The following is a 144179-nucleotide window of genomic DNA, read 5'->3' on the forward strand; positions in this document are numbered from 1 at the left end:
TGAGCCTTCACATATGCTGCTCTTCACCTTTTACATGGCCAACTTCCACCCTTTTTTAATATCAGTGTCTTGCAGAGCCATTTTCTTGATTCCCCATCTCATCTATGTTCTCCTTACAGTTCTCAGAGTTACTAGTTTTTTTTTCCCTCATAGCATTTGCAAAAATTATTTGTAATGATATATTAGTTATTGCTTGCTTTATGTCCATCTTCCCCACTAGATTGTGAGGGCTCTGAAAGTAAGAAACTTGCTGTCTGTGTTTACTATTTTATATCCACTCTGTGGAACAAATTGGCCAGGGATGGCCCTATGAGAAGACTGTAGCCAGTGGACTCCAGGAGTGGGTCACTTGATAGCAAGTGTTGACATTTCCCTATTCTGTGTTACAATCTTTATGAAGATGCAAGGATGAGATCCTAGAGGTAATTATCAGAAAAGGAAGGACAGAGAGAAATGATAGTCATGAGGCCCACATGGAGCCTTTATGCGCTGCCTAGAGATTCACATGTGGAGGGACTGGGATTCCTGAGGTCATACAGCCTGGGCACTTGGACCACAGCATTGGCACAAAGAGGAGTGATGAAAGGAATTGAGAAGGTCTTGATTACATTAATCAAGGAATGAGAGCTTGGAAAAAAATAGTTTTGTTATTTATAAAGACTTTTTCCTTTATAATTTTTTTTCTAAAATAATTTTATTCTTTTCTTGGAATGTGATAATATCTATCACATTTATCCATTAACATCTAGTGTCATATGTTATGCTTTACATAGGTCTAAAAATATACAAAATTTCACTTTTACTTTTTAAGAATTGAATATTTAATATTGGAGTTTTAATATGGCAGAAGGATATTTAATTTTTTTTTTTTTGGTACTGGGGATTGGACCCAAGGGTACCTTACCAGTGAGCTACATCCCTAGTCCTTTTCTATTTTTTGTTTTGAGACAGGGCCTTACTAAATTTCTGAGGGTTTCACTAAGTTGTCCAGACTGGCCTTGAATTTGTGATACTCTGACTCATCCTCTGGAGTTGCTGGGATTATAGGTATGCTCTACTTTGCCTGGACATATGTTCAATTTAATATATTAGACTGTTACAGTTTCAATCTTAAGCATTTCCCAAAAGCCCATGTGTTGAAGGCTTTGTCGTAGCCTGTGGGGTTATTGGGAGGTGGTGGAAACTTTAAAAGGTGGAGCCTATTAAGAGGAAGTTAGTCTGGGGGGGTATCCCCTTGGAGGGAACATTGGGACCCTGGCTTCTTCCTTTTTTTTCCCCTGCCATGAAGTGAACAATTTCCTCTTCCAAATGCTTCCACTATAATGTGTTGCCTTGCCACAGTCCCCAAAACAAAGGAGCCACAAACTGTGCCCTGAAATCTCTGAAACCATGAGCCAAAATAAACTGTTTCTCCTTTTAAGTTGATTGTCTCAGGTATTTTCTCATAGTAACAGAAACCTGACTAACACATGAACATACATTCATATTACAGTGTAACATGCAGCTGATTATAATTAATACTCTACGATGGGCAGAAAAATGAAACATTCTAGATTCTGGTTACACAAACAGTGGTGTCCTGATTTATTGACTTTGAGAGCATTACTTAGGACTAGACAGGCAGAACTAAGAAGATTCAATCAAGAGTGTGGTCTTTGAATGAAAACCACAGTTCTGCCTAGTCCTGATCAATTAGATAGGTAAGATTCTCAACTAAGTAGAACAAATGTTGGCTAAATATCAGTTACATTCACTGAATACCTATCATGAATTAAATATTGGTTTACCATGCTGTGAGGCAGGGATTATAAATAATTTTTAATTTTAAGTCCAATCAAATGGACAGTAGCTCCCTGGGTAGCCAGGTAAAGATTCTGAAGCTGTGTCTAGGCTATGGTGACTGATACCTGCCCTAGATAAAGGACAAACTGTAATATGCATACTGTATATTTGCTTGTGACTAAAAGGCAGAAAACCCTTCATTCAAAATCTCCTTCTAGTATACAGGAACTGCAACTTGGGGCAAGGAGCTTAATCTAGTTAAGCTTATATTTCCTCACTGCAAGATTGAGGTAGTAATATTTACCACATAGGGTTGTTGAGGGAATTAAACAGGATACTATCAGAGGAACAGTGTGGAGAACATTGTGTGAGGATTCCCATTGTATGGAGTGACCATTTCAATGAAAAGATGCTGCCCACTAGGAGAGAGATGAGAGTCCAGCCTTGTGTCAAAGCTAATGGCCACTGGTGATAAGAAAGAAGGGAAGGAGAGAAAGTCTAAGAGCAGAACAGCCTCAGAACCTCCCAGAGGAGGGAAAGATGTAGTGAATACTCTCCCTGATTCCCTAAATCATCGAGGAAACTACCCAAGTGACAATATGCTTGGTCCATTGGACTTCTCTTGGAAGTTTATAAAGGGGCTGAATCCTTGATCAAGAAGAGGTGATAAGGGTTCAAGTGGTAGACGGACACCCGCATTACCACTGAGAGTCCTTCAGTAGGCATGTAAAGCTATGAGGAGGGCTGAGAGGCGGGAGAGCTGCTTTGGCTTGGGTGGATCTGTCCTTAACTATATTGTTGTTCTCGAGTGTACATTCCAGCCAAAGACTTGTTAAGAAGAAGCCTTTGTTTAAATCTCAGGGCCTAGAAAAGATTTTATAGTCTAGATTCTAGAAAGTTCTGTAGGCTGCAAGTCTGTATGAATCTGAGCTGTATTAGCCTTTGTGTTTTATTAAAGGACACTCTGGGAACATAAACCTGTTTGTCTTCATGGCAAGTCATTCTGCTCCTGGTCAGGGTCCAGTTCTCTGTGAGACGTGAATATGCCACTGGCACACGCCCTCTCTGAACTTCCTCATGCAAATCCAAGACTGACTTTACAGGATCCTTGACATTTGCATTTCTCTTTTGCTTTTCTCCACTCCCTAATCTCATTCTTATTTGTCCCAGTATTTTCTTTTTGCTTTTCCAATCTCATACTAGCAGCTGCTTCCTAAGTCTATCTCTCTTATCAGTGTAGCAGAGGCTCATGCTCTGAGCAGGAGACGGGTCCACCAGTGAGTTCAGACATGTTTGTGTTCTGCTCACATATGTAGGCATGACTCCTAGAAATGTATTTATGGAGGAAGCAAGTCTCCTGCTGAGAGAGTTTTACCTTAAACACAATGGCAAGTCCATGAGTCAGGACAAGTATAGCTCAGGAACAAAGCTAGAGGAGAAAGGCAATTCTATATAGAGCTATGCCTGGAACCTCTTCCCCACTACCAAGAGCCCAGGTCTGTATTTTATGAAGATGTAAAGTAATTAGTGTAGCAGAGTCTGGCTAGATTCTCCTCAAACTCATTTCCTTTCCTTCCTGGGCTCACCACCTTCCTGGCACATATATTCTGTGTCTGAGTTCTAGTTAAATAAATGTGGCAGAAGTCCACCTATAACCAGCTCCAGGCCCACTTTAACTGGGATGCAAATGATCCAGTGGAGGTCTCCAAGGCCCTAAGGACAAAGACTGAAAGGGTAAAGTTTCTAAACTGGAAAGCTTGAATTAAAATGTAAAAGACTAGGTATTATTAAGTTCCTCTGTTACACCCAGAACCTGAAATTCCTGAGATAGTTAAAACAACGCCCTACTGGCCATTTAGCCTAGGGCCCTGTGCAGTTTGTCACAGGGCCCGAACCAATCAGTTTGAATGTGTACCTCGCTTAGGAGTGACCAATCACCCCCGCCCGCTCTGTTCCAGCCAATGAATGTGCTAATCACGTCTCAGAGTTGTTGTTCAGTTTTCCCGCGCCTCATGATGATTTGTTCTGATGTATGCAAAACCCCCGCCCTCCCCAAAAAGTGTACTTAAGCTCTGCTTGACCTCTGCTCTGGGCTCTGGGCCACTCTCCCTTCCTGAGTGAGCCTTGAGCCTCAGCGCGCTGAATTAGGATCCTCTTCAATAAACTCCCTCCTGCTCATTGCATGAAGCTGGTCACTTGTGGTCTCTTTCTCCAACGATTCGCTGGACCCTTACAAGACTACTAGACAGAGGAGCCTGGGTCTCTGAATATCTAGGAAAAATAGGGGCCCTGTGTTGCCTTCCCTGTTCTGTACTTTGTAACATAAGCAGAAAATGAACTTGGATTCTCTCAAATTGCTGAAACATTGAGGTTGTTTGTTACAGCAATTACCTTGCCTTAATTGACTCACCAAGTAAAAATGGGAAAGTTCTGTGTAATGAAAACACTGCATTTGATCATGAGGAATAGGCAGCATAGGGTTGATAATTTTTTCTTTTCTTTTTTATAAAAATTGACTTATATCTTTTTAATTTTTTTTTATGTGGTGCTAAGGATGTTATGCTCGAATTCGGGACCCCCAAAAGACCACCAGAGACCAAGATCGATGTAAACAGCAAAGAGGTGTTTATTGCGAGCTAGCTGGGTCCTCCAGGTCCTCCGCGCACACACACAGCAACTGGTGATGCTGAGAGGCCCCGAGCCCAGGGTTTGCAGCAGTGTTATACATTCTTTGGAGAAGGCAGGGACCCCCACATACATCATAGCATCTCTTAGCAAATCATCACACACCATGGGAAAATCAAATAACAACTCTTAAAACATGATTAGCATATTTACTGGCGAGAACAGGTTGGGTAGGGGTGATTGGTTACTACAAGAGGGGGATTCATTTGAACTGATTGGTTTAAGCCAAGAGGGGTGTTTGTGCTGAACTACATGGTTTCCCAACACCATAAACTACTGGTGGGGGGGTCATCTGGCATCCCAGGTATTTCCCTGTCTCATGCTGATTGGTGGCTGCTAGGGGATTGGGTCCCCACCTAGCCTGACTGAGTCAGGGACACCTGGCACAGCAGATCTCTCCTGTTATTTGTAGATAAACCACTTAGCAGGGTGGAAATGTGCCTCTGTGGGTCTTTTCAAGGACAAAGGTCATGTCCCTTCCTTGGACAGGCTTTGCTCTGAGGTAGAGGCTGGTTTTTCAAGGATCGAACCCAAGGCCTCACGTGTGCTAGACGAGCGCTCCACTGCTGAGCCACAACTCCAGCCCCAGGGTTGATAATTTTCTAATAAAACATAACATAAAGAAGAGAGGCAGTCTTCCTTAGTTTGCACTGCACTGCACTGCACACAGCTTTGACATTTTAACCGCTCGAAACCATGACTTGGCATTGACTGGTATGAGCTGCATTAAGAAACTTTTTGAAAGGAGACAGAGATGGCCATGGGCCTGGCAGTCCCACTGGTACCAATGTAACAGCAGTCTACTTTAGCCCTTGCTTCTCTGCCACTGCAACTTATTTTTCAAATGGACATGTTTTTTTCTCTTCCTCTCTCCCTGCTCCTCCCTAATCTCAGGGGAAAAAGGGTTACCTTTCTTCCACTTTTAGGCAGATTTATCTGTCCTTGAACACACCCACCACAGGAACGAAGTAATTTAGACTTCTGGGATAGAACTGAGATCTCCCAAATTAACAAGCGAGTTACAATTGCAAACAGAATGCATGGAATGTAGCCTTTGAGTCACCTCTTTAAAAGCCCTCTTTGTACCTGCTGATGGGCAGAATCGCAGCATTTGGGACAGGACTCCCCTATGTTTCTCCTTTGCTAGCAAAGCAATAAACCTTCATTTTCCTTTTCCTCAAAACTGTGTTCTGGTTATTGGATTGGCATGGGGGACAAGGACTGAGCTTTCAGCAACACCAAGATGGAGGAGTAGTGTTATGCTTGAATTCGGGACCCCCCCAAAACCACCAGAGACTGAGATCGATGTAAGCAGCAAAGAGGTGTTTATTGAGAGCTAGCTGAGTCCTCCTGGTCCTCCGCGCACACAGCAACTGGTGATGCTGAGAGGCCCCAAGCCCAGGGTTTGCAGCAGTTTTATACACTATTTGGGGAAAGCAAGGACTTCACATACATCATGGCGTCTCTTAGCAAATCATCACACACCTCGGGAAAATCAAACAACAACTCTAAAACATGATTAGCACATTCACTATCGGGAACAAGTTGGGTAGGGGTGATTGGTTAGTACAAGAGAGAGATTCCTTTGAATTGATTGGTTTAAGCCATGAGGGGAGTAGTGCTGAACTACATGATTTCCCAACATGTTATCAACCACCATAAACTACTGGGAGGGTCATCTGGCATCCCAGGTATTTTCCTGGTCTCAAGCTGATTGGTGGCTGCTAGGGGGTTACTATGGGTTCCCACCTAGCCTGACAGAGTCAGGGACACCTGGCACAGCAGATATCTCCTGTTATTTGTAAATAAACAACTCAGCAGGGTGGGTATGTGCTTAGGAATGCTCTGTGGGTCTTTCTAAGGACAAGAGTCACGCCCCCTTCTTTGGACAGGCTTTGCTCTGAGGTAGAGGCTGGTTTTTCAGTAGCAGCCTGCTGGTAGATACCTGGCTCCAAGAGAAAGTCATTAAACCTAGCAGGAGGGTCAGAACCAGCAGAAATGGCCATGATGTTCAGGAAATGGCAAGTATTCGATGACCAGATCTGATCATTCTTTGATTAAGTGGAGGACTCCTGGAGATTTTGAGCAATACTTGGCATAAGTCTAGGGAACCTGATAAAGTGGTGGAACATCAATGTAGGATGAAGAGAAAGTGCCTTTTTGTCTTTAGTTGCAATTTGCAGAAAAGCAGCTTCTTATTGTTACTGAAACCTGGGTCCAAAACAACTATCTGGCAGGTTGGGTTTTCTAGGGCCATCCTTCCCCAGACACCTTTGTTTTACCTTTCCTGGAGGCAACCCAAGTTTAGAAGTTAGGGAGCCCCTGGGCATTTGCATTGTCCACAAGGACCTCAGTGGGTGTGTTGGCATCAAAGGTATTCACATTCTACCTGATAACTAGAGAGGAACTCACAGGTATTCTTTATGCAAAAGGCAAGAATCCTGATTCCATTAAAGTTGTTGTTTTTTTTTAAGTTGTAGATGGACACATACTTTATTTTATTTATTTATTTTTATGTGGTTCTGAGGATCGAACCCAGTTCTTCCCATGTGCTAGGCTGGTGCTCTACTACTGAGCCACAACCCCAGCCCAAGAATCCTGAATCTTTTTATGACTGCTTTGAATTTTTTCTTTAGTGAAAGAAAAGGGCATTATATTTGAGAAACACTAGTCTAAGTTGTAGTTCCTATGCTAAAATGGAGGGAAAAATGTGTCAGGGTAGGAGAGATTTCTGGAATGGAGAAGAGAAACAAAATGGAGGTGACCTGAGGGAGCTACGGAAGGAGGGACTCAGCATCTGCCTCCCCCTGAAAATCATTTGGACAAAGTTGAATGATTATGAGGAAAGTGGAAATGCCATAGAAACTAGGATATAAATCTGAGGGGCTTGGAAGTCACACATATGGGATGTATATTCACTGAGAAACACTTTTTATGTGCATACATAATTGTCTGGATACATACCGGTATTTTGGGTAACAACACCCATTTAAAGCAAAGTTTTTTTTTTTTAATATTTATTTTTTAGTTGTAGTTGTCAATACATTTATTTATTTATTTATTTATTTATTTATTTATATGGTGCTAAGGATCGAACCCAGGGCCTCGCACACGTGAGGCGAGCACTCTACAGCTGAGCCCCAACCCTAGCCCTGAAGCAAAGTTTTTAATCAAACTTTATTTTTTCCCCAAATTCTTTTTTATTGGTGCATTATACTTACACATAATGGTGGGATTTGATGTTACATATTCTTACATGCACACAATATAACAATATTATTTGGCCAATATCACTCCTCAGCACTTCCCCATTTCTTCCCTTCCTCTTCATCCCTTTCCTCTACTGATCTCCCTTTGATTCTCAAGAGATCCCCAACCGCTGGGAATGTGGCTCAAGTGGTAGCGCGCTCAGGTTCGATCCTCAGCACCACATACAAACGAGGATGTTGTGTCCGCCGAAAAAAACTAAAAAAAAAAAAAAAAAAAAAAATTAAAAAATTCTCTCTCTCTTTCCCCCTCTCTCACTCTCTCTTTAAAAAAAAAAAAAATAAGAGATCCCCAACCCTCCCCTTTGTTTTCCTTTTTCCTCTCTAGCTTCCACATATTCCAGAAAATATATAACCCTTGACCCTCTGAGTTTGGCTTACTCCACTTAATATAATGTTCTCAAATTCCATCCATTTTTCTGCAAAGAACATCATTTTATTTTTCTACAGTTGAATAAAACTCTTGTGTATATATACCACATTTTCTTTATCCATTCATCCATTGAAACCAGCTAGACTGGTTCCATAGTCTGGCTATAGTGAATTGTGCTGCTATAAACATGGGTATGCATAGATGCCTTTAATTCTTCAGGATATATACTGAGAAATAGTATAGCTGGGTCATATGGTGGTCTTTTGAGGAATCTCCATGTTATTAATCAAACTTTAAACTACAATTTTATTTACTAAGAAGGGACACTCCTGGATTATAAGAAGGGACACTCCTGGATTTTACCTTTCATGAAGAAAACTGGACAGATTCTTTTCTCTTTTTCTCCTATGTAACCTGGCTATTCCATTCCACCTGTACCTTGTTCTAGCAGCTCAAGTTCCTGTATTCTGCAACTAAAACAGACTTTTCCTACCTCCTTCTCAGACTTAAAGTCCATTTTTTCTCTGTTTTCATATCTCTAATTAGCAACTCTGATATTAGACAAGCAACTACTGGCTGATTGTGACTTATAGTTTCTTTTCTTAGATGACCTACTATGGTGCCTTAATTGTACCTCCAGAGAAGTGGCAAACAGTGAAAATTTTGAGTATTGTATAATGCTGAATTAACACATATTATGTGGTGCTGAGGATCTGACTCAGTGCCTCACATGTGCAGGGTGAGAACTCTACCACTGAGCTACAACCCCAGCTCCTATGTTAAAATTTTAATTGTTAAAACATTAATAAATTAACTACCAAAAGAAAGGTTAACTCTAATAAAACAGTAGGTGCCAAGCACTGTTCTAAGTATTTACAGGTATACATTTAATTCTCAGGGCAACTCTGTGAAACAGGAACTCTTTTATCCCCATTTTGCAGATGAGGAAAGTGAAACAGGAAGAGATAAGCAAATAGTGGTAGGTCTAGTGGGTAGGAAATGATGGAGTCGGGTTTTGACCTTAGGAGGCTTGGTTCCAGAGTGGATGTTGTGTCAGAGTCAATGGCTTTTTTTTGTTGTTGTTGTTGTCAAGGACTAGTTTCTAGATTACTAGCTTCTCAGATTACTCTGGCAGGATGGTCCTATCTACAGTTCCTCGTGGGGGTGAGGCAGCCTCTGAAGTGAGGGGTATCTTGGAACTTTTGTTCTGACACTAAGAGGCCACATCATATTTGCAGTTTTTTCCTCCAATAAAACAAGGTGGGGTCCAGGGAGATGACTAGATAGTCTATAAGAGCGTTCTAGTTCCAAGATAATTTAATATATTCAGCATTCCTGCACCAAAGTGCTGATCTTTTGGTGTCTGTGGGGAAAAGAAGCAAGTTTGCGCCTGCATCCTAGATCTTGCAAGGGAGGAGCTGTGGGGTACGGTGCTGAGTAGATACCTGGAAAGAATTGGGAGCAAGAAATGAAGGTTAGAGTTCCAGGAAACTTCAGTTTGTTACCCAAGAAACACAAGAGACACAATTAACTGAGCTGTGTGTTCTAAACAGATGGTTACTTTTATATTTTCACAGCAAGCTTGGGAAGTAGTATTGTCTCCATTTAAAAAAGGAAGCTGAAGCTTCCCAAGGTGGCCCAATTAGCAAGTGAGGCAGGTAGGATTAAAATTCAGTCCGTAGGATTCCAAAGCCCACGCGCATTTCACAACCCGCGCCTCCTTAAGTATCAGCTATTTCATCCCAGTCTGTCCGCAAGCCTATGGGCTAGTTATTACTTCAACGCCATTAGACCGACAAGGCAAGTGAGACTCAAAGTGGGGAAGTGACTTGCACCGCGGCCGTGCCGTGCTCCTGGCTGCGCTCCGCAGCAGGTCCCACCTTCCCAGGTCGCAGCCCACGCGCCGCGCGCTGCGAACTACACTTCCCGGCAGGACGCGGTCGCGCGCACGCGCACCCGGGCCTCCGCCATGGCGACTGTGCTGTCCAGGGCGCTCAAGCTCCCGGGTAAGGAGCCTCAGCCTTGCGACCACCCTTCCGCGCCAGTGCTGGGGAGAGTGAGGCGAGGCTCTGGGGGCGAGGTGGGCCGGGGCTTGGTCTCAACCCGGGCGATGCTGTAGCCGTCCGGAGGCAATTAGGGTGCAGCCCCGCCACCCGGGGTCCCTGCACCACCAGGGGGCGGGAGGGGCGTCTGGAGAGACGGGGGTCGCGGGCGCGGAGCGAGCCTGGGAGACTCGAAGGTAGGGACCGCTGGAGGCGCTCGGGGAAGGTGTCCCGGAGCCGGCGGGAGCTGCTGCGGCAGGGACTGTCACAGCGCATGTCGCCGCGGTCCCCAAGGGAGGGCTGATGAAGGGAGCATCCTTCCCGGAGCGTGGCGAACGAAGTAGCGCGGGGACTCCAGCTCCTGCCTTGAATTAACCTATGTGGATGCAGAGGGCGGCGGGACAGTTAGTGACCCTTAGTGAAACAACCTCTCCACCCCCAAACAGGCTGTGACCCAGCCTGGAGCTAGATGAGACAGGTATTTCCCTTCGTAGTGTATAGAAGAGGAAAATGGCTAATCGAATTGTCTATGGTCGCATAAACAGTATTGGAAGAGCCTGTCCTTGAGTCTGGAGTCCTTTTTTTTTGACAGTAGACCCTGAGCTTTTGACTCTACTTGGCTGTCGAGCTAAGTGAGCTAAGCATGGAAAATGATCAGCACCTGTAAGTTGCCGATAATGTATGGGATATTCTTTAAGGAAGCACTGGTGGAGGGGACAACTTCCAGAGCTGATTCAGGACTTTGGGCAGCATCTTAAGGTTTTGTTTTGTTTATTCATCTCAAACTTCTGGGATGGGACTGTACTCTTATTAGAAATTTGTTCTTTTAGTAAAAGTATATTTATTCTGCCCAGGTAAATTTTAAACATCAAGGCTTTAAAAAATTTATGATTCCCCTCAAATACATTATAAACATTACATTTACTTGCTGATAACATCAAAGAGTAAAGGGAAAAGTAGTGTTTTCACTGGCATCTTGGACAGGTTTACTTGGGTGTCTGTTGTATATCCAGCATTAGGCTATCAGTGATTGCAGGGCCTTGGTTCTACAGCTACAAGAGTTTGCCATTGGTTGCTTTGAAACAAGACTTGTACCTTGGATGAGTGTGGGTTGGATATGAATTTTCATTCCTGTCCCGAGACTTCATGACCTGAGAAAGACTTTTTTCCCTTCCTGGGCTCATTAGCACATTGGAAGGAACATTGATAGTATCTACCTTGAAATGTGTACATAATACTGGAATTAATTAATTAAATTAATTAATTACTTGCAGGATTATTTCACTTTAAAGAGTGTAGCCTTAGTGTAGGACCATATCCTCTCAAAGGGGTAATGAAATGTTATACATATTTAGCTTTCTTTTTCCTTTTAAGAGTTCTTGTTTTTTTTTTTTTCAGTATAGATAATTGTTATTCTAGGAGGATGAGAATGCAAAAAAAAAAATCTTTCTTTCCCTCTCCAGTTTTTTTTTTTTTTTTTTTTTTTTTTGTATTTTATTTAGAGATAGAGTCTCACTGAGTTGCTTAAGGCCTTCCTAAGTTGCTGAGGCTGGCTTTGAACTCGGAATCCTCCTGCTTCAGCCTCCCCAATCACTGGCATATGTCACCATACTGGCAAGAAAATCTTTCTTTAGAAACCCTTGAGCTCTTTCGTGATCTCACATCCTAAAGCTATGGCATTATAATTCCCTAGAGTATTCAGTTGTAGTAACTTGTTCAGCTGACAGTGTAGGTAAAGGATTTCTATCACCCTGTCTTTGGGCCTGAAGTTGGCATACAGCTTAACCCTGATACAGTCTGGATATAGTAGTCATATGCTCTTTTATTTGATATGGATTTTTTTCACTTGCACTTTTCCTGGTCTCCCTCTTGCCCTTTTTCCCCTCCACACAAAATATAGTTTTTGACTATATTAGTTAGATGTTGCTTTTTCATAGCTATTTTTGGGGTTGTGAGGCTGCTGTCCTGTTTGAATTATTGTCTCATGTTAACCTTAGTTAACATCTTTACCATTTTTCTGAGGAAGGCTGAATAGAATATTGGCTAAAAGTAGGAGATGGACTCAGGATCATATCCAGTCTTCACCTGCTTAGTTACTTAATCTCTGAGTTTCCTCATCTGTAATAATAATATTTTTATGGAACATTCACTACATGCCACACAATCCATTGCATATTTACCTCATAGGGTTATTTGGAATAGTTAGAGATGAATGTCTTAGGAGGTGTATTAACTTTCGACACATTAGCTATTGTCATTATCATATAATGTCACTATCCTTTATGAATGTAACACCTGAAGGAAGTCCTGATGCAGAAGTGAGCTAGTGACAGATCTCAACAATACGTTGATGAAAGAGCAGTTGCTCTGAATGTATTTCATCATCTCATACCCTTTCACTAAGCTCAGCATGAAAGATGTTTGGCTCACATGTATAACATGAGGTTAATTAGTAACAGAAGGATGATGTGACATTCATAGGCTCGTGGAACAACTTAAGTATATATTTTTCTAGGCCATTTTAAAGTTTGAAGGTTAAACACTGAAGGGAACATCAGAGCATAATGTTACTTTTATGGTTTGTTTTATTATGTGTGACTTAGAGTGATTATGTGCTCTAGATAAACTAATCCATGTTTTAAAATGTTTACCCTAAGTTGCAGTTATATGTTCCATAGTATGTGTGAAGTATATGGTACACTATAATACAGTATATGTAATGGGATAGTATATGTTTTAGTTTATTTTCCACAAAACATTTGGAAGGGGTATAATTGCATCCTTCCCATTAATGTTTCCTCTGGACCAATTTGGAAATGCTTTGTAGTTGGTATCCTCAATCTCCCTAGGAGGAAAAGTAATAACCTTGGAAAGCTCATTTATATTGGTGTGTTATGAAATCAGTGCCCTCTCCTGTGTTCTTTGCAAATCTTACATTGATTAAAAATCTGGGTGGTGGCTGAAAGCAACAAAGAAGAGAGTAAGTGTTCAGTTCCCTCACCTTTGATTTGAAGCATGGATTTGATGCCAACTCCTCAGCCTGAGTATGACCTAAGGCAATTAGGGGGACTTCTTTATACTTCATTCTCTCTTTTTGTCTTTCTGTGAGTAAACAGAGAAAAAGTTGTTTAGGACTAATCAAACCTTGTGATCTGTAATAATTAAGCCTAGGTTTGTTTTTGCATTGTCTGAAAAAATGTATTAGTATAAAAGTAAATATTGTGGTCCAAAGGTTGGTCAATAACTGGCTGTAGTCTGTGATCTTTTAAAGAAAACACAGGACTAAGTAAGGTAGCTGAGTTCTTGTTGTTGCCTTTATCCTGCAGGGATAACATGGGTCAGAGTTCTTGGACTTCGTAACACGTGTTCTTTCTGTAGGATTTTTTTAAGATACTGCTCTACTCTTTTGTATGTTACTGTGGAGAAGTCAACTTGATTTTTGTTCCTGACATTAGAGACTTTATTGTTCTTCCCCTGGCCTCATAACATTCCTTCTTTGCCCTTGAAATCCAGTGACTTTACAAAGATATGTTTTAGTATTGATGATTCGTATCTGTTTTTTTTGGACCTCTGTGTGCTCTTTATTCTTGAGTTTTAGATCTTGGTTTATTGCAGGAATTTATTTACATCTCCTTTGAATATTGTTTTTGATTCTGTTTTTTTCTTTGGTTATGTCTATGTTACCCTTGTTCTCTATCAGTTTCTTCCTAGTTTTTTAGATGTCTTGATCTTTTCCATGGGAGATATATAGGTAGTCAGTAGAAATTGTGACGATGGTCTGCCGGGTTTGAACTTATTTGCTGTTTAACTATGGACCAGTTGCTTAAACTTCCAAATCTCAATTTCCTTATCTAGAAAATGAAAGATGTTAATGAGTATATCTCAAAGAGTTGTTGTAAAGGTTTACTGAGCTGAGACATTAAAAGGGTTTGTAAGTGCTCAGAACAGCCAGCCTTGTTATTTCCATTTCATTGCTTTATTTTCACTGGTTGTTTTATTCAGCATTTGGCTTCTGTTACCAATAAGCCTGCAAGAAAAATATAGAACAGGAAAAAATTATTTGGGGCTCACAGTTTCAAAAGTCCTAGTCCATAGAAGTCTGACACCATTGCTTTGGACCCCAGAGAGACAGAACATCACGGCAGAAGGGCATGGTGGAGAAAAGTAACCCAGGACATGGTACCAGGAAGCAGAGAGAGCTCTGCTCACCAGGAACAAAGTATGAACCCCAAAGATACACCCCCAGTGACCCACCTCCTCCAGCCACTCCCCACCTGCCTACAGTTACCAACCCACTTAGTCCATGCCAGTGGATTGTTGCACTGATTAGGTTAAAGCTCCTGTAAACCAATCATTTCACCACTAAACTTTCTTGAATTGTCTTGTACATGAGCTTTGGGGGGTACCTTATATCTAAACTCTGGTCAGTCCTTTATGTATGTTTTCAACAATGTTTATTCTTTTTTTTTTTGAGAGAGAGAGAGAGAGAAATTTTTAAAAATATTTATTTATTTATTTTTTTAGTTTTCGGCAGACATAACATCTTTGTTTGTATGTGGTGCTGAGGATCGAAACCGGGCCGCACAAATGCCAGGCGAGCGCGCTACTGCTTAAGCCACATCCCCAGCCCCAACAATGTTTATTCTTTTAAAAAAAATTTTTTTTTTAGTTGTAGATGGACACAATACCTTTATTTATTTATTTATTTATTTGTGTGTGTGTGTGTGTGTGTGTGTGTGGTGCTGGGGTTGAACTCAGTGCCTCATAGGTACTAAGCAAGTGCTCTATCACTGAGCCACAATCCCAGCCCCTTAGCAATGTTTATTCTTTTTTTTTAATAATACTTTTTTTTTCAGTTATGTACAGACTTAATGCTTTTATTTGTTTTTATGCAGTGCTAGGATTAAACCCAGGTCCTCACACTTGCAAGGCAAGTGCTGTATCACTGAGCTGCAACTCCAGCCCAGCAATGTTTATTCTTTTTGCTGATTCCAATAAGAATTTCTTTTCTAAAATTATGATTTTTCTTTCATTATTTTTCTGACAGCTGCTTGTTTACTTTTCTTTTTTATAAATTGTCATTTCTTCCTAGAAATATTAATTTTCTTTTTTTTTTTTTTTGCTGGTACCATGGATTGAACTCAGGGGCACTCAACCACTGAGCCATATCCCCAGCCCTATTTTTGAATTTTATTTGGACATCCCTTTTTGCTGAGGCTGGCTTTGAACTTTCAGTCCTCCTGCCTCAGCCTCCGTAGCTGCTTGGATTACAGGTGTGCACCACTGCCCAGCTGAAATGTTAATTTCCATTTTCTTTTTTAAAAATATTTATTTCTTTTAGTGTACACAATGCCTTTATTTTTAAGTGGTGCTGAGAATCGAACCCAGGGCCTTGCTACTGCTGAGCCACAACCCCAGCCCCTGAAACGTTAATTTTCTATGAGCCCTGTTATGGTTTGGATATCAGGTGTCCCCCACAAGCTCACATGTGAGACAATACAAAAAGTTTAGAGGAGAAATTATTGGACCTTGAGGGTCTTAACTCAATCATCGAATTAATTCCCTGATAGGGATTAACTGAGTGGTAACTGAAGTGGTGGGGTGTGACTGGAGGAGGTGGGAATTGGGGGTGTGGCTTTGGGGTATATATTTGTGTCTGGCAAGTGGAGTCTCTCTGTGCTTCCTAATCACCATGTGAGCTGCTTCCCTCTGCCACACTCTTTCTCCATGGTGCTCTCTGCCTCTCCTGGAGCCCTGAGGAAGGGAGCCGGCTTTCTATGTATAAAGACCTCTGAAACCATGAGCTGTCAAATAAACTTTTCTTCCTCTACGATTATACTGGTCAGATTTTTTAGTCACAGCTGCAAAAAAGCTGACTAAAACAAGCCCTTTTTTTCAGAGAAGACAGTTTTCTTTAATCCCTTGGACTCTGTGGGAGAGCACCTCTTCATTATTTCTTCTACCTTATGGTATAAGTGGGTCAGCATTTGTGGCTTAGCTGATTTTGCTTGTTGGGTTTTGTCTAACCTCTTTAATGAATATCTGTAGAGTGAAGGCTGTGCCAAGCTAATTGCTCTGCTAATTGCTGATATTTAAACAGGGTAGTTGCTTTACATCTAGGCAGGGCCAGGAGAGTGTGCTGGGGCACTTGGAAGCTAGAATTTAATGTTGGCTTGTTAACTAGGCCCCTTTTCACCAGCTCTCTCCCTCTGTGCATGCCTCTATCCTGGCTCACTGGAGAATGCAGGCTTATCACAGGACCTTAGAGAACGCTGATGTAGCATTTGATTCTTTTTGTGGTGCCAGTTTTCAATCTGTTGCCCCTGTCCTTCAAATTCACTTTTGTTGACTGATCTGTGAAAGCAGATCCTGGCTCTTTGAAATACCAAATTTGTCATTTGGTTATTATCCTTCAGTCCTAGGGCACCTTTAAGTTCTCTTTCCATCTTTATATTTACTTTCCTATCATGATTAAATAATTTTTTTATATTGAATTGTTTTCTTTGAAACACTTTCTGGTTTCTGTCTCCTGACTGGGTTCAGTCTGTCAAAAAATCAGCCTTTTCAGAACTGATGATGCTGAGGGTTACTTCTCTAACGTGTATTACTGACAGTTTGCTTTCTGTAAAGATGTGACTTGCATTTTTTCTTATTGTTACACTTCCCCATTGACTAAGTGACATTGAATGGGGCTCATAAGTATTGCAGTGACTTTAGATTTTGTATTTACAAGCAAGAAGTTACAGGTTGGGTGAGATACTTGCGCAGCAAGGGAAGTAGTAGGTTAGAACAAGTGTGCTTAGCAGCCAAGTTGCTGGATTTGAATCCTTGTTTATCTTCTTGTTAATTTTGTAATCTTAGACAATTTACCTCTTTATATTTCAGATTTCTTGATGATAAAATGGGATAATAATACCTACCATATAGGGCTGCTGTGAGGATTAAATGAATTAATACACGTAACTTGCTTGGATCAGGGCTTGGGATGATAGGCACTCATAGTAAATGATTTCCAGTTCTCATCATGATTACCATTATCCTCACTAATTCTGTAAACTGTGCTCCTTGCTGAAGATCTGCAGATGTATGTACTTGATTTTGTTGCACTCCCTTAATTAGATACAAGTTTCATTGCTTTTAACAATAGTTGTTTAAAAATTGTGGTTTGAGAATGTGGGCTGTTTCCTATCTCTTTTTGTTTTTATTTCTATTTTTTTCCCCTGGTTTTAGGGAAAAGAGTATGACAGAAATGCCTTTGTAAGTCATCATTAACTAGAAGCATGTAATCCCAAAAGCACCAATTCAATAGCAGCTTTTTTCCACAGAATGCTTGCAGATTATTTTTTATAGACTTATTAAGAATTTTCTTCATTTCTGTAGCATATGTACTCAAGTCTTGTCCTGACAGCCTGTATAATAGTGTCTGACATAATAAAATGAATTTTCTTTAAACATTTTAAAATTAATACTTGGTGGGGCTGGGGTTGTGGCTCAATGTTTGTGTGCTCGCCTAGTACACATGATGCACTGGGTTCGATCCTCAGCATCACTGGGTTCGATCCTCAGCATCACATAAAAATGAAATAAAGATTGTGTGTCCACCTACAACTAAAAAATAAATATTAAAAAACAGCTAATACTTTATTAATTATTTCACTTTGGCAAAGGTGCTGTTTTGGGCTATATCGCGAGGTGGAAACTGACAAACGATTGAATTAAGTCGACATCAATGCTAAACTTTTCACATGGTGCTAAAATCCTATTATACAATTATAGGATGGCCTCAATGTGTGTTCAAAATGCTTGGGAGTTTCAGTTGTGTGGTGAGATGCCAAGAAAACTACCAAGAATTTAGATGTAGTAATTGAATTATAGTGTATTATTTGGCAGGATCCAGTTCTGTGGTTCTAGGGCTGGACCCTGGGCTGGATCCAGTTCTGGAAACCATATTTTAAAAAGCACTGACATATCACACTGTGTCCAGAGGAGGGTCACCAGGATGGTGAGGACATCTGAAACAATGCTTCTTCAAGAAATGGGTTGAACTGGCCATGATGGTGCATGCCTGTATTCCCAGCTAGCCAGAGGACAACCTTTGCAATTTAGTGGGACCCTGTCTCAGAAGGAAAATATTAAAAGGGCCGGGGGTGTAGCTCAGGGGTTGAGCCCTTGCCTACCATGTCTTAGGTCCTGGGTTCAATTCCCAGTACTGCAAAACAAAAACAAAAACAAAAAATGGGTTGAAAGGGGTGGAGATGTTTAACCTGGAGGTAAAAAGGTCTGGGCAAGGGTAGTTGGGAGACATAATAGCAATAGTAACAAAATGAAAATAAAAGAAGCTAAAATTTATTGAGTATGACTATCGGCCAGATACTAAGACCCATCCAAATATTTATTATCTTATTTAATGTTCATAACAATCAAATGAGGTAGGAATAATAGTTATTCCATTTTATAAATAGGGGAATTGAAGCTCCATAAATTTAATATATTTGAGGTTACTAAATTACTAAGAAATTCATGATTTTTCTTATTATGAAGTCTTGAGTTTTTAGATTCTGAATTATCTGTCTCTTCTGATTGACATCTGCACTTTTTAAATTAATTTCTTACATACATGACAATAGTAGAATGCATTACATTCATAATTATCCATTCACTGCACAATTTTTCGTAAATCTGCATGTTTTTAAAAGGACTTATATGTGGAAATGGGGTCCCAGAAATTAAAACTAGGACAGATAATTGGCAGCTCCTCAGAAATAGAGTCTTAAATCAGTATAAAGAATTGTTTTCTAGATTGGAGGCCAGTGGATTACCCAGTATTGGTTACGTTCAGGCATGTACTGAGTTATTGCTTGGTGGGTGTTTGTGAGGAGTTGTTAAGATTGGAATAGGGTTGGGTGTGGATTATGTAAACTTTAAAATGCCTTTCACTTCTGAGTTTTGGGGATTTTATGTATGTTTTCCTGTCAGGTATACTTTTTTTTTTTTTTTAAATTTTAACTGTGTTAAAAATACAGCTTCTATGAAATGTACCATCTTAATCATTTTTAAGTTCAATATTAAGTATATTTGTATTATTGTGCATCCAATTTTTAGAACTTTTCTGTCTTGCAACACTGAAACTCTTTGTCCACTAAAAAACAACCCCTGGTTTCTTCCAGAAAACCACTATTCTATTTTCTGGAATTTTGACTACTCTAGATACCTCATGTAAGTGGAGTCCCTGCATTTGTTTTCTCATCCTGGCTCTTTTCACTTAGCATAATGTCCTCAAGGTTCACCCATGTTGTTGCAAGTATCAGCATTTTCTTTCCCTTTTAAAGGTTAAATAATAATCCATGGCATGTATGTATGTGTGTACACATAACACCAGATTTCATTTATCATGTCAGGTGTATTTTAGTTAGAAACAAAACAAATGACCACTTTAAAAAGTATTAGAGTCAATATTATTGTAACAACTCATGCCTCTGCAAAATATTATAAATAGAGTTACCTGGGATGGATGAGGAATAGCGTGTACTACTCATTTAAAAAAAATGAGATGCTTCATATAGCGGAAGTAAATATCACAGGAATCTATCCTGAACCTGTGCTGACCCTTTGGCCTGTCCTGGAAGGCCAAATAAGATTTTGAATAAGGTTCCTAATAATTAGTTTATCTTCTTTTAATTGTAAAAATCAAATCGAATCCTTTTTGGATAAAATGAATAGCTTTGAAAATGAAAATAAAAGAGAAATTTCTGGTTATTAGGATGCCATTATATTCAGTATTGTCTTTTTTAAAAAAATAGTTAATGTTATAAAAATACTTTGCAGAGTATTCATTTTCTTAGTCAAACATTTATTGTTTTCTGTATACCAAATACTAAACTTTACACTGAAGGTTTTTCTCTCCACATCTGGTCATAGAGAGAAAGTATTTTATCGCTTCATTTCATGTGTTGAGCAAACTGAAACATAATGTATGAAATGACATCACCAAGACCACAGGGACCCAGAGGCAGAGATTAGCATCAAGGATTCTTTCTCCCTGACATTAGCGGACTTACGTTTTCTCGTTTATATTTCTTCTGAACAAAATATTTCATGGTAGAGTTTACATTACTAACAGCTTTCCAGGTTATTTCCCCCAAAGAAACTTTTTATTGAGTATGGCATGAAATAAAGGTATGAAATCATTCAGTTGTGGGCAATGAGGGCCAGGAGTAGGCTCGGGATATGTGCCAAGTCCTCCTGTAATTTCTGTCTCTCAGCTGCCTCAAGTCAACACAGATTCTAAATAAAAACAGGGAGTTTGCTGTGCAGACCAGCTTGCAGACCAGTCTTCTACTTCCTGCCAGATTGCCACCTCTCCCAGGACACTTCTCAGAATGGCAGTTGTAGAGGTGAACACTGTCAGATCACAGGGCAGTCCTGAGGAGTGAGCTCCAGTAACACATCTCCAGATGACATTTAATGTTCAGTTTTCTGAGTTGTCTCCATAGAGACAATTGGGAAGTCATGAATATTGGGCTGTGAGAAGCGGCATACGGAGAAGAAGCGTTCTGTTCTGTTCTGTTCTATTACCAGGAAAGATGAAGACATCACAGATCTGAGAAAATCTAAGTGAATAATGCATGTTGGGTTTATGGAAAGTGGCTCTACGGGCCATGGTCTGGTCTTTTTTTATTAGCAAGACTCAAACAAATTTAGAAAACTTTTTATTGAACTAAAGGTATTTGAAATTTGTCAATTTTTACAAATTTATTTTCTTTTAAAAATTTAATTTTTAATTGACATGTAGTGATTGTGCATATTAATCGTATATAGCATGAGATTTTACTACTTGCGTACAATGTGTAGTGATCAGATCAGGGTAATTGGCATATCTATCACCTCAAACTTTTATCATTCCTTTGTGTTGGGAGCATTCAAAATCCTCTCTACTTGCTTTTTGAAATGTCCAATTAATTATTGTCAACTACAGCTACCTATTGTGCTATAGAGCATGAGAAGTCATCTCTCCTGTCCAGCTGAACCTCTGTACCCATCAGTCATCCTCTCTCCAGCCCTCCCTTCCCCTCACTCTTCCCAGGCTCAGGTGGCCACTGTTGTATTCCCTACTTTTTTTAGACCAACTTTTTAGTTTCACATGTAAGTGAAAACAAGTAGTATTTGTCATCCTGTGCCTGACTTATTTCACTTAACATCATTTCCTCTAGTTTCATCATGTTACTGAATCCTTTTCCATTTTCTTGACCTGATGAAGGCAATAATTCTAGAGTACTATGCTTTTCTTCCCCCTTTACCTTGCCATCACCCCTTTGCTGGCATCTAATTTTACAGCTCACCACCAGAATCCAAACTTGATGTAAATCTAGACTTGTGTACATGTGTGTGTGTATTTTTTCCCAGGTGTTTACAGGTGTATATATTTGGTGAAGTTTCTCCTTCCTAGTTCTCTTTGACTCGCTGTCCTTCTGTCTTTTCAGGGAAGAAGAGCCCAGACCTAGGGGAATACGATCCCCTTACTCAGGCCGACAGTGATGAGAGCGAAGATGATCTTGTGCTTAACTTGCAGCAGAAGAATGGAGGGGTCAAAAATGGCAAGAGTCCTCTGGGAGAAGCACCAGAGCCTGACTCAGATGCTGAGGTTGCAGGGGCTGCCAAGCCACATCTTTCGGAAGTCACCACGGAGGGGTACCCCTCGGAGCCTCTGGGGGGCCTGGAGCAGAAGGCAACCTCTTCCCTTGTGTCCTACATACGCACATCTGTCTTCCTGCTAACCTTGGTGATCTCAATGATCTTGGTGCTCCTCTGTGCTTTCCTGATCCCCTGTCCCCCCAGAGACCTGCACAGCACTTGGAGCCGCCACTTGGGCTCACAAGCAGGTAAGTTGTGAGGTTTTCAGCTTTAGTTTGTAACATTTCATCATATGTCGGATTACATTGAGTATTTTTCCAAATCTTAAAAACAAAATCTTAAAAAATTTGTGTCATGTAGCATTTTTTTCCCTGTGTGTGGAGATGGTTACAAGGTTAAGATTTGAAATAAACAATAGGTGGATTTCTGCACCTCCAGATAGACACCTTTATTGTATTGGGTATTGGTCATAATTAGACACAGAGAGGACAGGGCATTGGTTTGCTGGACTCCTGCCTTGGAGCCAGGGGGGGTGGGGGTAGGGGTAGGGGGATGCAAAACTGTAGAAAGGGCTGTTTACAGAGAAAAGTAAAGCTCAAGACCTAGCTAGACAAGGCCCCAGTGCTCTTATAGGACCAGGGATTGTATCTCCACTGAGCAGTCTTGTCTCCTGTGAATGGGTGCTGCTGCTCCCAGCCTTCCCGAGTCATTTTGACCTAGAAATGCTTCATCTCTGCCACTTTTCTGATTCCATTTGAATTAGCTCTTGATGGATTCTCTGTTCTCATCTTTTGTTCTCTAAAGGCAAATTTAATTTTCATATGTGGTATTTATACAGTGAAGACTGGTAACGAGTTTTTGGTGTATCCACTGCCCAGCTCCAGAAACAGAATGTTTTTGAGACCTCTGCAGTCTCCCATGTGTTCCTCCTCATCATGTCCCCCTCTGCCCACCACAAGGTTCTGCTCTCCTGAATTTTGGGTTGATTTTTTTTCTTGACCTTTCTTTAAAGTTTTGTCACATGGACATGTACCCCTAAATGATATATTAATTAATTCTGCCTCTTTTTGAATTTTACATAAATGTAATTATGTCATCTTCTGTGATTTGCTTTTTTGTTCAACTTAATTTTATGAAAAAAGATTTTTAGTTAATCCATTATTAATTTATGTGGCTGGAGTTAATTCATTTTTACTACTGTCTGGTTTTCCATGATATGAATATTCCATGATTTTTAAAATCCATTTTCCTGTTGATGAACATTTAAGTGGTATGCAGTCTTTATTTACTTATTTTTTTGAATAAAGAATGCTGCTAAGAACCTTTCTGTACCTGTCTCCTGATGCAATGTATAAGAACTTCTCTAGGCACAAACCTAGGAGTGAAATTGCTGGGTCATAGGGTGTGTGCATGTTTATTCTTGGTGGCTTATGTTAGATTATCTTCCAAAGTGGTTGTATCAATTTAGGCTTCCACTTACAGCATGAGTTCTTTCCAAATTTGGCGGGCCTCCCCTGCCCCCACAGGGGGGGGGCTCCTGTCTTGCAGCTGCAGGGTGGGGATGAAGTATAGGCTCCCCATTGGCCTCTGCTGACACCCTCTGGTGGGGAAGAAGGGGACAGCTGCCTCACTAATGCTGGGTGGGGTAGAACTGTTGGCTTCCCTTGTGTGTGGAGGGCCTTGGTACTGCTAGGTGGGGGTGACAGTGCTGCTCCCACCTGGTCTGTTGTGCTGTGACCCTGGTGGCAGGGGAGGGGTGCTACCCTGGTGTCAGCTGGTGTAGGCTCCCCCCAGTCAGCCTTTGTTGTGTGTGCTGCTTGGTTGGATTAGAGCTTTCCTGCCATGCTATGGGCCTTTGGCCAGAGAAATCAGCTTTTCTTGGGGCTTCTTTGTACTTTGGGCATTTCTGGGTTACTGATGACTTCTGCAGCACCCTGTCTGGTATATATGAGGCCAGGAAAACCCAGAGGACTCATCACGTTTTCACTCTGTGGGTCTCACAGTCTCTAGCCCATCTGCCTAATCTCTCCACCTTTCTGGGTGTTCTTATGTTTGTTTTGTGCATAATGCCCAGGGCTTTGAGATAGACTTTTTGGGGTGGGGCTGGGGAGTAGGAGAGGCATGTCTACACCATCTGGTCTGGGAACTGGAAGTGTGCTTGGTTTCTGTGGATGTGCTGGCAGCAGAGAACTGGTTTGTGGCAACATTCTCAGGACCTCTTTGTTTTTATGTGCACATCAGGTGGGGACCTGTCTCCACTGGAATTGGCTGATGTGAATGGAGATGGCCTGCGGGATGTGCTTCTCTCCTTTGTAACACCAAGGAATGGGAGTGCAGCAGGTAAGAGATGTGGTTTTCCAAGCTGCCTCAGGGTTGCTGTCAGCCATCCAAAAAGCAGCAGCTGTCTCCAAGGGGCACTGCAGAAGGGGGTCTGTAGGGAAGAGAAAGCTACCACGGATCTGCCATACATGATAAGCCGAGTCAGTAGTTCCCCATGTAAATGAAGTTCAGTTCCAGAAATCAGACAGAGTTACAGATGTAAGGAGCTATTCATTGTCATCCAGGTCAGCGAAGAAACTAATGCAGAGAGGAAGTGACTTGTCCAGACACCTGCAGTGACACTGTTAGTACTTAGGTTTCCTCTCAGTTTCCTCCCAGTGAGTTTTCCATTGTCTCTTTTTTTATTGGGAGAGGGGTACCTAGGGGGGACTGAGGCTGAGGCTGACCTTAAACTTGTGATCCTTCTGCCTTGGCCTGCCTCACCCTTTTGTGAATGAGGAAACTAAGATATAGTGAACTTAAGACACTTAGCCAAAGTCAACAGCTGGTAAATGGCAGAGATGGAATTCAGATCCAAGAGCCAAACTCTGGAGTTCATATCCTCAATCCTCACGTCGAGCACTTGTGCCCAACTCTGTGCCACTGACAGGGAGGAATTGAGTTTTTATTTGTTGGTTCACTTGTTTATTCATTCATGCAATGGTATTGGATGCTGACGGTGTGGGGCACATGCTGTGCACCCTCTCCAGAGCTGTGTTGGTTAGAACTGAACAAGAGGAGCCCAGTCTGTGCTTCAGGGAACCATGATTCAATGGGGAACGGGTAACTCATCATCATCCAGAGAAACAAACGAACAAACAAAAAACCAGCCATTGAATGGATATGGAGTCTGTAGGGCCCTTACCTAGGAAGAACAGCACAGGATATTAACCATAGCATCTGAGGATCTCAGAAATCTAGAACTGACACATGTCACCTCTGTTTGTCCTGTGTATCTGTTTCTGACAATGAGATCTGAAACAGCAAACCACAGTTTGTCATTTGTTTTTAGGTCACATGTTTGATTAGTAATACTGAGGAATAGGTAGAATGAAGCTCAAAACTTAGCTTTCTTTATCTTAGTTGTTGCTGTAAGTGGAAAGTGTGTGAGATGAGGCAAGCTGTCCCTGTTCTGAAAGTGAAAGTACAGCTGGCAAGAGGGTCATTATTCTGCTGTTCATTAAGTTACATAATGGCTTATTTACTAGCGAGGGGAGCTGCTCTAGTTCCCTGCCGGCTATCCTAGGACCTAGGTTTTGACTCTTCCCATGTATTATTCTCTCCTGCCCAAGACCAGATCAGCTGCTTCATGGAAACATTTTTTTTCTGCTCTCAGGGAGCATTTGCTACTGAGATTAGGATTCAAGTATTTTTCCTCCTACTTTTCATGTATCCTAGATCAGCCTCACATTTCTGAACATATACCTTCTCTTTTCTTCCTTTTTTTTTTTTTTTTTTGTTCTCAAGAACCATCTTTCCATATTCTGGATTTTGCTCCTGTCTTTTGTTCAGCAAACAATTGGTTGCTATGTGTACCAGACATTTTGCAAGGTGCTGAGGATATATAAACAATCCTTGTCCTTAAGGATGTCACTATTTAGTGGTGGCCAAGGTAGCAGATAGATAAATGGATATGTTGGCAAAGCCAAAAAAGTGGACATGCAGGGAGGCAGCACAGAGGAGGCCAGTGTCTTATGAGCAGAGAGGACAGGTACTCTGAGGGTATTGTGTAGTCAGAAATATGGGAGGGAGCTAAACACACTAGTGTGAGCTTCTGCCTGTGAGCTTCTGCCTTAGCACCCTTCACTTTTGGTGTTCAGGCCTTCTGCTCATCTCTACCTCTTATCTCTCCTGCCTCCTCTCCTTTCTTATCACTCTTGGGTGCTTTTAGGTAGCTCCAGATCAACTGCTAATCTCGTGTGCCTTTCGGGAATGAATGGCAGCACACTGTGGTCCAGTCCCCTCCCAGAAGAGGCCCAAGATATCACATGTTTGGATCTCATGCCAGGAAGTGTGGCTGAAATCATCTGCCTTGTGACAGGGACACGCAAGATGCTCAGTGCATTCAATGCAACATCAGGTAAAGATCGTTTGCCCCCAAAGTCTTTGTTCCAGTGAGCCATGATTTTGTGTTAGAACAATCTGGTAGAGAAGGGACTTTTTTATCCTGACAGAGTGGAAAGTTTGATTTGCTGCTCTGGAAGTGGTTATTAAGGGAATAAGATAAGAAGTCTGGGCAGGTTGAGTAAATAGATCCATGTTTCAACCCGTTTGGGGTAAGATGGGGTAAACCCAGTTACCTAGACAGAAACTGCCCCGAGGCCTCTGGTTTGTAAATAGTCTCCCTGCTCAACAGTTGTCTTTGTAAAAAGACAAATGAGGTGGTCCCTTCCTATTTGATACATATGGGATCCGTGCGTAAACTTAGATGTTAACTACTTAAAAATATTGCAGTGAAGAAATAAAAGCTTATTGAAACACGTTCATTCGATATTTTAGCTTCTTGTTGCTTTTAGACACCCAAGACAAAAGAAAGAAAAAGAGTTAAAATGTAATGAAGGCTCCTTTCAGAGTCATAAGCTACTGCTAGAATGCTTGCTGTCTCTGGGGGTTACACACTCATCCTCCCCAGGTTTAGAGATTGGGGTTTTCTAGAGGGGTGCTTCTGAGTGAAACAATAAACAAACAAAAGAATACAGTTAGCTTTAGAACTGAAGTTCTCTTGACTACCTCCTGCCATATCCCTGGTGCTTACTTATGTGACCCTGTGGGAAAAGGCACCAGAGTGGGTCTTCTGGTTGGTGCCCTTGGCTGGCTTCGGGTGGTATTATAATACCCTCGAACGGTTTCATTCTCCACCCCAGTGGAGCCAGCTCACCCTTTCTGGAGAGACTATAGTACCTCCATTTGATCTCAAAAGTCTTGGTGTGAGGTTGTTAGATGGATGTGGATTTCAGATCACATCTCCTGACCCCTTTGTCCCCAATAAGATAAAAGCAAAAGGGAAAAAGTAAGGTGTTGCTGTCTATTGTTGAGCCCTGGGAGTGTCCCTTTTCTGGCCTGGGAACATGGCATCTGCCTTTTCTAGAGGCAGAGAGTTGTACTAGTGATCAGCCTATTTGTCCTTCCCTAGGAAAAGCCATCTGGACTTTAAACCCAAATTACCTGTCCAACGGTACCTTGGCTGCCCCGGTGGTGTTGCTGCCAGACTTGGATGAGGACCATGTTAGAGATCTAGTGGTTCTGGCCATTGGGGAAACGCAGGTATGTTCTCTATTAATTTTGTTTTTTTTTTTTTACTTCAATTTTAGTTGTCTCAGTTTCTAATGTTGTTATTATAAGTACTGCTTGAAACTTTCTTTTTATAAGGGCTTAGGTTTAAATAAATTCTCTTGGTGAGGTTAAGTGCACAAATGAGCATTATGAACCCATTTTTCCCAGCAGTTTCATTATGATTCCATGGACTGTGGTGTAGTTGAGCTTTGAAGCCAGCAGTCTGTGTGTAAATTCCTCCTCTACCACTCTGTAGTTTTGTGGTCTTGGGCAAGCCAAAGAACCTATCCATGTTCTGGATTCTTCTGTAAAAATGGAGTGCTGTATCTACTCATAAGATTATTACGAAAAATAGAACTAACATATATAAAGTGCCTAGGAGAGTGCTTATTGTTACCATGTAAAGGTATTATTAGTTTTACCATATTTACTATACACATTTTTAAATTTTATTTCAACTACAAAATAGGAGAGACTGATAGAAAATTTATTAAATAGATACATAGAAAAAAAATCTTAAGTCAAATGATAAAATCAGTGATCTAATGAAGAATTATAGCCTTTGCTGTGACAAGATAGTTTAATTCTATAATAGTGACCTCTAAATTATAGATGTATCAATTATGAAGCTAGTTATTCTGTAGACAGATAAAGTAATAGTGTTTTTCCCAAATCACAGAAAAAAACTAAATTACTGAATAAAATCAGCTCAACTTCAAGTTTTATTCCTGAAGCACTTCTTAGAGCTTTTTTTCAGTTTCTCTAACACTTTCTCAGACTTTCTAGTATGAGACTGTCAAGGACATGCTTATGAACAAAAGAACAAATGGCAATGAATATTTGTGAGAAAATGTGGATGCAGACAAGTTTGCCTCATTTGATTGGTTATTTTAATTTTAAACTAAAGGACCTTGTGAGTACTTTCTGTTGGTTTTCTTCAACTGGCAGCTTGGTCTCCAAGTGGACCTGAACCAAGAATTCAGGAATTATTCACATAATCATTATGAATAAAGAAACTGTGGTCTAGGGAAAATTTTAATTATTACCTCTAGCCGGGAGTGATTTTCTAAAGGTCCAAAGGGGGAGAAATCTGGGGAGTTTCATTCTAATGGAATTCAGTGTAGAACAAGGCCCTGAGCATGTTTATAAGCAGAACAAATTCAGAGATCTTGTTCTTAGTACCGCATCTGCCTCTTATAGCCGTGGTGGCCAATTAGGGGACCCTCCATTAGAGGAGTCAGCTTTTCATCTGCTCTTACTTTGCCTTTTTAAAAATTATTACTTTGTCTCTATTTAGTGTATTGCTCAGCTTGCCTCACAAAATTTACTCATTTGTACAATAGTGTACAGATATGGAATATGTTATGCTTGAAAAGTGATAGTTCCAGAAAATTCCTGGAGAAGTGATTGATTTAGAGCAGCAGCTTCATTTTTATTCTAATCTCTTTGCCCTCTTTACCAGCGACAGAGAAAGTGGGAGCCATGTAAACCATAGACATGGAAGGAACTGTTTTCATAAGAATGGAAACATATTAGGTCAGTGCCCTGGTGATTGTATCCTTAGCTCTCAGGCTAGTGTAAACTGAGTTTGGGAGAACTGGACCTGGCTTGGGATTAGGAAATGGATCTAGACTAGAAAGTTAGGAGGAGGGACTTTAGAAGCCAAGCAGTTACTGCTCTCACACCATGCTGTGATATCTGGGTCTGATTCCAGACACACTGGCACCTGTGCTCTTCTTGCACACTCAGGTGATGGGAAGAGCACTCATTTGTGGGTGGTCCATTTCATTGTTAGTTAGCTCTAGAAATTATCTTATTAGTGAGAAATGTGGGGGCTGGGGATGTGGCTCAAGTGGTAGCGCGCTCGCCTGGCATGTGTGTGGCCCGGGTTCGATCCTCAGCACCACATACAAACAAAGATGTTGTGTCCGCTGAAAACTAAAAAATAAATATTAAAATTCTCTCTCTCTCTCTCTTTCTCTCTCTCTCTAAAAAAAAAAAAAAAAAAAAAGAGAAATGTGCTTTCTCATAGCTTCCATTCATTGTTCTAGCTTCAGCTCGGTAGAGCTACTCTGAATGAGTCTAATCCCTGAGTTCAGTTAGCTTGGTCTCTCTAAGCTTGCTGCTCTCAAGGCCAAATATCTTAGGTTTTTTTTTTTTTTTTTTTGGTGGTGCTGGGAATTGAACCCAGGGCCTTGTGCATGTGAGGCAAGCACTCTACTAACTGAGCTATAGCCCCATCCCAAATATCTTAGTTTCTTATATTGTTCCCCCAGTTGCTGGAAGTCCCAGCCTCTCTTTTTCTTGATTTCTTTCCCTTTGCACTTCACAGTTTATCTCTTTTAAATGTGGTACCCATATCTGCAAATGGTATTTTATTCTTAGTTTAATGAATTATACCATCCTGAGGAAACTACTTTTTAAATGAAGACTCTATATCTAGTTTTACAGTCAAAGATTACAATAACCTAAGATTTGCTCTTTGTTTTTATTCCCAGTGAAGCACCCATATCTTTTAAGTAATCATTAGTTAATAGACCAGTATTTTTTCTAACAGATTTTGACTCATCTTCTAGCCTAAGACTTTTTTTTTGGAGTTTGTCATATAGCATATTAGCTATTCCTCTCAGCTTTGTGATAAACTTGAATTCTATTTAAATTTTTGATAAAAAAAGTCTTAAAGGAATGAGGCAGTAGCAGAGTGTTATGACATTCTAAAAACATCCCTCTGGATTAGTACTGACCCCATGAATACCATATTTCTTTATCTTGTCCATAAGAATTCATGATAAAACACTTTATCAAAAGCTTTACTGAAGTTAAGATATTGGCATAGTTTCTGTATTTCCCAACTGGTGACTCCTCAAACAAAGAACAAAGAGATAAGGTTGATAAATTATGCTCTGCAGGCCAAATTTGGCCCTCTGCTTATTTTCATGAATAAAATTTATTGGAACACAGCCACACCCATTTATGTATGTGTTTTCTGTGGTTGTTTTTATGCTAGGTCCAAATAGGAGGGTTGTTGCTATGGAGACCATGTGGTTAGCAAAGCCTAAAATATTTACTACCTGACCTTTCACAGGAAAGGTTTGCCTATCTCTGAGAGTGAAGTTGACAGTGGTCAGACATCTGATGTTGTGATGGAAAAGCTCTGCCTGTAGTGGTTCTAGCTGGGGCTGAATATTACTGAGGGCTTCAGGGTATGGGAGTAAAGACCTGAGGTTAGCCAATCCTGTATTCAACTCTAGGCTAGAATTGTGTGTCTCTGAAGACTGGGAAGTCAGCAACACTTGTGCTTCAGATAAACTGTCTGATGCAAAGGTGCTCTTTGCATGTACTAATCAGGGGATGGGCTGTTCACTCATTTCTTACTTTCAGGGAAATTACCAAAGGAGCCTTGGCCTGTGGTTTCTAGCTTTGGGAATTTTGAGCCCTTGGCTGAACAGGAGGCAATGACTGTCAGGAGAGGCTGTTTGATTAGGAAATGAAGGGCTTCTATTGACTCGACCCCTTCTTTCACTTCTTCAGCCAGATCTATGCTTTCTGCTGGTGTCTGGCCGGACGGGGAGTCCAATAGGCCGACCCGTGAAGTACAACATTGTGGGAGTAGGGAATCTGATTGGTCCTCAGGTTTACATCACTGCAAATGGAGCCATCTACATCCTGTTTGGCTTTGGTAAGGAGCAAGGCTGATTTTCACTACTGTTCCCCTTCAGTATATGTAACCAGGCCTTCCTTGGGAGGTGGTGAAAGCTCAGGGATTGCAGAGCCAGCTCTTTCATTGCCTCCACTGCAGGGCACTCTCCCCTTAATAGATTGTGAGCCCTGCTTTCCCTTGCTGCCTTCTCTAGAGGGAAGATTCTGTCCAGCATTTGCCCAATCACTTCCACACCCATTCCATGTGTGGGACCAGGTTGAGCAGGGTCTCATAGACCTATTTAATTGGCTATGGGTCTCTTGCTCAGATCCCCACCCTGGGATAGTCCTGTTAAATTCAATTCTCAGTGTTGGTTCTTCCTGTGGTGCTAGGAAACATACAAGCTGTCGCCCTGCGGGACATTTTTGTTCAGGCCCAAAATCGAGACAGCTCACCACCTTCTCTGCAGATAGAAGAGCCAGAATGGGAGAAAAGAAGATCCATCAACTTGTCTGAGCTCATTGACGTGTACAGGTAGGGCAAACCTTGAACTTGGGTAGTTCGAGTTCTCCTGAGAACTTATATGCTGTGGAATCTCTAAATTTGGTTGGGCTGATGAATGTGTGGGCAGAGATTAGGGGAAACAGTGCCAGGCTTAATATACCATCTTCTGATGTAGTGAATTTTCTCCTCTTGATCACGTAATGTATTAGTATCTACGTGTTTGTGCCCATGATGTATGATCACTTCACACATAGGTTGCAAGAAAGGATATTTGGTTGAGTCAGAGTAGTGATGGGGAGATAGATTTATTTAAAATAACTCTTCATAAGGCTGTGCATAACTATCTGGCCTACTCTATCCCGTATTTTTCTTTTAGTTGAAGAATCATTTCAATAGAAGCAAGGATAGCGTCCATGAAATCTTACTTTTAAATTTTTATCTGTTTCTTAACTAAAAGCATGTAGTTGTCATACGCAGTGAATTTGTACCCATCTAGCCCTCTGCTGGGGTAATAATTGTTTTGTTCTTTTCTACCAGAAGTTGCAAATCATTTTCTAGCATTTTTTGAGGGGCAGTATCATATTGTTTCAGTGAATTTGACAGGAATTAAACAGACTGGCCCAGTGGTATAGAGAAAGGAAGAATTTGATGAAGTGCAAGCCAGGAGTTGCTGTCCAACCTCACTGACAATTTCAGGCCTCCTGTCCTGCTTTCCATCTGTCTTCTCTGTCATTATCCTTGGCTCTTTTCCTCTCCCTGAGTTTCCAATGTGAGAGACATGGCACAATAGCACTTTTCTTGTGAGTTTGTTTTGGACTTACATGGAATTTTCTAGAGAACCTTGGTTTCTAAGGATCAAGAAAGTGAGATTAAATGGGAATGATAAAGAAAATGAGATTAAATGGAAATGGATGTAAGAGCACAGCTGTCTGTCTGTATCCATGGAGTCCACATTTGTTATTCAACCAGCTGAAGATTGGAAATCTCAGGGAAAATTTTTTATCTGTATTGAACATGTCCACTCATTTTTTCCTTGTCCTTATTCCCTCAACAATAGAGTATAACAACTATTTACATGGCATTTACATGACCCTAGGTTTTATCAGTAATCTAGTGAGATTTTAAAGTCTGCAGGAGGATGTAAACTGTGTGTAGGTACTATACTATTTTATATAAGGACTTGAGTAACTGTGGATTTTAGTATTTGCAGGGGTCCTGGCACCAATCCCCCATGATTGCCCAGGGACAACTTTATATGCAAGCACACATAGAGTGAGAAAAAAAGCTAAAATAAATGGTTTCAGGAATCTCATTCACTCCAGAGGCTAACTATTGGGGTCTTGTTTAATCCAGTGATGGTGTTGAACTACTCCAGATGGTAAAGGCGCCAGATTCCAACTGCAGCAATCTCCTGGTTACAACCAGACAAGGCCTGGTCTTGCTTCGGGGACAAAACCTTACACCTTACTGGACACTGAGCCTTCAAGGCCTACGTAGGTTCGTAGACTGCTCCTGCTCCTGTTTGCTGGTTTGATCTACTGTCTTTATTTATTTGTTTATTTTTATGTGGTGCTAAGGATTGAACTGAGTACCTCACACATGCTAGGCAAGTGCTCTGCGACTGAGCTATAGCCCCAGCCTCTCTTTTCTTTGTATTTTACTTACTTAATTTACTTACTTGCTTGCTTTCTGTACTGGGAAGTGAATCCAAGGGTGCCCTACCATCGAGTTACACCACTAGTCCTTTTTATTTGTTTCTTTTTTTAAAATTTCAAGACAGCATCTTCCTGAAGTTCCTGAATCCGGCCTCAAACTTGAGAACTTCTTGGCTCAGCTTCCTGAGTAGCTAGAATTATAGCTGTGTGTCCCATGTTCAGCTGTTTTTTTTTAAAAAAAAAGTTATTTTGTTTTATTTTGAGATAGGGTCTTGCTAAGTTGTTCAGGCTGCTTTTGAACTTGTGATTCTTCTGCCTCAGTAACGTAGCTGGGATTACAGGCACGGGCGACCATGTTCAGCTTCACTTTCAAAGCACATGAAACAATTTAAAAATTTACCTAGAACATTTACTTGATATCTGGCATTTTCAAGAGAAAGAAGGGAAGGGGTTCCTTGTTTTCTTATTCACTATTGATTTCTTCCTTGTCCTTATTTGCAGCCAGCCTACTCCTGGGTATTTCACTGATGATCAAACATTAGACTTCCTTCTGCAGATACAGGATGGACTTGGGATGAAAAAGGTAAAACACTAGGACTCAAATCCATCAAAACTTATATAAAGTATATGCTTTGTGTCCATCTCTGTGCTAGACTTAAGAAATAAGAATCTAAAAATGATCTCATCTTTGAAAGAACTCCAAAGTCTAACTGAATGGGTAAAATGAGAACTCAAAATTCACTGCTAAGACATAAAGCACTGAAAGTATTTCTGGCTAATTTCATTCCTGTACACAAGTTCTTGCTAGATCCTTAACTTACAGTTAGGCAGGAGGAACCTTCTGAAATCTCTTGATAGGGTAAAGGCAGCTATTAAAAGAATGGAATGGAACCAACCTAGATGCTCTTCAACAGATGCCCTTCAACAGATAAAGAAAATGTGATGTGTATACGCACACACACACACACACACACACAGTGGAATATTACTCAGCTTTAAAGAAGAATGAAATTATGGCATTTGTAGGTAAATGAATGGAGCTGGAGAATATCATGTTAAATGAAATAAGCCAAACCCAAAAAACCAAAGGCTGAATGTTTTCTCTGATAAGCGGATGTTGATCCATAATGGGAGGGGGGGCGTAGTAGGAAAGAATGAAGGAACTTTGGATTGGGCAGAGGGGAGTGAAGAGATGGGAATGGGTGTGAGGATGGGAAGGATGGTGGAATGAGAGGGACATTATTACCCTTTATACATGTATAATTACACTACAGGTGTGACTCTGCACCATGTACAGCAGGAGGACTGAGAAGTTGTGCTCCAATATGTGTACAATGTGTCAAAATGTATTCTACATGTATACCTAATGTATAACTAAGTCATGTATAACTAATTAGAACAAACTAAAAAAAATAAAAAGTAAAGGAATGTGATACTTCAGAGCAAGTATGTTTCAGAGAAGGCAGGGTATCTATGGCAGCTGGGTTTTTCGTGGAAGACTTTATATAAAAGATGGAAATATGATTAGAGACTTTAAAATTGAATTTATGTGGCTGGGACAGCAGGCTAGGTCAGGAACACCAAGACCAGAGGCCCAGAGACAGAAATGGTATGGCATGTTCCAGGGACACAGAATAGATCTTTCTGATTTTCGGGGAGCCTGCATGTTGTGTGGGTTTAATGTTTGGCTGGACCATTGTCATTTCTTTATTATTACAGGCAGAATTGTAGAATTTTAAAAATTCATTTTTTATAATTGGCTTAGAAAAATACATATCTATATGTTGCACAATGTTCCCTGAGAGAAAATAATTGAACAAACACTGACTCATCCCCTCTAGGGTGTGTCAAGTTCTGAGTTAGATGTTAGAGATGTAAAACAAATGAAGACAGGGCTGCTTCTCTTGGGGCACCTAGGCCACCTAGGCTAGAAAGTGCTGTTAGGGGTGTTTGCACATGATTCCCACAGCACCCAGGAGCAGGCGGGGTACAGGAGAGCTAGAGGGCCAGGGAGTCAAGATGCTGCATGTCAGTCAGGGGTTGCATGTGCAGAATCATGGCAGTGGAGCAAGGTTTGCTGAGAGAGAGAAGGATGCCTGAGCACATTTCTGTGGGAGAGATCAGAGTGACTCAGCTTGAGTGGGCCCTGAAGGCAGGCTGTGGGGTGTGGGTGGGGTATGGATGCCACAGAGTTATTTGGTCACAGGCAGAGGACAGATGTGAAGGTAGAAGGGAGAGTCTTCCAGCAGTGAGAAGTGAAGTCTGATTGTACTCTGAAAGAATTTCAAATAGGTTTGGCTTATTTTATTGACATTCCCAGGAGGATTAAGGGAGAAGGTTGTTTATGCACTGAGATACGGAAGATTTCAGGCCTGGGTTTTAATCCTGGCTCCACTACTTACTGGTGATGTTGGGCAAATTACATAATTTCACCTCACTGTTTGCATCTGTAAACAGGAGCAGTAAGTAATATTGCCTGCCTTCAGGGGGTTGTCATGGCAGTTCAATACGATACTGCAGGTATGTGACTGGATACAGTTTTCAGTGTGGTGCTTCTAGGCTTCTTTTCTGCCCACAACTACAAAAGGGAATCCCTACTCCTTGTCTGTTTCTCCTCTCTGCTGCCCAGTGGTCTCCAGGAGTAGGAAGTGACTGTCCCGAAAGGGCTGGGTCTTCCACTTACTGAAGAGCAGAGACAAGGAGGAAAGGGAGTAAGAACCCTGGATGGGAGATGGTGGGGGAATTTCTTGGGGATTTGGGCAAATGAAAGGTTCTAGATCTATGAAGTTTGAGGTTTTGGGGGTTAAAAGAGGTATAAGTGCTGCTGGGGATTGTGAATTTGACTTATTAGCCTTTGAGAAATGCAGATGTGGAAATAGTTTGTTTATGCCTGTTAAGTCTGTGCTCCTTTAAATTTGAGACTATCCTAGGGCTCAAGTACACATGCCATGACTCAGTAGGGTTAAAGTCATAAAGCTCGTAATGCAGTGCCTGGTATTCACTTAGTTGCTTCCTGTGGTTACGGGAGAGAAAGAACAGCAATGCGGCCTGCTGTTGGCATCTAGTTTCAATACTATTATGGTAGAATGGCTTTGCTGAGACTGTCTTAAACATGGGACAATCCCAGTGACTCTCTGTTTCTGAGAATCCTGTCCTCACCTGTAAAATAAGGTGGACTTGATGATTTATAATATCCTCTTGAAAAGAACTATGAAGTTCCTTAAGCTCTATTAAAAGGGAACAAGAACTACAGAAATTTGGATACCGGTCCCTTCTCATCCCATTATTTGATGTTCTCTGAACTCCCGGTTTGCTTACCTCTCAGAAGCTCAACCTCTGAATGCAGTTGGCTCTCCCCATATCTTTGGGTTCTACATTGGGATATTCAGCCAACTGTGGATTAAAAAATATTTGGAAGAAAACATGTGGGTGCACTGAACACTTAGATTATTTTTTTTCTTGTCACTAGTCCCTAAACAAATAATATAGCAAATATTTCCATGGCATTTACATTGTGTAGGGTATTAAAAGTAACCTAGAGATGATTTGAAGTATAGAGGAGGATGAGCATAGGTTACATGCAGAATCTACACTATTCTGTGTAAGGTTCTTGAACATCCACTGATTTGGGTATTCATGGTGGAGAGGGATCCTGGAGCCAATTCCCCACCAACACGGAGGAAGGCCTGATGGGTATTGTTTGAATATTTGTGGTATTTGCCTTGTTTCTGTTTGGTATGCTTTCTCAGCCTGCTGATTTTCCAAGGACTGGCTGTCTTCACTTTTATTTTCTCTCTTGCAGATGATGGTGATAGATGGTGACTCTGGCTCCATCGCTTGGAGTTACAGTGCTCCATGTCACATGAAAGATGCACCGACCACCTCAGCAGTTACTTCAGACCAGAAGTCCGTCTTCCTCTTCTGGGCTGAAGGGCTGTCACCTGCCTCTCCCAATTCTGTGAGTGAGCCTGGGGGAGGGGTCCCTTTTCACTTTGTCACATGGCAGCTGATCTGTAGGGCTGACTGGGATCTCAAGGTGTTATCCAAGTGGTCACCTTCCTAGGGTTAGAGGTAGAAACAAGTCATGTTCTCCTGAGCCATGTTTCCTGCCTTTGCCTTTTGGCCAAGAATGTGAATACTGACCAGGGCCCATAACTGCTCGCTGCCCACAATGAGAGGCTGGGGAAAGAATAAAAGTCCTTTCAAGATTCCAGGTCCAAACTCATATATGCCACAGCGGCTGAAGAGGAGACATCATTATGACTGATCTGGAGTGGGCAGAGTGAGTTTCACGTGGGAGTCATGTTGGGATGGTCTTTGAGGTGAGTGAACTGAGGCTGCAGATAGGCATGTTAAAGAGGCAGAGTAATTGGAGAGGGCCACTGAGTAGGCAAAAGCTGAGAGGTCATTTGGAGAAGTATTGGGACAGAAAGTCTAACACCAAGTAGACAGATTTTATAAAGCCTTACTTGTTATACTGCAGTATTTTAGTGGGGTTGATGAGGCCGAGTGCCACCTAGAATAGGTGCCTAGGCATCTTAAGTAAGCCCGCCCTGACATCGCAACTTAGCACTTACTGTGTGCCAGGCCCTGCGCTCTCTGTGGGGATCTAAGGATAATGGGAGGAGGAGGAAGATGGCGGCGAAGGGAGTGCATCACCCCAGTGCGCCGCGTCACTGTGCGGGAGAAAGACGAGGTGAAACAGCTGAAGGCTATCTTGTTGGGAATTTCCAGTGAAATTGAGGTGCTCCAGAATCTAGTGGACGGATTTCCATCGCGCGAGGTTCGGCTGCGGGGGCTCGGACGCGGGCGATTTCTCCGCACGGAGGGTCGCGCCCCGCAGCTAGAGTCTGCGGCGCGCGCTAGGAAGCGGCGAGGTGCCGGAGCGGGGGTGTAGCGATGCGGATTCTGGGGGCTCCTGCCAGTGGTGCAATGGCCGTGCTTAGTGCTGAGTTCCGGCTTTGAGACAGAGGAGAGAAGCGGTCCAGTTCGGTTCTCGACACCGGTCGGACCACGGAGGAGGACAGCAGCCGCCATCTTGGAGAGCTGATGTAATCATCCCTGTTTTCTACTGATCTCAGCTCATTCAGCTATGGAACAGGTGATTTCAGGCTGGTATTTGCCTGCGTCTCGCAGACAGATCTCTCAGGATCGGGGCTGGAGAACCAGTGGAGAATACTCCTAGGGGCTCGCTCCTGGCAAGGCGTGCGCCAGGCTCTGAGCGGCCGGATTCTGGTTCCAGGGGATGCTTTGGCTCAGGGCTGGGGAACCTGCGGAGACTGCGTGTTGAGGCCAGCTCCAAGTGGAGCGTGCGCTGAGCTCGGGGTGGCTGTGTTCTGACTCCCGGAACAGTTTTGGCCCGGGGCTGGGGAGCCCGCGGGGACTGCGTCTTTGAGCCTGCTCCCAGCGGAGCGTGCACTGAGCTTGGAGAGCTTGGAGCGGCTGGCCGGGCTCTGGCTCCCGGAGTTGCTTTGGCCTGGGGCAGGGGAACCCGCGGGGGTCGCTCCTTGGAGCCTGCTCCTAGCGGAGCGTGAGCTGGGATCGGAGAGGCTGGGTTCTGGCTCCCGAAGCTGCTTTGGCCCAGGGCTGGGGAACCTGCGGTGACTGCTTCTCGGTCCAGGTCCTGCTGGGTGCTGTGGGGGGCGGGGGGCAGAGTGGAGCTGCCGCCTGCACCCAGAGCAGGCCAAGTGACCCACCGGCGTGGTATCACGACACCCCAACTGCAGCTGGGGCCGAAGAGAGTAGCCACCCACGCCTAGAACAGGACCAGGGACCTGATGGCGTGGTAGCCAAGTCACCCCATTTGGAGTAGGGGCTGTGCAGAGCCGCCATCTGAGCCTGCAAGGTAGGCAGACCTGCGATCCACTGGCAGGACAGGCCCGGTAGCCTGCCAGCGTGGTGCACACGTAGCACCGAGGCAGTCACGTCACACTGGTTGGAGTGGGGGTGGAGCAGAGCCGCCGCCCGTGTCCGGAAAAGGCCCAGCGACCCGTTGGAGAGGCAGTCAGGTACCCCCATTGGGAGTGGGGGCTGAGCAGAACTGCCGCCCGAGCCCGCAAGGTAGGCAGACCTGCGACCCACCGGCGGAACAGGCCTAGAGGCCTGCCAGCGTGGTAGACTCGTCACACCAATTGGAGTCGGGGCCGAGCAGAGCCTCCGCCCACATCCGGATCAGGACCAATGACCCGAGGGCGTGGTAGTTACGTCACCACAATTGGAGTGCGGGCAGAGCAGAGCTGCCACCCGTGCCTGCAGGGTGGGCAGACCTGCGACCGACCAGAGTGGTAGACAGATCACGCTAATTAGAGGAGGAGCACAGCCACTACCCACCCTGCAAGGGAGATTTTCCAACTATACAAGAGCAATATAAATAAATAGGGGGAAAATTTAAAAAATACAACAGTTTCACCAAGCAGAAAGAAACGCGAGCAGTATGAAAAGACAAGGAAAGAAAGGACCACAAGCAATGCAGGTCAACTCAACTTTAGAAGAGGTAATAGCTGCAACAGATGGAATGTCAGAAAAAGAGTTCAGGATATACATGCTTCAGATGATCTGGAGTCTCAAGGAAGACATGAGACAGCAAAATCAGACAATGAAAGATCACTTTGACAAGGAACTGCATAAACAAATCCAGGAAGTAAAAGATCAATTACACAGGGAGATAGAGGTAATAAAAAACAAACAAATAGAAATCCTAGAAATGCAGGAAGCAATAAACCAACTTAAAAACTCAATTGAGAATACTACCAGCAGAGTAGATCACTTAGAAGACAGAACATCAGACAATGAAGACAAAGTATTTCAACTTGAAAAGAACATAGACAGCTCAGCAAGACTGCTAAGAAACCATGAGCAGAACATCCAAGAAATATAGGATAACATAAAGAGACCAAACTTAAGAGTCATTGGGATACAGGAAGGCACAGAGCTCCAAACCAAAGGAATAAACAATCTATTCAATGAAATAATACGAGAAAACTTCCCAGACTTGAAGAATGAGACAGAATCCCAAATCCTAGAAGCCTATAGGACGCCGAATGTGCAAAATCATAAGAGATCCACACCTAGACACATTATAATGAAGATGCCCAACATACAGAATAAGGAGAGAATTTTAAAAGCTACAAGAGAAAGGAAGCAGATTACATTTAGGGGTAAGCCAATCAGGATAACAGCTGATCTCTCAACACAGACTCTGAAAGCTAGAAGATCCTGGAATAACATATTTCAAACACTGAAAGAAAATGGGTTCCAACCAAGAATCGTTTATCCGGCGAAATTAAGCTTCAGCATGGAAGATGAAATTAAAACCTTCCACGATAAACAAAAGTTAAAAGAATTTGCAGCTAGAAAACCATCTCTTCAAAAAATCCTTGGCAAAACATTACAGGAAGAGGAAATGGAAAATAACAATGAAAACCAACAGTGGGAGGTAGGACAGTAAAGGGGGGAAAGTAATCAAAGAGGAAAACAAATCATGTTTAGTATTATAAATAAACAAATATGGCTGGAAGAACAAACCATATCTCAATAATAACCCTAAATGTTAATGGCTTAAACTCACCAATTAAGAGACACAGGCTAGTTGAATGGATCACAAAACAAGACCCAACAATATGCTGCCTACAGGAGACGCATTTGATAGGAAAAGATATACATAGACTGAAGGTGAAAGGTTGGGAAAAATCATACCACTCATATGGACTTCGGAAACAAGCAGGAGTGTCCATACTCATATCTAATAAAATAGATTTCAAGACAAAGTTAATCAAAAGGGATAAAGAGGGACACTGCATACTGCTCAAGGGAACCATACACCAACAAGACATAACAGTCATAAATATACATGCCCCAAACAATGGTGCAGCTATGTTCGTCAAGCAAACTCTTCTCAAGTTCAAGAGTCTAATAGACCACCATACAATAATCATGGGAGACTTCAACACACCTCTCTCACCACTGGACTGATCTTCCAAACAAAAGTTAAGTAAGGAAACTATAGAACTCAATAACACAATTAACAACCTAGACTTAATTGACATATATAGAATATACCACCCAACATCAAGCAGTTAAACTTTTTTCTCAGCAGCACATGGATCCTTCTCAAAAATAGATCATATATTATGTCACAGGGCAACTCTTAGACAATATAAAGGAGTAGAGATAATACCATGCATTTTATCTGATCATAATGGAATGAAACTGAAAATGAACGATAAAAGAAGGAAGGAAAAATCATGCATCACTTGGAGAATGAACAATAGGTTACTGAATGATCAATGGGTTATAGAAGACATCAAGGAGGAAATTAAAAACTTCTTAGAGATAAATGAAAACACAGACACAACATATCAGAATCTATGGGACACATTGAAAGCAGTTCTAAGAGGAAAATTCATTGCTTGGAGTTCATTCCTTAAACAAAGAAAAAACCAACAAATAAATGATTTCATACTTCATCTCAAAATCCTAGAAAAAGAAGAGCAAAACAACAGCAAAAGAAGTAGAAGGCAAGAAATAATTAAAATCAGAGCTGAAATTAATGAAATTGAAACAAAAGAAACAATTGAAAAAATTGACAAAACTAAAAGTTGGTTCTTTGAAAAAATAAATAAAATCGACAGACCCTTAGCTATGCTAACGAAGAGAAGAAGAGAGAGAACTCAAATTACTAGCATACGGGATGAAAAAGGCAATATCACAACAGACACTTCAGAAATACAGAAGATAATCAGAAATTATTTTGAATCCTTATATTCCAATAAAATAGAAGATAGTGAAGGCATCGATAAATTTCTTAAGTCATGTGATCTGCCCAGATTGAGTCAGGAGGATATAGACAACCTAAACAGACCAATAACAATATAGGAAATAGAAGAAACCATCAAAAGACTACCAACTAAGAAAAGCCCAGGACCGGATGGGTATACAGCAGAGTTTTACAAAACCTTTAAAGAGGAACTAACACCAATACTTTTCAAGCTATTTCAGGAAATAGAAAAAGAGGGAGAACTTCCAAATACATTCTACGAGGCTAACATCACCCTGATGCCTAAACCAGACAAAGACACTTCAAAGAAAGAAAACTACAGACCAATATCTCTAATGAACCTAGATGCAAAAATCCTCAATAAAATTCTGGCGAATCGGATTCAAAAACATATCAAAAAAATTATACACCATGATCAAGTAGGATTTATCCCTGGTATGCAAGGCTGGTTCAATATACGGAAATCAATAAATGTTATTCACCACATCAATAGACTTAAAAATAAGAACCATATGATCATCTCGATAGATGCAGAAAAAGCATTCGACAAAGTACAGCATCCCTTTATGTTCAAAACTCTAGAAAAATTAGGGATAACAGGATCATACCTCAACATTGTAAAAGCAATCTATGATAAGCCCCAGGCCAGCATCATTCTGAATGGAGAAAAATTGAAGGCATTCCCTCTAAATTCTGGAACAAGACAGGGATGCCCTCTCTCACCACTTCTGTTCAACATAGTCCTCGAAACACTGGCCAGAGCAATTAGACAGACGAAAGAAATTAAAGACATAAAAATAGGAAAAGAAGAACTTAAATTATCACTATTTGCAGATGACATGATTCTATACCTAGAAGACCCAAAAGGGTCTACAAAGAAACTATTAGAGCTAATAAATGAATTCAGCAAAGTGGCAGGATATAAAATCAACACGCGTAAATCAAATGCATTCCTGTATATCAGCGACAAATCCTCTGAAACGGAAATGAGGACAACTACTCCATTCACAATATCCCCCCAAAAAATAAAATACTTGGGAATCAACCTAACAAAAGAGGTGAAAGACTTATACAATGAAAACTACAGAACCCTAAAGAGAGATATAGAAGAAGACCTTAGAAGATGGAAAAATATACCCTGTTCATGGATAGGCAGAACTAACATCATCAAAATGGCGATATTACCAAAAGTTCTTTATAAGTTCAATGCAATGCCAATCAAAATCCCAACAGCATTTCTTGTAGAAATAGATAAAACAATCATGAAATTCATATGGAATAATAAAAGACCCAGAATAGCAAAAACAATGCTAATCAGGAAGTGTGAATCAGGTGGTATAACGATACCAGACTTCAAACTATACTACAGAGCAATAGTAACAAAGACAGCATGGTACTGGTACCAAAACAGGCGGGTGGACCAATGGTACAGAATAGAGGACACAGTAACCAATCCACAAAACTACAACTATCTTATATTTGATAAAGGGGCTAAAAGCATGCAATAGAGGAAGGATAGCATCTTCAACAAATGGTGCTGGGAAAACTGGAAATCCATTTGCATCAAAATGAAACTGAATCCCTTTCTCTCGCCATGCACAAAAGTTAACTCAAAATGGATCAAGGAGCTTGATATTAAATCAGAGACACGGCGTCTGATAGAAGAAAAAGTTGGCTATGATCTACATACTGTGGGGTCGGGCTCCAAATTCCTCAATAGGACACCCTTAGCGCAAGAGTTAACAAATACAATCAACAAATGGGACTTACTCAAACTAAAAAGTTTTTTCTCAGCAAAAGAAACAAAAAGAGAGGTAAACAGGGAGCCTACATCCTGGGAACAAATCTTTACTCCACACACTTCAGATAGAGCCCTAATATCCAGAGTATACAAAGAACTCAAAAAATTAGACAATAAGATAACAAATAACCCAATCAACAAATGGGCCAAGGACCTGAACAGACACTTCTCAGAGGAGGACATACAATCAATTAATAAGTACATGAAAAAATGCTCCCCATCGCTAGCAGTCAGAGAAATGCAAATCAAAACCACCCTAAGATACCATCTCACTCCAGTAAGATTGGCAGCCATTATGAAGTCCAACAACAACAAGTGCTGGAGAGGATGTGGGGAAAAGGGTACACTTGTTCATTGTTGGTGGGACTGCAAATTGGTGCAGCCAATTTGGAAAGCAGTATGGAGATTTCTTTGAAAGCTGGGAATGGAACCACCATTTGACCCAGCTATTCCCCTTCTCGGTCTATTCCCTAAAGACCTAATAAGAGCATGCTACAGGGACACTGCTACATCGATGTTCATAGCAGCACAATTCACGATAGCAAGATTGTGGAACCAACCTAGATGCCCTTCAATAGATGAATAGATAAAAAAAATGTGGCATTTATACACAATGGAGTATTACTCTGCATTAAAAAATGACAAAATCATAGAATTTGGAGGGAAATGGATGGCATTAGAGCAGATTATGCTAAGTGAAGCTACCCAATCCTTAAAAAACAAATGCCAAATGTCTTCTTTGATATAAGGGGAGTAACCAAGGACAGGGTAGGGACGAAGAGCTTGAGAAGATGATTAACATTAAACAGGGATGAGAGGTGGGAGGGAAAGGGAGTGAGAAGGGAAATCGCATGGAAATGGAAGTTGATCCTCAGGGTTTTACAAAATTACATATAAGAGGAAATAAGGGGTAAGAGAAGAATAATACAAGTGGAAGAAATGATTTACAGTAGAGGGGGTAGAGAGAGAAATGGGGAGGGGAGGGGAGGGGAGGGGAGGGGAGGGGGGATAGTAGAGAATAGGATAGACAGCAGAATACATCAGACACTAGAATGGCAATATGTAAATCAATGGAAGTGTAACTGATGTGATTCTGAAATCTGTATACGGGGTAAAAATGGGAGTTCATAACCCACTTGAATCAAAGTGTGAAATATGATATATTAAGAACTATGTAATGTTTTGAACGACCAACAATAAAAAAAAAAAGAAAAAAAAAAGGATAATGGGAAGCAGCCCTGACCCTCTGCAGGAAGCAGACGGTTCAGGGATGAGTGGACACAGAGTCCTGAATTCATCAACCATATGTTCTCTTGATAAGCTACTTAACTTTTCTGAGCCCATTAATGAAGATGCTAATATATTTTCTCATTTTGAGGATCAGATTTACTTAAAATCTAGATTACAGTGTTAGCTCTGTCATGCCCTAACATGTGACCACTGGAAGTTCACCTAACCACATCTCCAGTGCTTTTTATTTTTATTTTGAGATAGGATCTCACTAAGTTTCTTAGTGCCTCACTAAGTTGCTAAGGCTAGCTTTGAACTTGTGATCCTTCTGCCTCAGTCTCCCAAGTTTGGAGTTACAGGTGTTACTGCCATGCCCAGCTCACCTAACATTTTGATTTCCTAGTTTCCTACTAGACAAAGGCATGTTACAAATGCTCCAGTGGAGCTACAAATAAGTGTAGATGGGTATATAAAAGAAGGGAGATAGTAATTTTGTTTGGCGTGGTAGAGGGACCTTTTCATGAAAAGGTGGCATTTATGTTGGGTACCTGGGGTGGGAAGTATTCTGATGTATGGATTTGGTGTGCAGAGAGTAGTTAGTTGAGCAGGGAAATAATAAGATTGGCAGTTGTTAGGTAGAGCCAAGGGAAGCATGTATTTAGAATCATTTTGAGACATTTTTTTTTTTTTTTTTTTTTAGTACCAGGACTGAACCCTGGTACAAAGGCACTTGATCATTGAGCCATATTCCCAGCCATTTTTTATTTTTTTTTATTTTGAGATAGGTTCTCACTAAGTTTCTTAGTGCCTCCCTAACTTCTTGAGGCTGGTTTTGAATCTGCGATCCTCCTGCTTCAGCCTCCTGAGCTGCTGGGATTATAGGAATGCACCACCAGGCCTGGCTTTATTGAATTATGAGACACTCTTTAAGGTATGGGGTGGGCAGTAAATAATTGCAGTTGAAGTCTCGGAAATGTAGATTTTTGGTTAAATAGTGCTAGACTTTAGTTTTCAAGCTAAGAAATTTGGGTTTTGTTCTATAGGCAGTGAGGAAGGCACTTGGCTGTTTTATGGTCACGTTAACTGAGACAGAGCACTGTCCCCTCATACCTGGGTGTGTGGAAAAAGCCCTCTTCTATTTTGTGGGCCCCCGCCCATGCTTCTCCTGGTCAGGTGGATTTCCATAAGTAGAAGAAAGGAAGATTCTCTACAGAAGATTCTTCTTGGGTGTGCACTTTTCTCCCCCAGTCCTTTTTCTTTTTCTTATATGAGCATTTTCTAGTTATAGATAGGGGTTTGAAGAAGTTAGTAATGAGCCAGTGTTTTGAGCTCTTTGAAGTAACCAATCTCCTGTATGTGGGCATTTCTTTCAAACACATCCTTGTACTTGGGATTAGGATTTAGCATCTGAGAGCAATGAGTAACCACCACTTTATCCTCTGTCCCCCCACTTGAGGAACATCATGTGTAGGAATGTCGTCAGCTTTGCTCTTTCTTTCTGTGGCTTATTGTTAGGATGCCCTCATGGGAGCTGAGCCACCCAGCCTCCACCACCTATACCTCCTGCACCCAGCCATCCCCTCCATCTTCCTGGACCTGACCAACACCTCGGGCACAGTGACGGCCTCAGAGGGTGAGTTCCAGTGACACTGGGGGTCTGTGTAGACTGGTGGGGGGAGAATGTGTACTGGGTGTATGTGAGGATGCCCTGCCCCACCAAGGGAAGGATATGAGCTTTCTAGGCAACAGCAGCAGGATTTTCCTTGCTGTCCTTGGGCCAGGGGTGCTGCTCGAGGGCTCCCTCTGGCTAGGAACACCAGGCCAGCAGGGCAAGAGCCCAGAGCCTGTGAATGTGTTGAAATGGAGGTGAAAACACATGGGCACTGCAGAGGGGCTCTTCAGGGATGATGGATGCAGCCCCTCGGCAAAATGTACTAAGCCTCAGCAATGTGCTAGGTGCTGGCAAGACTCACAGGACATCTTCATGGGGAAGACTAGTTGCTTGACCCTCTGGGAGTATAGGATTTGGAATTGACTGAGAGGAATATAATAGAAGTAGAATATGATTTGTCAGGGCATTGATTTAGTTGGAGTGGGTTTTTTGAATAGTAAACGTGTATTGCATAGAAATTGGAGTCAAGAGAGAAATCAAAGAAGAAAAATTACCCAGAATCTGGCTGCTCATAACCACGGTTAACATTTGGAAATGTTCTTCTACTTTACATATCTATCATAAAATTGGGCTCATATATTAGAGACCCCTAATCCAGGAAACTGAAGCCCGAGGCATTCAGCTGCTGCCACCTGCTAGTCTGGCTGGCTGCTGTTCTCCTTTCCCAATCCCACCCCTGCTGGAAGCTGCTCTTCCTGTTGATGGGTAGGGGACGGGGAGACCACATCTCCTGGCCATATCTGCTTTTTGGTTTTTTGTTCATACTCTCTTGCCACTTGTAGACTTGCTCTGTAATTACAAACTCATTCCTAGAATTGGATTAGTGCTGTGGCTCTCATTTATTGGGATGCACTGGGAAGAACTGACCCAGAACCTGTAGTCCTGCCTGCCTACTGGTTGTGGGTCATGGGGGTGGAGGTGAGGTGGAGAGTCTTCCACTTGCAAAATCAATATTAGTTTAAAATTGTATACAGGGAACATTATGTAATGGCAATCAAGAATCTCAAGGCCATTTTTATTGTAAACACTATTTCAAGATGATGTAAAATCAACCCTTGCTAGGAAGTAACAGATGTGACCACGTTCTGACAATCTGGAAATTCTTGGGCTTTCTAGTCTGTGGGGTGCACTTTTTTACTGAATGCTCACCAGTGGGCGTGTTCTCTCATTTGCTGAGTTGGGGCTTCCTTGGAGATAGTGTCAGAAAAGTAAAGGCTCAAACACTGAAGAATAAGCTGCTTTGCTGGCATGCAGTCACTCACTTCTTCACACTTTCTGTTTAGCTCACTTTCTGGCATTTGCTAGGTGCTCAGGAAATTTTTCATATGAAGTAGTGAGTAAAATGAAGGTGTTGAGCCAAGCCACTTTCCTATTACTAGAAACTGTCTTTGTTAACTGCTGTCATTTTTGTCCTTCCTCAGTTGGAATCAACGACCTCTGGAAAGATGCCTTTTATGTCACCAGGACAACAGGGCCAATCTCTGAAGGGCATCCAGCACCCCTGGTGGTCAGCAAACTTAGTCTGCGGTGGGCATTGATGGAGGGCCAAATGGTCCAGCTGAAGGAGACCACCCCCAAAATTGGCCGTGGGGAGCTGAGAAGATTCCTTTCTAGGATAAAATTTGTTGATTCTCCCTACCAGGTGAATAGCTTCTGAGATCCTTAGTTGTTATTATTATTTTTTTGATGGGGGTACATAGAGTGCTGGGGATTGAACTCAGAGGCACTCAACCACTGAGCCACATCCCCAGCCCTATCTTGTATTTTATTTAGAGACAGGGTCTCACTGAGTTGCTTAGCACCTCACTTTTCCTGAGGCTGGCTTTGAACTTGGGATCCTCCTGCCTCAACCATGAAGACATGGTTCTCAAGTTAATTGTTCTCAGCTGGAAATGGTGTCATCTCCCATAGGAGACATTTGAAAGAATGTGGTCCCAGTGACTGAAGGGAATGGATCCTACTGGTATTTTTTGGGTAGGAGCCAGTGATGTGGGCATTATGCAGGGCTGGCTAGAGTCACACACTACACAGAATTATCTTGCTGAAAATGCTCTAGTTCAAAGCTCAAGGGTTTATCATGCAGAAGGACAAAGTCTCTGGGCCTTTTTTGGAGGGAGGAGAGATTCTTATAAACTATTGGGACTAAACAAAAGGAAATGGAGGAATATTCTGACCTTCCATTTCTTTGAGAATTCTTACCATGAAAAAAAGTCACTGATGCTTCTACCTTTTCCTGCAGATCTAGTCTGATGAAATCTTCGGTTTCAGAAGAGATAAACAGAACAGGTCCCTTCTGACAGTGTAAAAGCAGTTCTTTGGAAAGAAGACAACTTTGGCCTCATTTTAGTACTCGTTTGTGATCCTTGCACTTTGGAAGGCCTGTTGGAGCTTTTTGATAACAGCATGATTCCCTTGGCTGGGGTATCTTACCACCTTTCCAATCCTTGTATTAATCCCCTCTAGGAAGTCAGTATGGAGAATTTGAAAATGTGAATCTTATAGATGTATTATTATTTTGTATGTCTAATTTATAAACTGTTGCTGGGAAATCCAGTGAAGATGATGGCTAGGAAATATTTTGTTTCACATTATGCTATTTGTATTTTTTAATGTTGTGGTGATGTCATTTTCCAGACATTCCCTAAGATTCAGGGATCCCATTTCCTGTCCTCCTGAAATACATCTGGTCTGGTCATCTTGAGACTTCCAGATGGCCCAACTCTGATTTTGAGGATCATTCATCTTTCTCTCCTTCCACTTTTACCACTTTTACCATGGCTACTTCCCTCCTAACTCTAGAGAGCAATGATACAGATTGGTAGTGGAGGACTGTTAGCCGTGTCATGTTTTCATCTATGCCTTTCCTAGATTTGCCATCTACATCAAAGTGGCCATAAGAATAAATGTTCCTATCACAATGGGAGCAAGAAAAATATGGTTTCAATGACCCACCTCTGACGAGGTCTATATGTGGTGTTGTATGGGGTATCAGTGGCTCTGCCATTTGTGGTTCTTGTTGCTGCAGTAACGTCAGAGGGTATATGTGTCTGCTGTCTTTAATTCAGACCTGGAAGCCAGGTCCTGGGAGGCCTGTGTCCTTGTCCGGCTGCATTTTCACTCTGCTTTCTTAGAATCTTCTCTAGAACATCCTCCTCCTCTTCCCTCCCCCTGGCTCTCTCTATTTTATTCAGGGATATGTTCTGGACTTCCTTTGCTACTTGAGTCCAGTGTGCAACCCCTCTGCCCTGCACTTCTCCTTCCTGTACAGCCTTTGAAGCATTGTATTTTGAGAAAATTCTTATGTAAATACTATAACTTTTGTAAATGCTTAAGTTCTTTAGAATTATCTCCAGTGCTTACTTCCCCTTTCTTCTATGTAAATTTGTTGCCTCTATTTAAAATTCTCTCCTAAACTTCTAGGGCCATTGTCATTGTCTGTATAGCAGAGAATTCCATGATAGCTGATGGAAAAATGTTTTTCTTCTTAACTTTGATAGGTCTGCCCTGAAAATCAGGTTCTCTCCTTGCTTGGGTTTATATCTTTCTAGTTTGTATTAATTAAGGAGCTCCAGGAAAGTATGGATTCCAGATTTAAAGGGATACCTGTTAGTCGCCCAGGGATAGTAATTGTGACATAACTGGAGGTTGGCAGCAATAAATCCAAGCAGGCACATCATGTGACCTGTGTACTGTCTGGCCTGTAGCTTGGCCTCAATAGGTTTCTAGGTACCGCTGCCTTAAGACCCAGAAAGCATATTCGATTTTCAATACTTTGGAAGTATGTGTGTCCAACTGACTCTTTGAAGGAATAATGAAGAGGATACCTGGGTATGGAGGTGATCCTAGATTCAAAACTTAAATCTACTTGAGTGTAAATGCCTATAAGTAATTTTTAGTAGACTGAACCCCAAAATGTGTTGTTCCTGTGGCTTGCTGAGCCACCTAGACATAACTACCATGTTGAGGCTTTCTGGGAAGCCAGCCAATATAGTAAACAATGCAAAGTTGTTTACTGGGGACTCGTTTTGGTGGGATTGTTTCAGCAGAGGACTGTGTTTGTAGAGTGTGAGTCTCAGACACAGATAAGAGGAAGAATAATGTTACTGAATTCTCCTTGGTGTTTTGGGAGCTAACTTAACTTCTCCTTACAAGTTTGAATCTTTGCTTGCTAAATGCAGTGAAAGTTCCACGTTTACTTCCTCTTGTAGCTAGTACATAAGGATATCAGTACTGGCTGGAAACTGACCAATGTGGGTGCTGGTCTCTTGTCAAATGTGTCCCTAAACTTCCTTCTTCTTGAAGACAGCCATCCACCCAGAAATCCAAGATAGGAAGCACTCCTTTCTCTCCACAATCCCAACATGGGGGTGCCGGGCAAAGCCCATACGACCACTATTTAGAAGTAGTAATGATTTCTGCAATGCGAGGGTCTTCCCTGCCTCTCAGTCTCCCCTCTCCTTCCCTTTGTAAACCCTCCCCTCTGTCCTCGACAACATCCTCACCCTCTTCCAATGTGTGGTCTGGTGATACCAACTAACCCCATGAATGTGAATTGCTATCCTTATTGCCCACATCAAAGATAAGCCTGCTGGTCTGTTGTCTAGAAAGACTATTTAAAATGTGAACTGTTACTGAACAAATAAATACCATGTACAGGAATACACTTGTGTGCCATTCTCATTCTTCTTGCTATCAAGGATGGAAAAGAGAATGGGGGAGTGGATGGATGGCATTCTTTGTGGAGGAATAGCAGAGCAAGTTTCTCAGAAGGGAGGAGCAGATGGGCTGCTCCCATCTCAGTCACTGGAGAAGCCCCCATATGATTCTATTCTGGGAACCATACCCATCTGATTAGCCTTAGTAGGCTGTTTCTAGAAGTGGACTGCATGAGCCTTCTCACATCACACTACCCTCCTAATTGTTTCTAGAATAATATTTAATAACACCTTTATTGGGATCTACTGTGTGGATGCAGGAAATTGTAATAAGCAGTGTGGAGGACACCTGCCCTTCAAATTAACATGCTCAGTAGTGCTTCCATCTTTCAGTCTGACTTCTGGGAAAATTTCAGTGGAAATTGAACTCCAAATTACTGTTAATTTGCTCACTTTATTTTTCTCTAATTTTCAGACTGATAAGCTGGTTTATAAGACCCTTAAAATCAGGAGCTGTATTTGACTCTCCCTTTTATCACCATTGCTTAGTCCAGAACCTGGCACATAAGCAATTGGCAAGAGAGAAAGAAATTCTGAGCCAGGACGTACGGAGGATGGAGGACATGGAACAAAGCTATGGAGGAGAGGGGGCAGTTGTAGTGTCCCTTTGGACTTTGACTTTAAGATACCCTTATTCTTAGCCTCTAAAAAAATAATGAAAGAGACAGTTTGGCTTAAGCTGATGTTTATAATGAACAAATACGTGTAAGGTAGGGCTCAGCCTGCTCTCCAAACCCACTTAACTACTAGCACTGCTCTTCTATGGATGACCCAACCGCTTCTTTCAGCTCCTGGCTGTTCCCTTGTTGAAATCTCTGGTCTTGTAGTGCTGAGTAGAAGTCAGCACTTTCGGAGATGGAGTGGATGGGCTGGTTGTGGTATTGGTGGTAGCTTGTGGGAGGACCTCCGGGGTGGGTTGTACATGACTGCTGCTGAGGGAAGCACCGGTGGTGATGGAGTAGGCAACCTGGGTTTTCTTTGAAGGTCTTACTATGTCTGCATTTGAACTCCAGGACCATCCTGGTGTATGTGTTGAAAGTGGTGACAGCAGATGCCATGCAGCAGGTGAAGGAAACCCAGGCCGTGCTAGGGACAAACACACAAAAGGGACAGTAAGAATCTGACTTTCCCCAGCACCGAAAAAAAATTATATATATATATATATATATATATAATCTGACTTTCTTGAAAGTCAGATTTTTCTATTGGCATACTAGGCTGGTGTCTCTTGGGAACTAAGGAGCTTGAGTATGCTGCTTTTCATCATGATTCACGTAAACAACTATAAGCAAAAGGACAATTTGGTATGTCTTGGTGGTACAGACTGTTTTGTAATTGATGAGACTGACTCATGTAGTACTAAAATCAGACAAGGGATTTAATGGATTTATTTTCACTGAATTGATTAGTTGTCAGTGCCATGCTCTTAAACCTGATGGTGTGCCTGTGTGTGTGTGTGTGTGTGTGTGTGTGTAATTTTAACTCTTGTTTCCAAAGCTGCAGTTACCCTTTTATCTCTCTGAGATACCACAGATCTGCAGCTCAACTGGATATGGTGGACATGATAGACATGACCTAATGCCCTTTTTCCCCCTTCGCCTTTCTTCACTCAGTCTTAGGTCCACAAAGTTATGGAATAATGTAGGAAAATTTTACTACAAACCTGAAGGTATTTTGTGTGTGATACTAGGGGGGGGGTCTGCTTATTATGAAACACTGTGGTCTTGGCTTAAGGTATTTTATAATGGATGCTGGAGATTAAGAGAAGCTGAATGGATTCAAGAAAGAAAAAAGAAAAAAAAGAAAAACCACCAGGGAACTACATCAAACTCATTTCTAAAAATTTGGAAAGCTAAATCTCTGAATCTCCCTGTGATTCTGGGAAGCTCAGGTAACAGGAAGTTTTGTGAGGTTAGCTGGGATTTCATGAGGCCAAGTGATGCTTAAAGCCATGCCATAGCTGGTGGGAAGTAGATTCAGGCTGGGTTGCTTCTGAGAGTTTTGCAGTCTAAACTCCACAACTGAAATGCCAGGAATGACTTGAAGAGACACAAAAGGTGAGAAATGCTGGGTAGAGGAAGTGAACTAAGCCGATGATGTGGCTGGAAGACTAAGGACTCCTGAATCAAAGGGCACATTTTGCACCGCAAGAAAAGTGGGTAGGCTCTCATTCCAGACATGGGTAGGTTTCCACAGTGCCTTCTTAGAAGTGCAAACTTGAGTCAAACTAATTTTTTTTTTTGAAGAGAATAACTGTGGATGAGAAGTTTTTATTTCTAACATAGTTTGGTAACGATAAGAATGGAGAAAGGTGCAAGAAGTTACTCTTGGCTTGAGTTTAGAATGAAAGGGGAGAGAATTTGGTTGATGAGCCATTGAAAAAATGATCAAATCAAATTGATTTGATCCATTTGAATTGATGGAATTCAATCCAAATTTCAAAGCCGATTATCCTTTGTTTCTCTGAGACTTTGAATCATGAACTATAAGGAAATGTACAGTATCATTTCCATAAGTCACATAAAATCAGTTTCATTTCACAAGGGAAACGAACGTTTCAAGTGAAGAAGAGATTGCTACAAATGGTGATCAGGAAAATGGGAGGAGGTCATATCCTCACAAAGTCAGCCAGAGGAATGTTCTCTGCACACCCTGGGAAGCAGGTAAAGAGTAGAGGTTCTGATGATCCAGTCCCACATTTGGCTGGCAGACTTGTGAGATGAGGCATGAAGAGAAAGCAGGAGGACATAGAATGAGTATCTAGCTGAGGGTAGAAACTCTAGCGAAGGAGGGGCTAAAAAGATGACCAGCACTTACTAGAAGGTCCAGCCATAATTCCAAGAATGTGGTCTCCAGTCTTCTGGACCCACGTTGACAGTTGCCTGGAAGACTTGGGAATACATCATATGGGCCACCATCCCCAGAAGGCCTACAGAGGGAAGAGGAAGGCAGAGCCCTTGGAGAAGGGCTGCCTTTGCCATGGCTGCCTTTACCATCCACAGGAAGACAATTTTGGAACCGCCTTCTCACTTTGAATCAGGTGTGGCCTATGTTATGGCATCCGTTACTCTTAGGCCATCACATTTCCCAGAAGACTATAAGCAGCAATGGGGGCTTCTTTTTGAATGTGTAACTTGGCCATGATCACCCCAGATTTCAGGGTGAGTACTATGGAAGAAAGCCTCTGAGTCAGTACTGCACCCAGGGCCACCACATCCTTTGACTTCTTCCCACCCCACTCTTTGTTCTTTATATTATATGTGGATCTGTATATATAACAGTCTTGAAAAGCTATGCCTATGTCACAATCTGAGAGTACTCAAACCAGAGGTTTCACATATTGAGAAAACTTTTAAGTAAAGGAACCTAGAAGCAAAATCATTTTGTAAAGTATACATTGATCCAAGCCAGTTTGAGGCCAGCCTTGAGACCTCATCTCAAAAATAAAAAAATAAAAGGGGGTGGGTGTAGCTAGCTCAGTGGTAAAGCCCTTGGGGGTTCAGTTCCCAGTACCGGACCAAAAAATAAATAAAAAATAGAGAGAAAAGAAAAAACCCTTACTGATCCAATACACAATTTCATGTGTTATCGTTATTTCCATTTTAAATGAAAGATGCCTATAAAGTTATCTTTCATCTCCGCTCTATATTGCCTTTAGTCTCCTCCTCCCTCTGCTTAAGAACCAAGACCCAAGCCCTCCCGCTTGTGCTTCAAAACAGATGGAGGACAGCCATCCACTTCCACCGTGGGGGTCAATCACCTGACAAAACAGAGGCAATGGCTGCAAAGGCGCTCAGCTTAAGCCCACAGCCAGGGTTCCCCGTGAGCAGCAAGTCCATCAGGAGCAGGAGGAAGCTGATGAACTCAAGGCCAATGTACGTGATTTGGGCTCCCAGTGATAACCAGAGGATCTCTGTTAGAAACCAACAACCATCTCTGTTAGAACCTCAGCCAGACGGTTAAATAACTGAACCAACAACCATCACAGGGCACCCTCCAGAAGTTAGAAGCCCGGCAGTGTAGGAGAAGGGGAGAAGGAGGCAAAGCTGGAAACAATTACTTCATTTTGAGGTCTTTGCTCTCACCCTGCAGTTAGTTCCCGCTATGTGCAGCACCCAACATATAATCAAGTAAACTTGATGGACAGTAATAGCTTTAGGGAGATTTGTGGGGGAGAATCACCTAATTTCCATAAATCTAGGGATGTAACTTTGCTATATCATTTTTGTCTTTTTCTTTATATAAGTTTGGGATAATCAGCTTTGTTTCCTTTCTCCTTTCTTCCCTCCTCCTATTACTTCCTTTTCATTATAAATAAATAAATAAATAAATAAATAAAATTTAAAAAAAGGGATGGGAGAAAATAAAGGAAAAAAAAAAAAAACACTTGAGCTTTTCAATGCAGTTTCTTGGCCACAACTAGCTGCCGGTTTCCTGTTTATGAACTTTACTTGTCCCTCTGTTCCCATTTTGCATTCATGCATATGAATTGCATATGAATGAAAAAGTCAGCTTTTTAAATTTATGGCACTCAGTAGGGCTCAGAAGAAGAGAAAAGCAGAAGATCACAGTGTAGTTTAGATCCAGAGAGGCCCCAATCAATGATAACTAAATTCAATAACTAAATTCCTTATCGAACACATACTTGCCACAAGCCCCAAGGGAAGGTGGGGGAGGAAAGCCTTCTCCTTCAACCACTCCCCTCCAAATCGGAGAGTGGGGTGACATGGGCCTTGCAACGTGGCAAATTCCAGTAGTCCTTTCTCACCTCTCTCGGCTGGTGGTGTGAGTTCAATGAAACTTCGGCACTTCTCCCCTGAAACACAAGACACGACTTCATAGGAGTGCTTCCCTGGACAGTTGGGATGAAAGCCTTTCCCACATCCCACATCCATCTGCTCAACAGGGTGCCTTGCATATAGTAGGCATTTAATGTCTCATTTTGAAAGCAGGAAAGAATGCATGGATGAATGTGAATGGCACAGGCAAGAATCATCCAAGCTAACTTCTCTCTTCTCCCTTCTGATAATGAAGATGAGAGTGCTTACACAGACTAACATTCCCATTTCCTCTCAGGAAGAGTGCATGATTCTGCTGTTAACAAATGCCTTTTGAAGCCACTATACCACTGGATCAAATGTCTCTAAATTGTTTCCAGGGCTATGCTTGAAGCAGTGCTAAGTGGCAAAATAATAAAGATAAAATGCCAACACATACATTTTTATTCCTCTTCCATTTCCTTTTCTCCTTAGCCCAGTTTGGGAGAAATAGCAGATCTCAAATTGAGTATGATTCTGAATGACCTTTGAGGCCACAAGGTGATCTTATTCTCTCTCAGATGAGGAATGTTGACACTGTGGCAAGAGACCTTGGGGCAACTGTCTAAAGCTACTCCAGAGGGTCCTTACAAGATCCAGTACCTTCTCTGAGCCTTGGTTCCCCCAGTATTTTATTTTTTTTATTTTTTATTTTATTTTTTTTAAGAGAGAGAGAGAGAGAGAGAGAGAGAGAGAGAGAGAGAGAGAGAGAGAGAGAGAATTTCAATATTTATTTTTCAGTTATCGGCGGACACAACATCTTTGTTTGTATGTGGTACACAACATCTTTGTTTGTATGTGGTGCCGAGGATTGAACCCCAGGCCGCACGCACACCAGGCGAGCGCGCTACCACTTGAGCCACATCCCCAGCCCTCCCCCAGTCTTTTAAATTGTAACAGTAATCCCTTAGAATGAAATACGCTCTTGTGGGGAGAGGGGAAGGAAGAGGCTTTTGGAGATGATCTACAGTGATCCTTTCATCTCACAAATGAGAAAATCAAGGCTTACAGAAATGCAGTTACTCATATAAGATCACAGTTGGGTAGAGCTTGGGCTTTTTCTACAATATTTCTCTCTCCTTGTTTTGTTTCTATACAGCAATTCTAGCTCACTAGAATGGGAATTTTAACACGAAAGGACTAAATGAAACTCTTAAGGTTAATGCTATTTTAAATATGCTATGTTAAACCAGCAAACAGAGCCAGTTATGGTGATGCATGCCTGTAATCCCAGCTATTTGGGAGTCTGAGGCAGGAGGATCTGGATTTCAAGGCCAGCCTGGGCAACTGAGTGAGATCCCAACTCAAAATGAACAATCAATCAAAAAATGAAACACCATCAACAACAAAAAAACAAAACAAAAGCACAAATCACCCAGTAGGTCTTACTAAAGAATGGGGATGAGAATCTAGAAGGAATTTTGGACTTATTAAAAGGGGCTATGAAAAAGGGACAGCACCCAGGATGTAGAAGGTGCAGAGCAGGGGTTGGGTGGTGGGATGAGGCTCATCTGGGTTTAGGCAAGTGCAGTACTTTTCACTGCTGCCCAGTTCTAAGCTGTCCTAAATGGTTTCCTTGCCTCATAAGATTCCTTACTCCCCTGCAAATAAAAATATAAAATACAAAATAAAATAAATGAAGTTGAAGGTGAGGCTACCTGGTTCTTCCATGGTTTCCTCACAGGATAGCCACATGCCACTCCGGAAGGTAAGGAAGGAGAACCGGTCATCCCCAGTCTCCCAGCTGTATTGAACCACCTCCGGGGTTGATGCGTTGGGGAAGCTGCCCTCCAGGGACATTGGCATGTCAAAGCATTTGGCTGCCAGACTTTTTCCGCACAGGGGCTTAGGCACCTTCTGTGTGCCCACAAACCAGGAGCTGCTGAGCAGGGATGTTGTGGAGAGGCTGAGTGATAGCAGGCTGAGGGCTGCAGATATGAAGGTCCGTTGGCCAGAGAAGCCCTTCGTGAGTTCCATCTGTAACACATAAACACAAGAGAAGGGAGGGGGGAGCTGGAGAGCCTGCGGTCTGAGTCTCCTCTGAGATGTGAACCTGCTTCCTTCTCCTTCAAGCCTGATAGGCAGAACCAGTCTCTGTGGCCCACGTGCCTCTGGCTGGAACCCCTGCTTGCCTACTCATTTTTAGCCTTTGAAGAGGGTGATCTAAAAAATGACCAATATTAAACTTGCAATCTTGTTGAGTAGTGGTTTGGAGCTGGATTTAAAGAAAAAATTAACGACAATTCTTGTGCTTTGTGTTATGCAGCAACGTGTGCTGTTACATCGATGCACACTGAACAGGAAGAAAGCCTGCATGCGCTTAGTTGCCGACAGATGCTCCTTAAAGTAAACCATCTTGAGCTTTTCAGGGGATCTTTCATATCAGAATTAATCAGACCTAGATCTTCTTAGCTGAAGAGATGTAAATAAAACCACAGTTAAATGGACAGGTCCCAAAACCTGCCTGTCTCTTCACCCCCAGCTTAACAGAGAACTTTGACCAAGAACCATAATAGCTTGTTTTTTAGAATTTCCAGGGAGTAATACAGTATACACCATAGACAAAGTGTGTATTATTTATGGCAGTAAAAAAATACATTAAGTCTTTTGTCATTGTTCTGGTAACTATGAATTATACTTTCTAATTATCCTTATACCCATTGCTCAAATAGGAAATGGACTTCTAGCTAAAATATTTTCATGGATCATTCTGTGTAAAGACTGAACTCAGAATTTGTAAATTTGTAACCTCAGGGTTTGTTTTCAATAGCTATTTTCAGTCATATTTGGTCTGGAAATTTGTCTACTATCACATCAGATTTTTAACTCTAGCCTCAATCCATTTTGAGTTACACATATTTGTAAATTATTCTCTAGGTTATTCAGAAATAAGAAATAGAGGTGTACCTACCTTGTGACACTAAGGTGACACCAAGTTAAGAGGCAATTTGAGAAAAGATAAAGAGCTTGAATTAGCTCAAAGAGGTTCCCCTTCCAGAACAAGTGCCCGTGGTTAGATGCAAGGAGCCCCCTTCAAGAAGCAGCATACACCACAAAGTGCACATTATTTATGAACATGTATATAAAAACCAAAATACAAAATGAGATAAAATAGCTTTTGGAAAGCAATCTGATAAGGCGATTTTTTTTAAAGAATTTTTAATATTTATTTTTTACTTTTCGGCGGACACAACATCTTTCTTTGTATGTGGTGCTGAGGATCGAACCCGGGCCGCACGCATGCCAGGCGAGCACGCTACCACTTGAGCCACATCCCCAGCCCTGATAAGGTGATTTTTGATGCTTGATAACCGAGTGATCATCTCACTTGATGCTTCTCAAGAATTCTCTTCAATATTATGCTGCCACACTCTTTGTCACATCCCTTTTCTCTCTAGAATCCAGATACATCTTGAAAGAGCAAATCTCGTTTTACAGTGGGTTCCTTAAAGTTATCCTGGAGAAATTCTGCCATAAGAAAAGCTATATCTTTTCCATATGCTGACAACAGAACCCAGGCCAAGGAATAGAGTGGCTTCTCTAACACTCAGGCTTAGATCACTAGGATATGTCAGCAATTCTTCTATCAATATATATTAACAGAAAAACAGCATTAATACAGGCTAGAAAGGACAACAAATGGATGAGACGATCACACCTTTTAAAAGAACAAATGCGGTACAGCTGTAGAATAAAGATGGTTACCTTGGCCATGGTCAGCATCTTGCAGCTGGTCTGGATGGATGGAAGGATGCCATCTGGGTTGCAATGCCTTTTGATTTAGTGTCCCAAGAATGAAAATGCCTTCCCCACCCCTCCCTTCCTATCCCATAGGTTTTGGAGTGCTTCTTGATTAAATGCTGACTTACAGTGAACATGGGCATTTAATAATTGACAATGTAGTCACAGCCCAGCTGTTCTGGGTGATTATGCCAGATAGCTTGCCAGTGGGGACCTGGGATTAAGCACAAAGAGGAAAAGATCTGTGTTTGCAGAGGGAACTTATTTATTTATTTTAAGTAAATGATTTAGTTTCCATCTACTTGCTATTCCCCTAGATAACTGGTGTGAATGGGCTGGGCTTGATTTTATGAAATCCACAGAAAATATTATAGGACCACCGTTACTACCCAGGTTCCTATTTCCTTGAGTGGAGCTTTCTATTCCTTTGAAGGAGCTCTATTATCTGCAATGTCTTTGGGGAGATATGGACATGGAATAGTTTCCTCTTCCACGGGTGGTCTCTTTTAGGTAAGGTAGTGTCATTAGTAAGCATTAAGTACCTGTGTCCATATGGAACCCTCAGAGAAAGGAAGAATGTGTTAGGTCACAATGGCAGTAAGGATGAGATTCCATCGTTCTTTTGGGGGAGGGTCCAGTAATTTAAAAAGATCTTAATATATTTGGGGAATTAATATAAAATGACAATTGTTCAGCTCATTTTGGGCATCAATTTAACAAAGCTCTTTATAGAATGTCCTTCCTTCCCTATCTCTTCTGGACTAGCCACTAAGTTACGTTTTTCCCATTCTATATTTGTCTTCATAGGGAATCAAAGACAAATTAACTTTAAGTTAACCTTAAGCGTTGGAATTTTTCCATGTTCTAGGCAAATGAGTCTCTTTGGATCCTGTTTTCATCACCCAATATATTCTCTCCTCTTCCCAGATTGATGCTAATAAGCAAATTTTATACAAATGTGCTTATGTCCAGCCATATTTTATGTTATCACCAAACAGTCCTTTACTTCTTGTGACAGAACTTGCTTGCCTCTGGGAAAAGGGAATTTGTGGTAACATTTGCAGCTGAATAGGCTGATTCTTTCCTGGAGACATGGCTTCCTCACAACGCTGGGTGGCACTATCCCCTCACATTTTTTCCTCTTCTGTCCAGAGCTTTCTCCACCAGTCAGGAAAAATGTGGGTGGAGGTGACTGTTCCTCCTTATAGGACTGCATTCTTCATTTGGCCTCCTCCCTGCACACTAATCTACAGAATGCCATGTGTCAGCCTGATGGAATTCAGGGCTCGGGGTGAACTTTGGGGGGCATCCAGTCATACCCTGGAGGACCTCTTTTTTATGATTATTTCCTATAGCACATTTTATTGTGGTCAGTTCTAATTTTCAGTGACTCAATGGATCCTCAAATACTTTCCATGGGAAATACAACTCCACGGTATCAGAAAATACAACTAGCCAATATTTCCTGATGAGTTTTGTGCACATTTTTCTCTACTTAATTGTATCCTCATTTTCTCCACCCCAGAACAGTGAACAATTCTTTTCCTCTTTCTGTGCTTACACCCTTCAAATACTTGCAGACACTTCTCATATCCAGCTTGAGTCACTGTTTGGCACAGCCTTATGTCTTCAGTTTTTATTGCTTTTGCTCATAAACCGCACCCCCTATGCCTTAATAGCCTGAAGTTTGTCTTCTCCAGGGAAAAGGGGATGGGAGTGGCAGAGTCTTAAGTGTGTTACATGAGGAGGCCCAGTGCGGATTCAGACTGAAGCTAATGAAACTTCAGCTCTGGTCCCCTACTTACTTGGGCTGCTTCCAAGACTTTGTTAAATAATTCAAACTTGTAATTTTGTAGTATTTTTCTTAAAGAGGGCCTCCAAAATGATATTATTTTAGGTTTCCACAAAGCAAGCCTGGATCCACCCCTTCTGAGGCTATGCCTTTTGGGTGAATGCTTGGATGCACTGGCTCTTGGATGTGACCAGTCTTGGCCTCCCTCTCCCTAAGAGCTGTGGGCCATAGCATCTAATTTCCTCTTTTTAACAAAATGCGAAGTTTCTCTGCCTGAACAGACAAATCCGAGCCCAGCATACTCTTCACTTCCTTTCATTGTAATTTGGGCATGTTAATATTTTTTTCCTTCCATTTCCTTTCTTAGAACAGAAAAATTAATTGCCAGTCAATGTAACATAAATATAATTAGGCCAGGCTCAGAAGCTCATGACTCAGCACAAAGATTCTACATTTGAAAACAGTATTTAACTTTAGTGTGTTGGACTGTTAGTACTTTAGGATGACTGCCACAGAGACATGTACGCACCTCACCATTTATGACATCACAAAACCAAGGTCTGGCTAATTTGCATGTGTTAAGATTCTTGTTGTTCTCTCTACTGCATAAAACCACATTAATTAGATATAAAGAGAAGCCATGGTCTTGGCACACCTAAGTTGTAGGCAGAAATTCATTGTTTTGTGAATGTGCTGTAGATTAGAGGTGGATGAAATGAGGGGTAAAATGCTGGGCCAGAGCAGGTTGTATACTACACTCCTTCTCTAATGCCCAAGCTGGGGCTAAGAGATCCAGTCTTATCATTAATCCAATTATCCTTACTGGTATCTTCTTGTTTGCCTTTCCTGATAGTGGTTTCTCTGTCCCTTTCCCAGGAGCCATATTTCTGACCCCATGGACTCCTTTTTGTTATTCAATAGACAAAAGTGGAATTTTGGAGTGGAATTTAAGTGATTCTGCTGTTTCTGGCTCTGATGGACATGGCCTTGTTCTCAGCTCTTGTATGTTCTGATGCATAGGGCTCTCCTGTAATTTATCACATGGTTTTGTCTGTTACCCTCATTTGACTTTAAAATTGCTTGATACAGTAGCAGTCATGTTTTATTCATTGTTGTTCCGCAGAGCTTAGCACTGTTTTAACACTCTGGAATAAATGAATGAGGTTTATAATGCCAAGGTATTATAAATAATTAGGAAGCCTATGGGTGAATGAAGAAGCATGTCCAGATATCCTTCTGTTGCTAAAGCAGACAGGATTCAGCTGATTCACGTGCAAAAGAGTTAAGGGGAAGCTAAAAAAGGTCTATAGGTCCACAGACACACCCTAAGCCTTTCTACACAGATGTACCAAGAGTTTCATCAAACTGATTCTCTGCCAATACATTTCCTCCCACCTGTGGGAACATTCCTCTTTTCTATGAGCAGAGCTCAGAAAACAGCAATGATCTCATGAACTAGTATTATCTTTAGTTCACAGAGATCAGGAGACAGAGTGTTCAAAAGTCGGTGACCAAAAAAAAAAAAAAAAAAAAAAAAAAAAAACAAAAAACCGTCAGTGACAGATTGGAAATGTTATGTCTTTTTCCAAAGTGGGTGATTCCCTACGGATTAGACCCCTCTGGATGAGGCATCTAGAACATTCTGAGATTTTGCTGCTTTAATTACAATTTTTACTTCAGTGTGGAACATTTGACTTTTTTTTTCAATATTTTTTTTTTGTAGTTGGACACAATGCCTTTATTTTATTTTTATGTGGTGCTGAGGATTGAACCCAGGGTCTCGCACGCGCTAGGTGAGCGCTCTACCGCTGAGCCACAACCCCAGCCCTACATTTGACTAATTTACTGATGAAATTAAGGTCTTCATATGGGATACTTTCCAGAAGGGAAGGGAAGAAGGGCCACCAAAATGCTCTTGCTGAGGACTCTCCAAATGTTCAGGACAGGATTCAGCTCTGACTTCTCAACTTCAGACTAATGATTCTCAACGGTGCCCTAGTGTAAAGGCCCACCAGAACTCCAAGTGTTCCAACAACAAATGTCTTCCTAACGGGGTGCCCCGGGCTGCGAACACCTCCACTCCTGTTCAGCGGGGAGGACCAAAGGAAGGCTTTGCGGGGCGCTCCCTCTCTTTGGCCTTTCCCTTTCCGCTTTTTAATGGAATTGTTTGAGGGCTTTTGCTAATGCAGTCATTTCCAGGAGAGGAAGCCGCCTTTCTTCCATACCCTAGCAGCTGGAGTGAATCAGAGGGGGCAGCCGCATCTGCACATCCTGTGGGGCAATCGCTCACGCGCGGGTGACGGCGCCAGCAGGGCCGTCTGGGGACTCTTGGGGACCGCGGGGTGGGGATGAGCCAGAGGGGTGCTCAGGGCGCGGCTGCCCACAGGCCGAGCTGGGCGGCCCCGTTTCCATTTCCGCGTGCGCCCCCCTCGTCCCGCCTTTTCCTGTTCTCTCCCCGCTCCCTCCCCCGTCAGTCTGTCGCGGTCCGGAACTCAGCCCGCGTCCCAACCCGTTCCCTCCGCCCAACCCGAGCTCGAGCGCCGCTCCGAGCGTTTACTACGGCGCCCCGGTTGCCTAGCAGCGGGCGCGAGTTGCCAGGCGACGTGTTTTGAATTGTTGGTCCCGGCCCCGCCCCAGCGGCTGGCGACCGTTTCGGCTTCAGGGCTGGGGGGAGGGGCGGGGAGCCCGGCCGGGGCCTCCTCAGGGCTGGAGCCGGGCCGGGCGGCGGGGCGGCCTAGTGGCTGCCTGGCTCGGGCTCCTGGAGCGAGGGAAGAGCCTGGCTCGTGACATAAAGTCCTCGCACCTGTGGGCCGCCAGTGAGGAGCGCTCCTCACCGTGGGGCATTTCCCGGCCCCTGACCTTCCTCCCCCCTAACAATGCAGGTCCCCGCCCGTTTGGCCTCCTTAGGTGGATCCTAGGGGGGAGCTTCGGGACCACCAGCCCCTCAGCTGATCTGAGTTCTAGTCACTACTCCCCGCCCCAGGGCTGTGCTGGGGATTTTGGCCCACCCCTAGCCCCCAGGCCTCCTCCTCAGTTCTACCCTGGAGATGGAGAGGTGGAGGGAAACGGAGCCCTGGGAAGTTAGCTGGCACCTAGGGTCTTCACGAGCCTCTTCAATCCTCCCACCCAGCCACCAAGAGAGGTGGCACCTCCCTACTACAAGCTACTACAAGCGAGGGCTCAGATTCAGGGCCTTTGACTTGCTCAAGGTCCCAAAGCTTATAAATGGTGGAGTCAGTATTCAGAACCTCTTAACACCGTGTCCCTGACTCATCACCCGCTTAGTGACCTTTAACAAAATTCACAGATTGCCGGCCAGATTGTGGGAACTCCTACAGAACGAGGCTGCAGATTAAGTGTACTATACTTTATGCTTCTGAGGTGTATGTTAGCAAACAGACTCTCCCTTACTCCCTCCGTCTCCCCTAGAAAACTGATGGTGAAAAACGATACAAGTCAAGCCATTACTGGCTTTCATTTTCACATCTACTTGAGGGTACTCCTATTTATGGTCTATTTACTTTGGGCTCCTTTTGAATTGGGGAAGCTGTCCAAAGCCTGCTCTCTGGGCATTTCAGAACTACTGTGTCTCTTCCTGGCCATCCCAGAGACCCAGAAGCGACTCTTACTAGGTTTTCCTTTCTTTCCGAGCATTTCCAGTACGATACATTGTTTCCTGTGTGTGTGTTTTAGTTTCTTGACTAATCAGAAGCTTCATTTTTTTTTTCTTTCATGAGAAAGGTCAGATGTTAAAGAATGAACACCCTTTGCTTTTTTAGTAACACTTTGAGCTGAAAGCTGGCTATCCCAGGTTTGAAGGGAAGCTAGTCGTTTCCACATGTGGCTCCAACCCCAAACAGGGCAAGATCTATCTGTTGTGAGGGTCTTCCTAGGTCTGGAAGAATGGTTGATGACTCTCCAGATTCAAGCCCAGAAAGAACCGGGGCTATGCTTCCCTCCCCATTTCCAGATCCCAACTGGCTTGGGGATCCTCGCCATTTAGCACAGAAATTCATGCCTCCTCTTTCAGTTCCCTAGAGTGATATACACACATCTCCATTGTTGCCACCACCACTAAGCCATCACTGGGGACCAGATTTTTTAAAATATATATATATATTTTTTAGTTGTTGATGGACCTTTATTTTATTCATTTATTTATATGTGTTTTGAGAATCCAACCCAGTGCCTCATACATATGAGGCAAGCGCTCCACCACTGAGCCAAGACCAGATTTTGGCAATACAAATCATAGATGGACGGAAAAGGAAAAACGTAGAGCTAAGAACTAAGGAACCCCTGGGAACAGAGAGTAAAAGGAAGATGAAGAGGCAAAGGAAGAATAAAAGGAAATGGAAAACCAAGAGACAAAGGTATGAATATACTAGTCTTATCAATAGAAATTAGTTTGACTACCAAATTTTCATTCTAATTTTTATAATCCTACAATGTGTTTGTAAGCTCCTACTTGGGAACTTGTAAAAATAAATTAAATTGATAAGTTGGTATACATTGTATTATGAGTCCAACATTAAGAATATCTCTATCTTTTTGAAATTTCAGAAAGCAATGTACTTACCTCCTGGGTGAGACAAACATTTTGAATCAATTGAGAGGGACTGTTCATTCACTGTTGTAGTTCAAAGGCAGAGAAGTTTCAGTTTCTCTTCTGAGGGGTCTTAATCAGTTGAGTAGAATGAGTGTTGAGTGAGAGGATGAATCAGATCCCCTCTTGCCAGCAGAGGGGAGAGATGGTGTGTGTGGTGCGTTTGAGAGCATGGGAAAGGTGTCCTGAAGGTGAGTTACTAGCTTGGGTGGGGCGGTGTGACCTATGGTATATTCTATGATGTCATAGTGGCAGGCAGGAACCTCCCTGCTGCCCCCACTCCCCCTCCCCTCACCCCCAGAAGGACCAGGATGTGGAGGGACACTAGGTACCTCTCAAAGGTCTCTGAAGGCCTTCTGAAATTGCTAGATCAGTACTTCTCTCACTGTGCATAAGGATCGCCTGGGGAGCTTGTTCAAGTGTAGATGCCAAAGGGTTGGGAAGTCTCCCAGTTGATAACATCAGGCCACACTGATTTGTAGGGCTTTAGACTAGTGCTGTCAAAAGAGAAATACATTGTGAACCACATATGCCATTTAGTTTTCTTATAGCCACATTAAAAAAAATAAAATGGACAAACATACTGCACTACAACAATGAAATCTTACACAGTGGTATGGTTCAAGTAGGATAGATCCTTCCCTAAACAATAAAGTAGGGTTCAATGGAAAAAATACATTTCCTTTTTAAAATTTAAATTTAAACAAATTCTAGTTAAATAAAATTAGAAATTCAGTTCCCCAGTCACACCATCCACATCATAGGGACTCAGTGGCCACGTGTGGCTAGTAGCTACTCTATTCAACAGCAGGACTCTGGATCATTTGCTGTGAAGATAATGATGTACAGAGTTTGCCCTTTTAAAGGATTTTATATACTTGGATGTGGGAACATAGGAGACATTCATTAGCATAATTTTGATGAAGGCATAACTTTCTGAGATTTCAAGAGAAGATTTTTGATGTCTCTACTATTCTGAGAGTCTGAATGGGTGTCTTCTGCCCTGTGAAACATTTCACACTCAGTCTACCTCTGAACCTTTATTAGGCACTCCCTTTCCCAAACCCCCATTTGGGTTTCTTCCTTTTCTTTGCCATCACATCTAAATCCTACACAACCTTCAGGGCATATGACTCCAGTCTCAATATCCTGTTATCCTAGCCCTATCACTGTCTCTTTCCTCTGAGCTCCCATGGGCATGTCTGGGCTGGCTGTACAATGGGAGCTTCTTTAAGTGGGGTCTTGAACTCTTTGTTTGCTTTGGGTATGTTACTCTTAAATTCTAAGCTGTTTGAGGACAGAGCCTACTTCACTTCTATGGTGTGTAGTACAGTGTGGAGAGGATAATACTTGCTTAATAAATATTGATTGTTTTATTAAATTACCTAAGATACCTAAGTAAATGTCTGAGAACATCAGATTTAAAGTGTTGATAACTTGAATAAAAGGAATAATGAGTCCTCTTCTTGGAAAATCTCAACTTGATCAAGATGTCAGTTCTCCATAAATTCATTTATAAATTTAATGTAATCCTAACATGAATACCAAAGAGCATTTTTTTAAACTAGAGATTGAACCCAGGGGACTTAACCACTGAGCCATATTCCCAGCCCTTTTTTATTTTGAGAAAGGATCTCATTAAGTTGCTTGGGACCTTACTCAGTTGTTGAGGCTGGCTTTGAACTTGTGATCCTCCTGCCTCAGCCTTCAGAGCTGCTAGGATTATAGGTGTGAGCCACTGTGCCTCCCAGGAGCATTTTTTTTTTAAAGACTATGATTAGTTGATGTTTAAGTTATTTTTATTTTTTTTTGGAAAAATCCTTGATATTAGCTAGGAAAACGACAAAAAGGAAGAGCTCTAAGGTAGGACTAACCCTCACTGATATACTATAAAGCCTATAGGATTAAACCATGTGACCTTAGAGCATAACTAGACAGACCAAAGGAATAGAAGAGGTAAAGAAATAAACACAGCCATGTATGGACCTCCAGTATAAGATGAAGGTGATTCCTATAATCCTCGGGGTAATAATGATCTTTTAAACAAACATTATTGGGTCAAACTGAATAGCCATTTGGGAAAATTTAAAGAGTTCATTTTTTTTTATATCAGATATAAGAAAACTCCAAATGGATTAGACAGCCGAACTTAAAAAATGACATTATACAAGTACTCAAAGAAAGCATAGGTAAATTTCTCTACAAGATAAATTGTAAAGAAAGGCTTTTTAATCATAGTTAAAAATCCGAGTACTTGATAAGAAAAGATTTGATGAATTTGATTCCATAAAACAAAACCAAACCCAACCAAACATTTGAATGACAAAATCACCATAAATAAAATTAAAAATGACAAGCTTGAAGGAGATATTTATAATCTATATCATAGATAAAAGGCTAATATCCCTATTATATGAAGAACTTTAAAAAATTAAGAATATTCCTATTATATAAAGAACTTTAAAAAATTAAAAAGAAAGATAAAATTTCTTATAAAAATGGGAAAATTCAGGAACAGACAATATATAAAAAGAGACATCAGAATGTCCTTAAACAAGTGAAAAGCTATTTGATTTCACTTACAATAAGTGTAATGCAGAGTTAAACTACCATCACTTATCTGTCAGATTGGCAAAATTAAACAGCTTGGCAACATGCTCTGCTGATGAGACTGTGGGGAATCAATTGCTCTCACGCTTTTGGAGGGAATGAAAAATGGCACAGCCCTGTGGAGAAGAATTTGGCACTAACAAAACTGCATGTGTATTTATCTCTTGACCCAGAAGTCACAGTTTTAGGGATTTATCCTGAAAGTATACCTCCCATAATATTAGAATGGTGTGCATGAAATCATTCATTACAACAGTATATAAAATTGTATAACATTTAAAACTACCTAAATATCAAAGCAACAAAACACTAAAACACTAATCAACAACAGAGAGAGAGAGAGGGGGGGGGGGGAGAGGAGGTGGCGGCTGGGGGTGGGGTGGGGATGGGTGGGTGGGATTTCTATGAATTGATATGGAATGATTTCCAGGAAATGTTAAATAAAAAAAAGTTCCAAGGCAGAAAAGGATATAGTATACCATCTTTTGTGAAAGAAATAAGGGGAAACAAAACACGTCTGCTTATTGTTACCCAAAGAAACACAGGAAGGATAAGCCAGAAAATAATGGAGTTGATTATTTACTGCAGGGAGGGAATGGAAATAATTTTGGAGGGAGTTACATTCTCTAAGATTTTTTTTTTTTTGGTATAGTTTTGACTTTTAGAAGCGTGCTGGTGTTTTACATATTTGAAAATAAAATTAAAACAAGATGGGAAGGAAAAGAAAAACCTAAAACTGTAAACAAACTGAAACAAATGAATTCAATTGTATTTCACATGAATACTATAACCACACCAAAGGGGGATGAGCAAAAATCCAGGGAACTCAGGAACACAGTGTTCAACTATCCGCAGTCAGTTTAGTGAGGTTGAAGGGGAGAATTGCAACCAACTCCAAAACTCCTTTTAATGTAAATACCTAATTCATTTTGTGGTAGATGTGTGTATTATTTAGCTTTTTGTCACTCTGACAAATACCTGAGTAAAATGACTTAAAAGGAGGAAAGATTTATTTTTATCAACAACTTCAGAATTTCAGCACAAGGTCAGCCTGCTGCTCCATTGCTTTGTGTGGTGAGTCAAGGCAGACCATCCTGGCAGAAGGGCCTGGTGGAGAAAAGCTGTTCAACTAGCTGCAGCAAAGAATCTGAAAGATAGGAAGGGGCCAGGAACAAATATAGTTCCCAAAAGCACACCCCCAAGAACTGTTCCCTTCAATTAGATAGTTTCTACCAGTCTATTCAGATTATGGATTCATCAATGGATTAATTTACTGATGAAGTTCGAATCCTCATGAGCCAATCATTTTCCAAAAGCCCCACTTCTGAACATTGTTGCTTTGGGGACCCAATCTTCAACACATGAGCCTTGGAGGGACATTCCAGTGCTAGCTATGCTGATGCATGAAGCAATTGTGAAGCTGTCCTAAATGTATCTAGAATTTGGGCATATGAGGAAACATGTTTGTTAATCCTGTTGGGAACAAGTTCTCATTATGGAGTTCTCATTCCATCAAAAATATTGGAACAGAGGAAAGCAAAAAGGAATCCTATGGGATTAATTGGAACTAGAGGCATCAGTCCATGATTTCTTTTCTGTATAAATATGTGTCAGGGTTTTCTGGAGGAACAGACCAGTAGTGTGCATATGCACACACACACACACACACACACAATTATTATTATTTTCTTTTTTTAAAGAGAGAGTGAGAGAGGAGAGAGAGAGAGAGAGAGAGAGAGAGAATTTTTAATATTTATTTTTTAGTTCTCGGCGGACACAACATCTTTGTTGGTATGTGGTGCTGAGGATGGAACCCGGGCCGCATGCATGCCAGGCGAGCGCACTACCGCTTGAGCCACATCTCCAGCCCCACACACACATAATTATAAAAAGGGGTTTATTAGATTGGCTTTTCATGAATGGGGGTTGGATAGTCCCACAATAGTAGTCTGCAAGCTGAAGAGCTGGAGAAACCAGTGGCTACTAAGCCCAGGAATCTGAAAGCCTCAGAACAAGAGGGAACAATGATATAGCCTCAATTTGAGGCTGAAGGCCAGGAAGCTCCCTGGAGAATTGCTGGTGTGAGTCCCTGTTCCTAGGCTGAAGAAGCTAGATTCTCATGTCTATGGGGAATAGTAGCAGCCAAAGTGCCCTGTTCAAGAATTGAGCTGGACTGTAGACAGGCTTCCTCTTCCTCCTCCTCCCCATTCCCCCGACTTTTTATTCTTCTTCCACTTTTTGTTCCCTCTGGGCTCCCAGCCTATTGAATGTTGCCACCATATTCAGGGCAGATCTTCCCCTATCAGTTTGCTGACCCACATGCCCATCATCTCTGGAAACACCATCACAGTCTGTTTCAGTCAGCTGTTTTTGCTTTTGGGACTAAAAGACTCGGCCAGAACAATTTTAGGGGAGGAAGAGTTTATTTGGGGGCTCATTCCATAAACAGCCAACTGCATTCCTTGGGGCTTGAGGTGAGGCTGAACATCATGGCAGAAGAGTAAAGCAGAGGGAGGCAGCTCACATGATGATTAGAAAGCAGAAAGTGAGAGATTCCACTTGCCAGATACAAAATATATACCCCAAAGGCATGCCTCCAGTGCCCACTTCCTCCAGCCACACCCTACCTGCCTTCAGTTACCACTCAATTAATCCCATCAGGGAATTAGTTCACTGATTGGGTTAAGAGTTTCATAACCCAATCATTTCTCTTCTAAATCTTGTATTGTCGTCCACATGAGATTTTGGGGGACACCTTACACCCAAACCATAACACAATCTCACCTGGAAGTGTGTTTTACTAATTTCCTAAGCATCTCTCAAGCCAATCAGTTGATAATCAACGGCAACCCTCACAAGTTCACCCCTGTCAACTTGACACTCAAACCTCCCTCTTTAAACTTTACTTAATCACCATCAGACAATAATAGGATCTTAATTCTGCCTAATAGAATTATCTTGCAAACAATTGAAAACATATTAATTCCTTCCCCTGAAGAGGGGGAATTTTTTTGTTTTTGTTTTTAGTGCTGCCTACTCTTTTAGTGACATAACTTAAATAGTACAGTGTAAATTTAATAACACTTAAATATAAAGTCTATCACATCATGCAGGAGAAAAGAATAATAGAGGAAAGAAAACAAAGATAGGTGCTTGATATGTGTGTAAATGTGCACAAACATATTCTTAAAAAAATAAAAAAGAAATACTCATGAAAATTACAGTCCTCGTTTCTGTAAGTGGTCACACAGTCCTGTTGGTATTTATAACTACCTTCTTCGACTACCCATTCTTTATTCTCTCTGCCTTCAAAAAGCACTGAGTTGCCTTCATCAACTCTTGGTTCTTCTCTGGAGGGGTTGCCCACACCCTCATTCTAGGCCATTTGTTATCCTGCCAAAATTGGATTGTGTAGTTTCCCACTGACCTTAATAGTAGGGCATGGTAGTGCTAAGAGACTCCCAAGGAATCTCCTGCATTCCAAGTATACTCTTCCTTATGGAGTCCAATTTCCCCTTTAGTAGTCTGGATCAATCATCCCAACCATTGTCTTAGCCCATTGACTCAGAAACATGAGGAACTCAAAGTGGCCAGGGGGACATCTTAACTAATTCAAAGGAATCATGCTTCCTAGTAGAAGTACTCTCCCATCTCCAACTTTGGAACTGAGACTTCTAGATCAACAGAACATTAGGTTGTGAGAACAGAAAGCAAAAATATTGCTAGTGGGTCATTAAGGGTAACTCCTGGCTGTTTCTCTTTATTCCATAAATATTGGCTCTAGAAGAAACAGCACCATATTATTGAATGCTGATTCAGACCATATACAGCTTTCTTGAGAAAGAAGCTTGCTCCAGCCCTGCAAGGGCTGATAGTTTTGGCATAAGCATTATATGTAGTGAAGGCAAATCCATACCTAGAATAAGTGTCTATTCCAGTAAGGACAAAGTGCTGCCTCTTCCTTGATGGAAATGTTTTGATGTAATCAACCCAGCCTTACATTGTGGCTGATCACCCAAGGAAATGGGGCCATATTAGGGGCTCAGTGCAGTTTTCTGCTGCTGGAAGATTGGGCACTCAGCAGTGGCCATAGTCAGGTCACCCTTGGTGAGTAGATGTCCATGTTGCTGAACCATGCATAAATTTGTTCCTACCACCATGGTCACTTTGTTCATGAACCCATTGAGCAACGACAGGGTGACTGGGAAATGAGGTTGACTGCTACCCAAAGAAACGATCATCCTATCCTCTGCTGACATCATCCATGGGTGAGCATTTATGTGGGAAACAAATATCTTCATGTCCTTTGCACATTTGGAGAGGTCTATCTACATACCTCTTTCCCAGATATCTTTGTCATCAGTTTCCCAATCATGTTCCTTCTAAGTCCCTGACCATCCAGCTAATACATCGACTATAGCTCATGAATATGTATATAGTCACACACTGGGCCATTTTTCCTTCTAAATAAAATGCACAATTAGATGCACTGCCAAAAGTTCTGCCCACTTGACCCACTTAAAGATTTTCCTTCACTGCTGTCCTTCAGGGATGTCCCAGAAAGGGACATACACTGCAGCTGTCCACTTTCAGGTGGTACCTACATAACATGCAGAACCATGTATAAACCAGGCCCTCTGTTCTTCTCTTGTTCTGCCAGCTGATCATAGGGTACTCCCCCTTAGACCATAGGTACAGGTGGAAGGAAACTTGACCTTAGAGCAGGAGTAGGAACCATGTTCATTTGAGCCACTTTTCCATGTGACTTACTTGTGCTTTCAGGACCTGTTCAGTCCCAATTACATATATCCCACTCCTATTCAATGATAGAGTGCTTCTATCTATGTCCAACTGTATGGCTTGTTGGTCAGATAACACCAAGTTCATGATAGGAATATCAGGTCACATGGTAACTAGGTGGCCCATGGTTAAGTATTTAGTTTCCACTAAGGCCCAGTAGCAGGTCAACTGTTGTTTCTCAAAGGGAGAGTAGTCATCTATAGATGATGGCTAGGCCTTGCTTCAGAATACCAAGGGCTTCCACTATGACTCACCTATGAGGAGCTGCCAAAGGCTCCAGGCAGCATCCCTATCTACCTCTGACACCTCAAATACCATTGAGTCTGCTGGATCACATGGCCCAAGTGACAGAATAGCTTGAACAGCAACCCGGACCTGTTGCAGAATCTTTTCTTACTCTGAAAACTAGCAACTTTTTAGATCACTTAATAAAATGCCGAGGTGGTGATTCTACCACATCCTCAGTTAACTCTGCTATTTGATCTATACATAAGATGCATGGATTGTGGAGAATGCCAATTGATTATCAGAAGCTTAATCAAGTGGTAACATCAGTTGCAGCTGCAGTACCAGAAGTGGGTAGACAATTTTCATCATTGCGTTGCTTCTGCATCCGTGTCCAGTTAGGCACGCCTGCTTTGCATTTCATGGTTGAATGCGGCCACATGGACTCTGTCACTCTGGGATCCAATTATATCCATTGCATCTGGATTTTTCCAAGAGTGTGGCTTCCACGGTAAGGTCCAACATACAGAGAAGAGTACTGACAGGGCTTTTCAAGGATGAATCCCAAGCCCTTGAATTCCACCATCAACAGAAAATCAAGGGATATCAGGCATCTCTAGTTCATTACCATGGGCCATCTTTAGTTCCATATGTAGTCAAACAACCAAATAAACCAGTAGCATCTTTTTAACTCTGTAAGCTGCAACTTTATCTTTTTTATTATTATTTTTTTACTATTTAGGAATTTGGCTTTTAGAACATTTTTTTTTTTAGTACTGGGGATTGAACTCAGGGGCACTTGACCACTGAGCTACATTCCTAGCCCTATTTTTTTATTTTAAATAGAGACAGGGTCTCACTGAGTTGCTTAGCACCTCGCTTTTACTGAGGCTGGCTTTGAATATATGATCCTCCTGTTTCAGCCTCCCAGGCTGCTTGGATTATAAGGTGTACGCCACCGTGCCTGGCTGTAAGCTTCAACTTTAAATGCATCTCTGCTTAATAGACCTATATCAGTGAGGTCAGCTCTCATTCGATTGTATATTCCTTCTACCCATGCGTTTAAAGTCCATTCCTAGACCTCTGCTTGCACGATCTGCTGAGACTTGTGCCTGGTTGTAGGTTTAAAGGCAAAAGTGGGTGGTGAGAGGAGATCCTGAGGTGTGTTAATGTTGTATTGCTTGGCAACTACAACAGGATAGGGCATTATTCTTTCCTTAGGCAGTGCAGATTCAGTTCCCTCAGGCCAAGATAGAGAGAATAATGCCACAGACGATGAGGGTAGGAGTCGGTGCCACCGCCACCGGAGTGATGCTGCTATGAAGTACAGTCACCAGAAGTTGGAAGAGGCAAGGAAGGTCCTTTCCTGAGCCTCCAAAGGAAATACAGCCCTGATGACACCTTGCTTTTGGTCCAGTGAAACCAATTTCAGACTTTTGGCCTTCAAAACTCCGAGAGAGTAAATTTCTGGTTTTTTTTTTTTTTTTTAATACAAAGTATTTAGCGGGGGAATACATGCATTTCATTTTTTTTAAGAGAGAGAGAGAGAGAGAAATTTTTTAATATTTATTTTTTAGTTTTCGGCGGACACAACATCTTTGTTTGTATGTGGTGCTGAGGATCGAACCCGGGCCGCACGCATGCCAGGCAAGCGTGCTACCGCTTGAGCCACATCCCCAGCCCTTTTTTTTTTAAAAAATTTTTAAAATAAATTTCTGTTATTTTAAGCTACCAGGTGTTTGGCAATTTGTTACAGCAGCCTTAGGAAACAGTGTTTGAAACAGAAATACTTCAACTTATATTTCATACCCAGCTCATACATATACCTTCAGGAAAGCATGTCCTTTATGAGTTTTACTGCTTTTAATTTGCCCTCTCTGAATCTTATTGCTTTTATTTAAAAATTTAACATAGAAAAATTGAACATGTAGGGACACAGTGTGTAAAGGAGCAAAGGTCTGAAAAATAGGACTTCCTCATGTAAACCTTTCCTTTCTTAGATTCATAAAGGCAGGAGGTTGTCACCTTTGTCAAGCAACATGATCCAAAATGTCCATATGAATATTTTTACTTCTTGTCTTTCTCTTTGAAAAGTCATTGTTAGGCTGAGAAAGGGTATATATAATGCAGACTTTAAAAAAATTCCAATTGTGTGTTCTGGTTAGTTATACTTTCCTTTATTAAATTCAATGTACTTAAACTACATCATCATCATCTAAATGTAGCTAATATTTATTGACTATTTACAATGTATCAGGTACCATGCTATGGACTCATTTGCTTATTGTTTCATGCAATGTCCATAATGCAATAAGTTGGTTCTATTAATATTTTATTGAAGAGAAACCTGATGATGTGCTCTTATTGATTGTAATACATGACTTTCTGATAAGATGTGACAGGGGTGCAGTTCTTATGGGGATTCTATGCAAGCAGGAGTACGATGGCCTAGATAGACATTTTGCCAACTCACTATGGTGATTAACAAATATGGCAAAGTTTCAGAGTAGTGAATCTCTCTGTAGGTGAACCAAGAGTGGACAGGATGCATGAAGAAGAATTTCAGTGGTGTTTGGAGTTGTCTGAGTCATCAGGGATCCATATATAACTATTTTAAAATGGATAAGTGCTCAAGGGAGTCTTGCTCAGAATCCAATGACCCCTGGCATCATGTGGCTTTGAGGAAGTCAGGGCAATTCTCAAATGTACATCATTTCCAACTTGGCTTTGACGACTCCAAACCAGCTGCATTCCCTATTGAGTAAAGGGTAGAATCTTTAACATTTGGATGTGATATGACCTATGTAGCAAAGAACAATTTTAAAAAATGCATGGATTGCACTCCTGTTCATATGTCTATCTCAAGGCTAATTATAATATTCTGGCTTTTCCTGTTGATGCAAGTAGTTGCTGGTATCATAGAAAGATACTAGGATGGGTTGGAAGTAGAATGGAATTGTAGGATTAGTGCCAAACATGTTAAGTCATTGAACCTTTGGATGATTCTTAAATGAAGTCAATAAAACCTTCCTTGTGTACTTTAGAAGTTAAAAGAAGAAAACACAAACTTCTTAAGAGCTTCAGATTTGGATAGATCTTGATTTAAATCCTCCTTTTCCCTCTTATAAGCTATATGACTTTAGGCAAGTGTATTCAATAGCTCCTTAAGTCTTCAGTTTTTTTTTTCAATCTGAAGTGTGGAGATAATAAATGCTACTTCATAGAGTCTTGGAGAGATTAAATGAGACAACAATAAGAATACCAGGCACAGAGTAAACATTTAATTAATGGAAGCTATTATTAGTAGTAATCAATGATTTAAAAAAGGAATTTAAAAGGTGAAAGGAAATTGTGCAGTATGTTAGTTGTTTCACATGCAAGTCTTGTGAAATGAAAGCATGCATTTAAAAACACGCAAGTATGTTTTTATTTACTTTTGACAGTAAGCAAGGTCAACATGCTTGTTCAAATAATTAGTGTTAGACGTGGAATTATGGCCAACCTTGATGATTTCCCCATGTTTAGATTTCATACTCTGGCATTTTTGTGAAACATTGTATGCCTTGTGTAACTCAATATGCATCTTCTTCCTCTTAAGAGTGTAAATTCCTTGAAAATAAAGATAGCATTTTGTCTGTGGCCATAAAGCCCTGCAGGGTTCAATGAGAACTGTGTGGGTATTCAATATATTAAGTTCTAATTGGCGCCTGAGGGAAGCTGGGGTTGTTATTAGCTTTTCCACCCAATATTATTCTGTGATCCTGCGAGTTGTGTGTAGTGTACAAGGGGAGGGAGTAGGGAGAGGCTAAGGATTTGCCAGGGATTTGGAGCCTCTTACAAAGGAATGTATGTGTATGTATAGCTTCTCTCCCTGGGGTTTTACATTGAAAGCAATTCCAGAAAGCAAAGAGGATTGGAGATGCCTCCTTTTTTCTCTTTTGAAATGCTACTTTCATAAATTAAGACACCAATTTCCCTGCTCTGACTCTCCCTATCTGTGGGAGCTTGAATATGTCATGAGGTCACTTGAATCTCTGGTTTCTGAATTTTAAAATGGGGTGATAATATCAGTTCTGCTTGCTTCATGGGGTTGCCATGAGCATCTGATGAATTGCCCACATAAAAACTATGCACACTGTAAAGTGTGATACATGGGTGAGGTGCTATTATGATGTCACTTACTCAAGGCCTGGGTCCTTATTGGTGGCTTTGTGGCTCCGTGATGACAGTAACTGTGGGAGACCAACTTTGAACATGACTGAGTTAACTACCCTGCTGGGCAATATTGCATCAGGCACCCATGCTGCTAGACTGCCCCGCTCTTCTAGGGTTCAAGTGACTGTCTCCCTGCCTGGGCTTGTCTTCCTGCAGCCCCATGGGTGGAGCTATGCTCACCTGTTCCTTTGTAATATAACCCCTTGCCCTGTTTAGGATAGAATGTTCCATGGAAGTACCTTGTGTGTGTCCCTTTCTCTTACTGTGCCCATGGGTGTGGCTTACCCATATGTCAGTCAACCTGCTGACAGTGGACATCTTGAAGATAGACTCAGCCCCCTGAAACCTGACCCCTTGCCTCATTTGAATAGCTTCTCAATAAAAGGAGTCAACGAGTGCTCTCTCTCTCTCTTCCTGGGGACCTTTAAGGTCAGAGGAACTGTCACAGCGACCCCAAAGAAAAAGGTATTTGTGTCTCTTGTGTGGTTATTTTGCACAACCCAGTTTACCTGGAGTGACCCTGAGCCTTTTAGTCCCAAGAACAGAAACCCAGCAAGTAATATTCAAAGCCTCACATCTCTAGCTTCCAGAATGGATGGCTGTATACATTCCAGTGCACTCTAGGAGATGAGCCCACTTGGTGGCCCTAGTTCTCCAGTGCACAGGTTGGCTGTGCTTCAGTTGTTCCCAGGCTGCACAGATGAAACCTGGCTGTCCTTCAGAAGCCAAGGAGATGTGCACAAACACATTCCCCTCATTCCTCACTCCTGGGTTTACACTCGCCAGTTTTACCCAGAGCCCCCTGGGACTATTGGCAAATGTTGAGGCAGCAACTCTCTGTGAGGAGAGTGCTGTTGAGGAGCCCAGAACAATTTCCCTGTGTGAAGCTAACTAGCCCCCAACTATTCCGGCTTCCTCATACTTTCTGGGTCTTCTGAGAATATTTCTGCACAGGTATCTTCCCTGTCCTTTCCACACTTTGTCAAACTCCTGCTTCCAGATACTTTGCTTTTACCTATGATATGGGTGACCCATGGTACCCCAGGCACCATGGAGCTTTAAGCCTGAACTGGGTAGTGACAAAGTCAGCTGCTGATGTCACAGTTCTCTTATCTGTGCCACCTCAGGCCTATTGGGGGAAGGACACAATCAGCTCTCATCATTACACCCACCACCTCATTCTGGGGGCAAGTTTCCTGAAGAGAGGGGCCACCTGAGATTGCTTTTGCCCCTCTCATTGGAAATTATAAGGCACAAGTAGGATAAGGTAATTGAATCCCTAGAAAAGCCAAGAACATTCCCAGCTACTGTTTCTCATTGTCTCTATTCCTTTTATAAACACTTCAAGAAGCTCATGAACCAGTTCTCTGCCTGTTACTCTCTTCCTTCCATCACTTTCCCAGGAGGAAGGTTTTTTTAATTTATTTTACTTTATTTTTTTTGGGGGGGGGTACCAGAGATTGAACTCAAGGGCATTCAACCACTGAGACACATCCCTGGACCTATTTTGTATTTAGAGACAGGGTCTCACTGAGTTGCTCAGGGTCTCACTGAGTTGCTCAGCACCTCACTCTTGCTGAAATTGGCTTTGAACTCGCAATCCTCCTGCCTCAGCCTCCTGAGCCATTGGGATTATAGACATGTGCCACTGCACCCGGCCCTGGAGTAAGGTTTTAATCTACCAGGGCAATTACAAGTTCTTTTAAGCTTAAATCAGAGAATCATTAGACTCCAGTGTTCTTACTCAGGGCCTTGGAAACATCTGTCCTAAAGGCTTCATGTGAACACATGTGGACCCCAAGCCTCAAAAGGTGCAGTGACTTATTAAGGTTCCATGGCTGAGCAGGAAGCAAAGGGGCTCCGAGCTGAGTGCTCTCTATCCTCTTGCACTGCACTGGACCCCAGTTCCTCTGCACAGAATCACATACTAGAGGCTCTATAGAGCTCCTTTCCACTCCTCTGATTGAGGCAGCATCAACTTGGCCTCTAGAACATATGAAGATCTCTTTAGTTCATCTCATGTTGCTTTCTTTTACTGAGGTCTATTACAAGTTTCTTTCTTTTGCTGGCCCTCTCCTTAATTTCTCCCTTCCTATAAAGTGTAATTAAAACTTGCTATTTTAGCCGCTGAACATGTGCTGCATCTTGTAGGAGGCTGGTGGAGAAAGGAAAAACAAATCAGAGCAGTGCTACAATGTGAAAGGATGATGTTGACCCAGATGTTGTTTCTTATCTGGCGCTTGAGGACACCAGCTTGGCCCTTCTTGACCCTCTTGCCCTTGCCGCCCATTTGTTTTGAATTCAGATCCCTTCAGCATGTTCCCCAGGCCCCATAGAACTCCCTGTTCAGACAGGGCAGCCACTTTCCCACCCTGCCGCCCCTGCCATGGAATTCCAACTCAAACAGCACTTTCCTGCCTTTTGCATTCAATGCAACATTCCCGGGTTCATTTCCGCTGCTGGCACAGAGCTCACACATAGAGGAAAACGGAGCAAACTTTTGAAGGAATATGTTCAAGTACCACAATAGAAACGATGGAGAAGCAGATAAAAAGTATAAACCATGTCATTAGGAATCATTAAAGGATCACCATCACCAAAAGTCTTGTATATGCAAGTGTAAAAGCCTACACACGCTATCTGGGAACTGAGGAGCTGTGTTCCCTGTTTCCACTGACCAGTCATTTAGACCCAAACTGAGACTATTTGAGAGCAAAAGGGTGTCTAACTAATAAGGATGCCAGGGGTCTTCTAACTTCTACTTAAATATTTTTAAGGAGACTAGGCAGTTCATTTGTCTTTGAGCAGCTCTGAGCATTCACTGCAATTAGCTTTTTTTGTGTTTGTGAGAACTCTACCCCTTGAGATCTTCAGTCTCCTCTTTCTCTTTCTCCTTTTTTTTACTGGGGATTGTACCCAGGGGTGCTTAACTACTGAGCCACATCCCAAACCTTTTCTATTTTTTTCTTTTGAGATAGGGTCTTGCTAAGTTGCTTGCAAAGTTGTCGAGGCTGGCTTTGAACTTGTGATCCTTCTACCTCAGCCTCCCAAGTAGCTGGGATTATAGGCATGCACCATTATCTCTGGTTTAGGACCTTCAGTTCTTTTCTTTCTTCCCAAGAGAACAGGTCAGATATGGGAGGACAATTCTCCTGCCTTCTGAGTCTTTTCTTTTCCGGGCCAAATGTCTTTAGCTCCTTTGGCAAACCTTTCTGGTTTTTCATTGATCTGGTTGCTCTTCTGAGGGGCCCCACTTATCTGCATTTTAAATGAGATGTCCAGAGTTTAATGCAGCCCTGTTTCATCTCTTCACTTCCTTCACCTCTAACTATGTCTCCCTACCTCACCTGACACCACTGTATCTTAGGTAGACTCAAGGAGCAGATGCTCAGCAGACACCCCCTTATTTTCTTAAGCTTCCTTTCACCTTCACATAGCATATTTTCTTGGGCACAGTCGGTAGAATTGACATTCATCAGTGACAAGACCAGAATGACAGAGGCAGGAACAATGGCAGCAGTATGGGGGCTTTATTTGTACCTGAGTTGATCAAGTCTTTTATGAAATGGACAGGATTTAACAGTTTTATCTCTTTTTCTGGGTCAAGTGCTTAATTTCTGGAATTGGACTACTTAGATTATAAACCGATTTTGTGCCGGGTGTGGTGGTGCACACCTATAATCCCAGCAACCCTGGAGGCTGAGGCAGGAAGATGGCAAATCTGAGGCAGCCCGGGTGATGTAGAGAGACCCTGTCGCAAAATTTTAAGAAAATTTAAAAAGGGACTGGGGATATGACTCTGTGGTAAAGCACTTGCCTGGCATGTGTGAGGCCCTGGGTTCAATCCCTTAGCACCAAACACACACACACACACACACACACACACACACACACACACACACACACAAAATGTTGGGCTTGGGATATAATTTAGGAGAAGTGGTAGAGCACTCCTGGGTTCAATCTACAGTTCTACAAACTGAAACAACAAAAGCAATGACACCCAAATTAAAAAAAAAAACAACTTATCTTGTACCATTTTAAATTTGAGCAAGCTATTCTCACTGCATCTCGGTTTCCTCCTTGGGTAAACAGTCACATCATGCTGTCGTTGTCAGGGTTAAGTTTAGAGTACTGAGAAGCGCATTTGGCCCCATGGTAAGTCTCACCCCGGGCTCTGATTATTATCATTGTCATCATTCTCCCTGTCTTTCTCTGCTCTTAGTGCTGTTGGTCATTCTCGGGGAGATTTTCTGGCACAGCAAAGACTGCATGTCTCATAGGTGCTTCAGGCTGAAAACTCACCTTCTGCCTTCTGGACTGCAGGTGTCTCTGTGGGAAGATAATAACACCTAAAACCGGTCATTAATCCCTTTCAGCCTCCCAGGCCCTTTCATCCTGGAAGACTCTAAGGCCCTTGAATAAAAGAAGCAAAAACAATCATTAAAGCACTAACATTTGTATAGCAGGTACAACAAGTCTTCCTGATCCAGCCTATTACCAAACATGCTCTTTATCTGAAGCATTTAAGTCATTTTAAGAGGTTAGCTTAGTCCAAGTGATCTCTAGATTTTGGTGACCACAAGAGCACCTTTCCACTCCTGCTTTCCTTCCTCTCTGGCCAAGTAGAGACAAAAGCTTGGCCTGAGTATTTTCTCCAGCTCTGTTTCCTCAGATGGGGAAGGTGGAAAAAAGCACAGGACCAAAGAGGAAGAGGGTCATAATTCTGGATTCCTGCAAAATAACACCAACGACAACAAGGAGAGCTGGGCCTTTCATCTTAAGATCTCAATGCTATTTATACTCGATATATCTTATATCTGTTCTCAGGCATAATTGTATTTAATTTATGGAGACAGTATTTGAATGTGACCAAGCTTAGAGTTTCACCTCACAAGTGTAAACAGCCACAGTAATGTATTGGCTTGTGGACTGTTCAGCCCATTGTTTCTGATTAAAAAAAAAAATTGGTTCTTTTTAGTTACACATGACAGTAAAATCCATTTTGATATATTTTTTAAATATTTATTTTTTAGTTGTAGTCAGACACAATACCTTTATTTTATTTGCTTTTTTTTTAATGTGATGCTGAGGATCGAACCCAGGGCTTTGCATGTGCTAGGTGAGTGCTCTACCCCTGAGCCACAACCCCAGCCCTCCATTTTGATATTATTTACAAGAATGGAATATATCTCATTCTAGTTAGGACCCCATTCTCCTCCTCCTCCTCCTCCTCCTCCTCTTCTTCTTCTTCTTCATTTTAATAAGATCTTATTATTATTTTAGATGAAAAATATCTTTATTTTATTTATTTATGTGGTGCTGAGGATTGAACCCAGTGCCTCACACGTTAGGCATGCACTCTACCACTGAGCTACAACCCCAACTCTAGGACCCCATTCTTGTGGATGTACATGGTGATGGGATTCACTGTGATGTTTTTAATATGTACATAGGAAAATTATGTCAAATTCATTCAACCATCTTTGTTTCTGATTTTTAATTAATTCAGCAATGTTAATTAGTCAAGGATGTGTGAAGGCTTTGTTCTAGGTAGCAAGGTTGGCCTGGCTAGTTGCATGGGGGGGACAGCATAGTGGGTCATTTGGAGGTTGTCACATGCGTAGCCATGAATGCTGAAAGGCTGATTCTCAGTGTAATTCACTAGTGCTCAAATGAGTAGAAAATCCCCATGCCTTGGTGAAAGTGATGGCAAAATTTCATTTCCTGGTCATCCATGTGAATGCTCTCAATAGGGCGTAACATCTGCCTTGAGATAAGCTGAACCTATCAGAAAGATTAGAGTGTGTTAATCCAGCCAGATCTTTTCACAACACAGGCTGTTTAAAGGCATGTATCCCCATCTCCAGTGGCAGCAGATGCCACTGTATTTTCTTCTTGCCCTCTGCTCTTGTCTTTAGCACAGATGGGTATTTCTCTTGCTCTCCACCCATCAGGTGGTTTGCAGGGATAGAGGGGTGGAGGTAACTGGCTCCCTGTCACTGCTTTCTACCCCTAATTTCTGGTTTCCTTAAAGAGCTGGAAAGAAAGAAGTGAATTAACATTCAGTGGATACTTGTAATGCATCAGATGCCTTTCATACATGATTTTACCAATTGTAAGTTTGCCTGAGAGCCCTGACTCTTTTAGAAATATAAATTAAGCAACACAGTGGGTAATGTGTAGTTTAGACCAGAACATAGGAGATGAGAGGACAGGGAAACTCTGTAGGGCCACATCTGTTCTTTCTGCTCATAGACAATGACAGTGCTAGCCTGTCAGATTTTTTTTTAAATATTTCTTTTTTTAGTTGTCGATGGACCTTTATTTTACTTATTTGTTTATATGTGGTGATGAGAATTGAACTCAATGCCTCACACATGTCATGCATTCTGCCACGGAGCCACAACTCTAGCCCAACCTGTCAGATTTTAACATTGATACGCTTCTACATTTGGATGCTTTTAGGGGGTATAAATCCTCATTTGCAGGTGTGTGAAGTGATGGGTTCATTTTTTTCCCCTGGGCTGTCACACCTAATGACAGAAGTACTTGGATTATATTTGTGACTCTAGAGAAATAAGAGATCTTTAGCATAACTCATTGAGAGAACATTCTCAGTTCTTTTTTAACCATGTGCCTGAGGATCAAAGCTGTTAGACGGGGAGGTCAGGACCAGGGTACCTCTCCTGGCCTTGCAGGACAGATATCTTGGAGGAAACAAACTGCTTATCTACCCCAAATGGCAAAACAATCATTTGTTATATCAGCTTTATTTTTGTTCCTATTGCTTTAGTTTTGGTCTTGCTTGTAAGAGTTATTGCTTACTGACTCTAATAGCTTAGACCTCAATTCCATTAACATCTTTTTAGAATAAATGACATGCTTGGTGGCTCAGAGATCCCAGGAACATAGTGAAGATGTGGTTTCTGAGGTTTGACCCTAACTATTTTCTATGGGTGAGCAGATGGCCTGTTCCACATGATGAATTGCTAGAAAGAACTAATATGAATTAGTGCAGTTTACTTTGCATACATAAACACTTAAGTGTGTGCTTAATAAGCCACTGGATGCAGATATTCTCTGAATACACAACAGCTCAATCAGCTTCAGATAAATTCAATGGGCTTGACATCCACAATCAGCTACCAGTCTACCCTTTCTACAGCCTATGAAACCTGTATCACAGAGGCAGTAAAACTGATTAAAACCAATTCACCTTCTTTCCTTTTGACTCTTCTGAAGCTTTCTCTGGCAATAGGTATGTAGATTGGTGACATGTGAGATGTGATCAATTTACAAGTGTTTAGGCCATCTTTTATGTTCTTCCCATAAGCAAAATATAGATGCCTGATCCAGAAGAGATGGGATAGATGACTTCTGTCATCCCTCAAGTCAGGGAGCTAAAAATAATGCTCAAGAAGTAAGTATACAAAACTTTGACAGCACATACAAATAAGCTGACAAGCTGATTAGCCTCTTCCCTGAAATATTTCAAAAGGCCATCCCAGAGATAAAGAGGGGAGCAGGGCTTTGAAGAAGCTGAAAGTTTATATTATAAATAATAATACAAACAATACAATAGCATTTACAGTAAGTTCCATAACCCCCTGCAGTAGTTGATGGAAAAAAAATAAAATTTGTTGAGAAAATATGTCAAGTGGACCAGATGACACCTGTACATGCAGTGGGTTTTATTACAAAAGAGGAACCCTAAACTTAGGGAACTCACCTCCTTTATAAAGGGAAGGAAGCCTGCTTGATTTCTGTTCCAAAGAAAGATACTCTATCTTCCCAGTTTACTATATACTATACTCAGAAAAATAATCTGGAACAAAGGGTAGTTAGTGCCAGACATGGAAAAACGTGGGAGGCCCACAGAGAATTGTCTTCCCCCTGACTTGGTCAAGTTTACCCACCTGGTAAACATGAGTGAAGATTAGAATCAAACCAAGCTCATGTGTCTCACTGGCTACTTATCCAAGACCTTCAGACTATCAGTTCTGGGACCATCTTCCTGATTGTTGCAGACCTGGATCACATGGGGCATCCACACATCAGTATTTATGCTCTTTCTGTGTTCTTTGAGGCCAGGCCTCAATCTTGGGTTCCATTCTTACTGTGTTTCTTCCCTTGTTCTCCAGGACAAAGTGCTTTGCCTTGGTCCCTGACACTTTCCACAGTCCCAAGAACTCAACTGCCATATCCAGCCCAGTCTTAGTCACCACTGAGCCTGGATTTTTGTGTTTTCTATCCCAGATGTGCCAGTTTACTTGTCACACTTGCAGGAACACCTTGATATTGACCTGCTCAGCACGATCTTTGCTCCTTCTATTGTTCTAAGACTGCTTCATATGCTCAATTGAACTTCAAATATTCTTTCCTATCACATTTTGTGTGCTTGTCTCGTCCTGTACAGTGTGTTTTGTGTCTAGGTTATTGCCTTAGTCTGCTTGAGCAGCTATAACAGAATGCTATTGAGTGAGTGGCTTATGAATAACAGAAATGTATTTCTCATACTTCTGGAGGCTAGAGGCCAGCAGATTTGGTGTGTGGTGAGGGATTTTTTCCCCCCTGGTTCATAGATGGCTGTCTTTTCTCTGTGTTCTCTCATGATGGAAGGAGCAAGGGAACTCCCTGGAGTCTCCTATATGGGCACAAATCCCATTCCCCCACTTCCTAATTCCATACATTGTGAGTTAGGGTTTCAACGAATAAATCTGGGGGTGACACAGACTTCTAGTCTATAGGAGTCATTGCCCACTTGACTACTTGATTTCACTCCAATAGGGGAGGGAGGCGGAAATGGGCAGAACAAGGATGAATACCATAAGCAAGTGCTGTAGATAAATGAGTATGTATACTGGGCCACTGGGAAGCCAGTCTGAATAGAGACAAGGGGAAGAATGGGACAAAAAAGACTTTGAATGCCAAGCTGAAGAATGCTAATAGAACACATTGATTGCACCACAGAGCAGCCCAAGGACTTCCCAGTAGAGTGGACTGATGGAGACAGCACGAGACTTGGAATTAGATGGAACTAGATTTGAGTTCCAAATCTGCTACATATGAGGTGTGTGACCTTGGATCTTTGACTCTGTGTCTTAGAGTTTCTCAGTTAGAACCTGTGGTCACAATATCCTAGGGCTGTTATGAGTTCTGTTGATACCCAGTCTAGCACAGTGACTTCAGAGATAACCTGCTCAGTAAAGTAGCTGTTGTGTATTTACCATTGTGGAATGCTAGCTTCATGCTATCCTTCTGATTTTAGACATGAGAAAAAAAATGAAGCATAGGGGCAGTTGGCAAAGTGACCTGCTTATCCAACCTTGCCACTGGTGACACAATCTTACCCAACACTCATTATTTATCAAACGCTGCTTGATAGTGCGCAGTCAGGCATGTATTCATTGGTGACTGCTGCCAGCAATCAGCAGCAGCCTCTGGAGACACAGACTGTATATCTAATCCTGACTGTATATCTATGCCATGGCAGGGACTCTTGCCATTGAATGTTTACATGTTAAACCAGTAAAGTGCTTCAGCACTGCCTTCCTTCAGCTCCCCCAAACTGCCTCACTGTTGGTTGCTACTTAGAGCTGCTTCACTCAGCCAATTCCCACTAATCCTTGAGTTTCAGCTCCATGCCATTGTCTGAGGGAAGCCTTTGCAGACGCTCCCAGTGAAGCAAGGTTGCCTGTTGTATGTGCCATAATGCCTGCTGCACCTCCTTCACTGCGTTCCTTGTGCTTCTTATAACATCATCAATACCAGTCTTTCCCACTAGGTGATCACTGTAAGAGCACATCACGGTTGATCTGATCCAATGGGAGGGACATCCCCAGAGCCTGGCAGAGGGTAGATCAGATAACTACATAAGGTTTGCTAGCCACAATAATTATTCTGGAATTTTAAAGTTGCTGCTTAGGATGTAAAAAATACGCTAAAAATTGGAAGATGATGATCTCAAAATAAAGGAGATTAGTTCCCAAGAAAGCCCATTAGAAAAGTTATATTGATATGAACATATTTATTAATACATATTATACCTACCTGTAGATAAGCAGGTTACTTTGACTTTATTTGTCTCCTTTCATCTTGCAGTGACACTTCACCAGGGACCTACTTAGTCCAAGGACTGGCATTTGGTAAGTGCTATACTAAAAGTCTCAGCCATTAATTAACTGTAGCAGTTGCCATTGTTCCCCATTGCTGAGGAAAGCAGGTTTCAGGTCCCAAAGGTTTTCATGACAAATTTACCAAGTATACATCCATATTTTATTTCCTCTTGGCTTTAATTTTTACCCCTAGTAAAATTTTAATTAATTCAATTTACTTATTTTTCCCCCTAGTATTTTCTTGAATGAAAACACCACCTTGTTATGGTGGTTTATTTGGTTCCCAGGGTACTGCACACTGTCCAGGAAAGAGAGAGCAGCATATGCAGATAAGAACTATTCCCTCGGGAAGTGACATTTAACCCAAGTGGAACATGACTTCCTATCACAGCAGAAACACACCCCCGCCCACTGCCATGGATTTATGATGTCTTTAGATCTGTCCAATGCTGCCTCTTGGTGAGAACCAGAGAACCATGCATGACCATGCTTAGGGAATGGGGCATGAGGACCCAGGGACAGCTGTGCAGGCTGCACCCTGCCAAAGCTCCCCAGCAGAGCAGTGAGTTAGTTCTCTCATCAAGTTTTATGCCCAGGATGGGTCTGGATCTAGTGGGAGGACCAGGCCATATGTTTCCAGTGCACACAATGAAGAAAGGGCTGGAGATGGTGATGGTCTAGTGAGCCAGTAAAGGGTGATTATTTAGAGGGTGGACTTTGCAGGAGATAGGTTTAGACACCTGACCCACTGCTATCTGCATGACTTTAAGGGGAGTTTGTAAATCCCAGTTTCCTCATCTATAATACAAAGATTAACAATGGCAATAATAATAATCCACATTTCATAAGGTTGCTGGAAGGATCAAATGAGATAAAGTAAGCAGAAGACAAAGCAGAGGAGTGTCAGGGCTGCATTAACACTGACTGTAATGATTATCGTTGGTGCCATGAAGCACATGGCCTTCTACGAGGTATTGTGGACATAGATCTCATTTGTACTTTCTCTCTCCTCCTTATTTCCACACTGCTTTGTCCCCTCCAGTGGCTCCGCTCAATGTAGCCACCATTCTCAGTTACTAAAACCAGAAATCCAAATACCATCCTGGACTTTTCTCTTTCCTTCTCCCTCACCTCCATCATCTAAGCAGTCACTAAAGTCTATGAATTCTACCTCCTTCCCACCCATCTCACCCGAGCTGCTGGGCCCAGAGGAGCCTCATTCCTCTCATGGATAATGCCACCAGCCTCCACAGTGGCTCCTATTTCTAATCTTTTTTATTTTTCATTTTGCACTACTGGAGATTATACCCAGGGGTGCCCCACCACTGAGCCATATCCCTAGCCATTTTTATTTTTCACTTTTCAGACAGGGTTTCACTAAATTGTTTAGGGCTTCACTAAGTTGCTGAGGCTGGTTTCTTTCTTTCTTTCTTTCTTTTTTTTTTTTTTAAAGAGAGAGTGAGAGAGGAGAGAGTGAGAGAGAGAGAGAGAGAATTTTTAATATTTATTTTTTAGTTCTCAGCGGACACAACATCTTTGTTTGTATGTGGTGCTGAGGATCGAACCCGGGCCGCACGCATGCCAGGCGAGCGCGCTACCGCTTGAGATGAGGCTGGTTTCTAACTTGTGATCCTCATGCCTCAGTCTCCAGAGTCACTGGGATTATAGGCATGTTCTACTGTGCCCAGCTCTCCAGCCCTTTTTGTATTTTTATTTTGAGAGAGGCTCTTAGTTGCCTAGGCTGGCCTTGAACTTGCCTCAGTCTCTTGAGTTGCTGGAATTACAGGTATGTACCACCATTCCTGGCACAGCCCTGATCTTTCAGTACACAAATCTGATCTCATGTATTCTCTTGCCTAGGGTTATCCAATGTTGCCTTGTTTAACTAGCCACATTCCTTTGGGAGCAATTATGGCTCTGTGACATCTGGTCTGTTCCTTTCCTGCTCTTACCTTGCTCCTGTGTTTCAGCAACAGGGCATTCCGGGAACTAGATAGCTTTGCAAGGGGTTTCCTGTGCCCTGGGCATGTTGTTCTTCTTTCCTGAAATGTTGTTAATGATGGTGACAATGATGATGACGACTATGACGATGATGATGATGGAGAAGAAGAAGAGGAAGATGATAGCAATAAGTATATATTTGTGTGTATTTCTGTGAGTGTTTCACTTGTAATCCAGGGGGTTTGACTCTGTGTCCCTTACCCACAAGGGGAGGCCATATTGGTGTATGTGATAGTCAGTGTTGTTCTTCCCACTTGCTTATTTTAAGTAGATTTTAGTTTTTAGAGAAGTTTTAGGTTCACAGCAAAATTGAGCAGCAAACACAGAGTTCCCACATATCCTCTGCCCCTGCCCCAGCTTTCTCTGTTCACTACTAGTACTGTTCATCGTAGTGGAATGTTTGTTACAGCTGATGAACCTACCCTCATACATGTTATCACCCAAGCACATAGTTGACATTAATTAGGGTTCACTCTTGGTGTTGTATAGTCTGTGGTTGAGGTGAATGTATAATGACATGTATCCATCATTATAGTATCATGCAGAGTAGTTTTACTACCCTAAAAATCCCCTGTGCTTCACCAATCCATTCCCTTTCTCCCTCCTTCTTGATTTTTTATACTGTCTACAGAGTTTTATCTTTTCAAAAAATTCTGAATAATTGAAATCATACAACATATAGGCTTTTCAGACTGGATTCTTTCACTTAGTAATATGCATTTAAGTTTCCTTCATATCTTTTCATGTCTTAAGAGCTCATTGTTTTAGTGCTGATACACCAGATACACCAGATACACCAGAGTTCATTTATCCATTCACCTACTAGAAGACATCTCAGTTGCTTCCAAGTTTTGGCAATTATGAATAAAGCTGCTATAACATCTGCATGCAGGTTTTGGTCATAGGCAAATGCTTTTAAGTCATTTGAGTAAATACCAGGCATACATTTTCTAGGTCATTTGGTAAAGTATATTTAGTTTTGTAAGAAATCACCAAACTGTCTTCTGAAGTGACTGCTCTGCCTTGCATTCCTACCAGCAATGAACCAGAGTTCCAGTCGCTCCACATTCTTGTCCGCACTGTATACAGTTACCGTTTTGGATTACAGCCATTCTGATGAATGTGTGGTTGTTTTAATTTGCAATTCTCTATTTGATATTCTCTATGATGCAGAATATCTTTCCAAATTCTTATTTGCCATCTGTATATCTTCAGTGAAGAATCTGTTCATACCTTTTGCTCATTTTAAACTTAGATTGTTTTCTTACTGTTAGTTTTTTTTAAAAAAAATCTGATATATACTATTATTACTTTTATTAGTTCTCTTCAGGTGTACATAATATTGGGGGTTCATCTGACATAATTATAAAAGCATGTAATATAATTTGCTCTGATTCAATCCCCAATATTTCCTCTTTCGCTTCCCCCCCCCCTTCTGTTCCCTTCCCTGTACTGCTATTTTACTTTTTTTTTTAAAGTAGTGCCTGTATCCACACATATATGTAGGAGAGTTGGGTCAGAACCGTTTCACTATTCTTCCCTTTTTCCATCCCTCCTCTATTCCCCTCAACCTCCTTTGTCTATTCCACTGATCTTCTATTTTAATGAAATTCCAATCCCCCCTTTTTTCTTTTCTTTTTTCCCTGTTATTTTGAACTAGTTTCCACATATCAGAAAAAAACATTCAACCTTTAACTTTCTGAGTCTTTTACCTGGCATGATGGTCTCTAATTCCATACATTTACCTGCACATAATTTCATTCTTCTTTATGGCAGATTAATACTCCAGAACCTTCATTGTTTGGGGCATAGATATTTATGATTGTTATGTCTTATTGATGTACGGTTGGTTCCCTTCTTTATCTCTTCTGACTAACTTTGGTTTGAAGTCTACTTTATCTGATATTAGGATGGAAACCCTTGCTTGTTACGTGACGCATGTGAGTGATATATTTTTTTTCCCATCCTTTTACCTTCAGTTTGTGGATGTTTTTTCCTACAAAATGATCTTAAAAGCAGCATATTGGTGGATTTAAAAAAAAATCCTATCTGCCTGTCTATGTCTTTTAATTGATGAGTTTAGGCCATTAACATTCAGGGTTATTATTGAGACATGTTTTGTCTTCCTGGTAATTTTGGTTTATTTTTGGTTTTTAACTTGACTAAGTTTCTCCTTTGATTGGATTTCCCTTTATTGCAATTCCTCTCTGCTGATTTTCATTGTTGTTTTTCATTTCTTCCTCATGGAATATTTTGCCGAGAATATTCTGTAGTGCAGGCTTTCTCCTTATAAATTCTTTTAATTATTGTTTATCATGGAAGGTTTTTATTTTGCCATCAAATCTGAAGCTTAATTTTGCTGGATATAAGATCTTGTTCGGCATCTATTTTCTTTCATATGTTGTTCCAGGATCTTCTAACTTTGATGGTCTGGGTTGAGAAATCTGCTGAGATCCAAATTGTTTTCCCCCTATATGTAATCTGAAACTTTTCTCTTGTGGATTTAAAAACTCTATCCTCATTCTGTATGCTAGGCATTTTCATTATACTGTGACTTGGTGTGGATTTGTTTTAATTTTGTACATTTGGTATCCTGTATGCCTCTTGTATTTGATATTCCATTCTTCACATTTGGGAACTTTTCTGATATTATTTCATTGAAGAGATCATGAATTCCTTTGGTTTGTATCTCTGTGCCTTCCTCTATCCTGATAAATCTTAGATTTGGTCTTTTCATGTTGTTGCATAATTCTTGGAGGTTCTGTTCATGGTTTTTTTTTTTTACCATCTTCACTGTGTGATCAACTTTATTTTTATTTTATATTATTTTTGATACTGGGGATTAAACCCAGGGTACTTTATCACTGAGTTATGTCCCCAGCCCTTTATATTATATTTTAAACATATATGTGTGTGTGTGTGTATATATATATATATATATATATATATATATATACACACACACCACATATATGTATATATGTACCACAACCCCAGCTCCTGATCAACTTTATTATCAAGATTATATTTTGTCTTCATTGCCTGAAATTTTGTCTCCCAAGTGATCTAGTCTGTTGTTGATGCATTCTATTGAATTTTTTATTTGTTTATTGTTTTTATTTTTTCATTTCAAGGATTTCTGTTTTACTCCCCCCAGAGTCTCTATCTCTTTCTTGAAGTAATCTTTTGCTACCTGTATTACCTCTCGTATCTCTTTGTTAGAGCAGTCAATTGTTGTCTGTATTTGCTCTCTTAATTCATTCTTTGCTTCACAGATCATTTTAATTATGTAAATTCAGAACTCCTTCTCTGACATTTAATCTGCAATGCTGGCAATGGAATCTATTATTGTATCAGCTTTGTGTGTCTCAGGCACTTTCTTCCCTTGTTTCTTCATGTTGTCTGTGTCTTCCTCTCCAGAAATGTGGATTCAAGGTATTATGGTTTCTACCTTATAATCTTGTAGTGTCCCTGCAAGGTACCAATACCTTGCCTGCAGGAACCTGGAAGATGGTTTTGTAGATCCTGGCTGTTGTCTCTAGATGGAAACCAGCAGGGAAAGCCACCCCACGCATTGGTAGATGGGACTGCAGTGTGGTTACTCTCCTCTTACCCCACCGTGGGCAGGCCAGGGGTCACTCTCATCTGTTCCTCCTTCTACCGTGCACCTGGCCGGCCAAGGGTTGCTGTCATCTCTGTATATTTTAGATATAGTAATTTATTCCTGCCTTTTGCAGATATTTTCCCCCAGCCTGTGGCTTCTCATTCTCTCAGGCTCCTACAAGTGCAACTCAGAGGTCTGAACCTCTGAAGTCTGTGGTGTTGGGCCTGTCTTGTCTCCAGCCCAGTGGATGATCATAGCAGATGACCTTGTACTGTTACTGTACCTTAAACAAACCTTAAAGCAGACTTTGTGCTGCTATTGTACCTTAAATCTGTCATATTGTAAATAATTTCCTACCAGACCAAAATTCTTTGGTAAAGGGTCATGCCATTTACTTTTGCATTTCCAGAGTGAAACACAGTATTTGGAACTCATGAAATACTATGTGTTAAGGGAACCAAAGGTGTGAAATGAGGACACACATAAACCTACTACTCCTATTTTTCTCAAAAGCATGGGATGAATTCTTCTTTCAACACACACATAGAGAAACACACTCTGGGAATACCCTTCTTGTTTTGACTGCATTACATCCTTACCTGGACACAGGTGTTTTCCACAGACACCAGAGGCAAGCCATCCAGCCCCACCTGAGAAACTTAGCTGAGCAAGTGACTGAATACCCTCTCCAGTCAGGGGAATAATGTTTGTTTATACAATGTTCTGATGATCTCTGTGGTCAAAAAAACATGTTTATCTCCTGCATGTTCATCTTTTAAAGTATGTATTCCTCTTTCCACTTCTCTGTCTTAGCTAGCATCTTCACTTCAGAGGAGCCGTTTATCATTTATGTCTGACTCCACAAAGTCTCTCTCATTTCCTGAATGAAGCTGTACATGCATGGGCATGTGCATACTTAGGTGACAAAATTCCTCCTGAATTCTTTCATGGGTTAGAATATTGCAAACTTAGGTCAAAACTTTCTTTGCTCTCTTCTTCCTCGACCTTGACCAAGCTTCTTTTTTTCTCCTTTCATTTTTGCTTTCTCTTGCCTTTGGCTTGCATTATTTTTGTAAAATTCTCTTCTCTCTGACCCTGTCTAATCCCTGGCATTTATCTCAAAATGCTTTCCATTATGTTAAAGAAAACTTCCTTTTAATGGGGCTTCTATGGGGATCAGACTGTGCATCCAGAGTTGGGCTAAGCCCTAGGGGGATAAGTTGGGAGAAGAAAGAACTTTCACATGATTTATAGGCTTGTGATCATTTGCTGAGACATTCACATGAAAAATAAAGAAAAATCTCATAAAAGATCACCAGATGTTTGTCTGCAAAATTTGAGGCGTTTAATGTTAGGCTGAAAAAATATGTGGATTCTTGACTGAATTTGGAAATTTTCACAGGGTATTTTAGGGACTTTAGATAATAGCCATTCTTAGTGTCTTGGGTCAGTTTAAGTAGTTTAAAAGTTATCAAGGTATTGTATGCTTGCTGTAAGAAGTCTACAGAGTAGATACACAGAAGTCTACAGAGTAGAAGCTTAGTAGAAGCTTAAATGTCCCTCAGACACTTCAGACTCTTTCTCCCTCAAGTTTCACTCTGTTTTTTTTCATTTGTTCTTTTTAGTTATACATGACAGTAGAATGTATTTGGACATATCATACATACATGGAGTAGAACTTCCCATTCTTGTGGTTGGACTTGATGAGGAGTTAAAATGGTAAGTTATGTCCATTTCATTCCACTGTCTTTCTCATTCCCATTCCCCTGCCCCCAGTTTCACTCTTTTGTGAGATGAATTTGTGGATTGAATATGTGGGTTTTAGGACGCTATTTTCTGTGCATTTGCACACACTCATAGTCTGTTATCATCTTTGTGTAATGATCATTACATTCTGTGATTTTATTTTTTCAGTGAATACTGGAGCTTGGCGATCTCTCTGGTCAGTACAGAGCTGCTTCTCTAACTGCTGGGTAGGGCCTCAAGCTTGGGCTTTCCATGGCTTATTTAACATCACACCAAGGGGCCTTGCTTGCATTGTTTCATTTCTTATTTTCTTATTTAAAACAATAAAGCAATAAATATCCTTACACATGTATTTTTGCCCATGTGTGTTTCTGTGAATATTATAAAGTTTTGCACATTTTTGCTGATTCCAAGTGACATTGAGCATTTTTCTTCTTTTGGTTTATTTGTTTTTCTTTATTTTAAATTGTCTGCTAATTTGCTTTGTTTACTGTTTTAAGGGGTTACACATATTTTCTTAATAATTTAGGGAGCTTTATTTCAAACTTGTAATCCCCCCCCCCCCCCCCCAGGATTGAAACCAGGATGTTCTACTACTGAGCTACATCTCCTGATCTTTTTATTTTTTTATTTTGAGACAGGGTCTAACTAAGTTGCTAAAACTGGCTTCTGGAATAGCTGGAATTACAGGCATAGCCACAATGCTTGGTCTTTATCTGCCATTGGGATTCTATAAATAATTTTGCTACTCTGATTTTATCAAATATCTTTCCATCTAGCCATTGCTTTATTTGTTTATCAATCTGCCTTGTTTCTATGCTTTTTTTTTTTTTTTTTTTTGGTAACAGGGATTGAACCCAGGGAGGCTTAACTAACACTGAGCCATATCCCCAGCCCTTTTTATTTTATTTTATTTTTTAAAATTCTGAGACAGGTTCTCCTTAAGTTGCTTAGAGCCTCTATCAGTTGCCAATACTATCCTCAAACTTGCAATTCTCCTGTCTCAGCCTCTCAAGCCACTGGGATTACAGGTGTGCATCACTATGCTCAACATTTTTATGCATCTCTAAGTAAGCTGCAAATATTAGTATAGTAAACATTTTTAATTCTTATCTGTAACAGAATTCAATATTATTTATGGTCCTTTTTAGTTTTTGAGGTAAAATTAACATATAGTAAAATGCAAAAAAATCTTAATTCAGTGTGGAGAGCTTTTTATATACCAAGTGGTAATTTTCCCCTTTTACATATATTGCACATGTTTTCTACAAATCTGTGAAATAAAGCACCTTTTAATTTTGTTATGATATCGTTCATATACAGAACTAGAAAACTAGATGTCAAGCTGTCATTTTTATGTTCTAGATTTTGCCACTTCCTTAGGAAGACTTCTCCCATCCCAACATTATTAGCTTGGAAATTTAATTTTTTCAGTGTGTTGATTGTTTCAATTTTAAAATCCAAATGAACTTAACTTGCAATGAGAAATCCATTGTTCCAAAGTTAGAGACTTTTTTTTTTAGAATTTTCTTTTTTTATTATATTTATTTTTTTAATTTGTTCTACTTAGTTGTACATGACAGCAGAATGCATTTCAATTCATCATACACAAATGGAGTATAACATTTCAATTCTCTGGTTGTGCATGGTGTAGAGATGCACCATTTGTGCAATCATACAGGTACCTAGGGTATTGATGTCCATCTCATTCCACCATCTTTCCTACCCTCATAACCCCTCCCCACCCTCCCCTTTGCCCAACCCAAAGTTCCTCCATTCTTCCCTCGCCCCCCACCTCCATCATAGATCAGCATCTCCTAATCAGAGAAAATATTTAGCCTTTAGTTTTTTGGGATTGGCTTACTTTGCTTAGTACAGTATTCTCCAACTCCATTCATTTACCTGTAAATGCCACAATTTTATTCTCTTTTAATGCTGAGTAATATCCCATTTTGTATATATACCACAGTTTATTTATCTATTCATCTATTTATGGGCATCTAGGTTGGTTTCACATTTTAGCTATTGTGAATTGTGCTGCTATAGACATTGGCGTGGCTATGTCACTATAGTATGCTGATTTTAAGTCCTTTGGGTATAAACCGAGGAGTGGGATAACTGGGTCAAAGGCTGGTTCCATTCCAAGTTTTCTGAGGAATCTCCACACTGCTTTCCAAAGTGGTTGCACCAATTTTCAGTCCCACCAGCAATGTATGAGTGTGCCTTTTCCCCTATGTCCTCTCCAGCACTTATTATTACTTGTGTTCTTGATAACTGCCATTCTGACTGGGGTGAGATGAAATCTTTGAGTAGTTTTTATTTGTATTTCTCTAATTACTAAAGACATTGAACACTTTTTCATATATTTGCATTTCTACTGTAGACTTTGGTTGAAAAATTCCTCCAAAACTTAGAAGAAGTTGGAAGAGCAGAGGGAGAAGGGGCAGCAAGAAAGCATACATAAGAAGGACAGAAGGGGTAGGAAAAACAGGACAACATTTTTGAAGTGAAGATTCTAAAGGTCTCACTTGAAGTTTTCTACAACAATGGAATGAGGTTATTTCTAGCATCAAACATTAAGAATGCAAGTTTTGTCTTCAACAGTATCTAAATAATCTCTACATGAGATTATTTTCTAACTTAAATAGCAAGGTAAGGTGATTCTGTGCTTGGGAATTACATAAGGAACAGTTTCAGTATTTTTCTAGTAGAGACTTATCAGTGAAAGAGTTGAAGTCAAGATGTAAAATCTGTAAGCTTTAAACTACAGCAGTGGTGATTGATGAGTCCCAAATGACAGGAAGAATAGAGCAGCCAGGAGCAGGTCAACAGGTGGTCTGCTTTACACTTTGCTGATTCACCATAAAGGCAGGGACACCATAGGCAAAGGGCATTATCTAGGGTAGGTGTTGTCATCCCAGGAACAAGGAGGAAGTTTGATAGTAGCTCTTTTGAGAACTCATCTAGAATAACTCTTCAGCTTCAGAATGTTGGTGTCATTTAGGGAGATAATCAATTAGAGGGAATTAGAGAAACGGAAGAAATTTCTTATAAGGATATGATAACAAAATAGATGCAAAGCATTTCCTGCAAGACAAAAGCAAATTCTTTTTATTATAATCAAAATATAAGGAAGGAAGGAGGAAGAAAATACAGTTTTTTTTTTTTTTTGGTTCCATGATGAACACTTTCAGTCATCAAGAGAACTGTATGTAGGCGTTCACATGTATCATGCTTTCCTAATATCTATTTATTCAGGATCCACTCAGAAGATGATATCATACCATATGACCCACACATTCCACTTCCTATGTATTTATCCAAGAGAAATGAAAGAATATATCTGTACAAAGACTTGTACAAAATGTCTGCAGCAATTATATTTCTAATAGCCCCAAAGTGGAAACGGTCTAAATGTCTATCAATAGGTGACCGGATGGACAACAGGGACACAGCCACACCTGGAATACTGTTCAGCAATAAAAAGGAATTAAGGAGCATGAACTCCATGGTAAACCAACAACATGGATGAATTACAAAATAATTATGTTCAGTGAAAGAAACCAGACAATAGACAGCACATGTTTTTTACTTTTATATAAAATTCTAGAAAATGCCAATTATTGAAGGAAAATTAATAAAGGATAACAATAAGGCAAAAAGTTGCAGAGATGTGGATATATTCCAGAGCTTGATTGTGGTTGCATGAAAGTGTATATACATGTCAAAACTTTTCAAATTATTTTATTGTTTATGAGTTACATACCAATGACTCTTAAAAACAAAACAAAACAGAACACCATTGACAGGTATGGTGGTGCATACCTGTTAACCCAGTAGTCTGGAAGGCTAAGGCAGGAAGATTGCAAATTCAAGGCCAGCTTCAGCAACTTAGACCCTCAGTGACTTGGCAAGACCTTGTCTTGACATTAAAAAAAAAAAAAATTAAAAGGGCTGAAGTTGTGGCTCAGTGGTAGAGCGTCCCTGGGTTTAGTACCCACTATCAAAAAAAGAACAACAACAAAACCTCCCCAAAAGAGATAGCATTGAAAGGTAGCTATATATTTTTAAAAGAATGATCTTTTCTAAAAGATTCAAACCTACATTTTTTTAAGCTAGCAAGAGTTACTATAGCATTCAATCCACAATTTGATTTAGAAAAGTTCAGTCTATCCCCAATATTTTTAGAATTTTTAGAATTAATTTTAGAATTAAAAATTTTCAAAATTTTTTCTTAAGACCTGAGGGAATCTATGTTGATCATCTGTGAGATAGAAAACAAATCAGAATGGATAAGAGGTATAATTATAAACGTGGCTTTTCACCACCGTATTTGTAGGGTTAGAGAACTGTTTCTCCAAAGGGAAATTATACAAGCTCTATTGCCATAGTTAATAAAACCTAACTACACAAAGACCTCAACTAAGAACAGAGCTCAAAACTTGTAAAGGCTTTCATCCAAAGATATAAGCCTTTTCAAGCACCAATTAACAAAATCTCACACCACACTATGAGCTGAAGGGTATGATCATCAGTTGTTTTATAGTTGGCAAATTGGAATCCCAAAGGCTCAGCCAGCCTGCCCAAAGTCACCTGGTGAGGTGGCTGCTGACTCAGGGGTGAGGCTTAAGAATTCTGTCTCCTGGCCCTGCCCTGACTTACTCCAACCAATGGAGAGTTGGCTCTCAACCAGACCTCCAGAGGGAAGAAAACTCCTGGTTCAACCAGTTTGTTTTAGAACCTAGGTGGTGTTAGAGGCCACACCGGGGGTGGGAGCACTGGATCCCATGCTAAGCCCATCTCATTTCCTTCCTTCTCTGTCCTTGTGTTGAATTAGTTCATTGCAGTCGTCTTCACTGAATTCTTGGTGCCTGATATTAGGCATTATTGAAATCAAAATGATTTCTTGGTAAACTAAAAATCAGGATTTTCATCAGTTTGCTTTCCTTCTGTTTTCAGAGAGCCTTGTAGCATAAAAGGGAGATTCTCATAACTCCATGCAAAACCTGAGAAACTCTCAATCCTGTTGGATTAATTATGCAATTAATTTGGGGACTCTTGGACCCAGAGGGGAGAAGACTGTTAAACCAAAGTACCAGCAAATGGAACATTTGGGATTTCCTGGGAGAGGTGTAACTCTGGGTCCAGAGGAATGTTGTAGATTTCAGATGTAACAGGGGCGCCTCCTCATCCTGTTGGCTTTGTCACACAAGTGTGGAGTGAACAGTTAATTTAGATACCAGATTCTGTCATCTGAAGTGATCTTTTTCCCAGATGGCATAGGTGAGATGTTCCAACTGATGTATGATGCATTTGACGTGAGTTTCTATTATGGCTCATATGGTAATACTTGGCTTACCTAGGGGTTATTCATACAGCAGACATAGCCATCTCAAACACTGCTAAGTGACCAGAAGGAAACAAAAAGGAGTTTGGGTGGCCATCAGGGGCATCAAAAATTCATAGTGCAACTCTGTCTTTCTTAGACACTAAGAGAGAGCCACTTTTATGTCAGATACCACCTAGGAAATTTGATTCTGATCTCCAGTTGATTAGAATCAGTACATTAAGGGAGGAATTTGCAGAAACAGAAGAAGTTAGCAGCTTCATAGAGAGGGAGGAGATAGGAGAATAAAAACAGCACAAATAAGAATGGGAAAAAACTCAGTAAATTGAGGTAAGGGCAAATAGCTCTCTACAATTCCAAAGTCCAAGATATCATGATTTTTCTTCATCAAAGTTCAATATTGGAGGTTATAATTATTTGTTCTACAAACATCTACTGGGAACCTGAGTGCTCCATCAGGCACTGGGTATATAATGGCAGACAGATGGAGGGTAATAAATTACTTTGGATGAACTAAATTTAGAAAAACAGACAATAATATGATATAAAGATTTCTATAAGAATTAAGCATGTTTAAATAATTTGATTCCCCAAATTTTAAGTTCCAGGATTTTACAAGAATGAATTATGAGGAACAGCTCATTTCCCACAAGATCTAATAAACGAGGCATTAATTATATCAACATGACATTGTCATTAGTTTTAAATCAAGAATGGCCTGCATACATACTATTGTCTGAAGACACGGATGTCTGCGTTATCCTTTAATTATTGCCAACTCCTGTGACATTATATATTTCAGCTCAATTAATGCAGCCTACTTCTCTTTGGGGTGGGGAGACTGGGCACAAGTTCAAGAGTGTTTGGTAACGAGAAGTGACACATTTGAGGGAAGAAAAAGTGCAGAGGCTGAACAGGAATTCAAGGGACCCTCAATTTTGTTTTCAACTTTTTACGGAGGAACTTTTTTTTTTTTTTTTGCCAACTTCTCTTCCCACTCTTTCCCAGTTCACCTTTCTTACTTCTGAATATGAAGGTCCAAAAGGAATAGATGGGATGGAATTAGAACAGAGGGTGGAGCTGCCTGGGGTTGTACTATGCACTTAAAATAAAACAAAACAAAATGCCTCTTGATTGCCAGGGCAAGAAATTTCTGCCCAACTGGAAGGGCTGGTTGCTGGAATGCAGGAGTCCTTGAGGGGCCTTTCTGGAAAAGCTGGGGGAGGTGTGGCTGGAAGAGAGCTCCTCCAGGCATCCACACCCTGCCTAGGACTGGCTGAGGGAGTGAGTCAAAGCACAAGAGGGGTGTCAGGGCCTGAGATGAGCCTGACCCAGCTGAGGGATCCGGTTAGAAAGTGACCACGTTTTGCAGGGTCATCTCAGTGTCACAGAATACCCTGGGCCCAAATAGGCTGGAGGTGACTGAACTGAACAGCCAGTCCAAAGTCAGAATCGGGTCCAGAGCCCCCATCAATGAATGCAAGAGGCCTCTTGTCATCAACTGACTGAGGCTACAACCTTTTCTGTGTATTTTACTCATATTATACTGCTAGTTCCTAGCCCAGCTCTTGGCATAAGTTCAATTTTTGGTAATGTTTAATAGGTGACAGTGTGTGTGTATGTGTGTGTGTGTGTGTGTATGTGTGTATTTATGTATGTATGGATTAAGGAAAATTCTTTGCTATCCTCTTAAAAATAACAACATATGTTTCTGAAACTACTTGTCAATCTTAATTTTAAACCTCCTCACACACACACATGCCCCCAGGAAAAGAAAGCAAACAACCCCCACCCTGACCTAGGATTTCTCACACAGTATATCCAAGGAAATAAATCAGATGTTAAAATGGAAAGAAATAGAAAATTATACATACATTTGCCCACTACTTCTCAAAAATTTCCACAAAATAAATATTTACTCATTTTCTTAGTAAAGGGTTTGATGGTTTCCTGTTAATACTTTATTTACCCTCAGTAACGAAGTGTACACTCAAAAGTTTATAGTTAGACAAATTTTGCCCTGAGGAATTAGCAGTCTAATTATAATGAAGACAAACAAGCATAAATATACATAAGTGCCTCTCTCATTGAAATAACCTCTAGGCAAGGTCTCTGTTCCATGGCTTCTAAACACCTTTTCAATATGGAGTCTGGATTCCAGCTACCCGCAGTGGTGGGAGACTGAATTGGTAGAGGAAGAATGTTGACTCTGCCTCCTTGAAGGCCTGACTTTGGTCCACAGTTAAGCTGCAGCAGTCCTTCTCCATTGCTGAAGAGAGAGCACTACCTGACATGAGCTGCAGAAGCCAGTCCATACTTTGTAACCAGTCAACAACCAGTTTAGGAGTTTGCACCAAAATGTAAATCAACTCTGCCACTAAACTTACATTTAGGTTCTATTGACTTTTTAGAATAAGATTTTCTAGCTCAAAGTTGATGAAGTTTTTTTTTTTTTTTCTTGTAGAATGCCAGAAAAAGTCAACATTTTAGGCTTTGCAGGACACAGTCTCTGTTCCAAGGATTAGATGTTGTTCAGAAGCACCAAGGCAGCTCCAGACAACACATAAACCTGGGGAAATGGCTGTGTTCCAATAGGTCTCTAGACTCACTCTCTCTCTCTCTCTCTCTCTCTCTCTCTCTCTCTCTCTCTCTCTCTCTCTCTCTCTTGCCCCCTAACACAGTCTGACACAGGTAGAATGCTATTTGCAGAAGGAAGGAGGGGATTGTAGTTTAGTGACCTCTGTGGGAGCTATTTGTTTATTGCATTCTGGTGCACGCCTCTTACCTTGTAGCAGACAGTCTCCTGCATACCACTGGACTAGATGAACTAGATGACCTATGACAGGCCATGCCAGGCTCCCAAAGTCTACCAATGTGTTGGTGGTGAGACCACCAGGGAAAATGTCTTGGAGAGGATTATGATTTCTCTGCATGGATAATGTTTTTCAAAAATAAGTATTTACTCCCCAGACACACTGAGATTTTTTTCAAATCAATCTTAGAGCTGCATTTAGTAAATATCCCTCCCAGCATTGACTTAGCCCTCAGTCTTCTATGCTACCACCTACTTTCTTGCCTCCTTTCATATCCAGCCCTCTACTCTGGTTTTCCTGTTGTAGGCCAGTCACCCAGCTTCCACTTCCAACCATCCACGCTGCTTCTACTACTACCATCACCTAAACCAGATACTTCTTTCTGTACATATAGTCACAAAATGGCCAGGACCACATGCTTTGTCATCTTTCATTCTGTCTGGTGTCTGGATCATCTCTCTGAAATTTTATGCTGTTTAGATCTTCCACTTCCTACTTTTCTGGGCCTTGGTTCTTAAAGACTTCCCCCATATTTGCCTTCAAGAAGACCCTGATTTCAGCAGAAAGTTTGCTCTTATCGCTGAACGCTTACCTCCATTTCTATGTAGTTTCCACCAAAGCTCACCTAGACCATTTCCTACATTGCTTCCCCTGAGCTTCTGATCTTTTCTTCTGGATTGCCATCAGGAAGCACCAAGGTGTTCTCTGGAAAATTATCCAGTTGATCCTTCTTGTCTCTATCTTTCTTGATGCATTCAGGTTCTTTGACTTTTAACCTTTCAGTTGGGTGGTAACTATCACAATCAATACACTGAGCCATAGTTTTTGCAGGAACCAGCTTCTCCTCCTGGGTTACAGAGGCTGAAACCTGAGGATCTAGCTAGTATCTGGAACCTTAGGCTGAGGACTGTATGGATTCACCCCAGCTCTGTTATTTTGCGTAACTGGGCAAGGACATACTCAGAACTGGCAGTGGTAAGGCTCCAGAGGATTTGTGTGGTTGGCTGATAAGACTCTTGATGGAGTCTGTCTTCTGTCTCTGAGTCTCTTCTCCATTGTCACATCATCTTTGGGATTCCTCCTCCAGGAATCTCCATAAGAGGTTGGATTGCAGACAGCAGCAGAATGGTTCTATGCAACTGACTGGTGGAAAATCAGAGTGGGAGAGGTGAGGAAGGCTGACTTTCCTCCCTTTTCATCTTCATGGTGTCTGGATGTAGCATCAATTCCTCCTTGGGGCTGGTTGTCAGTGATTGGCATCACCATCCATTTGTCACCCAAGTCAGAAGCCAAGGTGTCCCCTTAAGGAGACTCCCTCTTCCTCACCTGCTCACATCTCATCTCCTCACCCTGAGGAGGAGCACAATAAGGGGACTGTCAGCTTTCAGGTAGATTTCTACAACTCTTTCCTCTCTGGTCTTCTTGCCTATAGTTTGAACTCGATTAATCTGTTGTCCCTACTATGGCCCAAGCAAACCCTCTAAAATGCAGATACGACTCTTCAATGACTCCTCATCTTTTTGAGAATAAAGGCCTGTTCTCTTATTCCTGATCTTCCCCTTGTTTTCCTTTCTAGACCTACTCCTCACTACCTTCCAGCACCTTTCCCACACTTACCTTTTCTTTTGCCTGTGCAAAGATCTACCTGGCCTTTAAATCCCACATCAGATATCATGTAGCTGCCTCCCTTGGAAGGTTGTCCCCTTCTCTCTAGAGGGCAGAGCAGGGTAGTTGTTAAAAGCACAGTTTCTGAATTCAGATTGACTATATTCAAAGCACAGCTTGGCTATGAATGGCTACTGACTACTTTTTGAAATTATCACATGATGCTGTGTACAGCGGTCATATCTCATCCAGAGATTTAGTCCAACATCAGCTTATAAAGTAAAATGACAAGTAGGCCATAACATTTCTCCCTGTAAGTAACGTCTTTTGTTTTTCTTTGTATTTCAGCTACAACTTCCTTTAGAGTAAAACAAACCAGGCTAAGTTATATTTTACATGTCTTTTTTTTCCCCCCAGAATGGGATCAAACCTAGGCTTTCAATCATGCTAGCCAAGTGCTCCACCACTCAGCTACCTCCCCAATCCCCAGATGCATGACTTTGGATAAAGTATGCTTCCTCTTTGAGGCTCAAGCTTTGTTTGTTTGTCTTTGTAAGATGAAGATGATAATGAGCTTAATTTTATCTTAAAGTTGTTTGAGAATTGAATAGTTAATATACATAGAATACCTAAAGTAGTATCTGGCATATAGTAAATGCTATGTTTTTAGTTATTTTTTATTTTTATTTTTATTTTTTAAAATATATTTGTTGTTTTCCTCATTGTTCTTTTATTTCCTTTTCCAGTTCGAGGTTGCCTAACCATTATTTGGATTACATCCTATTCTAATGCTTAATCACTCTCTATTGAATAATCTCCCACTTACTTGTTTTCTGTTTTCCTTATGAGATCGTGAGCTTTTTCTTCAGTGAAACCAAATGATCAGCACAGTGCTAGGTCCAGAGCATGTAATCAAAATACATTCCTTGAACTAAAGAATGAGCACAAAGCAAAGGTTTTTTTTTTTTTTATTTGTGTGTGTAGTTATAGATGGACAGCATACCTTTATTTTATTTGTTTATATTTATGTGATGCTAAGGATCAAACCCAATGCCTCACACATGCTAGACCAGCACTCTGCCACTGGGCTATGGCCCCAGCCCCCAAATCAAGGATTTTTAATCCCTTTATAAAATGGAGTGAGAGGAGGAGGAGATAAGAGGGAGAAAGAAATGGAAAACAAAAGCTGTAAGGTGGCCTTGTTGCTCTCCTCACAAAGACGTGGCTGTTCTCTGTGTCACTTGCATCAGATTCCACTTCTTCTTGGCACTGCTGGGCCATCATCAGCCTGCTGCCTTCAGGTTCTATGGGTCACCAAGGGTTGATTAACCCACAAAAAGATTTTCCCTTGTTTTATTCTATTGTTACTTCCAGGTTCTTTGCCATTCAGAGGGTTGTGGAAGGCTGACCTCTAGAAAACCAGGCGTGAGGAGCAGATGGACTTCTCAGGAGCATGATTGAGAATAGAATGGGCCCTTAATACCCAGCAATATCCCCAGCCCTGATTACAGAAAGTGGGTGTAATTAATTAAATAGCATAAGGATTCTGATTCTATTAGTGAGTCATCATTGCAGTGGCAGCCCCAGAAGTCACTTAAGCTCCTTATTGCTCGGGGCACCATGATGGGCATTCTGGATACTCTTCTTTTTCTAACCACAGCACTTACCTACAGTGACTTGCACTGCTTTGGAAAGTGAAGAATTCATGTTTATATGTCTTCAGAGAAGCAATTGGATGATAGTTTGAAACAGCTGAGTTGGGTAGCACAGTTTCCCTTAAATCCTAATTAGGATATAGCCAATGGTCAATTCTGAAATCATTCCATTTTCTTTTCAACGAATGTTCAGTGGGCACCGTGTAGCAGACACTGTTCTTGGCCCAGCAGATCTCAAAGTGAATAACATACGTTGCTGTTCTTCAGAAGCTCACAGTCAAGAAGGAAGTGTGTGTGTGGGGAGCAGTCAGAGAAATTATCACATGATGCTGTGTACAGCGGTCATATCTCATCCAGAGATTTAGTCCAACATCAGCTTATAAAGTAAAATGACAAGTAGGCCATAAAATTTCTCCCTGTAAGTAACTTCTTTTGTTTTTCTTTGTATTTCAGCTACAACTTCCTTTAGAGTAAAACAAACCAGGCTAAGTTATATTTTACAGGGGATGGGAATAAAAGACATCTCTCTTTCTCTTCTTTTTTTTTCCCCCTTCTTTCTGTATACTGAACATGCAGTTAAGCTCAAGCAAGTTAAATGTGCCTTGGCTATTCTTCAAAGTAGAAGTTTGCTTGAATATGTAAAGTGCTCCAGAAGCACACAGGATTTTGCCTGATGAACCTTAGGCAGACTTGACTGAAGAGGCGTCATTTGAACTTGTGGAGGGTTTAGAACTTTCTATGAGAAACTGATATGATTCCATTTTTGAAAACAGCTTCTACCTCAAAGCCTGTCCAAGGAAGGGGGTGTGACCCTTGTCCTTGGAAAAACTCACAGAGCACTCCTAGGCACATACCCACTCTGCTGAGTTGTTTGTCTGCAAATAACAGGAGAGATCTGTGGTGCCAGGTGTCCCTGACTCAGGGTAGTTGAGGACCCATAGCAACCCCCTAGCAACCACCAATCAGCATGAGACAGGGAAAATACCTGAGATGCCAGATGACTCCCCCCCACCCCAGTAGTTTATGGTGGTTGATAACATGTTGGGAAACGATGTAGTTTGGTACATACACCCCTTGTGGCTTAAAACAATCAGTTCAAAGGAATCCCCCTCTTGTACTAACCAATCACCTTACCCAACTTGTTCCCGCCAGTGAATGTGCTAATCAGTGTTAAGAGTTGTTGTTTGACTTTCCCGTGGTGTGAGATGATTTGCTGTGTAATGTTGTGACACATACAGTATCCCCTCAAACCTATAAAATCTCACTGAACAAAGGATCAGGACTCACTCCCTGGGACCGCTGCGTTGGGAACGGTTGTGAGTCCAGGCTCGAGCTTGCAATAAAGACTCTTGTGTGATTGCATCGGATTTGGCTCCTGGAGGTCTATTGGGGTCCCACGAATCTGGCATTACATCTAATCACAGGGAACAGCTGCAGTGATGGAAGAACATGGAAGAACATTCAGGGAGTGTCTAGAATTTGTGTTTGGGGAAGGATGATGGTCATGGAGGTCATGAAGGGTTTAAAACACACCTCATGGCTGGCATAGATGGAGAAAGAGTGATCAGGAACACTGTGTCCACTCCCTGCCAGCCCATAGCCTCCACCCTCCCTTCCCTACCCTTGCCACTTCCCTCCACTGCTTCCTGAAATGGCCGGATATGCCATCCTCTGCCTCAGAGGAGTCCTGCTGGTTCTGACTCAGGCAGTGTTGTTTTCTAGCCAAAGACAAGGATGTGTTTCTATATCCTAAGCTTCTTTTCATCTAAGAAACACCAAATTATCTGGAGACATTGAATCCTTATTAATCTCTCTGTAGATGTAGATGGGGCTCATGTTTCTACTTAATAGTTAGACAGTGGCATGGCTGCTCTCAGGAAAATCTCATGAATCTGGATGGGAACCTAGATTAGATTTCGCTTTCTACTTTTTCATTCAGACCATGAAATGGACATCTCTGGGGGCCATGGAATTATGAACTTCATGTCTTTGGAATGAAAGGGAAAGTGATTTCTATATGTAGACACCTCTGGAAGAAACAATAGGATTTCTGGACTAAAAATCATTCAGAAATAACTTATGTGTTCTATATAAAGCCTGGAGAGTGACCAATTAGAATCAGATAAAGTCACAGATAATATATAAACACAAATAATAGTGTTTTAAATAAAATTGAAATTTCCTTTCAATTATATGAAGTCTATAGGAAGGAAGTCCAGGGCTGTTAGATCATGCAACTTGTCAGGGACTGGACTTTAATCATAATACCCTGTTATCCTCTCGGTGCATCTTCCGCCTCATGGCCCTAGGTGGTTCCTCCAGCTCCAACTATCACATCTACATTCTAAGCAGCAGAAAGAAAGATGAGACAATTAAAAAGGCAGAAAATGGCATCTGAAATTTTCTTATACAGAGATTTCCTTGAAGCTACTATATGTCACTTTTGTTTATTGCATATTGGTCATAACTTCTCCAGATGGCAAGATGAGAATAGATAAATAATGCAATAGACCCTGACAGCCTCTGTTACAAATCCCAAGAGCAAGAGCCCAACACTGTACCTGGGATCAGAGAGCTGCCTGTCCCTTACCCTTGGTAACAAAGAGGCCTCCACCTCACATAATCGCATGATGCAATAGGGGCCCCTCTAGAGTCACCAGCAGCCATACCCCATACTTGTGAGGTCTGATCCCTATGAGCTGATTCTCACTGGTCCTGTTTAAATGCTAAGGAGGGGTCACCCCAGTTTGATCCCACACTAGCCCTCCAGTTGTCCTGAGAACTTCAACGTGGAAAAATCTTGCCTCTTGGAGTTTCATCCCATAACACACAGTCACTCCAAGTGAAGCCCTGAACACCAGAGCATTTAAAGAAACTACTTTCTCAGATTTTCTAATTTCCCCCCAAATCTTCAGGTCTTTGAATGACACACAAGAGGTACATAGAATCTTTTTGGCAGCACTGAACATACATATTCTCTGAATCCTGGGCAGAACATATAAGAGTGGTGACCAAGGAAATATCGGGGAAAATGGAGACAGGAGGAAGAGGAAGAGCGGGTAGCAGTTCACAGAGGGAAGAAACGGTGGGTCACAAGAAGGAGGGAGAAAGAGCCAGGGCTGGGCCAGCTCTGCACAAACTTGGAAATGAATCAGTTTCTTTTCAGGACCCTCTCTATCTTTGGACATAATCCCCTTCTGTTATCCCCATGTCCCCATACCCTGCTAATCACCTTGGGGTCATCCTTAGAATTGCAGTGACCAGTTTCTCCCTTTCTTTGTCCAAATCAAAAGTGATCTTCGCTGCACTGTTTATAGGAACTCACATACAAGATAACATTTAAATAATGACTAGTGAATTGTAGGTTCTCAAAATTTGTTTTATTTACCCACTTTCCCCAATGAGTTCGATAAGCTTATTAGCTTCCACAATGATCCAGATAAGAACATGCTTCTCCTAGAAGTCATATTTACATTGCAGAGGATATTTCTAAGCGTAAACCCAAAGATACATTAGTTGGCTTCAAAAGAGTCCTAGCAAAGGAATCCTAGTAGGAGGTGCCCCTGCAGGGTGGGGGCTCTACTGCCCCAGGAGGAAGAACAGAGAGGTGACATAGGGCTCACTTTACCACAGAAGGGGGATGTGCCCTCACAGTGTCAGCTCCATAATAAGTGACTAATTCATAGTGAATAAATGTGTGACAGGAAGAGTAGAGCTGAGGGGTAAGGTTGAGAGAACCAGGAGTGGGTGATGGAGTATGTAGAGACTGACCATGGTGAAAAACCTTACCCGCTCCCAGCCTGAAGGGGCAAAGGGAAGGTGTGGCTGCAGATCCAGAGAACGCTGAGGCTGTGGGGTAGTCGTGACATTCTGGACAATACAGCCATTACCCAACAGGCAGCCTCATGGGAAGGGACAGATACCTGAATTTCTTTCTATTCCCACTCTACAATCTTTCACAGGGCCACCCCGTTGGCCACACCCACTGGAAGCCAAAAGCACAAGGGAGCCTGCGTAACATAGTCTGAAGGACTCATTCTTCCAAGGGTGGGATGGAGAGAGGTGGACAGGGGACATCAAAGGAAAAAAAATAGCGCAGTAGCTTTTATTGTTTGTTTCTGTCCTGGGGTTTGAACTCAGGGTCTCACACATGATAAGTGCTGGACCATTAAGCTACAATCCCTAGCCCCACTTCTAAAGTTTTTAGAAGTTTATACTTTAGTTGTTCCAGAGACAGACTTATATGCATAAAATTCCAATAGGAGGCAGTGACTGGAGACAAGGAGAAGGTCAGAAAAGGTGACTTCACTGGGGTAGAAGATCCCCACTGGGAGCTGAGGGAAATAAAGCAGGAGAGTTAGTAGGACCACTCAGTGGGCCCTACTAACTTTAAAAGACTTAGGGCTGAAAAAACAAAACCCAGCAGAGCAGCCTTCAAGGCCCTTCACCGAATGTACCATATGACTCACTTTATAAAAAAATTCAATGGCTGCTGGCAGGCCCTGAGTGTGGTCTGGAGGTCTCCAAATACTTAGATCAGATAGAATCATCAACCAAAATAACTCTCCCTCTTTCTCCCACTTCCTTCTTTCCTTTCTTCCTTTCAGCAAATATGAGTTGAGTCCTTCACAATGGCAGGCAGCGGGCTAGCCGTGTGCTCCTGGTTGGCTTCAGCTCTCAGGTGGCCCTTCTTCGCCACCTCTTTCTCTCTGTCCTGTAAGACCAGCCTTCCTGAGTCTTTTTGGAGGAACAGTGATGTGTCGTTGTGGCTTGGCAGGCAACCATTACTGCTTAAGGAGGAAAGAAGTGAGATGTGAAGTGTTTCCAAAGCAGTTAACCTCGTGGACGGAGGAGTGGAAGGAAATACAGGGATCCAGAAATCCTGGTTAAGAAGGCAAAGGCTGTGTGTGGGTCAACAGGAAAGAGGAATGTATGGGATGTAGTCATGTGTTCTAGGGAGAAAAATATCCGAATATTAGCTCATGTCCCTTGTCATTTTCCCCTTGCGTAAGGAAACGGCACAAATATAAAGGAAAAATTGCTGCAGCAGGTGGAGGCAGAGGATTCTCTCAGCTCACTTGACCTAGAACTGACCCTTTGTCAGAATTTAGCAGTATACGAGATCAATTCAAATAGTCCTATAACCATGAAGCAATGCAGACAGACTCTTGGACACTTGGCATGAGTTTCTGGCAGCTTCCTTGCCCACATGCCTTCCTCACCCTGTTTATAAGAAATTGTCTGTTTATCTTTCCTTCCTGCTGCCAGTGACTGATTTCATCATTTCTTTAGGGAGCTATTTTTCAGTCTCTTTCTCCTCTGTCCCTGGGAGCCACTTAGTATGTGTGGCCAGCCTTCACATGTGTGCCTCAGTATCTCTGAGGCCTCCCTCTAGCTTCCTGTTCTCATTGAATTACTACTGTATGTTGGGCAATGCATTTAATTGCTTTTATAGCATCTCCTTTTCCTCGTGACTTTTAAAATCATCAGGGCCTCCATATTAATCACAGCATAGTGGTTAAGAGCACAAGGCTTTTTCTGATATTAGCAGCAACATGATTTTGGATAAGTCACTTAACCCTTCTGAGCTAACTTAGTTTCCTCATCTGTAAAATGGGAGTGATAATTGTTCCAATTTCATATGATTATTGGGGGAAATTAAATGAGTCAATACATGTAAAATACTGGGCCTCATATCTGACCCATCGTGAGTGTGTGGTAACTATGCTTTTATCATCACCGTTCTTGGGTTATGATTATGGCTTGGGGCTCAGCGTAGTCCTCTTTGGAACACATGTGCTGATTTCATCTATGAATTTCTTTCTGCAATTGGTTACAGGAGTCTTCTAAGCATGAAGATGTCTTAACATCTCAGCTTTCTCTCCATATAAACCCCATTTTCCCATGAAGAGGAGATGAGGGTAGGTACCAAGCACATTGAAGGCAACTGTAGCTTCTTTCTGAAGCTTCCTTACAATCAGAGAATCAAATAATGATGGAATTAGAAGTTCTTAGACATTGTTTAGCTCATTCATCAGATAAAAATAATAATAAAGAGACTTTCAGGTTATGATCGCATCAGGACTAGTGGTAGTATGAATTAAAAACCATTTTTTTTACCCCAATGTATTCTTCCTACCCCACTAGAGTGCTTCATGTTTTCATGTTTTACATATCTGTCTGCCTATTATCTACCTATCTATTCATCTCTCTCTCCCCCACCTATCATCGTCATTATCTGTCCATCTGTTGTCTAATCAAGTTCTTCTATTTTTTTCCCCTACATTAGATCTTCTACAGATCCCAGTTTATGGAGAAGGGAAGTGAGCTGCTGTGGCCGAAGGGCAGGGCCTTGATTCCTGCACTCTGGTCTTTTCTTTGCACTATTCAGTAGCCCTTGAGACTGCCCATATTATTATCTTATCGGGACATGTGCTTCTGTTTCTTTGGCAAGATTTCAAACTTTTTTTTTCTAACCAGTTTTCGTGGTTAGAAATTCTGAAACTATTCTTACAAGGGAGCTGTCAACTAATACTCACCCTAGGATGCACTGTAAATGGTGAGGTTTTTGAACATATCACTTGAACTTTGGTCTCTTCCAGGAGCCTGAAGCCAGCTTGACCCTGCGTCACTAGCCAAGGTTCTGTAGAGAGGGAAGGACCCTAAAGCAAACAAGCCCACACCCCGCTTTCTTCAATCCAAGCATTTCTGCCCTCAGCTTGCAGCACACTAGGATGGAGTTCCCAAAACTCCATTTAATTTTCTTGGCTTCTGTATTTACTCAGTTACAACTGGGCCAGAAGGGTCTTGGCACCAAAAGCCTGCAAAGAAAGGGCTGTTCTGTTGAACTCTGTTGCTCAATTTTGCAGACATTTTAGGTTCACATAAGGTTGTGGGTGGCCTATCAGTTCTTTCTACATGTTGTTCTGAAATGAACCCAAACCCTGCCACTTTCTGAGATTCCCTGGGGAAATTGTGGCAATAAGAAGCAGACATTCCAGATTTTAAAGCCAAGTGTTCCTAAGGGCCATCTCTTCTCCATGCTCTTTTTCCCAGTCATATCCTCCTCTTTACGTAAGGTCAGGGGGAACAATGGTCCCAGCCTTTTCAAAGAATCAGCCCCTAAGTGCTGCCTGGAGGCATCTGTGCACATGTTCTGGCCACTGACCTGAGAAGGTGAGTAGAGTTTCTGCCTTACCTTTCCTAGCCTCTACTTGCTTTTAAACCACCAAGCTCAGCCAGGTCAATAGAGCCTTCCACTGTAGAGGTTCTAATGAGAGATATACGTGTAGTTTCTTTCCTACCTCAGGATCCACGTGCTGTGTGTGTGTGTATGTGTGTGTATGTTTGTGTAAAGGGGAAAGGCAAATTTAAGGAGCTTTATTATCTTCTAAGTTCCATGAGGTCAGAGAACTTACCTACCATGTTTAATGACGTGTCTTCTGGGCTTGGCACATACCTGAACTTAGCACCCAACCAATACTGAATGGGTTGAAGGGATAAATGAATGTCTGCCTTCCTGTATCAGTACATTGTATTGGTCAGCTAAAACTTATACCTGAGATAATCAACTTATAAAGAGTAAAGTTTTTTTTTTTTTGGCTCACAGTCTTGAAAGTTTCAGTCCATAATTGGTTTTTCCTGTTGCTTTTAGGCTTTTGATGAAGTAGCACGTCATGGTAGAGGTATGTGGGAGATGAAGACTACTTGCCTCATGATTAGTGTGTTAGTTATCTGTTAGGTGAAAGAAAAACCTGAGAGCAATAACTTATAAAGAGAAAAGGTTTACTTTGGCTCACAGTTTCAGAGCCTTCAGTCCTTGATCCGTTGGCCTTGTTACATTTGAGTTTGTGGCAAGGTGGCACATCCTAGTGGGAGCACATGGTGGAGAAAGCTGTTCATTTCTTAGTGTTGGGAAGCAAAAGAGTGTGAGACAGGAAGGGACCACGGTCTCAATAGCTACTCAAGGGCATGTTCTCGATGACTTAACTTCTTCCCACTAGGCCCACCTCCTAACAGTTCTACCACCTCCCACTAGCATCACAGGCTGGTGATCAAGTTTTTAACACACAGACCTTTGGAAGACATTCAGGATCCCAACAATAACAGCTAGCAAGTGAAAAAGAGAGGAAGAGATTGGATCCCACAATCCCCTTCAAGGGTATACCCCAAGGACCTGAAGACCTCCCACTAGGACCCAGCTCTTTTTTTTTTTTTTTAAGAGAGAGAGAGAGAGAGAGAGAGAGGGAGAGAGAGAGAGAGAGAGAATTTTAATATTTATTTATTTTTTTTTTTTAGTTTTCAGCGGACACAACATCTTTGTTTGTATGTGGTGCTGAGGATCGAACCCGGGCCACACGCATGCCAGGCGAGCGAGCTACCGCTTGAGCCACATCCCCAGCCCCGAACCCAGCTCTTAAAGTTTCCACAACCTTCCAATGGCCCCCCCATGGGACCAGACCTTTAATATGTGGGCCACGGGGGAATACTGCATAGCCAAACTAGAGCACATCTTTTCTCCCCCCCATAGCTTTGTTGAGATAAAACTGAATTACAATAAAATGCACATATTTTAAGTATGCAACTTGATCAGTTTTGACATGTATATACCAATGCAATAAATGTAAAAAACATTTCCATTACTTTTTTAAAATTTGAAATCATGCAGATTTCAAATTTATTACATTAGAAATCAGTTACCTTTAGATATATAGAACCCCACCCCCACATGCCAATTATTTCAAAATTAAATGGCACATTTATAAGTATCTCAGAAATCAAGGAAAAAAGCACCAGAAAAGTAAATATAAAGTGCTTTGATAATAAAAGCTTAAAATATCAGGATTTCTGGGATGAAATAGTACCCAGATGTTCACTTGTAACTTAAAGTACTTGCATCAGAAAGAAGCTAGATGGGCTGGGGATGTGGCTCAAGCGGTAGCGCGCTCGCCTGGCATGTGTGCGGCCCGGGTTCGATCCTCAGCACCACATACCAACAAAGATGTTGTGTCCGCTGAGAACTAAAAAATAAATATTAAAAATTCTCTCTCTCTCTCTCCTCTCTCACTCTCTCTTTAAAAAAAAAGAAAGAAAGAAGATAGAGTAACAATCAAATTATTTTCCAACTATGTAATAGGAAGGCAAAATGAGAGTAGGAGCAGAAATATATGAAATATATGAAATATATGAAAAAGAGAAGAAATATTACAGTTAAAATTTGATAAAAATCAAACAAGTCTAATCAAGAAAAAAGCAAGAACAAAAATTAATATTGATGGAAAGGGAGCTATCAAAATAACCTTACAGATGCTAAAAATATATTAAGAAAATATTATAATTGTATGCCAACATATATGACAGCTTCTAAAACATGGTTAGCAGCATATATTTTCTTCCATCTCAGAGTTAGAAAGTGAGCCAACCTCTCAGATCCAGGACAAGTACTTCAGTAGATTGTCTGACAGTATCCATGGATAGTTAGTCTTAAGTCTAGAATGTCATTTATATGTGTGTTTTGAAGGTTGTTGGGGGTTCTTAACATCCAAGTATATAATTCAAGACTCAACAGCCCAACATTTTAGATGAATTTATTTGGGTCTTTTTAAAAATTTTTTTTAATATTTATTTTTCAGTTTTTGGCAGATACAACATCTTTCTTTGTATGTGGTGCTGAGGATCGAACCTGGGCTGCACGCATGCCAGGCGAGCGCACTACCGCTTGAGCCACATCCCCAGCCCTTTATTTGGGTCTTGAATGCTCTTTGTATAGCAGGAGTTCTCTGTGAGCATGCTACTATTCTAGGCAAGGTGAGGGGGGCACCCCCTATGGATTGTTAGTAAAATGGAACAGCAAGGTGCCAAGGGAAGAACATTAGATCTGGAGTCTGATGAACCTGAGTTTCACCATTCATCATCTGTGGGACTTGGACAAGTCATTTGTCCTCTCTTGGTGGGCTCCTTATCTGCAAAATAAGTCTAATAATACCTGCCTCCCAAACTCATGAATATTAAATGATACTGAGTATGTAAGGTGTTCTTTCATGAATTAGCACATAGGAGACACTCAAACTGAGGTCTTTCCCATACTTTTCTCCTTCTTAAGAGCAAGACCCTAGTGAACAGGCTATTGGGGGTGGGATGGTAGAGAAAATAAAGGTGGTGAGAATGAATCTTGTCATAGTAAAAATCTATCTGAGACCAGTCCCATTGACTAATATTCTCTGGTTGACACTTTTCTGGTTATATTATTTTATTGAAGAGGTACTTCCATTGGGGTGTATCAACTCTCTCTCAGCATATGGTTTGGTGATCAGTCTGTGCTTTTGAGCACATTTGAAAAATTACCAAGTTTTTTTTCCCCTGGGAAGATGCATCCCTGAGCCAAGATGCTCTGCTTTGTAGGGAGAATCACAAGCCAATTTTCTCCTTCAGCCACTTGCCCCTGTGCAGTGAACCACCTGTCCCATCAACCAAAGAGACTACAATCTGCAGTAAATGTGGACTGAGTTATTAAATATAGTAGAAACTGTGGAGACAATCTTCTCATTAATTCAAAATATCTGGTTCAAATCAGTTAAATTATTGACTCTAACCTAGAGCAGGCTTAGGAGAGGAGTAAACACTCGAAAGCTGGGTTTCGTCATCCATAAAGAAGTCATAACATTACCATATTACATATCTATTGCTGTATAACAAATCACCCTAAAATTCAGCAGCTTAAAAAAGAACAAGCATGCATTATGTAATACAGTTTCTGTAGGTTGGGAATGAGGGAGAAGATTAGCTGGTTGGTTCTAGCTTGGGATCACTCATAAGGCCACAGTCAAGATGCTAATTTGAGACGCCGCCCGTGCCCGGAGCAGCCCCAGCGACCCGCCGGCATGGTATCACTTTACCCCAACTGCAGTAGGGGCCGAGCAGAGCCGCCGCCCGAGCCCGCAAGGTAGGCAGACCAGCGACCATTTGGCGGATCAGGCCCAGCGGCCTGCCGGTGTGGTAGACACGTCACACCGATTGGAGTAGGGGCAGAGCAGAGCCACGGCCCGCACCCGAAACAGGCCTAGTGACCCGCCGGCGTGGTATCACTTCACCCCAACTGCAATAGGGGCCGAGCAGAGCCGCTGCCTGAGCCCGCAAGGTAGGCAGACCAGGAGGATATAGACAACCTAAACAGACCAATATCAATTGAAGAAATAGAAGAAACCATCAAAAGACTACCAACTAAGAAAAGCCCAGGACCGGATGGGTATACAGCAGAGTTTTACAAAACCTTTAAAGAGGAACTAATACCAATACTTTTCAAGCTATTTCAGGAAATAGAAAAAGAGGGAGAACTTCCAAATACATTCTACGAGGCCAACATCACCCTGATTCCTAAACCAGACAAAGACACTTCAAAGAAAGAAAACTACAGACCAATATCTCTAATGAACCTAGATGCAAAAATCCTCAATAAAATTCTGGCGAACTGGATTCAAAAACACATCAAAAAAATTGTGCACCATGATCAAGTAGGATTCATCCCTGGGATGCAAGGCTGGTTCAATATACGGAAATCAATAAATGTTATTCACCACATCAATAGACTTAAAATTAAGAACCATATGATCATCTCGATAGATACAGAAAAAGCATTTGACAAAGTACAGCATCCCTTTATGTTCAAAACTCTAGAAAAACTAGGGATAACAGGAACATACCTCAACATTGTAAAAGCAATCTATGCTAAGCCTCAGGCTAGCATCATTCTGAATGGAGGAAAATTGAAGGCATTCCCTCTAAAATCTGGAACAAGACAGGGATGCCCTCTCTCACCACTTCTGTTCAACATAGTTCTCGAAACACTGGCCAGAGCAATTAGACAGACGAAAGAAATTAAAGGCATAAAAATAGGAAAAGAAGAACTTAAATTATCACTATTTGCAGATGACATGATTCTATACCTAGCAGACCCAAAAGGGTCTACAAAGAAACTATTAGAGCTAATAAATGAATTTAGCAAAGTGGCAGGATATAAAATCAACACGCACAAATCAAAGGCATTCCTGTATATCAGCAACAAATCCTCTGAAATGGAAATGAGGAAAAACACTCCATTCACAATATCCTCAAAAAAATAAAATACTTGGGAATCAACCTAACAAAAGAGGTGAAAGACTTACACAATGAAAACTACAGAACCCTAAAGAGAGAAATTGAAGAAGATCTTAGAAGATGGAAAAATATACCCTGTTCATGGATAGGCAGAACTAACATCGTCAAAATGGCGATATTACCAAAAGTTCTCTATAGGTTTAATGCAGTGCCAATCAAAATCCCAATGGCATTTCTTGTAGAAATAGATAAAGCAATCGTGAAATTCATATGGAAAAATAAAAGACCCAGAATAGCAAAAACAATGCTAAGCAGGAAGTGTGAATCAGGTGGTATAGCGATACCAGATTTCAAACTATACTACAGAGCAATAGTAACAAAAACAGCATGGTACTGGTACCAAAACAGGCGGGTGGACCAATGGTACAGAATAGAGGACACAGAAACCAATCCACAAAACTACAACTATCTTATATTTGATAAAGGGGCTAAAAGCATGCAATGGAGGAAGGATAGCATCTTCAACAAATGGTGTTGGGAAAACTGGAAATCCATATGCATCAAAATGAAACTGAATCCCTTTCTCTCGCCATGCACAAAAGTTAACTCAAAATGGATCAAGGAACTTGATATCAAATCAGAGACACAGCGTCTGATAGAAGAAAAAGTTGGCTACGATCTACATACTGTGGGGTTGGGCTCCAAATTCCTCAATAGGACACCCATAGCACAAGAGTTAATAACAAGAATCAACAAATGGGACTCACTCAAACTAAAAAGTTTTTTCTCAGCAAAAGAAACAATAAGAGAGGTAGATAGGGAGCCTACATCCTGGGAACAAATCTTTACTCTTCACACTTCAGATAGAGCCCTAATATCCAGAGTATACAAAGAACTCAAAAAATTAGACAAATAAGATAACAAATAACCCAATCAACAAATGGGCCAAGGACCTGAACAGACACTTCTCAGAGGAGGACATACATTCAATCAACAAGTACATGAAAAAATGCTCAACATCGCTAGCAGTCAGAGAAATGCAAATCAAAACCACCCTAAGATACCATCTCACTCTGGTAAGATTGGCAGCCATTAGGAATTCAAACAACAACAAGTGCTGGCGAGGATGTGGGGAAAAGGGTACACTTGTTCATTGTTGGTGGGACTGCAAATTGGTGCAACCAATTTGGAAAGTAGTATGGAGATTTCTTGGAAAGCTGGGAATGGAACCACCATTTGACCCAGCTATTCCCCTTCTTGGTCTATTCCCTAAAGACCTAATAAGAGCATGCTACAGGGACACTGCTACATTGATGTTCATAGCAGCATAATTCACAATAGCAAGACTGTGGAACCAACCTAGATGCCCTTCAATAGATGAATGGATAAAAAAATGTGGCATTTATACACAATGGAGTATTACTCTGCATTAAAAAATGACAAAATCATAGAATTTGGAGGGAAATGGATGGCATTAGAGCAGATTATGCTAAGTGAAGCCAGCCAATCCCTAAAAAACAAATGCCAAATGTCTTCTTTGATATAAGGAGAGTAACTAAGAACAGAGTAGGGACTAAGAGCATGAGAAGAAGATTAACATTAAACAGGGATGAGAGGTGGGAGGGAAAGCAAGAGAGAAGGGAAATTGCATGGAAATGGAAGGAGACCCTCAGGGTTATACAAAATTACATACAAGAGGAAGTGAGGGGAAAAGGAAAAATAATACAAGGGGGAGAAATGAATTACAGTAGAGGGGGTAGAGAGAGAAGAGGGGAGGGGAGGGGAGGGGAGGGGGGATAGTAGAGGATAGGAAAGGCAGCAGAATACAACAGACACTAGTATGGCAATATGTAAATCAATGGAAGTGTAACTGATGTGATTCTGCAATCTGTATACGGGGTAAAAATGGGAATTCATAACCCACCTGAATCAAAGTGTGAAATATGATATGTCAAGAACTATGTAATGTTTTGAACAACCAACAATAAAAAAAGATGCTAATTAATTAATGTAGTATAATATATCAACAGAACAACAACAACAACAACAACAACAACAATCCCATTATCATCTCAACAGATACATAAAAAACAATCAACAAATTCAACACACTTACATGATACAAACACAGAACAACCAGGAATGGAAGCATGGCAAAGGATATCTATTAAAAAATTCCTAGAGCTAATATCATGTTAGTGATGAAAGACTGGATGTTTTTTTGAAGATCAGAAACTAGACAACAATGTTGTTCTTGCCTCTTTTATTCAGCATTGTACCAGAAGTTCTATCCAGGGCAATTAGGCAAGAGAAAGAAATAAAATCCAGTAACACTGGAGAAAAAGAAATGAAACCATCTCTGTTCAAAGATGACATAGTCTTGTGTACAGAAAATCTTAAGAAATCCACCAAAAAATTATTGGAATCAATAAATGAGTTCAACAAGATTGCAGGACACAAAATCAATATACATAAATTTATTGTACAAAATATCCCAAAATACAAAATACACAATATATAAGAAAATACAAAAAATGTTGAAAGAAATAAAAAAGATTCAAATAAATGGAAATTATCCCCTCCCATGTTCATGGATTTGAAGGCTTAGTAGTGTTAAGATGTATTACCAAAACTGACCTACAGATTTAACTAAATACCTGTTAACATCTCAGCTGGCTCTAAAATTCATATGGAATTGCAAGGGTTCAGAATAGCTAAAACAATCTTGAAAATCAAGAACAAAGTTGGAGGAGTCACATACTTTCTGATTTCAAAACTCACTAAAACAGCAGTATTCAAGACAATGGAGTACTGACATAATGATTGATGCGTAGACTGATGAAATAGAATGAAAAGTCCAGAAATAAACCCATTTGTCTATGGTCAATTGAGTTTTTTTTAAAATCTTATTTATTTTTATTATTTTTTACTTGTTGATGGACCTTTATTTTATTTTTATTATTTTTTACTTGTTGATAGACCTTTATTTTATTTATTTGTATGTGGTATTGAGAATTGAACCCAGTGCATCATGCATGCTAGGCAAGCATGCGTCAATGAGCCACAACCTCAGCCCCTCAATTGAGTTTTAACAAGGGTGCCAGCATATCCAATGGGAGAAAGAGAGTCTTTTCAGCAAATGGTGCTGGAACCACTGGGTATCCACATGCAAATAATGAAATTGGAGTCTTACCATGAGCAAAAGTTAATTCAAAGTGAATCAAGGGCCTAAATGTAAAGATTAAAACTACAAGACTAGTAGAAGAAAATAGAGGTAATTTTCATGACCTTAAATTTGGCAGGAAATTCTTAAATATAAACCCAAAACATGAACCACAAAAGAAAAAAAATAGGCAAATTGGACTTCCTTAAAATTAAAGTGTTTTTTGTTTCAAATAATATTTTAAAAGTAAAATCTACAGAATGGAATAAAGTATTTTCAAATCATATATGTGATAAAAGATATGTATCTTAAATATATAAAGAACACTTAGTAAAAAAATAAATAACTTGGTTAAAAATGGCCAAAGGATCTGAATAGACATTTCTCCAAAGACTATATACAAATGAGCAATAACACATGAAAAGATGCTCAACATCATTAATTACTAGGAAAATACAAACCCAAACCACAATGAGATGTCACTCATACCCACCCAGGATGGCTAGAGTCAAAAAGTCAAACGTAACAAGTGTTGGTGGGTGTGTGGAGCAATCAAAACCCTCATATACTCCCAGTGGGGATGTAAAGGGTTCCAGCCACTTTGGAAAACAGTCTGGAATTTCTACAAATGTTTAAACATAGAGTTACTTTATGACACAGTATTCCATTCCTAAGTATACCTCCAAGAGAAGTTAAAAGCTATATCTATATAAAAAGTTGAATATGACTGTTTATAGCAGCAGTATTCATAATAGCCCAAAGTTGGAAATGACCTTAACGTCCATGAACAGATGAGTGGATAAGAAAAATGTATATCAGTACATTGGAATGTTATTCAGCAATAAAGTGTAATCAAATTCTGTTACATGCTACAATGTGGGTGAACTTTGAAAACATAAATTATGCAAATCTATATGAAATGTCCATAAAGGGCAAATCTATGAAGGCAATCTAGAAGTAATTTAGTGGTTGCTTAGTTATGGGGGAGCTGAGGAAATAAGGAGGTGATGTCTACAGAGTATGGGGTTTCCTTTTATCTTGAAGAAAATGTTCTAAATTTGACTATGGTGATAACTGTGCATATCTGTGAATATACTAAAAACCACTGCATGGTACTCTTTAAGCGAGTGAATCATATGGTTTCTGAATTATATTTCAATAAAGACATTTTAAAAAGATGTTGGGAATGACTGCAGTTATCTGAAGGCTTGCTAGGGATGGGAGGATCCACTGCCATCAGGAAGCCATAGTTCATCATGCGTCTTTCTCCCCTGGGCTGTTGAACTTCCTCATGGGATGGCAACTGTATTCCCAGAGAGAGTAACTCAAGGGAGAATGAGGTGAAGGCCACAATGTTTTTTATGACCTAATATTGGAGGCCACACTCCATCATTTCTGCATTACTCTATGGGCTGCACGAGCCAGCCCTACTCAGTGTGGGAGTAGCCTTAGAAGGGCATAGGTACTAGGAGGTGAGAGTCATTTGGTGTGACTTGGAAGCTGACTACCACAGGCTCACAGGGTGGCTTTCAGTATCAAATGAGGCAATGAGTATAAAACATTTTGTAAACTTAAACTTGTTACATAAATATTCAATATTGTTCATTTTATTTTTGGCCTGGTCTAACTTACCAATACTATTTGCAAAACTGAGGTGTGACTTTGAGTCCATGTGTCTCTATTGGCATTTAGTTGACAGAAGAAAACATAAATATGAGGGAGAAGCTGGCAGGCCTAGGATTTGCCAGGAGTGAGATGGAAAGGGCCTATTTTAGCTCAGTTCTGTAGCCCTGCTGGTCAATTAAGCACCTCATTTATCTCCTCACAGCTTTATTATGTGTGCTGGAAAGAGTCAACAAGGTATGTCACAAAATTAACAAAGGGGAAAAGAAACCCAGGATGTGACCCAAAAAGAAACACTGAGTTTCCCTTAGTGAATGTCTAGGGAAAGGCAGCACTTTGCACCCCCATTGTGTGGAGTCTGGCTCGGCTTCAGGCCGGCCCCAGGGGTGCGGTTTCAGACAGGATGGAGATGAGGGTGTGGTAGAACTGTGGCCAGATGTCTGCAAGCCACAGCTCCTTGCCCTTGCAGTCACCTCTCCCTCCCATGTTTATGGCTTCAGAAATGTAGCCACTACAGCCCAGGACCACCATCATAGATTCCAGGATGTCTCCTGGGATTCACTGGTTGGGATTCTCTCACAGGCAGCATATAGAATTTAGGCTCAACTTGACTATGAGTTGCACAAGATAAGGGCAGAATCTGGTTAGTTGGGTAGTTTAATTGGCCTGAATGTTGCCTTCCAACTTTCTGAGTCTAATCCTTTATCTCTATAGAGATCTCTCAGGAAGAATCCTTGTATCTTGCTCACTTAATCTAAACTTATTTTCTCAGCTGTCTAAGCAATCTATCCAGGTGTTCTCTTTCATAGTTTTGTAAGTGCTAGTGAATGTTCATTAGATGTTTCCAGAATTTTCAGGAATCATGTTTTATCATCAATGCCTACTGTGACGTCAGTGTTGCTATCATCCCTGGAGATACGAAAGGTGGACTAATTTGATAGCATAGAGCTAGGAACTGGCTCTTGTCCCAAGCCTGGGTTCCCTGGGCTTCCTCCTGAATGCTTCTTTTTTGTTTGGCCACAGACATGTAAAGTTTCCCTTAACCTACAACATCTCTCCTCCTTGAGAAGACAGTGACCTGCTACAAGTAATTCATATAGAAATAGGTGACATTTATTTAGGCAGTGGAAGACATTCTCCCTAAACACTCCTTTCTGGTTTGGGTCATTCCTAGCAGCTCTGATCTAGTCTTTTAGAAGTTCAAGAAAAGACAGAGCAAATCTTGGGAATAGCTAGAGACTACTGGAACAGGAACTCAAAGTCAGCTCTGGAAAGCCACAGATGAACTCTGGAGTCGTCTCCACGTGCTGAGGCTCCTCCAGTGGCTTGTTCAGAGGGCACCTGTTAGGGTTAGGGCCTCATCCTGGTGTGGATTTCTGCCTCATGATAGGGCAAACAGGGCATCCTCTGGTGAGCACGTGGAGGGCGGAGCTTTTTCCTTGCAGAGGTGGGTCACTGCTGTGGTCTCCTGGCCCTCCTGTGCACTTAGTGCAAGCCATCACAATTATTCACATCCTTTTTCAGTTTATTGAATTGTCTCATTTCCCCTCACCTTGTGAAAACCTATTCAACAAATGAAGCACACTTTAATAAAATTTCTTCCTCCCTCCCTTTCTTCCTTCCACCTTCTTTCCCTATTTTCCTCCCAGTTCTTTTTTTCTCCTTTCCCCCCTCACCTCTTTCTGTACCTCCATAGCAAGTATGTAAATGACACTGTTCTCAGAGAGCCTTCCAGTCCCTTTCAAATCCTACAGAGAAGTGCAGAATATAAATGAGTCTCTAACTTTCACCTTATTTCCCCACCATGCTTATCAAATATAAATGATCATTAATTCATTGCACCACAAATCTTAGTGATGGTTCTATTTGACTTTTCTACTCTATATTTAAAAGCTATTTTCATAGCCTTCCATTCCCATAAACAACACAGCCTCTAGTTTCCTGAGGGTGGCCTGAGAGGGTTCCTGGGCAGATATTCAAGGATTACTTACTTTCAGGATCCATAGAGATCCACTGAACTGGGTCACTTTGGTAAAATGTGAGGACGCGGTAATTTGCTCCCTGAACACCCCTGACCACCTCTTAATTTTTTTTGTTTTCAGTTCAGTTCTACTAATTGAGCTCTTCTACTTTCTGAGAATTTAATTCCTTACAGTAATGAGTAACATTTACCTACTGTCCAGAGATTTCAAAATTAGTTAGATTATATCATATACTGACAATTCTGTTCTGAACCAACTAAGGGATTTAAGGACATTAGAAAGGTATAATTTGGCAATTAGCTTCCAGAAAATGATACACAGAGGATCCCTTGACCAAACCGCACAGTTTTCTTTGAACAAATTACCCACAGCTCTTGACTACTGGATGCAATAATGTCAGCCCAACAATTTCTGCTTACATCTGCTTTGAAAGGAGATGACATGGAAGTGTTGTAAAATCAATTCTCCAGCTCTCTTAGGAGAAATAGGCCTTTATGGCAAGTGATAGAGCAAGCCAGTGCAGTGAAACATGCTTTGGGTGTGATACTCAGGAAGTGAGTGAGTTTAAACTTGGCAATCTAGTTAAAAGTGATCGTATGTTTACGTATCATAAAAATGTATGGTGCTGATGAATAGAAGAGAGGAAACCTATAGGGAAAAGGGATGACTATCAACCAAGTGGTTTCCGGGGGCTTAAAGATCCCCTAAGAAGCATTATGTATATATTAAGACAAAGAACCGTTTGTTCCATAAGACAAGACTATGGTGCCAGTAACATAAATGAAAATGTTTTCAATACCCAGAAAGTAGGGAAGGGTAGAACATTAAGCTAACTTGGCAGGGCCAAGAGATACTTTCAGATGATCTCAGAGGTAGAAAGTTTGCCAGGCTACCAGTGAAAAGGGTGGAAAAAATGGAAATAATTTGCTGAGAAAACTAGTAAAGTCCAAGCAGGAAATGAAATGCAACCTGCAAAGGACATAAAGAGAAAAAGACAAAGCTGGTGTGCACTGGTAATCCCAGTGACTTGGGAGGCTGAGGCAGGATCATAAGTTTGAGGCCAGCCTGAGCAATTTAGCAAAACTGGTCTCAAAAAAAAAAAAAAAAAAAAAAAAAAGCAATGTACTCTTTAAATATTGAAGACATAAATGAGCTATAGTACAAAACATTAACCTTTATAAGTAAAAAAAGAAAGCTAAAAATGTGGGCTACTTAAAGGTCAAAAATTGAAATAACTTTTAAGTATGAAATAATCTTACACTCAACCCTTCTATTCATACATAACCATTTTGTATGGATTTTTTTTAAAGCATTTTGGTACATTTTCCTCTAGATCTGAGTTATATGTGGTGTGTCTCATACCAATTGAGATCTAGGAAGTATAAGATATGGACTGGATTAAGATTTAGTAGAATTTCTCATTAGTAATTTTTATATTGACTAAATGTTGAAATTATATTTGGGGCAGTTGTGTTAAATATAATATATTATTTTTTTAAAGAGAGAGTGAGAGAGGAGAGAGAGAGAGAGAGAATTTTTTTAATATTTATTTTTTAGTTCTCGGCGGACACAACATCTTTGTTGGTATGTGGTGCTGAGGATCGAACCCGGGCCGCACGCATGCCAGGCGAGCGCGCTACTGCTTGAGCCACATCCCCAGCCCAATATAATATATTATTAAAATTAGTCTCACCTATCTTTCAAAGATTTTTAAAATGTGACTCCTGGAAAATTTCAAATTACACAAGTTGATAACATTAAATACCTACTAGACAGTGTTGTTCTACTCTTTACTTTTTATATGTAATAGTCAGCAAGTCATTGTTAGTTAAATTGAATAGGGAATCAGATTTCAGAATTAATTAAAAAGATTGTGATTTTATCTTGAAAATTTAATAAAAATTATGAGCACAATTTTATTATAAGCATAATCTTCTTACAGGTCTTTCAAATAAAATTTAAATGGTGCTTGAAATTTGACACCAATTCCTAGAAAAAAAAAAGTCAAATAATGATTCAGGTTGGAGTAGGAGGAAAATTTTTTCATAGAAAATGAAAGCTTTACATTTGATTTTTTAATAGTACTTATAAAGAGACACATTATATAAAAAATGTTTGAAGAGTTCATCAGTTTCCTCAATGACTTCTAAAACTTGAGTAGTCAGACCATTCTCTTTGCATGGCTCGTTGTGACATCTTTGTTGGCTCACTCCAATTTTTTACTGATTTTCCTCTCCAGATTCTCATTGGCTAGTGGCTTTGAATTCGATTTTTGCAGCTTCCAAAGTCCCCTTCCTTATTTCATGAAATCTTGCAACTCTGGAGTCTTAAGTAATGAATACGGGGTAAGGAGGGCCCTTATGTGTATCTCCATGGTGTGTAACACTGTAAAATAGGTCTACAATCTACTCTGCCTTAACACTACATCACATGTGTTTTTTAATAGCTTGAAAAATTCTCTAGAAACATCATCTTAAGCGAATGACTATGCAACAATCTCTCTTATGGATAAGTCCTAATCTAAGAGTTTATGGAATTATTCTGTTGTGATTGGATGTGTATGTAACATCTCTGAACACAAATCCTTATTATATTCCTGTTTTTGTTTCTGATAGGTATCTAGATGTTCAATTAGTTACAAGGTAGGAAGTTATGGACATTTTAATACAAACTGCCAAATAGTTTTTCTGAATATTTTTAGCAATTTATGCTCTTATACTAGCATATGACCTCATGGAATCATACCTTTATCAATACTATTATCAAGAAAAAATTATTTTGATAATCTTATGTGCAAGATATATATTTATTTTTAAGTTGTGTATATTTGACAATGGGTTAAAGATGTTTTCTAACTATTAATATTTAAATTTCTGTGAATTCATTCTTCATGTTTTTAATTTATCAATGGTGAATTTTTTGTACTTTATTTGTAGGAGGCTTTAATTAATTAACCCTTTGTTTAGTGTGTTTGTTAAAACTTAGGCTTTTATTTCTCTTTTGAATTGTTAAATATTTCAAACATATAAATGAATAGAGAATAGTTATAAGAATTCTTTATATTCACCACCATTTTTTTTAAGTTGAGGATTGAATAGGGGTTCAATACCCTTTTGATTTTTTTGTTTTGAGACAGGGTCTCGCTGAGTTACTGAAGCTGACCTCAAAGATGTGATCCTCCTGCCTTAGCCTCCTGAGTTATGTGTGCAGCCTGGCACTTGGCCCAGTTTTAAAATCTTAAATTTTGCTATATTTTGCAAAACATTTTAGAAATAATTGGCTCCTCCAAGGAACTCCACATACTTCTGGTCACCATCCTCTACTAGTTTCTTCCCCAGCTCCACCAGAAGAGCCACTTCTTTAGGCTTCTGATTGTCATTTTTATGCATGTTTACATACTTTTGCTACAAACTTATGTGTCTTAAATTATAGTATTTTTTTCATGTTTAGAACTGGCATTAAACTGTATATGTCATTCAGGAGGTGATTTTTTAATATTTTATTTTTTGCTCCAATAACTAATAATAATTTATTTTTAGTTGATGAATAACTAAATTGTTTTTGAAATTTATATATTTTAATACCTCTCTGTGTGTGTGTGTGTGTGTGTGTGTATGCATGTGTGAGTGTGGGCCAGGGATTGAACTCAGGGGCATTTAATCACTGAACCACATCCCTAGAAATTTTTTGTCTTTTTTTTGGAGACAAGATCTACCTGAGTTGCTTAGTGCCTCGCTAAATTGCTGAGGCTGGCTTTGAACTCGTGATCCTCCTGCCTTACTCTCCAGAACTGCTTCGAAAAATAACTGGGCTTGTACCATGGTGCCCAGTTATTTTTAATACACTTTAACTTCTATAGATACTGAATTGTAACTATTCATTCTGCTATACATTTTATTTACTTTTGCTGTTATAAATAACGATACAAGTTTTTGTCATAGTTCTCGTTGGGCACCTGTGTTCTGGTCTTTCTTAGACATATATACCTAGAAGGAGTTTTGCTGGGTACTGGAAAATGCATGTCCTCAATTTATTACATGTTTATATTTTAATCCATAAAGTGATTTATGAGATTTCCTGATCCTCTGAATCCTTGAGAAGGTTTGATATGGACAGGCTTGAGCGTTTGTCAGAAGTATATTGGTTATTTGTTTTTTCTTCAGTAAATTTCACATTGTTTCTTTTAATTATCTTTTCTATTAGGTTTGGTTTTTCATATTAAATTTTGTAAGCATTTCATGTTTTCTGGATATTAATCTTTCACTGATTATTTAAAAAAATTAATAAAACTTTGTAATTTTTAAGTATAAAGTTAATGCTTTTTTGTCTTGCATAAAGAAAATCTCTATTCTGTGATTACAAAAAAATTCCTCCTGATTCTGTTCTAAAATTCATGAAGTTTTCTTTAAAATATTATGTAATTCATTTGGAATTTCTACGTCATACATTTGGTGGCAGGGGGAGATGTAATTTTGTGAATACTCAATTGTATCATGACCGTTTGTTATATTTGCGGTCTGACTCTGTAAGGTCATTTCTCTCCTTTAATAAGTTTTGGTTTATATGTGAGTTGGTTTCAGAACTCTCTGCTTTGTCCTTTTTGTTTATTTGTCCATCTCTTACTAAAACACTCTGTCTTAATAGGTCTACTTCATAACAAATCTTGACCTCTGGGGGAGCAGGTCTGTCTCACTGTAATTTTCTTTTCGTTTTTTTGGGGGAGGGGCAGTACTGGGGTTTAACTCAGGGGCACTGGACCACAGAGCCACATCCTCAGCCCTATTTTGTATTTCATTTAGAGACAGGGTCTCACTGAGTTGCTTAGTGCCTCGCTTTTGCTGAGGCTGGTTTTGAACTCATGATCCTCCTGCCTCAGGTGCCCGAGCTGCTGGGATTACAGGTGTACACCACGGTGCCTGGCTCTCACTGTATTTTTCTACTTCAGGAGTACTTGGTTACTTTTGGGCCTGTTCCTGTCCATGTGAATCAAATAAATATTTGAATGGAATCATATTCCTTGTACAGATTTATATAGGAAAAATTGATATCATTTCAACATTCAGTCTTCCATCCACAAACATGTTTTATTTCTCCATTTATTGAGATATTTTCTTACTTCATTATTGTAATTTTATCAGTAAAGGTTTTTACACAATATTTATAAGTTTTCCAGACTTTGTACGGTTTTTGTTGATTTTTTAAATGGAATTTTTGTGATTGTTTTCTAATTATTACTTATTTGTAGGCATTGATTGATTTTTGACAGTTTTATCTGCATATCTTACAATTTACCCATTTAAATGTATAAAGCAGTGGTTATTAGTTTAGAATATTCAGAAATATGTGCAATAATCTTCATGGTGCCTTTTATTTTTATTTATATATTTATTTTGGTGCTGATGATGTAAGTCAGGGCCTTTACAGGTCAAGCATGCATTCTACCAATGGGCTACACCCCAATCCCACACAGTGAATTTTAGAATAAGTTCATTACTTTAAGAAAAACATCAATATCCTTTAGCTTTCCCTCATCCTCCTGTCCCTCCCTGCCTACAGTAATTTCTGTCTCTATATTTCTTTATTCTGAACTTTCACTTGAATGGAATGACATTGTATAGTGTTTTGTGACTGACTTCTTTCACTTAGCATAATTTTTAAAGGTTTCCATGTTGAAGAATGTTATTAGTACACTCTTTTTTAAGGCTGAATAATATTTATTGTGGATATACTGTTGATTTTTATATATTGCTTTTGCTTCTAATAATGATAATAATTAATTTTATTGATATTAATTTTCAATGTAGATTTTCCATAGAGAACTCTATCCTCTGTCAGTAGGGCAGTGTTATAAATTTCCTTTTCATTTTGTACATTTCTTTTTCTAATCCTTATTTCATTGATTAGGGTTTCTAGTACTGAATGAAAATGCTGAAACACATATCCTTGTCTTATTCCTTACTTTGATATAATTGCTTTTAAGGTTTTATGATCAAATATGATGTTGCTTCTAATACTATATTTTGGTGAGTATGCTTTTTGAATTAAGAACATAATATTTCTTGATAAAATGCTTTTCAAGATAAAATTAAATTTTGTCTATTTTGCATCTATTGAGATGATCGAATTTTTTCCCCCTTTATGAGATTTTTCTCATAAAGGGGAAAAAATTTAATCACTTGATTAAATTGTTCTTTAACATTATTTAGCATCCATTCATCATCTTAAATCTTTCACCATTATTGTTTGGATACACATTACATCAGGCACTATGCTTAAGTGTAGAAATATAAAGATAAATATTTAGCTTATGGCCCCTTTCTTTTAAAAGCCTACCATTTCCTTAGAAAAGTAAGAGAAGGTGAAGGGGGCAGGGGAATAACAAGTATTCAGCATTCACTATGTGTCAGGAACTCTTAGATACTTCAGAAATATATTTTGGCTTAATTCTCCAACCACTCTGTAAGTGCAGTGATTTTATCCATTTTATAGATTAGATAATGGAACCTTCTAGAATTAAGTGATTCAAGCCAAGACTTCCTAGCTCTAAAGTCAGGCTATTGCAGTATGTAAATGGCACCTATCATGGTTTTTGAGAACATGGGCAGCCATTTTAAATTAGGGTTGTCAAGAGCTTTTATGATCCTAGAAATATAGCTCTAAATGATCCCCTCAGTGGTGAGAGGGCATGACATCCACAGGGTCAGTCGACACCGTTGAACCAGAAGAGGAGTGGGGCAGAGTCAGTCGGGAAAGCCCCAGGCCACCGTGGAACCAAAGGGCAGATCACTGGGTTGTGGTGTATAATCGCATAAAATGGTGTTAGAAGGTAAATCTAGAGAGATGGGTTGCTGGATTATCCTGGGAAAATTCTTGTGATGATGTGAAGTACAGATTGGATTAAATAAAACCAGAATTTTAGGCAGGAAGCCATTGCTTCAATCAATGTGGACAGCAGCGAGAACTCTTCATGTGCTCCTTGCTAATCTTAGGGTGGAGTCTATGATCAGTCAGGCTTGATGCCATCTGTCCCTTCTCCTTCTCCATCTTGCCTCTCTTCCTCTCAACTCCGGCCTCATTGACCTCTCCCAGTGATTTTGAACATTCCCTATGTTCCTTCTGACCAAATAGCCTGAATATTGTTGTGCTGGGAGTTTATTTCTTTCTCCTCTGAGTGGGCCCCTCCATTTTTCTAGTCAACTTTCTACTCACACTTCCCGTCCTGTATTAATGGTGTATTAATGGTGTTTCTCTCTCCCCCTCCCTCCCTCTCTCTCTCTCTCATGTTTTTATTTGTTACTTTTAGGTATACATGACAGCAGAATGTATTTTGGCAAATGATATATAATCATAGTATAACTTATTCTATTTAGGATCCCACTCTGTGGTTGTACACGATGCGGAGTTCCCCTGGTTGTGTATTCAAATACAAGGCGAGGAAAGTTATGTCAGATTAATTCTACTGCCTTTCCTATTCCCTCCCCCATCTCTTGTCTAATCCAATGGATTCTATTATTTCTCCCCCCAACCTCCCTTGTTTTGGGTTAGCATCCACAAATCAGATAGAACATTCAGCCTTTCTTTCAGGGTACTAATTCCAATTTGTAGTTATATATTCCTTGGTGTTTTCTTGAGCAATCCTTGTCTCTTCTACCAGACTATAAATAATGCTGGATCAGGGTCAGTCTGTATCTGTTTTTGTTTACCTAGTTGGTAGCACAAGACCCAGCACAGAGTAGATACTCATACATATTCATTAAATGAGTGAATAAAGGGGTGATTTATCAGAAAAAGGACAGGTGACATTAGTGGGAATAAAATAAACAAAGAGGAAAGGAGAATGCATAAATATTTAGAAAGAAGCACTGATTTGGAGATTGATTAAACATGGGAGTGAAGGAGATGGAGGAATTGGGCATGATTCTTAAACTAGTCCTTAAATGATTTATTAAGAGAGAAGTTGTACTGTTAACAGAAATAGAGAATCCACAAGGATGAGGAATTTAATTTTAGGTATATCAACTCTCTAAGAAGACCTAGAGGAGGACAATATCCTATAGGAATCGAGAGAGTGAGATTTTGAACAGGTTTTCAAAATGAAGCAACAATAAATTTGAGGAAGGGTCGGTGATTAACAAAGGAAAAAGAATTAATGGAATACTGAGGTGTCAGGAACTGAATCTTGACATATGTCTTCTTATGGAGGTGGTATAAAGAAGGGGAGTGGTCAACAGGGACACAGTACCAGACAGAGAGGTGGGGACATGAGGGCTGTGCACTGCCACAGGAGAGATGGATCCCATTGAATGGAACATCAATACCATGGGGAAGAATGAGGACCAAAAACTGGGTATTGATCTTTAGACAATTCCTTGGTGACCTTTTGGAGTAAAGCTTCTATAGAATACAAGATGGGTTAAAATACTGATTTCAGGAAAAGAAGCAACTGCTGGTATAGCCCACTAATAGAAGTGTGGCCATGTAAAGAATATAAAAATAAGACAGTAAGTGGAGTAAATAGTGGAAAGAACATCAGGGAATATTTCTTAAATTATCAAAAGTCTGAATGTGCTCAAAAGCAGAGAAAGATCTGTAAGGAGGAGAAATCAAATGTGCAGTTGGGTGAGGTCGGGGGAGTGGGCCGCGTGAGCAGCACTTCTTGGGTGGGGAGAGTTCCAGAGGCAGTGAGGAAATAGGGGTGTGCCTAGCTTGAGTAAAAACCAAGGCTCACTCTCCAGCTGCAGGGAGCTGTGTCTTCTGAGATGGAGAAGGAAGATGGGGGTCAATGTTAGGTAGGAGGTTATTGTTTCTTATCAAGATGCTGATGTTTTTTGAGTGGGAGAGGAAAATAGAGTGCGGGAAGGAAGTAGAGTAAGGCAGCAGAGGCATCTGTGTCCCAGCATTCTCCACTTGCCGCAAGCTCAGAGTGGGAAAAGGAATGAGTTGTTGCCCTGGAACCATCTGCCTGTTTGCCAGGCCATTAGTAATTCTCCAGAAGCTGCAAGAACCAAGAAAAAGAGAAAGGAAGAAAAAAAAAAAGCAACTTCAGATGCAGAGCAGCAGCATTCTTGGACTGTGCCTGCAGCTGGCCCCAGCCATGACCTCCCCAAGTTGTGCCCCTCTGAGGGCTTTGGGAAGAGGTGCTTTCCTGTATACACAGGTGGAGGAGACCTGGGTCCAATCTCCAGTCCTGCCTCTGGCCCAGCCCAGCTGCTGGCACCCTTCCTGTGGGCGGTGAACTGTTCTGCATGGTGGAGCCTGGGGCACTTGAAACTGGTAATGAAAATCCCATCATTTGCTCCCATAGTAATCTCAAAAGGGTTTTCCCAAAATATGATCTCATTTCATTCTCACCATACCACAGCATTGTCGTTTAAAGATGCCAATTAATAAATGTCTTGAGTGAGACCATGCAAGACACACTTAGGTCTTTGATTTGAAGGTCAGGTGCTTTTCAACCATCTCACATTGTCTACACCTGTCTGGTCTGCTTTGGTGGTGAGGAGGTATCTATACCTGATTGATCTATTTTGGTGGTGAGAAGATGGGCTCTGGGATTTGGGAGATGAGAATGGAAAAATACCTGGATGGCAAGAAGCCTGTATTTGCCATCAGCCTGAGCTTGCCAAGGTGAGCCACCTCCTTCTGCAGGTCAGGAAGCAATCCTGTTTCTGCTAAAAGGAACTGATGGTGCCTATAAACTAAAAATATTCTCATGGAAATAAAAGCAGGGCAGGCAAATTATGCATGTTTGGTACTGATGGTGAGGGCTGGGATACGGACAGGAAGAAGAGTGTCTAAAACTGTGCTTGCCTCCCCACCCCAATACGAGTTTACACTCACAATGTTGTATATACTAGGCAAGGTCTCTGCCACTGGGCTGCATCCCTAACTCTATTCTTGCCAATCTTAAGCTAATATGACTAGAACAAAAGGAATACCATCTACTTCTTCTTCCTTCACTTTGGATGTTGCAGGTCCACTCCCAGGTGAAGGGCACTGACCAGATGTATGACCCTGGACATGTCATGTCATCTCTCTGGCCTCGGGTTTCCTTTCCTGGAAAATGCCTAGATGGTTTCTGAGTTGTGATTGACTAAAACGTCTCTGAGTCTGTGATTCTTAGGAAATGGAAGTCATTAGAGCAGGAAGAGAAAAGTTTCTTCCCAGGAACGTCTTGTTCAAGAACTTTTCTGCTTTCCCACTTGGGTGGTGATGCCATCAATGGGTCAATAAAAAAGCATTATTTTCTTCCGGCTAGCTAACTAACGTGCCTAGCTGATAATCAACTAGCCGATTCACCAACTGACTATTCTACTAACCAGCTAATCAACTATCCAACTAATCTTTTGATTAACCTACACCTGAACAGCAGCCAGAGGAAGGAGCCATTGCCAATATCCTCCCCAGTGGAAAACAGCGAAAGCGGCTAAAGCAGGGTGTGGCAATCCTGGACCCAGATGTGGACCGCAGTAACTTACATGGCCGACTGAAATGGTCTGACAGGGATGAACCATTTCCACTTATAAATTTTCTTCCAGCTTGCATGGTTGGACAGCCGCTCGGGGATGTCCCCTGACACAAGCCTGCAAGGGCTTAGTGCTCCTCAGCCTGCCCGGCACAGCGATGTCAGTTTCGTGTGGCCGTGCCAAGTGTGGAGAGAGGCCCCATGTGCACTTTCAGTCACATGGCCTGGTGACTCAGGGCCTTTCTGGTTCCTGCTTGTCAGAGTATGGGAACTGGGGAGGCCAGGTGAGAAATGACTTTGCAGTGATTCTCTGGGAGGGCCTGGGGTTGGGTGATGGTTTGTTATATGGGCGGCCCTGACCCTTTTTTATGTGAGCATAATAAAGTTATCAGATAATCACAGAAATGCCATTTTCCGATGTCATTTCCGAAGCTCCTGTGTTCCATCTCCTGACTCTGTCTGAAGTAAGCCAAAAACATCCAAGGAGGGGAAAAAAATCTACATTTTACTACTTCCTTTAATGAAATTGTTTGGAATTGAACCTCCTCATCCCAAGAAACATTTTTTTTTGCGCTGTCTAACCTGAATCCACCCTGCCACGTTTCAGCATGATTCCTCTCTGGTAGACAGAGTGGAAACTTCGTTCCATGGTGGTAGGAATGTCTAAGGAACCTGGAGAGAAGATGCTAATTCTGACTTTATTCCTCTTCGCTGCCAATCGACAGCCTTCTGTTCTTTCAAACTGGATTTTGAAAGTATTTCCTTTAGGGATCTTTCTCTGTTGAATGCCTTCTTTTCATAGAAGAGGCGAGAACCCTCAGCTCATTTTTTCTCGTGCAGTTGTTCTTAGGAACAAGCTATTTTGAAAGAGCAGGGCTCTGTATTTCTTGGTGGGATGGATTCTCTTTAATGTAACTAGGGTGTCATGAAAGGAGCTGTGGGCTTGGAGCCAGAAGTCTGGTTCTTTCGTTCACTAGCTGTTACATGAAGCATGTTCCTCAACCTCTGAGAGGCTCTGTTCACTTCTTTAGAAACCAGAGAAACTGGGACTTTAACTCTTGGGTCATGATGGAGTTAAAAAAGGAATGTGCAAAAAAAAAAAAAAAAAAAGTCCCAGGGATAAGAATGTCCCCCTCCCTTGTTTTAAGGTACTGATAGAACACAGGGGTGCTTTACCCTTGCCCTCCAACCCCTGCCCCCACCCTTTTAAAATTCTGAGAAAGGGTCTTGCAAAGTGACCAAGGCTATCCTTGAACTTGTGATCCTCCTGCCCCAGCTCTCAAATTGCTGAGATTACAGGCATACACCACCATCCCAGCTAGTGGTTGTCACTTAACTTTTATTTCTGCCTTTTTTTGGGGGGGTGGGGTGGGGGTTGAAGCACCAGTACACTGCTCTGCCCTCAGTGTAAGCTCAGCAGCTACTGTGGATTGACCAGCAGTTTCGTAGGTGAGGACAAGGAAGCTGGAAAGCCCTTAGGGACATTTTGTAGTGTCTTGAGTAGTCCATGATTGAGTGTCCCCATTCCCCAGACAGTGCAGTGTGTCTGAACTTGAGTTGAGAAACCAGGAAAATTAGGATCTCTGGACTAAGAATCTAGGGAAAATAGAAAAATGAATGACTTGGTCCTAAATTATGTCTGGTTCGGGCACATTCAAGAAAAAAAATGCACTGAGGATGTTCCTTTTTTTAAAAAAAAAAAATCTGTCCCTTGTGATTGCACCTGCTCTTAGAGTTCACCTTTGCTCTGCTTTTTCTGCGTTACTACGTCACTTAAGTCACCATTTCCGGACCTTATCTCTGGGAGGCAAGGTTTCTTTGTCCAGTTGTTCAGTTTGATTACCTAGGAGGGTCAGATGTTATTGCTGCTAAAATAATTTCTTTTCCCCAGGAAACCCAGGATCTTGCTTCCACCTGGTTCCTTAGCACACCCTCCCTGCTTGGATCAGAGGTCCATAAGATCGCTGCAGCTTTGCTCCAGTGAGTGTTGGTGACATGCAGATAGGGATCCAGTCTGGCTCTGGGGTGAAGCTGACAAGGATAAGTAGGGGTTGAGGAACCTGCTCCTCAGAGAGCTCTGTGGAAGGAAATGATGCTGGGTGGGATATGGGCTCACAATTCTAGCATAAACTAAGTCTGGAGAGGACTGAGGGCTAGGAAATGGTATGTTTATAGAGTGCAAGGCTTCCTTTTTCCCCATCAGGCCAGGTGAATGGAGAGGAGTGGGAGGGACACTGTGGAAGGTGTCCTACTCCACGGCTCACCTGTTGGGGCAAAGCAAGTAAAGTAGCCAGGCAGAAGTTGCTCGTTCATTTTTCTGCCTCCACCATTGACCAGATTGTAAGTAAATGACTGTGTGTAGTGACTTTGTGGAATGGAAATGCACAGACAAGTTGAACATATCCCTCAGTTTGTGGCATACTGTCCTTAGAAGGCTATGCAAGGTCATGTCTGGTTTTATTTTGATTATTTGCCCTCAGCCCTGATCTTCACTGCCATTACCCTTTGTCCCCCTCTCCTGTCCCCATCCAACCCTGGTGCATATGGCACACTAATGATGGGATAAGAGCATCCCTGTGTGTGGATCCAGGTGAAGCTGCTCTGGACAGGGGATTTGCAGGGCTACAGGGAATATGAATAAGTAATTTCTCTGAATACTGCCTGATTGCTTTTCAGAATGGCAGTGCCAATTTACTATCACTGAAGCAATGTGTGGGTGAGTCTATTTCCATGAATCTTCTCCAGTACTTAGTATTACCTGCTTTTCTAATCTTTGTATACTGGGTATGGATATACTGGATATAAACCAATATATCACTGATTTTACATTTTAATTTTTTCTGATTTCTGATTTCACTTCTTGTGCTTGGTGTTTATTCTCAAAATTGTGTGTTACATGTTTCACTCATTTTTCTTTGGTTTCCAATCTTTATTTTGATTTACAGGAGTTTCTTATATATGTTAAACATATAATTACCTATAAACGTAGACAATACAATTTTTTTCTAATATTGTTCTTTTAAAAATATTTTTTAGTTGTAGTTGGACACAATACCTTTATTTTATTTATTTTTATGTGGTGCTGAGGATGGAACTCAGGGCCTCATACAGGCTAAGTGAATGCTTTATTGCTGAGACACAACCCCAGCCCCCTAATATTGTTCTTATCCAGTTTTAGAATCAAAGTTATATTTATTAGCCTCATAAAGTGATTGTTGTTTAATTTCTATAATGATATTTATTTATGCAGTTTTTGATTTCTTCTTCTGCCAGTACGTTATAAATTAAGGCACTTTATAAATATAATGTTCAAAGTACAGGACCTTCTCCTTATGTCATACAACACCCCATAAGTCTTTTCAATCGAATGCTTTTATTTTATTTAATTCTGAGAAATAATATTTATTTCTTTAAATATATTGTCCTTTGTCAATTTGTTGTCTTTTTCTGGGACTCCAATTGGATAGCTCATGAATCATCTTCTACTTCTCTATCCCACTAACTGAACTTTCATTTCTTTAAAAAATTAAAATCTGTATGATTTTTAAAAAACTCTTAATTAACACAAGTTTCATGGTGTTGCCTTGTATTTATTTATCTTCTTACTCTGGAGCTAGACTATTAATGGTGGGTTTACATATGCCTGAGATACCATTAATTTGCCCCCTGATTTAAATGTAGTTTCATTGAAGTTAAGATTCTAAGCTGGAGTTTTGCTTTTCAGCACTGAAAAAAATTATTATATTGCTTAGCATCCAGAGTTGATATTAAGGATTCCTGTTTCATTCCAGGGGCTCTGTACCTTCTCTCTGGAAACTTTTAGACTTGTCATTTTTGTTTTGGTTTCTTGACACATGCATTTATTTTCTTTGCCGTCTGAAGCCTTTTGTCATGACATCAAAGGAGTAAAAACTGGTATGAATTTCCAACAGTTAAAAGAATGTGGGGAGGGTGTCCAGAGGCCACGTGGCTGTGTGGTATGTGGCTCGCAGGGTGAAAGGAACATGGTGAAGGATACACACTGTGGAGCTGCTGTCAAGAGCCTGTTTTTTCTTACTGAACCCTGGAAGTTTCAGAACTCTAAATGTGAAGACTATTTGAGGACTCAGATTTAGAGGTCTCGAAAACTCTCTGTTTGATAGAGAGAATGAGACAGGCCCTCATTCTTGGCTAAGATAGCTCATCTAAGACAGCTCCCCACTTCTCCCCTGCAGTCCTGGAAGGGTTGCCCTTCTCTAAAAACACTATAGAGCCTGCTTATCCTGCAGGAGCTGAGGCCACATCCAGGCTCATTCCCACTTCCCACGATGAACAGGGACTGCGTTGAACTCCAAGTTCACAGTCCGCTTTGTCAACGCCACCTATCGGCTTGGATTTTCTTTTGTGGGGAGGTACTGGGGATTGAACTCAGAGGTGTATAACCACTGGGCCACATCCCCAGCTCTTAAAAAATGTTTTATTTAGAGACAGAGTCTCACTCACTGATTTGCTTAGTGTCTAAGTTGATGAGGCTGGCTTTGAACTCGAGATCACCCTGCCTCAGCCTTTAGAGCTGTTGGGATTATAGGCATTCACCACTGCACCCTGTTCAGGAGGGATTTGAGGAAGTTAGCATATGTGAAAGATTAGAAAGTAGAGAAATGACTGCATGGGAAAGCAAGCTGTGATCGGGGTACACAGGAGCTTGAAAGTCTCATGTATCCTCAGAAACATACACGAAAATATCACTTCAACAAAAGGAAGATGCTAATCTGTTATATGTAATGGTGAATATGATTAAAAACAATGTTTCCTGTACTTGAAAACTGCTAAGAAGGTAGATTTTAAGTGTTCTCACCACACACAAAATGTATGTGCAGTAATATATATGCTAACCAGCTTGATTTAGCCACTCCACATTGTACACATATTTTAAAACATCATGTTTCACATGATAAAAATGTGCAATTTTCATTTTTCAATTAAAACAAAAGAAATAAAAAGAAGAAGAGGATGCTATAAATAATATTAATTACAATTTTGGAGCCTAAAATAGAGAAAAAATAAAACAGTGAAACAATGAACAGAAAAGGTAATATATACGTTATCCCAGGGACTCAACATCTAACAGGAGATCCACAGAGACTGAGGAGAAAAGATATGTGAAAGAATTACAAAGAAACATTGCAGGATAATTTCCCAGAGTTGAAGGATACAGAATTTAGGATGGAAGTGTTCACCTAGTACTCGGTAATAATGAATGAATAATGAATTCAGGATACCAGTAATAAAAAGATCTTAAATGTTTTCAGAGAGAGAAGGAAATGGAGAAAAATAAAGCCAACCTACAAATAAATGGACATCAAAGATGTCTAGCAGCTAGAGGTTGCTAGAAGGTAGTTTTAACTACTTTAACATAAAAGGAAAATAATTTTTCAACTAGAATTCTATTTTCAGAAAAATATCTGTAAATTTTAAAAGTGGAAGAAAGGACATTTTGAGACAGACACGGAGTCAGGTTTAATTCTCCATGCCTTTTTTAGGGGGGAGGTACTGGGGAGTGAACTCAGGGGTGCTGAGTTCACTGAGCTACATCCCCAGCCCTTTTTATTTTTTATTTTGAGACAGGCTCTCATTAGTTGCTTAGGGCCTTGTCAAGTTGCTGAGGCTGGCCTTGAACTTGGGATCTTTCCATCTCAGCCTCCCTAGTGGCTGGGATGACAGACATATGCCACCATGCCCGTCACTTGGTAAGGCACTCCTACAAAATGAGGGACTAAAGCAAGTCAGAGGAACGTGGGATTCTGGAAGTAGCACATCCAACCCAGTGTAGTAGTGAAAGGAAAAACACGGTGACAGTTTTGCTGCAGGTGTAGAGAGAGACCAGTACAGATTTTACAGATGAAGGAAACACTAATTATGTCCTTAGATATTTTTGAAAACATCATAGGCACAGAAGTGTTAGTTAAATTGACTGTGAATTCTGTATCCTTCAACTCTGGGAAATTCTCCTTCAATGTTTCTTTGTAATTCCTTCCCACATCTTTTCTCCTCACAGAAAAAAATCACAGAGGTGGTGAGTATAGTCGTCCCTCAAGCTCCATAGGGGTTGGTCCCAGGAACACCCTCAGATACTAAAATCTAAGGATGTTCAAGTTCCTTATATAAAGTGGTATAGTATTTTCATATAACCTATCACATCTCTCTGTATACTCTAGTTAATTCCTGGATTATAATACCTAATACAATGCAAGTGATGTGTAACGATAGTTGTACTATATTGTTTAGGGAATGATAACAAGAAACAGTATGTACATGTTCAGTATAGATGCAGTTCTCTCCCAGAAATTTTCCATCCTCGATAGATTAAAGTCATGGTTGTGGAACTCTTGGATGGTGAGGAGTGACTGTAGTAAGTCAACGATCTGGATCTACTGGCTTCAGAGTGAGAAACATATGGCGTTTCTCCTGGTAACCTGTCTTAAAGTCACAAAAGCTTTCCACTAGGAAAATAAAAATAGTGATGTGTTCCATGTGTACTAAATAATCACTTTAAAAATTGGAGTCGGAATGCAAAAGATGCTATGTAAATTGCTAAGTTAAATAGTTGTATAGAAGTCAAGATATAGTTTCTAGAGAAATGAAGGTAACCACTGGGAGAGAAAATTCAGAAAAAGTGGGATAATGATTTGGTAGAGGGGGTGGATACAGGGAAAGAGAAAGGAAAAGACAGGCAAAATATTGTTGCTTTGCATTTTTTAAAACCAGGGATTGAACTCAGGGGCACTTAACCACTAAGCCACATCCCTATCCCTTTTAAAAATACAGATGTATTTATAAAATATATTTTTACAAAATATATATATTTGGGAGGGTACTGGGAATTGAACTCAGGGGCACTCAACCACTGAGACACACCCCCAGCCCTATTTTGTATTTTATTTAGAGATAGGTCCTCACTGAGTTGCTCAGGGCTTCTCTAAGTTGCTGAGGCTGACTTTGAACTGCAATCCTTATTCTCAGCCTCCCAAGCCTCTGGGATTGTAGGCATGTGCCACCATGCCTGGCCTTTGCTTTGCATTTTTAATTACCTGAAATTTAAAAATTAAATCATGTGTCTGTATTACCTTTAAAAACTTTTAATTTGTATATTTAAAAAAGGGTGAATAAGGCTTATTTGGAAGTCAAATTGGAATTATAGCAATGTGCAAAGGAATAAAGGAGCTAATTTGTGGCTTGGTTTGGAAAAGTGCAGTTTCATGGCTAGACTGTGGGGTGGTGGGTAGGGACAGGTAGGAGTAACTGGAGATGATTCTGGAAACGTAGGTGAGGGTAGGAGTGTGGGAAGCATTGAATGCCACACTAAGGAGCATGAAATTCCCTTTGTTGGTGGTGGGGAGCTATGAAAAGTTTTGAGCAGCAAAATGCCATCTATGTTTCAAAAGGACTATCCTTATGGCACGGCAATGTGGAACAGGGTTTGGAGTGTGGAGATGGCAGGAAGTAGGAGGGCCAGGTCAGAGGCAGGTACCAGGGTCTTCATGGAGGATCTCAGCCTTCACACACATTCTTGACCTGTGTAGAAAATGATACTTCATGACTGCACCTGGAGTAGAACTCATCCCATTCTTTAGCTGCCTGCCTGGGCGGTGGTCCTCTGACCAGGGCTCTTGTTGGCCACAGTGACACCTGCTCAGGGAGAACTTCATGGGACAGCAGGCAGATAGCAGTGGGTAGGCCACATGGAACTACTACAAGACTCCCATGGGGGCTGCATCTTATTCCAACTTTTAGACTTTCCTATAATTTGCCACT

At 41.0% G+C, this 144179-nt stretch overlaps 2 protein-coding genes and 1 long non-coding RNA gene across 4 annotated transcripts; 2 read left to right on the plus strand and 1 right to left on the minus strand.

The window, feature by feature from the left end:
• The first annotated feature begins 10053 nt into the window (after nt 1-10053).
• Nucleotides 10054-51300, plus strand: FAM234B (family with sequence similarity 234 member B). Its single transcript, XM_081310581.1, has 13 exons — nt 10054-10112; nt 21629-22027; nt 24021-24119; nt 25990-26178; nt 27232-27362; nt 30903-31050; nt 31404-31545; nt 32869-33012; nt 33672-33753; nt 36973-37128; nt 46493-46610; nt 48071-48291; nt 48889-51300. The coding sequence occupies exons 1-13, from the start codon at nt 10076-10078 to the stop codon at nt 48892-48894; spliced, it is 1872 nt and encodes a 623-aa protein (XP_081166707.1). The 5' UTR covers nt 10054-10075; the 3' UTR covers nt 48895-51300.
• An 810-nt stretch (nt 51301-52110) lies between these two features.
• Nucleotides 52111-66341, minus strand: GSG1 (germ cell associated 1; the record flags this gene model as incomplete). Of its 2 annotated transcripts, none has more annotated exons than XM_081311458.1 (6): nt 52111-52450; nt 54182-54293; nt 55125-55277; nt 56133-56180; nt 57840-58158; nt 66294-66341. In XM_081311458.1, the coding sequence occupies 6 exons, from the start codon at nt 66339-66341 to the stop codon at nt 52111-52113; spliced, it is 1020 nt and encodes a 339-aa protein (XP_081167584.1). The 2 variants fall into 2 exon arrangements, with proteins under 2 accessions (XP_081167584.1, XP_081167583.1); XM_081311457.1 differs by having other exon boundaries at nt 56010-56180.
• On the plus strand, nt 61960-95955 carry LOC308658641. Its single transcript, XR_014024216.1, has 3 exons — nt 61960-62043; nt 95519-95612; nt 95808-95955. It is a non-coding gene; the product is annotated as an uncharacterized lncRNA (long non-coding RNA).
• The last annotated feature ends 48224 nt before the right edge of the window (nt 95956-144179 follow it).

Source organism: Spermophilus citellus (assembly GCF_964194105.1).
Source record: "Spermophilus citellus genome assembly, chromosome: 10".
NCBI lineage: Eukaryota > Metazoa > Chordata > Mammalia > Rodentia > Sciuridae > Spermophilus > Spermophilus citellus.

What these genes read in the sequence shown, in the direction of transcription:
- FAM234B (XM_081310581.1), top strand. Translation starts at nt 10,076, where the DNA reads ATGGCGACTGTGCTGTCCAGGGCGCTCAAGCTCCCGG. An exon ending in AAGGAATGGGAGTGCAGCAG is followed by an intron (nt 24,120 to 25,989) that starts GTAAGAGATGTG and finishes GGGTGCTTTTAG; the next exon opens with GTAGCTCCAGATCAACTGCT. An exon ending in AGCCTTCAAGGCCTACGTAG is followed by an intron (nt 33,013 to 33,671) that starts GTTCGTAGACTG and finishes CCTTATTTGCAG; the next exon opens with CCAGCCTACTCCTGGGTATT.